The sequence below is a fragment of the Protopterus annectens genome, chromosome 1.part1, assembly GCF_019279795.1.
Source record: "Protopterus annectens isolate FY-2018-M chromosome 1.part1, PAN1.0, whole genome shotgun sequence".
NCBI classification, from domain to species: domain Eukaryota; kingdom Metazoa; phylum Chordata; order Ceratodontiformes; family Protopteridae; genus Protopterus; species Protopterus annectens.
The window spans coordinates 1,449,641,269-1,449,785,447 of NC_056726.1; positions in this window are offsets into that span (position 1 = coordinate 1,449,641,269).

Here is a 144,179-nt window from a genome sequence, read left to right on the forward strand (position 1 = left end):
ATCATCTTAACTTTTACATTTAAGACTACCACCTCCTAACAAATGTGCAGTATACTACAGATTGCAGCATGTAATCCTTGACATGTGCATATATTGTACATATGCATGTTCCAATTATACAGTTTACAGCAGGGCATTTATGTCACTGGTATAGAGGTTTTAATTTAATTTAAATATTTATTGAATAATTAACTGAATTGTATAGTTAGGAATTGTGGTATTTGAACAAACAACCTCTGACTAAAGTCTAATAACATTCTCTTGGCTTGTGCTACAGACAAATGCATGCATACTTGCTTTTACAGTTGAGTTATGCACGCTGAATTTGATACAATTCTATAAATTGCCAAAAAAGCTATCTAACTTTTAAAGCCACAATAACAGTACTCTTCTGCTGCATGCATACCACATGCTTCCCTCAGCCTCACTAATCTAGCCGTGCAGGTTTGGACATTGCACTCATGAGCACTGGCAACTGTGGAGAAAACAGAACAAACAGAAGACCGTTATGAATACTAGTCTTGCCTATATTCAGCTTTCTAAGTCTTACAACTACTATCTGTAGATGATACTTGCACAGGTGTGGGATGTCCTCATTCCTAAATTCCTCCAACCAGCAGTCAAGTGTATCCCCTTTCCTCCTCCATAGATCATTATAATGATGCCTATATTACTCTCCAGTGTGCGGGATACTGGTGGCACTGGGTGCAGCCTTGGATAAACTATCTTAAGCCTCAGACTTATACTGGGAACAAGTAAAGTCCCCCTGCAAAAGTCTTTCACTGTGGGTCTTAACTAGGGGTCCAATAAAAATCTTGGACTCCTGGACACCCCAACTCTGTGCCCTAAACCTGGCACCTTATCCACAAATACCTGTCATGTCTGGGTGGATCTAGAGCAATGGAGACTGATGCTTTCCTGATAGGACACCTCTCAGCAGGCTGATGATACGGAGTACAGAGATAGGACTGTCAATTTAGTTATGGCATTTACTGGAGTGCACAAACTGCATGAAACAGTAGCACTCTTCTTACTGTAGCACAAATGCATTGCTTTGTAGTGTGCACCCCTGAGCAACACATTTGTGTGATGGTAAACGGAGTGCAGCAGTGAGGCATTACATAATTGCAATTCAATTTCCAAGGTTATTGGATGTACAGGCAGTTGTGTATGTGTGTTAGGCAAATGTGAAGGCCATGCCAGCCATACAGCAGAATTATACTTACAGGAATATAGTACACAATATACCCACAGTCATACATATGATAATAAATGTGATAATACATAGATAAATAAATAACTAACACACTACCACTGTCTCAGTCCTCATACATATAATTAATATCAGCTCCAGTATCTCAAGTGTTCTAAGTGAGAGTGACTAAAATGGGAAATGGAACAACAGTAAACGTGGATGGAATATCCTATATATATGAACCCAAGACCATGTGTATGGCAGTCCTACACTTACACCTGTTGCTACAAGAAAGCTGAAGCAATGCATCTATCTTTCAATTCATTGCTATAGACTGCAATGTCACAACAGTGAAAAGAAAGGTTGCATATCCTGTACTAGAACCCAGTACCGCCTGTACTCTAACCCTACATTTACACCTGCTGCCACAGGACTAGTTACATCACAATCTCTGTTTTACTAGTCATTATTAATGTCTCATTGTTAACTGCCACAAGTTTATGCAATGTCTAATAGCATTAATTGAATGTATCCAGTTTCTATTTTTGGCTGTCTGGGTCCTGTCTGCTTCCTGGCGGGTCCAGTTGTCCAGTTTGTACATGCTTCATGCAAATGAGATAAACAGAGCCAAACCCTGCATTCATTTCCTCAGTTCCCATGATTGCACTAAGCGTCATGCAAACATTGGCTCCCCCCCAAAAAAAAATTAGACAAAGACAGAAAAGGAGAAAAAGAAAAAAAGGTGCAAGTAGTTGAAATTAGGAAAATCAATGTATGACATACACACAAGAAAATGATGTTGCACACCAGATATGTCTACATAGATCTGTATTTGAACTCTCACTCCAATCCACCTTCAAAACAAAGGATGGCTGCCTTATCCCTCTTTCCACACAGACAGCTTTGCAGCTAAAAACTGAACTCAATCTGCACACAACCATCTGCAACAGCATCTACAATTATATCAAACAACACAAGTGTTATTTGTACATTTATTATTTTTGGATGTAGTGCACCTAGTGATCACACAACATGTCATGATTATTGCTTGCAAATATACAGCTCTGTTTTACATTTCTGTGTTTGTTGGCCAGTCTTCATTTATCTGACCAGTAATCTGAGACATGCAATATGTAAGCTGTTATATATAATTGGTCTTAAAATGTGTGAGTATATTAAATAATATCATATGCAGTTGTCAACAAATGAAGGGCAGGTTAGATGTTAAGGAACACAACAGGTGAATTGTGTGCTGCTTACTTACATTTCCAACCTTACATCTAACACTTTGTACATCTAAAAAAAAAACACAGAAAAATAAAACCAAAATAAAAAATCAGCCAGGAACCGTCCAAAAGTTTAATAGATCTCTAATTAAGTTGCGTTCTACCAAGATTGTTATCCATTCTAATGAACAATGGTGAGTAGCTGCAAGCTACCTTTTTGAGAAATTCGTCTCTGTTTCATCTAACATGCTAAATGGAGTTGAAGGGGACTTAAACACTCTCAGTCCTCTAGGTTAGATATCCAAATCTAGATAACTTCATAACCCTAAGATGTTAAAATAGATGGCAGTTTCTTTATGTAGCAAATGTTCAAGCTTGTCAGATAGAGCACCAGACTCATCAGATAGCATAGAATGGCTACGCTCACCTACTTGTAAAAATGGGTTTTCTTGTCTAGTTCTTCATTTTTGCTCAAGTCTGTCCACGGAAAAAGGGCACTGGAGGCACCATTCAGTCCATTTCCATATGCATTCATATCTGTAGAAAATGTAGACCCAGACCTCTCTTGATGAACAACAAATTTATCCAAAGTACATTGTGAAACATCATTTTAGTCTTCTCTAAGAATTCTTGGTACATCCAAAGATGGATCACTGGCCATAAGAGCCACAATAAAAACACTTTGTACATCTAACCTGACATACCCAGTGGAAGTAAGGCAGCCTGCAGTGCTGTTGTGTTTTCCTTCTCCCAATCACTAATCATTCACAGTTGCAATCCATTAAAACCAAACACTGGGAGATACCCTGCACTATGTTTACATCTCATACATGAATGCAAGTATTTGGGATTCAGAAATGATAATGAGTTTACACTTTGCATCTTCACCATGCTAACAGCCTTGACTATACACCATATAAAAAAGGCAGCCATTTAGCTGAGCAAACTGATGGTGATGAGACTTGTTTATGTTGTGAAGACTGCACATACTCTGTTTCTTCAGGATATATCTGTACTGGGCAGTACTGACATTCAGTAGGTGTGGTCCCCTTTTGTCAACTACATACTGCATATACTGTAATGTATTTAAGAATAATGTGAAACAAAGGCTTTTAAACTTTTTTCTGTATGCATTAGTTAGAAGAGTACTAGTGGCATGGGCATGTTTGTCAAACCATGTTAGCAAAGTGTGTAATTTTCCTGTTCTTTTTTGGGAAGCAAAGGTTAGTTACTTTTATGGCACAGACAATGATAGACTATTCTTTTGTGGGGGGGGGCAAAGGTGAGTTAATGTTATGGCCCAAACTAGGATATGTTTCTCTTGTTACTCTCCTTGTTTTGCATCCTGCCTGTTTTTTATATTTCACACCTGTGGATTGTTGCATGTTTCTCCAGGGGTAATACTGAGTAGCTACCCTTTCTGTTTTAGCTGGAAACAATTTTTCTGTAGTTATGTGATACTTATGTATATTATCCTTCTGTTGTCTTTTAGGGCACCTATTAGTATACCACCCAGGTTTCTCATGTTTGGGATACTCCCCTTCACTAATGCTGAGAAAAAGGTGACAGTGTATGCATTTAGGCAACATGGTGCTTTTCTGCTGGAAAGGGGATTGGGAGATATGGCATCTAGGATGCAAGTTTGGCAACAGATAGTTGATGATATGAATGTCATCATGACCATGCCAGGAAATATGAGCAGGTGTGCCACAGGGCCACTCATATGATCAAATCTGCATGGAGGAGAGCAGCTGCAGTGGGCTGTGACCAGATAATTACAGGGGGAGGGCCTGCTACGAAACCACCAGTAACACCCAATGAAGAGCTCCTGGCCAATTACAGGGATCCAGACAGTTCCCAGTATTGTGCAGTACAGCATGTCCTAGATGTCAGAGCAACAGTTTCAGAGACAGCGAGTACATTCCAGAAGGAGCTTCCAGGTAGACGTTGATATCTCAGCAGTTGAATTCTGTTGCATAGTAAAACAATTGAAATCAATAAGTTACTTCTGTGTCACATGTATTTTTTGGGAGGATTGAACATTGCTACAGTTATTAGCTTAGGATGGAGTTAACAGCCATGTACTTGTTGAAAATATTGCTAATGGACATATAAAGGGGTAAAAGTATTACTCTACGTGTTAATGTTAATTGTAATGATGTTGCTTATCTCTTGCTTAACCTCTTCCAGGATCATCCAGATTGCAAAAGAGAACCTCATCTGTAGATGGTAAACCAAACATTTTTATGTCAGTACTGCTGAGCAATTTACAGAGATATTTTAATGTGTGCTTTTGATGTAGGGCTTGTTGTGTGTATTGTTGTACTGTGTGTAATAGTGGCACTGTTACTTTGTTAGCATATATTGTGCTGTAGTAGTGTAGGTATTAATTTTTCTCTGTGTCTGTTGCTTTTTATCACAGGTGATCATGACAGTGGGAGTTTGGGCCCTCTGCCACCTGATATCAGTGTATTAGCAGACACTGATGATGACGGTAGCCAAACTGAGGCATAGTCGGGGGTGCAGAGGTTGAATCTGACACTGAGGTTGACATTTAGCCATCCCCTGCAATTTCATTGGACACAGCCAATAGACTTATGCCTACCCATTCTTGTGATCCTTCAGATATTGGACAGGTGGAGGGTGAGGCCATTGATCATGGATGTATGGCTATTGTGGCTTCAGTGCCTGTTGACTCTAGCCATAGCCAAAGTGTGGCTGAGATGCCACACAAGCAAGCTGATAGGGTTGCTTGGAGGGGGCCTGCTCTCCCTCCTCCACCTGGTGCAGGTGTCTCTTCCTGTGCCACTCAATGTATGTTTAGGGCCATCATGGAGGCACAGGCAGGTTCCCATAGGTGCTCAAGACAAATGCTCAGGGTTGTAGATGTGGCACATGCTGATGTGCATGACTGCCTCTACCATGTTGCTGATTCAATGGATCGGGTGCATGACATGTTGAAAAGAGGGGTGTCTGTGATGGAACAAGTGGTGTCTATCATGGAATGAGCATTGTCTGTGATGGACCTTCTGCTGGGAGGCGAACAGCATCCTCATGGGTGTAGGTCAGCCACATCATCTGCTGTTAGCCAATGCGACCATGACTGATCACTGTCACATAGTAGCAGTACTTCCACTGCTCCATTAGTGAGAGTGCTGTCCACACACAGACCTGGCAAGCCATGGGGATAGGTTCATAGGTTCATAGGTAGGTACTAGGCTATTGGCCCTAGGGCCTGTACAAGCCTCAGCAAAAAGGTACCCTGGAATACGCCACCCAAAAAAATTATTTTCCTGTGCCCCTGTCAAGCAGAACCACAGAAGTGATCCCTGGGGTGAATTTCCTATTACCCATCCAGTCATCAAGATTTTTCCTAAAGAGTGCTAATGAGGAACTCTGCTTGACATAGATAGGTAGTCTGTTCCAGAGTATGGGATGTCTCTGGGACAGATGTCTATGATGGAACAAGTGGCGTCTATCATGGAACAAGTGGCGTCTATCATGGATGTATTCCTGGGCATCCCCATGAAAGGAGCTCATCCTGCAGACGTCAGTTATGCTCAGGTAGCAGTAGTGCATCTGACCATGGGCATAGATGTGCCAGTGCAACTCCTGACAGAGCCAGTTCTCATGGTCAGGGAAGACAACAATGAACTGCCACATCTACCATGCATGGCTCATACCTGTCTGACATACCAAGAATTAGAGCCAACAAAGAGCTTGGCTGTGTTCATACAGACACTCACACACCCATTTCACTGAAGGACCCCTACAGAGACACATACACACACACACACACACACACACACACACACACACACACACACACACACACACACACACACCCAACAGTTGCTCATTTTTTCTCGCTGGCCATTTGTTGGTCTATCCAAATGTCTTACTGGTTCTCTTTCTTACTCACACACACTCACTAACCTTTTGTGTCAGCCTAGGTTTTCACCCCCCCACACACAAATACACACACACACAATACCCTGTGCAAGATGCAAGTGGTTTCAGGGATACATAAGCTTTGAGTCTGATGCTCAGGGTGCATCTGACTTAGTGCTTAGTATATTTGCTTTACAGTGTTGAACTGGTAATTGTACCTTTGACTTATATTGGCCTTAGAAATGTAGACAGTTGATAACTCCAAAATTTACCAGCTTTATGATGAATGATCTTGTGGGGGCTGTGAAGTCAGAAAATGCAATGTGTAGCATTGCTTTCTAACTTCTCTCTTTAATGATTTTTCAGTACAAACATATGGTGCTAAACTGAGGACATGCAGTGGTCATCAGTACTTTTTGAGAAGTTTGACTGTGTGAATCTTTGATGCCTGTGACCTGCTACTTAGTAATGGACACATGTAAGTCAAATAAGTCTCTGCTGTCATGCTAAGGTCATTTCTGTACAAATCTCCCACCATTTCCTTGCTTACCATAATAACTAATGAAATACAAGGATATGCCACACATTCATATTATTAAACAATACAGTCTAAGTTCAGGACTTCCCTTGTAAATGCAACAGTTGCCACAGTTTTAGTTTAGGGCTGACTCTGTCTGATGTAAGCAATGCACAGCCAACACATGAGGACATAACAGTTGTGTGAGTTGCCTAGCATCAATGTTACTATATGTATGTGAAGTGGAGGAAGGTTTTAGTACCCTAGGTGGGGCTAATTCACACTATGCCCTCAGCAGCTGGTGGTTCCCCCTATGATTCCTCATCTGCCTGAGGCTATGATGACCTTGGCATTGATGGTGGGGTGTGTTCCCCTTTGCCTTGCTAATCCTGTTGAAAATGTTTCCTCAGGATGATATTGTGTAGCATGGCGCATACTGTGAATATTTCTGTACATGTCCGTGGATTGTACTACAGGGCTCCCCCAGAAGTATCTAGGCATGGGAACTGTGACTTTGATAGCCCAGACACACACTCTATGATATTTCTGGTTTGATCATGTGCCTGATTATGGTATTCTTCCATTGGTATGTGTGCATTTCTGATGGTTATCATCAGCCATGGTTCCAGTGCATAGTCTGCATCCACCAGTAAATAACCCTGTGGGATATCCCCCCTTGCAAACATCTGGTACAGTTGGGAGGTGTGCCAGATATGTGAGTCATGGTAACTGCCAGGGTTGCCAGTAGACATGTTTCAGATAATGCCATTGGCATTACACATGACTTGGCAGTTGATAGAGTGGTAGCTCTTTCTGGTTATTTAGAGCCTAACCTGTTCCCCAGGTAGTGCCTTCATTTTCATATGTGGTGCAATCTATGGCACCCAGTACTTCAGGGTAGTGTGATGCATGGTAGAACTCATGGAAAATATATGTGGTGACTGGCATGTTGGAGCATAGTATTGAGGAACTGGTAGAGGATCCTGAATGTTGATGCCTGTGACACCCCCACCCTAGGCCTACACATACATTTGTCTCCACTGGGATAGGTTCCCCTTGGTTGCCTCTGGCTGTGAGTTGCAGACTGCAGAGATCACAGAGTTCCTGTTGTATGTCCCTGTCCACATTGTAGCACTCTACAATTTCCACATCATGTAGGTTGTGAAAAGCTAAACAGGGCCTGAAAATTATTCTCCTTCTCAGCCTAGGCCTATTAGCAGCAGCACTGGCAACAGTCTGTAGCAAATACAAATTAATTAAAGCAGCAGTAGCCCCTAACATTCTGTCCGTGTACACTTCTTTCTGTGGCTGTATTTCAAAAGTTTTAGAATGTGCAGGAAAAAACAGCACTGAGACTACACGGATGTTTTATGACCTATTGAATAGCTCCACCATGTTGCATTGATTGATTATAATGAAATTCAGCTGCTTATGTTGTAATTAGCATGCCACGGTGTTTACCTCATTTAAGCAGGGATGCACACCTTTACATGGCGCTTACTGAATCTGAATTTCATTGCTACTGTGTAAGGTTAATTGAATCTCCCCACAAGTCTTGAGCAGCATTCTACCATCATCTAGAATGATGCCACAGTATGAAGAAAGGATTATTGACTATTGGAGCTAAGACAATTGTCTTAGCTTCTGGTGTTGTTCAAAAGGGGAGTAATATACATCAGCCTAGGAAGAGATGGTAAGGCAGTTTTAACTGCTTTGTCAGGGGTGGTCTGCACCGATCCTCCAAAACTCCACTCTCTACAACCACTTCTTACCTTGGAAAATACTGATATATGCATTGCTATATGCATTTTCCCAGAGACCTGGTTCAGGAACAGTGAGAGAACTCTATCAGTTTAGAGTTTCAATGCTTGTCACACATTCAGACACACTGCACCAGACGAAGGAACTAACAGTGATAGTGTGTTCATAGTCCTAAAAAAAACACTTCAGCTCCAGACTTGTTAGACAAGAGAATGACCTGGAACTCCTCTACCTCCAACATCCTATCAGCAAAAAACATTATCATATCATAGCGAACCATAGGACCCCCTCTATGTCCTCCTCAGGCCATGCTGCTTACCTAACTGGTCCCTGTCCATTAAACAGAACACCATTTCTCCTGGGTGACTTGTACTACCCATCCATCAACTAGGACACTTACACATCCTGAAACATCTATACCCAGAAATGCTTGAACTTTATCAACACAAACTCACTCGACCAGTTAGTCCATACCCCAACCATGGGTAATAAAAGCCTGGACTTGTTCCTCACCAATATAGGACAGCTTTACACCCTTTGAAATGTAACTTTCTCTCAGGCCAAATTGGAGTACGAATCAGTACCACTCAGCATAAGACCAAAGCTGGAAGCATCTTCCATTAACTCAGTATTTAGAGATTAGGCTAAAAATGAGTGAAGACCTGGCCTGAGTGATGACCTGGCTAAATTCAAAAGCTTTGGTCATCTTATTGACCTCACTGCTTATGCAGAATCAGTCACTGCCAAACGCTGTGTACATGTAAAAAGATGCCTAGATGCATCTGTCCCACTCCATAGTAAATAGAATGGCAAATTTAAAAATAAACCCCTGTGGTGAGACCCAAATATAAACAGGCTCTATACCAACATAAAAAAGCTAATTGCTCACAAAATAACAAAACAACAACCAAAGCCAGATAAGAAAAAAAAAAAAAGAAAAAGCACAAGGAGCTGAACACACCACTAATTTTACTAACAAATTAAGCACTTCCTTCCAAAATGAAAGGACTTCATCAGAATAAGGAGGACTGGACCAGCCATGCATACACAGGGTTAAAAGCTTCCTGACTGGATAATTAATTCCCAATCAAGTTCAAACCATACTACGTAAAAATATTTGACAATAAAAATGAATATTTATGAAATATATTCCTTAATGCACAAATCTAAAAACATAGATAAGAAATTTAGTGCAAGTTGTTAAATGCATAAGGATGAAACAAATAAATGTACCATTAAAGTGCAAATGCTGCTTAAGTTTTAATATATTTCTGATGGAAGCTGTTTCATTTAATCCCAGCTGCACAACAGAGTTAGTCCTAAGTTGCCATTTTAATTCCTTGAGTTCTAGAAAGTTGTCAGATGGTCCACTCCTCTGGCCAAAATCTACATGGTCAATGATTACAAACTTAGGTTCATAGGTTCATAGGTTTATACTAGGCTAACTGCCCTAGGGCATTTATAAGCCTAGCCCTTATGTTAGAAATACTGCTTAGTTTGTTGTGCCTCTGTCCAGTAGTGACACAGAGATGATTCCCGATCTCCCACCCACCGGTCAAGATTTCTCTTGAACAGAGCCAGCGAGGTGCTCTGCCTCACATGGACTGGGATTTTATTCCACAGCATGGGGAGTCTCTGGGTGATAATATATCCAAGGTTTAAGTCTCTTGCTCTAGTGGTTTTGGTGGATTTGGATTTTTTGAGGTGGAGCATGTCCATTAATTCCGGGTTGGTCATGGCCTTGTATGTCAGGCACAGGTCACCTCTGAGCAGACGGTATGCAACTGAATAGATTTGGAGTTTCTTCAGTCTGGCAGCATATGACAGGTTTTGGAGTCTCTTTATCCTTTTGGTAAGGAACTTTTGGGGTCTCTCCAATTGCTGCAGGTGTCGGGTGAGATACATCTTGAATGGGGCATTGTACTCGATCATTGGTCTGATAAGTGAAGAGTACAGGGGAACAATGACCTCACTTGATCTGGATGTGAATCCCTTCATGATCAGGTGGGCAATGTAGAAGGTCATTCGAACCACTTTAGCAACGGCCACTGTCAACCTGGGGTCCCTGATAACCTCTTCTGAGCTTAGTGGGTTACGACCTATATGGTAGCTTACTATACACTTTTGCATTTAACTTCAGGCCATGGCTCTGGCACCAGCTATCAGTTTTCGTGAGACCCCTCTGAAGGATGTCTGTGTCCGATGTACTATCCACTATGGCACCTAGTTTGCAGTCATCCGCAAACTTTGTCAGCCATAGTCCTCCTATGTTTGCCTGTACTTCTGAGAAGTAGATGCCGAACAATAGGGGGCCAAGGACTGAGCCTGTGTGGGACTCCACTGTGTGCTGAGACCTCCTGGAGTCTGACATGGCTCCAGCAACTCTAACCCTGTGGGTTCTGTCCTTTAGCCAGTTTGCAACCCATCTTGTGACATATGGGTTTACATTTAAGCTGGTAAGTTTCTATAATATTTGCAAGGTCAAGGTAGGCTGTATGGACTGCCTTTCCTCATCAATGGCCTTGGTGACTGTTTCAAGAAGAAGATCTGCCCTTGACAAAGCCAAACTGGGTTGTGTTCAAGGTCTGCAAGTCCCCTATGTCCTTGTTTATGAGTTCCATTATGATCCTCTCCATAGCTTTGCAGATCAGGCTTGTTAATCTTATGGGGCGGTAATTACCAGGGTCCGTAGAGGCACCACCTTTGTGGTCCTCCTGAGTTTTTCCTCTTCCTCATTACAGCCAAAGGAACAGAGACAGATACTCGGATCAATGAAGATTCCAATCTTGTCTATGGAACAGAGACAGTCATGGAGTCCACATCAGCAATCGAGGAAGAGGAAAAACTCAGGAGGACCGTTCGAGTTCCAGAGAAAGGCTCTGAAACCAGTAACACGGACTTAGTGGTTAATTTATCGCATTATGCATTAACAGAGTCTGAAAGTAAGTTATTAAGTAAAGGTTTATCTTTCATGGATGTGGATGTCAGTGAGCTTATAATAGATATTAAACAATTTACTAGGAATGTGGCACTTGGTATGCTTTTTGATAATGGTACTGCTGATAATACTTTTAAGAAACCCTCTGTGTTTATTCCAAATTTGCATCCTTTACTAGAAACTTTTGAGAGGGCTTGTACTAATGATTTATTGAAATATTTTGAAAGCAATGATAAGAGACCTGAATTTTATAGGTTCATAGGTTCATAGGTTCATACTAGGCTATCTGCCCGAGGGCATTTACAAGCCTAGCCCATCGTTAGTATGGGGAACTATACCCATTATTTTTCTGTGCCTCTGTCGAGCAGTGACACTGAGGTAATCCCTGGGGTATCTCCCATCCATTGGTCAAGATTTGGCTCTGATGGATCTAGATTTTGAGGTGAAGCATATTCATCAAATCTCTGAATAGAGCTGGAGTTCTTCAGTCGGGCAGCATAGGACAGATTTTGAGACCCTTTATCCTTTGGTGAGGAACTTTGTGGCCTCCAGCTGCTGCAAGTGTCGGGTCAGATACATTCAATGGGGCATTGTACTCAATCATTGGTCTGATGAGTGATGAGTAAAGGAGACTATGACCTCCCTTGATCTAGATGAGAATCCCTTCATGATAAGGTGGGCAATGTAGAAGGTCTCCTAACTACTTTAGCTACATGGGTGTCGAGTGACAGACTACTATCAACCTGGGTCCCCAGGTCCCTGATAACTTCTTCTGTGCTCAGTGGATTGCCACCTATTTGGTAGCTAGGGGTAACCTTGTTTTTCCCGAAGGGTATGACTATGCATTTTTGGCATTTAACTTTAGGTCTGGCACCAGTTATCCGCTGTGAGACCCTTCTGAAGGATATCTGTGTCAGATGTGTTTTCTATTTTGCAGTCATCTGCAAACTTTGTCAGCCATAACCCTCCTGTGTTTGCTTGTACTTCGGAAAAGTGAGATGAGCGTGTGATGGCCATGTTCAGCAATGTGCTTAAACAATGCAATTCGCATATCTTTCTTCTGAATGTCACAGCAATGCTGGTAAACTCTGGCCCTTAAACTATGCATTGTTTTTTCCTATGTAAAAACATGTAAAAGCCTGACACTTAGCTAGATAAACCACACCTTTAGTACCACAATAGTACTTCTTGGATAGTTTGATCACCCCATAATTGTTAAGGTACAAACTGTCTAGTTCCAAAATGTATTTGCATTGTGAACAATGACCACATTTGGTCATCTTACCATCCTAATGGAGGAATTTTTCTCTTTCATGTAGTGTTTTTAGACAAGTATCCTTTTTGTAAGCTATATGTGGGGCTTCTCCCATGATTTTGGTGTATTCATTACCTATCCTAAAGACATTCCATTTTTTCTGTGTTGGTTCAGATATATAAAAAAATACTATTGAAGGATAAAATAAATGCCTTGCAAAATTGATTAATTTCCACATCTTTATTGACCTTAGTTGGTACTAATGGCTCCCCCTTCGCTGTACCTAAAAGTGGGGTAAATGCCCAGCAGTTCTCTTTTCTTATACTTTCCTAAAAATGTTTTCAAGAAAATAATCAGGATAACCCCTCCTCTCTAACATAAGTTTCAGTGTCCTACACTCGTCTTGAAATTTCAAATAATCAGACACCATATGAGCTAACCAGACATATTGTCCTTTTAAAACAGATGTATTTTGGTGAATACGATGCCAACTATCAAAGTGTAGTAAAAAGTTAGAGTAGGTGGCTTTTCTGTAGATCATAGATTCAAACTGGTTTTTTTTTGTACTTGGAGATGGTGATATCTAAATAATTAACCCAATCAGTCTGAGAGGTCATGATAAATTTTAATAAAGCGGTAGTGGTATGTATATATTCAAAAAACTCCTCCAATCTAGCCTCAGTAATGCTCCAAAAAATTACAATATCGTCCAAAAACTGTTCAAAGAGACCAACACTTTTTAATGTCGAATTGAATATAAAGTCGGTCTCTTCATATGCTAGTATGAGGTTGGCAGAAAAATGGAGATACAAGCTGCCCCCATTGCTACCCCCTACTTTTGTTTGAATAGTTGGTGTTCAAAAATTATAAACTTATTTTCAAGGACTACCTCAATAAGGGAACCAAGGGTGAGACTGTTACTGCACTAAGGGAACATTTCATCCTATGTGTTGATCACAGATGACCAATCAATGTTTCAGATTCATTTTACACAACAAACATTTACCAGTGCTCGTGTGTGCTTTGTTTTCTACTTCGCCTCTCATCTTGTTTAGAGAAGGCCGTAGTGTGAGTGTGGGTTACCTGCCTAACAGGATGTTCACATCACAATGAGGACAATCCAGTGATATCAGTCTTCATTGTTTGCTGACCAAGCAAAATCTCTTGAAGATCTGTTATTGTAAATACCTGCACAGCTGTGACTTTTTCATGATGTGTACACTTACTGTAGGCATTATTGAATCCTGGAGTAAAACTTTTCTGTGCCAAAACATAAACAGTTAGTTTTAGCTTCTTAATGAGAATAAAAGTATGAAATGAAAGATTCTGTAATCTAGAGTATGAAACATACCAGTTCATGTAGTTTTTACTTGAGGTATATTGGCATAAAAACAGCACCTTAACAAGCTGACAGCTCTCACATCTGCTACACATCTGTTCCTTTTCACAGTGGTTCACTTCAATGTAAACTGGGCACATATGTATCATTTTCTCATCCAAGAAACACTTGTCTTTTAAAATTATATGTTTGATGAATTCTATTACTTGCAATTGTAGACTTGCAAAATAAAACAAGTGCCATTTTCAAATGATGATAAAAATATATGTTTTAAGAAATGAAATAGTGCTACAGGACAGAAAGTGGTGTCTTCAGTATTCGAGATGTTAATACCACAGTACCAGACCATAGCAACATGCAGCAAAGCTTCTCAACAGAGATATTAAGGTAAGTCTACATTTTTACAGGTAATAAATGTATGCATTTTTTAATATTTATTCTATCCTTCAATCGTCTGGCAAAAGATGCAGTCCCCATTAGAACAGCATCAGACAATTTTGTTTTTATTATAAGTAATCAGGCACACAACAAAAATGTGTGGGCTTGGATCTTTTCTGCATGTATTGTTATCCACTGTCTATGACACAATAGCTGCTAGAAGAATGAAAATAAAGCAGTCCAATGGAGCATTGTGTTTTAGTCTGGCTACAAATGTTAGACTATCCAGAAGGATTGGTCAAGTCCTGGATGATTACCCTATCCATGAGGTCACTTGTCAGCAGAGCAGTGATTGAGTATTAACAGGAGTGGAGAACATGGAACACTTACCGTAAGGTCTACTGTTAGTATTTATTTATTTATTAAGGTGTCTAAGCCTAAGCAGTAAACAAACAATGTAAATTTGCTTCCCTGCATTATAGCATTACAAAACACAGCAATGCAACAAAAGTATAAACAGATATACAGTAATTAAATAATTAAAACAAATGTCAGTTGTTTAAAAAAGACACACTACATGATCTAATGTTCTACTAAAAATATATTATTTATTTAGTTATTTATTTAATTTGTTTACCAGGGTAGTACTCTGATCACAGTAGATCATTTGCAGTCTCAGCCTAGATGAAGAAATTCACAAAAAGAAAAATAAAACAAATTCATAAACAGAATAATCACAGAAGATAGATAATCCCATAGACAACTAATAATATGTAAACAACTCATACCATACATTTCAGCCACAAAACCCGGACCGAAATACAAAAAAGCGGGGGAGTATTCATATTCATCAAGGATACCCACACCTCCAGGTTAGTGGCACAGCACGATGCTTCAGAGATCATCCATGTGCAACTAACAATGGGCAAAACTGCTATTCAAATTATAGCTTGCTACAGATCACCCACCATGTCCCAGGACCCCCACTCCGCATTCCTGGAAACACCGGGAAACATAAAGGTCCTACCAAACACCCTGATATTGGGTGATTTCAATTACCCAAACATTAACTGGGAGAACTACTCAAGTACAAACTCCCTTACCCAACATTTCCTAGAATTTATAAACTCAAACGCCCTGGATTAACTGGTCAACACCCCCGCCAGAGGTGACAACATATTGGACCTGGTCATCACCAACATGGGCGACCTGTGTTCCACACTGGAGGTCAACCCCTCACTGGTTAGATCGGACCATAAACTAATCACCCTAGATATTCACATTCTGCCACCACCCCTGGTCAAAGAAACCACCGTGAAAAACTTTTCAAAAACAAACTTCACGTTACTTAAGACCGAAGAGGGAAGTTTCAAAGCCCACATGCTAAAGGATAATGCTGTCCAAACTGCAAAATTCTTTACTAATGCACTCTATGGGCACCTACAAGAATGCATGGATCATGCTATCCCAAACAAAACCAAGACTCACTCCCCCGAGAAAAGGAAACCAGTCTGGTGGACCCCTGCCATAAACAAGCTATACAACAGAAGGAGGAAACTAGTACAGAAAAGAGTAAAATCCCAATAAGGGAAGACATCCATGATCAGTATCAGCAATAAACTACATTTCCTCATAAAATCATCCAAGGCTAGCTTCGAAAGAAAAATTGCCATGTAGTCCAAAGATAACCACAAGGCATTCTTTAGCTATGTCAAGAATCTAAGCGGCAATTCTCATATCTGCTCGGAGTTAGTGCAGAATGGCACAAAATAAACTGAACCAACCAATATAGCCAACATCCTGGCAGACAGGTTCAATGCAAACTTCACCCCCTCTCCCCCCCAAAAGAGCCCATAACTATACCAGAAGAATGTAGTGCCCCTGAAATCACAGACTCTCAGGTTAAAACAGCCCTCTCTAAAGCCAAAAACACAGCATCAATGGGACCGGATGGTGTCCCAGGCTGCGTTTTACATGAGCTCAAAGATGAACTAACCCCTCACCTAAACACACTGTTTAAACTCAGCCTTTCCACAGGCTACATGCCCACAGAGTACCGCACAGAGAAAGTTATTCTGCTGCACAAAGGTGGAGCCACAACGGACCCGGGAACTATCGCCCTATAAGCCTGACTAGATTGGTCTGCAAAGGTATGGAATGCATCATCATGGCTCTTATTAACAGAGACAATGGGAACCTACAAACACTGGACCCTACCCAGTTCAGCTTTGTTAAGGGAAGATCATGCCTCCTAAACCTGGTGGACTTCTTTGAGACAGTTACCAAGGCTATAGATGAGGGAAAAGTGGTCCACACAGCCTACCTAGACCTCACAAAGGCCTTCAACACTGTTCCCCACTCAGGTATTACAGACAAGCTCACCAGCCTGAACATAAACCCTTATGTCACGAGATGGGTTGCCAACTGGCTCATGGACAGAACCCATATGGTAAGAGTTGCAAGGGCTAGGTCTAACTCTAAACTGGTTACAAGTGGCGTTCCCCAGGGCTCAGTCATAGGACCCCTCCTGTTCGGCATATACTTCTCAGAGGTACAGGCAAGCACAGGAGGACTATGGCTGACCAAGTTTGCAAACAACTGCAAATTAGGGGCTATAATTGACTCTCTGGCTGACACAGACAACCTCCAAAAGGGTCTCACTGAGACAGATACCTGGTGTCAAAACCATGGCCTCAAGCTAAATGCCAAACAGTGCATTGTCATTCCCTTTGGAGAAAACAAAGTACCCACAAACTACCACATAGGTAGTAACCCCCTAAATACAGAAGGTGTAATAAGGGATCTGGGGACCCAAGTAGACAGTAACCTCTCCTTTGATAATCACATTGCCAAAGTGGTTAGAAGATCCTTCTATGTGGCCCACCTAATCACAAAAGGGTTTGCATCCAGATCAAAAGAGGTCATTGAGCCCCTCTATGCATCACTCATCAGACCCATCATAGAGTACAATGTCCCATTTGGGATGTACCTTACAAGACACCTGCAACAACTGGAAAGACCACAGACGTACCTCAACAAGAGGATCACTGGTCTCAAGCAGATGCCCTATGCAGCTTGACTGAAGAAGCTCCAGCTGTACTCGGTTGTATACCGCCTACTCAGAGGTGATCTCTGCCTGACATACAAGGCCATGTCCAACTCAGAATTGATGGACATGCTCCACCTAAAGAAAACCATATCCCCTCAAGCCACATGCTCCAGGGATCTAAACCTCACCACAACAATAAATAGGACATACTGGAGGGATAAATTCCTGTCCAAGAGACTTCCCATGCTCTGGAACAAGATTCCAATCTACATTAGACAGAGCTCCTCACTAACCCTCTTCAAGAGAAACCTTGACGAGTGGATGGGAAACAGAAAGTTTACCCTAGGGATCACTTCAATGGCTCTGCTGGGCAGAGGCACAGGGAACTAATCTAAGGGGGTGGCGAAAGCCAACACATTCCGGCTAGGCTTATAAATGCCTTTGGGCAGATAGCCTAATACCTACCTATGAGCCTGTTAACAGAGTAGAAAAACAAACATGAATTAATTTTAATAGTAAATGTGAGAGAGAAATGGGAGGTGAGAACAGAGAGTTGAAGTAGAAGTGATGCAGTGAGGATGGAGTTAGGTGATGAGTCCATTGGAAAAGCATTTGCAGTCAGATTTTTGATGGTGGTGTCTTTTGAGTTGAGCTCTGAACATGGGGAAAGAGGAGACTTCTTTTAGGTGTGTGTTGGGGGGTGTCACAGTTTGGGTGCAAAAATGGAGAAGGAATGGTTGTTAGGGATCAGTTTTGTTTGGGGTGTTCAGAGTGACAAACCTAATTAAGAGAGGTTGCAGAGACTGTAGAGGATGGTTTTATTATGGAGTTTGGCTGCCCCTGGCTGAAATAGTTTGAAAAGAAGAGACCCTAGGAGTAGCTGAACTCTGTAGGAGACTGGTAGCCATTTGGCCTTGAAGATGGTGATGCAGTGGTATTCCTTCGGGGGGGGGGGTGCTGGAAATGAGTTGGCAGATTTTGTTTTCAATAGACTGTAGAGTGAATAATTTTTTTAGAGGTTGTAGCTATGATGGGAGCCCATATTCAAGTTAAGCAAGGAGAACTTCTTTGTATACTGCAGTGCTAGCTGGTCTGGGGAGAAATGGAGACATTTTCCAGGACCAGAGCAAAACAGAACTGTTCTTTTGCCTGGTGTTTTCAAAGTGGCTTTGGACCTTAAGTGACCGGTCTTGCCATAAACCTAAGTATTTAAAGGGCATAGTTGTTTCTATTGGGGAACCATTGATATCTGCAATGTTGAGATTTGTAGGAGTTTTTTTTTTCACCTTTTGTGAGGTTCCAAATATCCTGCTTTTGGTTTTGAAGGATTTAGGAGAAGCTTAGCCAATAAGTAAGGGAATGGTGGTCAGACTGAAGCTGAGTTTGAATAGTTGAATGTGATGGAGTGGATTTAAGAATAACCATGTTATCTGCATGAAGAATGATAGGAAAGTTAGGGAGATCAGAGAATAGTTTGTTAATGATGATTGAAAACAGTGGGGTCAGTATGAATCCCTGGGACACTCCGCTGGTAAGGGGTGCTCGAGTTGATATGGATGAACCTATTTTGACTCTGAAATACCTATTTGTTAAGAAATGCTGGAATCAGCTGACAGTGTTGAGGTTAACCCTGATTTGTCAGAATGAGTGAAGGAGCAAAAAGTGGTAAATACGATCTAAAGCTTTGGTAAGGTCAATGAAGAAAGCTCCTGAAAGATTTTCTTTATCCGTATTGAAAAGAATTTCATCTGTAAGTGACTAGAGTGTGCTCCAGCCAGTCCAGAATCCATGCTGTTTAAGAATGAAGAGGTGGGACTATTGAATGCAGGTGGACACCTGATTGTTGATTAGTTTTTCAAGTATTTCCTCAAGTGTAGGGAGGATGAAGATTTAACTAGAGCAGTTTTCCATATGTCTTGTATTGTATTATAAGTTAAGCAGATGTTATAAATATGGAGAAGATCTGTGGTACGAAGATATTTGCAGAGTGATATAAACCAAGATAGTAGGTCATCTGCATCATGGGGTGCATCAAGGGGTATGTTTTCTAGTAAGGGTCAAGGTCTTTGTCATTTTCTTATAATAGTGGAGGAAGATAAAAGTAGGAGGCTAGGTGAGTTGGGGGAGAGACAGAGGTAGTAGTACCAGGGAGGTGGCTGAATTCCTTGAAAAAGTCAGAGGTTAAGAGTTGGCCTTGAGAGAGGTCTGGATGGTGATAGTGGTGGAGGTGGGATCTATGGATTCTCAGCCTGTGAGAAGATTACTTCCTGGCAGAAACATTTGGGTTTGCCTAGCAGAACAAGTGGTTTGTTTTTGAAATAGTTGGTTTTGTGCCTGCGTATGGCTTGCTTAGCTAGATTATGTAGAGAGGTAAAGGCAGTACGATTTTCTGATGAGGGTTTTTGGCTCAATACAGAACATGCATCCTCCATAAAGTCTGAGCAGAGTTTTTAATTCAGTGGTTAGCCAGGGGATTTGTTGTGTTGGAAAAGGCACTGTATGAGATGGTAGAATTTATCTTGAAGTCAAAGGAGGGTATGTGTCAGAGCTGTTGCAGCTGGGTATTTTCTTTGGGGGGGTTATCTGTTTTGATGGTGGATCTTGGTTTGAAGGTAACTTATTTGGGGTAGTTTTGGTGACTGATGGATAATTTAGAAGGTTATTGGGGAGTGGCTGATGAATGAGTGTGGAAGAACAGATGTATAAATACAACACTCAGCCAGTGATCTAAAAAAATTAATAAAAAAGAGCTCACTATGATAAAAGACAGCTCTAGTGTCTCAGTGCACAGGCCTCCAGGAGTTAACAAGCAACAAATAAAAACCTCATGAAATACTATTAACAATTAACTACACTAAACATTCATCTGATCATATGGAATATCACAATAAGAACTTCCAATTACATTCTATATTCAGTCCAGGAAGTGTCAGCATACTATATTTTAAAGTAAACACAGTTTCTTTATACAGCAACTTAAGTAAACTATTATGTGCTAGTTTGGGGTAGTTTTGGTGTCTGATGAATACTTTAGAAGGTTATTAGGGAGTGGCTGATGAATGAGGGTGGAAGAACAGATATATTGGCAACAAACTGGTGGCCATTGTTAGTGATAATCCATTATGAACCTTCAGTATGAGGCAACAGCATTTCATACCTATCAAGGACAGTAGCTAATTCAACAGGACCAAGATGAGATGGACAGAAGAAAGCCTGTCTGAAGACTCCATCACTGAGCCTAAAAGTGGCTAACATCTCGTAACTTGATGATAGGAATGTCTGCACTGGGGAACAGGCTACAATAAACTATTGGACCAAATAAATGACTGTTGTATCAATCCTGAGCTTACCATCAACAAAAATAAATACAGCACAGTTTCCTCTTGGTGAATCTAGCATCCCTGCTGCTTACCATATAAATAAAATTCCACATAGTTTTGGTACAGTCAGGCACTTGGGTAAATATGTGATTAACAACCTTTACTTTGAGCACTACCTCTTTGGTGGTTAGAAAATACTTCTACAATGAGCAACATATCCTTTGTGGTATCTCATCAAGGTCCAGAGAATTTATAGTCTCACTTTATTTATCCCTTTTTAGGCCCATCATTGAGTACAATGTACCCTGGCATATACCATGCTGAGCATTTGTTTCTTCACCAAAAAGATCTCAGGTCTTAGTGCCCTTAGCTACTCTGACAGACTAAAACTCTGTCTCTCAATTCATTGTCATATTAACTAGTGAAAGGTAATCTCTGCATCACCATTCATTTTATAACAACTTGCAGTCTTTGAAATCCTTCAACTAAATAGAACCAGAGGTAAAATGATCACCCATTCTAGAAAGTTAAACCTGTACTGGCACATCAACAGCACCAGATGTTCTTCCTTAGCAACTTTAAAACCCATCTGGATGACAGGATCAATAATGACAAATTTTCACTGGTGATATGTGGAAAAAGTCTACTTAACAAAGTACATTGTTGTCTCCCACCAGTATTGGATGGTGCAGGTGAGCTTTTCACTGGTGCCCTTTGGCCACAAGTTTAGAAAGAACTTACATTAAAGTAAAATAACTCATACCTATATCTATCGTGTGACCCATAAAAGCAATATTAGAAATCTTACGCATCTTAGAAAATTCTCCCAATAAATGAAAATAATATAGTCTCCTACTCTCACAGACAAAACTTTTCTATACTGTCCAGCTTTTCTGTAAGCCAGTTCAGTGCTAATAACAGCTATTTACTTAACACCTCTCACCCTTCTCCATCCATAGAGAAACCAAAAATAAAACCAAAGGATAAATTCAATCTACCCCCATCATCCCAAAAGTGATTTCTTAACAGATAACGGTTTAAAATTGTTAGCAAACATCTCACACATTTACTATGAACCCCCCTGCACAAATTGTCTACTAATTTCTTATTATTAATAATATTGTTGCCCATTAATACAACATAATATTACCCCATACAGCTCCAAACAAGCCCAATGCTCCTCCATTACATACTCAATCTTCTAATCAGACATGGTCTGAAGAAATCATATCCCACCAAGAATACTCACCCAATCTTCCTTGCTTGTACTTAGCCACAAACACCTATTATTCTTTCTTCTCTATCTTCTCACATAAATTCTACCTCATAAAAGCCTAATAAAATTCCCCAAAACCCTCTCCAAATTCCCACCAGTCACACTGATACTTCTGCTAAGAAGCAATGTTAAATACAACCCAGATCCCAAACAATCCCATAAATGCAAAAAGCCTTTGGAACAAACTGGAACAAGTCAAGTCCCTACTTCTACAACATGATTCAGATATTGTAGCCATAACGGAATCATGGCTCAGAATGGAGAACAGACACTTACACTACCTTTTACCACATTACAGCTACATCCTAGATGCCAGACCAAAACAAAGGAGTGGCAAAATTGCCTCTTATACAAAATACATCTAAGTCTACAACTCATAGTCCAAGCCAAAGTACCATCAGATACTCTAATAAATTAGTTTTTTTTATCCAAATTTGCACCAATAATAAAGGATTCCATTACACTGCATTAGCCTACTGCCTTGTCTGTATCTCCAAATAAGTTGCAAAACATAGTAGATGCAATACCCATTGACCCTACTTGGTGACTTCAACCTAAACTTGCTTATTTATGTCCAACATGACATCGCAAACATCTGCTCTGACTTCCATCTCAAACAATTAGTGCAGTGGCTGACATGGTCTAATCTCATTTCCAACAACCATAGACCTAATCTTCACTGACAATTCTTCACTAATATCAGATATCAAAATTCACCCAGCTACAATCTATGACTACTGTTCAGTTAACTTCTCCATTCAGGGCCTTCTTGGAAAATACATCCAGTCTTATCACATTCCACGTACTCTCAGACTCCGGTATAAACAAGCTCAAATATACTGTTTTTATAATGGACTGGTCATTCATCATAAACACAAATGACCCTAAACTGTCCTGGAAAGAAGTAAATAAACTAGCAGTAAGAAAAATACAAACAATCCTACAAAATATGGCAAATCCTTTCTGCCCTTGTGACTTGCTCTCAGAATTCACCCACCTAGCAACACGCCTCTCCCCTGCCACAAGCCCCATTACTCCACTTATACTTATGCTCTACATCCCCCAGGTTTACATTAAACCTATTGAAACAAAAGATAAAGAACCTCTTCTTCAACAAACAAAAACTGTCAGTACACAGGCCCTGACAGTCCCAATCCTTGGATTAGATTCTCGTTCTTTTTCTGTAAACCTGTATTCGGTGCTTGCCTTACCCAAAATACTATGATAAACATCTGGAAAACAACCATTGTTGAAACCCATTCACAAACAAGCAAACCCAACCAAAACGTCTCAGGACAGACTTACCACTTATCATTCAGTGCTAGGGAAAATTCTAGAAAAACTCATCTACCCATAGCTGAGACAATAACTAAGCATGTGTAACATCCTTTCCCACAAACAACATGGCATCTAGCCAAGCCAAAATACCCTAACAGTCCTACGGGCTTTTGCTCATAATCTCCTGTTAGACATGGATAAAGTAATGCTCACTAGTGTCATCTTTATTGGCCTTATTAAAGACTTTGATCTTGTTAATCACAACATATTTCTAGAGCACCTTGACAAAACTGGCATCAGCGAAGTTAACTACCTTAGTTCAAAAATGATCTATTCTGGTAAAACTTCCTGTCAAAGTTCACTCTGCTTTCTCTCGATCATCTAGCCTGCTAAAAGGGATTCCATATAAATACATACTTGTCTACATTCCTTACATCTTATATATAAACAAACTTCCTACTGACCTACTGCACCTCCTCACGCTACCCCACAATGATGACCATGGCGTGTTCTGCACATTTCACTCCTTCTCCACTCTCAGATATCTGACCTACACTGATGACCATGGTCCTATTCTAGACATGATACTCCTTCTCCACTGTGAGATATCTGCCCTAAACTGATGACCATGGTCTTATTCTGCACATGTAAATCCTTATCCACTCTCAGATATCTGCCCTACACTGATGACCATGGTCCTATTCTACACATGTCACTCAATCTCCACCCTCAGATATCTGCCCTACACTGATGACCATGGTCTTATTCTGTACATGTCACTCCTTCTCCACTCTCAGATATCTGCCCTACACTGATGACCATGGTCTTATCCTGTACATGTCACTCTTTCTCCACTCTCAGATATCTGCCTTACACTGATGACCACAGTCCTATTCTGCACATATCACTCTTTGCCCACTCTCAGATATCTGCCCTACACTGACGACCATGGTCCTATTCTGTACACATCACTCCTTCTCCACTCTCAGATATCTGCCCTACACAGATAACCATGATCCAATTCTGCACGTCACTCCTTCTCCACTGTCAGATATCTGCTCTGCACTGATGACCATGGTCCTATTCTGCACATGTCACTTTTTAACACTCTCAGACAACTGCCCTACACTGATGACCATGGTCCTATTCTGCGCACATCACTCCTTCTCCACTCTCAGATCTGTGACCTACACTGATGACCATGGTCCTATTCTACAGATGTCACTCCTTTTCCACTCTAAGATAACTGCCCTACACTGATGACCATGGTCCTATTCTGCACGTCACTCCTTCTTCACTCTCAGACATTTGCCATACACTGATGACCATGGTCTTATTCTGCACATGTCACTCCTTCTCCACTCTCAGATATCTGCCCTACACTGATGACCACGGTCCTATTCTGCACATGCCACTCCTTCTACACTCTCAGATATCTGCCCTACACTGATGACCATGGCCCTATACTGCACATGTCACTCCTTCTCCACTCTCAGATATCTGCCCTACACTGATGACCATGGCCCTATACTGCACATGTCACTCCTTCTCCACTCTCAGATATGTGCCCTACACTGATGACCATGGTCCTATTCTGCACGTCACTCCTTCTCCAATCTCAGATCCCTGCCCTACACTGATGACCATGGTCCTATTCTGCACGTCACTCCTTCTCCACTCTCAGATATCTGCCCTAAACTGATGACCATGGTCCTATTCTACACATGTCACTCCTTCTCCACTGTCAGATATCTGCCTTACACTGATGACCACAGTCCTATTCTGCACATGTCAATCCTTTTCCACTCTCAGACATCTGCCTACACTTATGACCATGGTCCAATTCTACACATGTCACTCTTTCTCCACTCTCAGATATCTGCCATACACAGATGACCATGGTCCTATTCTGTACATGTCACTAATTCTCCACTCTCAGATATCTACCATACACTGATGACCATGGTCCTATTCTGCACATGTCACTCCTTCTACACTCTTAGATATCTGCCCTACACTGATAACCACAGTCCTATTCTGTACATGTCACTCCTTCTCCACTCACAGATATCTGCCCTACACTGATGACCATGGTCCTATTCTGCTCATGTCACTCCTTCTCCACTCTGAGATATCTGCCGTACACTGATGACCACGGCCCTAATCTGCACATCACACTTTCTCCACTCTCAGATATCTGCCCTACACTGATGACCACAGTCCTATTCTGCACATCACTCCTTCTCCACTCTCAGATCACTGCACTACACTGATGACCACAGTCCTATTCTGTATATGTCACTCCTTCTTCACTTTCAGATATCTGCCGTACACTGATGACATGGTCCTATTCTGCAAATGTAACTCCTTCTCCACTTTCAGATATCTGCCCTACACTGATGACCACAGTCCTATTCTGCACATGTAACTCCTTCTTCTCTCACAGAACCTGCCCTACACTGATGACCACAGTCCTATTCTGCACATGTCACTCCTTCTTCACTCACAGAACCTGCCCTACACTGATGACCATGGTCCTATTCTGCACATGTCACTCCTTCTCCACTCTCAGATATCTGACCTACACTGATGACCATGGTCCTATTCTGCATGTCACTCCTTCTCCACTCACAGAACCTGACCTACACTGATGTCCATGGTCCTATTCTGCACATGTCACTCCTTCTCCACTCTAGGATATCTGCCCTACACTGATGACCATGGTCCATCTCTGTACATGTCATTCTTTCTCCACTGTCAGATATCTACCCTACACTGATGACCATGGTCCTTTTCTGCACATGGCACTCCTTCTACACTCTCAGATATCTACCATACACTGATGACCATGGTCCTATTCTGTACATGTGACTCTTTCTCCACTCTCAGATATGTGCCATACACTGATGACCATGGTCCTATTCTGTACATGTGACTCCTTCTCCACTCTCAGATATCTGCCCTACACTGATGACCGTGGCCCTTTTCTGCAAGTCACTCATTCTCCACTCTCAGATATCTGCCCTACACTGACCACAGTCATATTCTGCACATCAATCCTTCTCCACTTTCAGATATCTGCTCTACACTGAAGACCACGGACCTATTCTGCACATGTCACTCCTTCTACACTCTCAGATATCTGCCATACACTGATGACCATGGACTATACTACACATTTCACTACTTCTCCACTGTCAGATACCTGCCTTACACTGATGACCACAGTCCTATTCTGCACATGTCAATCCTTTTCCACTCTCAGACATCTGCCTACACTTATGACCATGGTCCTATTCTACACACGTCACTCCTTCTCCACTACTAGATATCTGCCATACACAGATGACCATAGTCCTATTCTTTACATGTCACTCCTTCTCCACTCTCAGATATCTACCATACACTGATGACCATGGTCCTATTCTGCACATGTCACTCCTTCTACACTTTCAGATATCTGCCCTACACTGATGACCACAGTCCTATTCTGTACATGTCACTCCTTCTCCACTCACAGATATCTGCTCTACACTTATGACCATGGTCCTATTCTGCACATGTCACTCCTTCTCCACTCTGAGATATCTGCCTTACAGTGATGACCATGGCCCTAATCTGCACGTCACTCTTTCTCCACTCTCAGATATCTGCCCTACACTGATGACCACAGTCCTATTCTGCACATCACTCCTTCTCCACTCTCAGATCACTGCACCTCACTGATGAACACAGTCCTATTCTGTACATGTCACTCCTTCTCAACTTTCAGATATCTGCCGTACACTGATGACCATGGTCCTATTCTGCAAATGTAACTCCTTCTCCACTTTCAGATAGCTGCCCTACACTGATGCCGACAGTCCTATTATGCACATGTCACTCCTTCTTCACTCACAGAACCTGCCCTACACTGATGACCATGGTCCTATTCTGCACATGTCACTCCTTCTCCACTCTCAGATATCTGACCTACACTGATGACCATGGTCCTATTCTGCATGTCACTCCTTCTCCACTCACATAACCTGCCCTACACTGATGACCATGGTCATATTCTGCACGTCACTCCTTATCCACTCCAAGATATCTGCACTACACTGATGACCACAGTCCTATTCTGCACAAGTCACTCCTTCTACACTCTCAGATCTTTGCCCTACACTGAAGACCGCAGTCCCATTCTGTACATGTCCCTCCTTCTCCATTCTCAGATATCTGATCTACACTGATGACCATGGTCCTATTCTGAACATACCACTCCTTCTCCACTCTCAGATATCTGCCCTACACTGATGACCATGGTCCATCTCTGTATATGTCACTCTTTCTCCACTGTCAGATATCTACCCTACACTGATGACCATGGTCCTTTTCTGCACATGTCACTCCTTCTACACTCTCAGATATCTACCATACACTGATGACCATGGTCCAATTCTGTACATGTGACTCCTTCTCCCCTTTCAGATATCTGCCATACACTGATGACCATGGTCCTATTCTGTACATGTGACTCCTTCTCCACTCTCAGATATCTACCCTACACTAATGACCATGGTCCTATTCTGCATGTCACTCCTTCTACACTCTCAGATATGTGCACTACACTGATTACCATGGTCCTATTCTGCACTTCACTCCTTCTCCACTCTCAGATCCCTGCCTTACACTGATGACCACAGTCCTATTCTGCACATGTCAATCCTTTTCCACTCTCAGACATCTGCCTACACTTATGACCATAGTCATATTCTACACATGTCACTCCTTCTCCACTCTCAGATATCTGCCATAGACAGATGACCATGGTCCTATTCTGCACGTCACTCCTTCTCCACTCACAGAACCTGTCCTACACTGATGACCATGGTCCTATTCTGCACATGTCACTCCTTCTCCACTCTCAGATATCTGATCTACACTGATGACCATGGTCCTATTCTGCACATACCACTCCTTCTACACTCTCAGATATCTTCCCTACACTGATGACCATGGTCTATCACTGTACATGTCACTCTTTCTCCACTGTCAGATATCTACCCTACACTGATGACCATGGTCCTTTTCTGCACATGTCACTCCTTCTACACTCTCAGATATCTACCATATACTGATGACCATGGTCCTATTCTGTACTTGTGACTCCTTCTCCACTCTCAGATATCCGTCATACACTGATGACCATGGTCCTATTCTGTACATGTGACTCCTTCTCCACTCTCAGATATCTGCCCTACACTGTTGACCATGGCCCTTTTCTGCACGTCACTCATTCTCCACTCTCAGATATCTGCCCTATACTGACCACAGTCCTATTCTGCACATCACTCCTTCCCCACTCTTAGATCCCTTCACTACACTGATGACCATGGTCCTATTCTGCACATGTCACTCCTTCTACACTCTCAGATATCTGCCATACACTGATGACCATGGCCTATACTACACATTTCAGTACTTCTCCACTGTCAGATACCTGCCTTACACTGATGACCACAGTCCTATTCTGCACATGTCAATCCTTTTCCACTCTTAGACATCTGCCTACACTTATGACCATGATCCTATTCTACACACGTCACTCCTTCGCCACTCTCAGATATCTGCCATACACAGATGACCATAGTCCTATTCTGTACATGTCACTCCTTCTCCACTCTCAGATATCTACCATACACTGATGACCATGGTCCTATTCTGCACATGTCACTCCTTCTACACTTTCAGATATCTGCCCTACACTGATGACCACAGTCCCATTCTGTACATGTCACTCCTTCTCCACTCACAGATATCTGCTCTACACTGATGACCATGGTCCTATTCTGCACATGTCACTCCTTCTCCACTCTGAGATATCTGCTGTACAGTGATGACCAAGGCCCTAATCTGCACATCACTCTTTCTCCACTCTCAGATATCTGCCCTAAACTGATGACCACAGTCCTATTCTGCACATCACTCCTTCTCCACTCTCAGATCACTGCACCTCACTGATGACCACAGTCCTATTCTGTACATGTCACTCCTTCTTGACTTTCAGATATCTGTCCTACACTGATGACCGTGGTCCTATTCTGCAAATGAAACTTCTTCTCCACTTTCAGATATCTGCCCTACACTGATGACGACAGTCCTATTCTGCACATGTCACTCCTTCTTCACTCACAGAACCTGCCCTACACTGATGACCATGGACCTATTCTGCACATGTCACTCCTTCTCCACTCTCAGATATCTGACCTACACTGATGACCATGGTCCTATTCTGCATGTCACTCCTTCTCCACTCACATAACCTGCCCTACACTGATGACCATGGTCCTATTCTGCACGTCACTCCTTATCCACTCCCAGATATCTGCACTACACTGATGACCACAGTCCTATTCTGCACAAGTCACTCCTTCTACACTCTAAGATCTTTGCCATACACTGAAGACCACAGTCCCATTCTGTACCTGTCCCTCCTTCTCCATTCTCAGATATCTGATCTACACTGATGACCATGGTCCTATTCTGAAGATACCACTCCTTCTCCAATCTCAGATATCTGCCCTACTCTGATGACCATGGTCCATCTCTGTATATGTCACTCTTTCTCCACTGTCAGATATCTATCTACCCTACACTGATGACCATGGTCCTTTTCTGCACATGTCACTCCTTCTACACTTTCAGATATCTACCATACAAAGATGACCATGGTCCAATTCTGTACATGTGACTCCTTCTTCACTCTCAGATATCTGCCATACACTGATGACCATGGTCCTATTCTGTACATGTGACTCCTTCTCCATTCTCAGATATCTACCATACACTAATGACCACGGTCCTATTCTGCACATGTCACTCCTTCTACACTCTCAGATATGTGCCCTACACTGATGACCATGGTCCTATTCTGCACATGTCACTCCTTCTCCACTCTCAGATATCTGCCCTACACTGACCACAGTCATATTCTGCACATGTCACTCATTCTCCACTCTCAGATATCTGCCCTACACTGACCAAAATCATATTCTGCACATCAATCCTTCTCCACTCTCAGATATCTGCCATACACTGATGACCATCGTCCTATTCTGCACGTCACTCCTTCTTCACTCTCAGAACCTGTCCTACACTGATGACCATGGTCCTATTCTGCACATGTCACTCATTCTCCACTCTCAGATATCTTATCTACACAGATGACCATGGTCCTATTCTGCACATATCACTCCTTCTACACTCTCAGATATCTACCATACACTGATGACCATGGTCCAATTCTGTACATGTGACTCCTTCTCCCCTTTCAGATATCTGCCATACACTGATGACCATGGTCCTTTTCTGCACATGTCACTCCTTCTACACTCTCAGATATCTACCATACAGTGATGACCATGGTCTTATTCTGTACATGTGACTCTTTCTCCATTTTCAGATATCTGCCATACACTGATGACCATGGTCCTACTCTGTACATGTGACTCCTTCTCCACTCTCAGATATCTGCCCTACACTGATGACCATCGTCCTATTCTGCACGTCACTCCTTCTTCACTCTCAGACATCTGCCATACACTGATGACCATGGTCTTATTCTGCACATGTCACTCCTTCTCCACTCTCAGATCACTGCCCTACACTGATGACTACAGTCCAATTCTGTACATGTCCCTGCTTATCCACTTTCAGATATCTGCCCTACACTGATGACCACAGTCCTATTCTGCAAAAGACACTCCTTCTCTACTCTCAGATATCTGCCCTACACTGATGACCACTGTCGTATTCTGCACATGCCACTCCTTCTACACTCTCAGATATCTGCCCTACACTAATGACCATGGCCCTATACTGCACATGTCACTCGTTCTCCACTCTCAGATATCTGCCCTACACTGATGACCATGGCCCTATACTGCATGTCACTCCTTCTCCACTCTCAGATCCCTTCCTTACACTGATGACCATGGTCCTATTCTGCACATCACTCCTTCTCCACTGTCAGATATCTGCCTTACACTGATGACCACAGTACTATTCTGCACATGTCACTCCTTCTCCACTCTCAGATATCTGCCATACACAGATGACCATGGTCCTATTTTGCACATGTCACTAATTCTCCACTCTCAGATATCTACCATACACTGATGACCATGGTCCTATTCTGCACATGTCACTCCTTCTACACTCTCAGATATCTGCCCTACACTGATAACCACAGTCCTATTCTGTACATGTCACTCCTTCTCCACTCACAGATATCTGCCCTACACTGATGACCATGGTCCTATTCTGCTCATGTCACTCCTTCTCCACTCTGAGATATCTGCCGTACACTGATGACCATGGCCCTAATCTGCACATCACACTTTCTCCACTCTCAGATATCTGCCCTACACTGATGACCACAGTCCTATTCTGCACATCACTCCTTCTCCACTCTCAGATCACTGCACTACACTGATAACCACAGTCCTATTCTGTACATGTCACTCCGTCTCCACTTTCAGATATCTGCCGTACACTGATGACCATGGTCCTATTCTGAAAACGTAACTCCTTCTCCACTTTCAGATATCTGCCCTACACTGATGACCACAGTCCTATTCTGCACATGTCACTCCTTCTTCACTCACAGAGCCTGCCCTACACTGATGACCATGGTCCTATTCTGCACGTCACTCCTTCTCCACTCTCAGATATCTGACCTACACTGATGACCATGGTCCTATTCTGCACGTCACTCCTTCTCCACTCACAGATCCTGCCCTACACTGATGACCATGGTCCTATTCTGCACATGGCACTCCTTCTCCACTCTCAGATATCTGCACTACACTGATGACCACAGTCCTATTCTGCACAAGTCACTCCTTCTCAACTCTCAGATCTTTGCCCTACACTGAAGACCACAGTCCCATTCTGTACATGTCCCTCCTTCTCCATTCTCAGATATCTGATCTACACTGATGACCATGGTCCTATTCTGCACATATCACTCCTTCTCCACTCTCAGATATCTGCCCTACACTGACCACAGTCATATTCTGCACATCAGTCCTTCTCCACTCTCAGATATCTGCCCTACACTGATGACCACAGTCCTATTCTGCACATGTCACTCCTTCTACACTCTCATATATCTGCCCTACACTGATGACCATGGCCTATACTGCACATTTCACTCCTTCTCCATAGGTTCATAGGTTCATAGGTTCATTCTAGGCTATCTGCCCAAGGGCATTTATAAGCCTAGCCCAGAGTTTTGTGGCTTTCACCACCCCTTTAGTTTGGAGGATACTATGCCCATTATTTTGCTGTGCCTCTGTCAAGCAGTGACACTGAGATAATCCCTGGGGTATATCTGCGATCTCCCATCCATTGGTCAAGATTTCTCTTGAACAAAGCCAGCGATGTGCTCTGCCTCACATGTACCGGGATTTTGTTCCACAGCATAGGGAGTCTCTGGGTGATGAATCTGTCCATCCAGCACGTCCTATTAATAACCGTGTCATGGTTTAAGTCTCCCGCCCTTGTAGTTCTGAGGGATCTAGATTTTTTGAGGTGAAGCATGTTCATCAATTCTGGGTTGGACATGGCCTTGTATGTCAGGCACAGGTCATCTCTGAGCAGACGGTAAGCGACTGAATAGAGCTGAAGTTCCTTCAGTCGGGCAGCATAGGACATATTTTTGAGACCCTTTATACTTTTGTTGAGGAACTTTTGGGGCCTTTCCAGTTGCTGCAGGTGTCGTGTCAGATTCATTCCAAATGGGGCATTGTACTCAATCATTGGTCTGATGAGTGATGAGTACAGGGGGACGATGACTTCCCTTGATCTAGATGTGAATCCCTTCATGATCAGGTGGGCAATGTAGAAGGTCTTCCTAACTACTTTGGCATTGTGAGTGTCAAATGAAAGGTTACTGTCAACCTGGGTCCCCAGATCCCTGATAACCTCTTCTGTGTTTAGTGGGTTGCCGCATATATGGTAGCTAGGGGTAACCTTGTTTTTCCAGAAGGGTATGACTATGCATTTTTTGGCGTTTAACTTTAGGCCATGGCTCTGTCACCAGTTATCCATTTCTATAAAACCCTTCTGAAGGATATCTGTGTCAGATGTGTTCTCAACTATGGCGCCCAGTTTGCAGTCATCTGCAAATTTTGTCAGCCATAATCCTCCTGTGTTTGCTTGTACTTCTGAAAAGTAGATGCCGAACAGGAGAGGGTCCAGAACTGAGCCCTGTGGGACACCACTTGTGACAGGCTTTGAGTCTGACATGGCGCCAGCAACTCTGACCCTGTGGGTTCTGTCACTTAGCCAGTTTGCAACCCATCTTGTGACGTATGGGTTTACATTTAAGCTGATGAGTTTTTCAAAGATACCTGAGTAGGGTATTGTGTCGAAAGCCTTTGACAGGTCTAGGTAGGCTGTGTGGACTGCCTTTCCCTCATCAATGGCTTTGGTGACTGTTTCGAAAAAGTCAACCAAGTTTAAAAGGCATGATCTGCCTTTGACCAAGCCAAACTGGGTCAGATCCAAAGTCTGCAAGTCTCCTATGTCTTTATTTATGAGTTCCATTATGATCCTCTCCATAGCTTTGCAGATCAAGCTTGTCAAGCTGATGGGACGGTAATTTCCAGGGTCGGTGGAGGCACCGCCTTTGTGAAGTGGGACCACAGTTGCCGTACGCCATTCCTTAGACACGTATCCTGAGGTGAGGCTAAGATTAAACAGCTGCCCTAACTGCGGGTTTAATTCCTCACTGAGTTCATGGAGCACACTTCCGGGGACACCATCTGGTCCCATGGATGCTGTGTTTTTTGCCTTGGAGAGAGCAGTTCTCACCTGAGCGTTAGAGATGTTTGGGGGACTATAATTCTCTGGTATAGATATCTCACCTTTTGGGGAGTTTGCACTGAACCTGTCAGCCAGTATGTTGGCAATGTCTGTAGGTTCAGTAATTTTTACATCATTTTGAACTAATTCTGAGCATATCTGGGAGTTTCCTCCCAGGTTTCTAACATAGCTAAAGAAGGCCTTATGATTGTCCTTTGAGTCCTTAGCGACTTTTCTCTCAAAATTTGCCTTGGATGATTTTATGAGAGATCTTAGTTTTTACTTATAATGATCAAGGGTGTTTTCCTTTTGAAGGATTTTGGTCTATCTTGTAGTAGCTTCCTCCTTTTGTTGTAGAGCTTGTTTATGGCTGGGGTCCACCAGACTGGACGCTTGCCTTTGGTACAAAGAGTCTTTGTTTTGTTAGGGATTGCCTGATCCATGCAGTCCTGTAGGTGCTGGTAGAAGGCATTTGTAAGTGATTCAGCGGCTTTAGTAATGGTTTCCATGAGCTCGGGGCCTTAAAAGAGACCACACTAGTCTTTAGAAGTGTGAAGTCGGCTTTTGAGAAGTTCTTCACTGTGGTCTTTTTTATCTCAGGTGGGGGTGGGATGTGGACTTCCAGTGAGATTAGTTTATGGTCTGATCTCACCAGTGAGGGGTATACTTCCGGTGTTGAACATTGGTCAGATATCTGCCTTACACTGATGGCCACAGTCCTATTCTGCACATGTCAATCCTTTTCCACTCTCAGACATCTGCCTACACTTATGACCATGATCCTATTCTACACATGTCACTCCTTCTCCACTTTCAGATATCTGCCATACACAGATGACCATAGTCCTATTCTGTACGTCACTCCTTCTCCACTGTCAGATATCTACCATACATTGATGACCATGGTCCTATTCTGCACATGTCACTCCTTCTATACTTTCAGATATCTGCCCTACACTGATGACCACAGTCCTATTCTGTACATGTCACTCCTTCTCCACTCACAGATATCTGCTCTACACTGACGATCATGGTCCTATTCTGCACATGTCACTCCTTCTCCACTCTGAGATATCTGCCGTACAGTGATGACCATGGCCCTAATCTGCACTTCACTCTTTCTCCACTCTCAGATATCTGCCCTACACTGATGACCACAGTCCAATTTTGCACATCACTCCTTCTCCACTCTCAGATCACTGCACCTCACTGATGACCACAGTCCTATTCTGTACATGTCACTCCTTCTCCACTTTCAGATATCTGCCCTACACTGATGACCATGGTCCTATTCTGCACATGTCACTCCTTCACCACTCTCAGATATCTGCACTAGACTGATGACCACAGTCCTATTCTGCACAAGTCACTCCTTCTCCACGCTCAGATCTTTGCCCTACACTGAAGACCGCAGTCCCATTCTATACATGTCACTCCTTCCCCATTCTCAGATATCTGATCTACACTGATGACCATGGTCCTATTCTGCACATCACTCTTTCTCCACTCACAGATCCTGCCCTACACTGATGACCATGGTCCTATTCTGCAAATGTAACTCCTTCTCCACGTTCAGATATCTGCCCTACACTGATGACCACAGTCCTATTCTGCACATGTCACTCCTTCTACAGTCACAGAACCTGCCCTACACTGATGACCATGGTCCTATTCTGCACATGTCACTCCTTCTCCACTCTCAGATATCTGACCTACACTGATGACCATGGTCCTATTCTGCATGTCACTCCTTATCCACTCACATAACCTGCCCTACACTGATGACCACAGTCCTATTCTGCACATGTCACTCCTTCTTCAGTCACAGAACCTGCCCTACACTGATGACCATGGTCCTATTCTGCACATGTCACTCCTTCTACACTATCAGATATCTGCCCTACACTAATGACCACGGTCCTATTCTGCACTTGTCACTCCTTCTACACTCTCAGATATGTGCCCTACACTGATGACCATGGTCCTATTCTGCACGTCACTCCTTCTCCTCTCTCAGATCCCTGCCTTACACTGATGACCACAGTCCTATTCTGCACATGTCAATCCTTTTCCACACTCAGACATCTGCCTACACTTATGACCATAGTCGTATTCTACACATGTCACTCCTTCTCCACTCTCAGATATCTGCCATACACAGATGACCATGGTCCTATTCTGCACATCACTCCTTCTCCACTCACAGATCCTGCCCTACACTGATGACCATGGTCCTATTCTGCACATGTCACTCCTTCTCCACTCTCAGATATCTGCACTACACTAATGACCACAGTCCTATTCTGCACAAGTCACTCCTTCTCCACTCTCAGATCTTTGCCCTACACTGAAGACCACAGTCCCATTCTGTACATGTCACTCCTTTTCCATTCTCAGATATCTGATCTACACTGATGACCATGGTCCTATTCTGCACATACCACTCCTTCTCCACTCTCAGATATCTTCCCTACACTGATGACCATGGTCCATCACTGTACATGTCACTCTTTCTCCACTGTCAGATATCTACCCTACACTGATGACCATGGTCCTTTTCTGCACATGTCACTCCTTCTACACTCTCAGATATCTACCATACACTGATGACCATGGTCCTATTCTGTACATGTGAGTCCTTCTCCACTCTCAGATATCTGCCCTACACTGTTGACCATGGCCCTTTTCTGCACATGTCACTCATTCTCCACTCTCAGATATCTGCCCTATACTGACCACAGTCCTATTCTGCACATCACTCCTTCTCCACTCTTAGATCCCTTCACTACACTGATGACTACAGTCCAATTCTGTACATGTCCCTCCTTATCCACTTTCAGATATCTGCCCTACACTGATGACCACAGTCCTATTCTGCACGTCACTCCTTCTCCACTCTCAGAACCTACCCTACACTGATGACAATGGTCTTATTCTGCACATGTCACTCCTCTCCACTCTCAGATATCTGACCTACACTGATGACCATAGTCCTATTCTGCAGACGTCACTCCTTCTCCACTCATAGAACCTGCCCTACACTGATGACCAAGGTCCTATCCTGCACATGTCACTCCTTCTCCACTCTCAGATATCTGCACTACATTGATGACCACATTCCCATTCTGCACGTCACTCCTTCTCTACTCACAGAACCTGCCCTACACTGATCACCACGGTCCTATTCTGCACATGTCACTCCTCTCCACTTTCAGATATCTGACCTACACTGATGACCACAGTCCTATTCTGCACATGTCACTCCTTCTCCACTCACAGAATCTGCCCTACACTGATGACCATGGTCCTATTCTACAAATGTCACTTCTTCTCCACTCACAGAATCTGCCCTACACTGATGACCATGGTCCTATTCTGCACATGTCACTCCTCTCCAATCTCAGATATCTGACCTACACTGATGACCATAGTCCTATTCTGCAGACGTCACTCCTTCTCCACGAATAGAACCTGCCCTACACTGATGACCAAGGTCCTATCCTGCACATGTCTCTCCTTCTCCATTCTCAGATATCTGCCCTACACTGATGACCATGGTCCATCTCTGTACATGTCACTCTTTCTCCACTCTCAGATATCTACCCTAGACTGATGACTATTGTCCGTTTCTGAACATGTCACTCCTTCTCAACTCTCAGATATCCGCCCTACACTGATGACCACAGTCCTATTCTGTACATGTCACTCCTTATCCACTCTCAGATATCTGCTCTACACTGATGACCATGGTCCTATTCTGCACATGCCACTCATTCTCCACTCTCAGATACCTGCCCTACACTGATGACCATGGTCCTATTCTGATCATGTCACTCCTTTTCCATTCTCATATATCTGCCCTACACTGATGACCATGGTTCCTTTCTGTACATGTCACTCCTTCTCTACTCTCAGATATCTGCCTACTCTAATGACCACAGTCCTATTCTGCACATTTCACTCCTTCTCCACTCTCAGGTCCCTACCCTATAATGATGACCATGGTCCTATTCTTTACATGTCACTCATTCTCCACTTTCAGATATCTGCCCTACACTGATGACCATGGTCATATTCTGCACGTCACTTCTTCTAAACTGTCAGATATTTACCCTACACTGATGAACATGGTCCTATTCTGTACATGTCATACCTTCTCCACTCTCAGATCTTTGCCCTACACTGAAGACCACAGTCCCATTCTGTACATGTCACTCCTTTTCCATTCTCAGAATCTGCCCTACACTGATGACCATGGTCCTATTCTACAAATGTCACTTCTTATCGACTCTCAGATATCTGCCCTACACTGATGACCACAGTCCTATTCTGCACATGTCACTCCTTCTCCACTCACAAAATCTGCCCTACACTGATGACCATGGTCCTATTCTGCACATGTCACTCTTCTCTAATCTCAGATATCTGACCTGCACTGATGACCATAGTCCTATTCTGCAGACGTCACTCCTTCTCCACGAATAGAACCTGCCCTACACTGATGACCATGGTCCATCTCTGTACATGCCACTCTTTCTCCACTCTCAGATATCTACCCTAGACTTATGACTATTGTCCGTTTCTGAACATGTCACTCCTTCTCAACTCTCAGATATCCACCCTACACTGATGACATGGTCCTATTCTGTACATGTCACTCCTTCTCCACTCTCAGATATCTGCCCTACACTGATGACCACAGTCCTATTCTGTACATGTCACTCCTTATCCACTCTCAGATATCTGCTCTACACTGATGACCATGGTCCTATTCTGCACATGTCACTCATTCTCCACTCTCAGATACCTGCCCTACCCTGATGACCACAGTCCTATTCTGCACATATCACTCCTTCTCCACTCTCAGATCCATGCCCTACACCGATGACCATGGTCCTATTCTGATCATGTCACTCCTTTTCCATTCTCATATATCTGCCCTACACTGATGACCATGGTCCTATTCTGTACATGTCACTCCTTCTCTACTCTCAGATATCTGCCTACTCTAATGACCACAGTCCTATTCTGCACATTTCACTCCTTCTCCACTCTCAGGTCCCTACCCTATACTGATGACCATGGTCCTATTCTTTACATGTCACTCATTCTCCACTTTCAGATATCTGCCCTACACTGATGACCATGTAAATATTCTGCACGTCACTTCTTCTAAACTGTCAGATATTTACCCTACACTGATGACCATGGTCCTATTCTGTACATGTCATACCTTCTCCACTGTCAGATATCTGCCCTACACTGATGACCATTTAACTATTCTGCACATGTCACTCCTTCTCCACTCTCAGATATCTACCCTACACTGATGACCACAGTCCTATTCTGCACATCAGTCCTTTTTCACTCTCAGATATCTGCCCTACACTGATGACCACAGTCCTATTCTACACGTCACTCCTTCTTCACTCTCAGATATCTGCCCTACACTGATGACCATGGTCCTATTTTGTACATGTCACTCCTTCTCCACTCTCAGATATCTGCCCTACACTGATGACCACAGTCCTATTCTGTACATGTCACTCCTTATCCACTCTCAGATATCTGCTCTACACTGATGACCATGGTCCTATTCTGCACATGTCACTCATTCTCCACTCTCAGATACCTGCCCTACACTGATGACCACAGTCCTATTCTGCACATATCACTCCTTCTCCACTCTCAGATCCATGCCCTACACCGATGACCATGGTCCTATTCTGATCATGTCACTCCTTTTCCATTCTCATATATCTGCCCTACACTGATGACCATGGTCCTATTCTGTACATGTCACTCCTTCTCTACTCTCAGATATCTGCCTACTCTAATGACCACAGTCCTATTCTGCACATTTCACTCCTTCTCCACTCTCAGGTCCCTACCCTATACTGATGACCATGGTCCTATTCTTTACATGTCACTCATTCTCCACTTTCAGATATCTGCCCTACACTGATGACCATGTAAATATTCTGCACGTCACTTCTTCTAAACTGTCAGATATTTACCCTACACTGATGACCATGGTCCTATTCTGTACATGTCATACCTTCTCCACTGTCAGATATCTGCCCTACACTGATGACCATTTAACTATTCTGCACATGTCACTCCTTCTCCACTCTCAGATAACTACCCTACACTGATGACCACAGTCCTATTCTGCACGTCAGTCCTTTTTCACTCTCAGATATCTGCCCTACACTGATGACCATGGTCCTATTCTGTACATGTCAATCCTTCTCCACCCTCAGATATCTGCCCTACCCTGATGACCACAGTCCTATTCTACACGTCACTCCTTCTTCACTCTCAGATATCTGCCCTACACTGATGACCATGGTCCTATTTTGTACATGTCACTCCTTCTCCACTCTCAGACATCTGCCCTACACTGATGACCATTGTCCAATTCTGCACATGACACTCCTTCTCCACTCTCAGATATCTGCCCTACACTGATGACCATGGTCTTATTCTGTACATGTCACTCCTTCTCCACTCTCAGATATCTGCCCTACATTGATGGCCACAGTCCTATTATGCATGTCCCTCCTTCTCCACTCTCAGATATCTGCCTTACACTGATTACCATGGTCATATTCTGCACATCTCTCCTTATCCACTCTCAGATATCTGCCCTACACTGATGACCATGGTCCTATTCTGTACATGTCACTACTTCTCCACTCTCATATACCTGCCCTACACTGATGACCATGGTCCATTTCTGTACATGTCACTCTTTCTCCACTCTCAAATATCTGCCCTACACTGATGACCATGGTCTTATTCTGTACATCTCACTCCTTTTACCCTCTCAGATATCTACCCTACAGTTAAGACCATGGTCCATTTCTGCACATGTCACTCCTTCTTCACTCTCAGATATCTGTCCTACACTGATGACCATGGTCCTTTTCTGCATGTCACTCCTTCTCCACTCTCAGATATCTCCCCTACAGTGATGACCATGGTCTTATTCTTTACACGTCACTCCTTCTCTACTCTCAGATATCTGCTCTACACTGATGACCATGGTCCTATTCTGTACATGTCACTCCTTCTCCACTGTTAGATATCTGCCCTACACTGATGATGACAGTCCTATTCTGTACATCTTACTCCTTCGCCACTCTCAGATATCTCCCCTACACTGATTACGATGGTCCTATTCTGCACGTGACTCCTTCTCCACTCTCAGATATCTGCCCTGCACTGATGACCATCATCCTATTCTGCACATGTCACTCCTTCTCCACTCTCAGATGTCTGCCCTACACGGGTGACCACGGTCCTATTTTGTACATGTCACTCCTTCTCTACTCTCAGACATCTGCCCTACACTGATGACCATGGTCCTATTCTGTACATCTCACTCGTTCTCCACTCTCAGATATCTGCCCTACACTGATGACCATGGTCCTTTTCTGTACATGTCATTCTTTCTCCACTCTCAGATATCTGCCCTACACTGATCACCATGACCTTATTCATACATCTCACTCCTTTTCCCCTCTCAGATATCTACCCTACATTTATGACCATGGTCCTATTCTGCACATGTCACTCCTTCACTCTCAGATATCTGCTCTACACTGATGGCCATGGTTCTTTTCTGCATGTCACTCCTTCTCCACTCTCAGATATCTGCCCTGCACTGATGACCACAGTCCTATTCTGTACATGTCACTCCTTCTCCAATGTCAGATATCTGCCTTACACTGATGACAAAAGTCCTATTCTGTACATCTCACTCCTTTTCCACTCTCAGATATCTGCCCTACACTGATGACCATGGTCCTATTCTGCACATCACTCCTTCTCCATTCTCAGATATCTGCCCTACACTGATGACTATGGTCCTATTCTGTACGTCACTCCTTCTTCACTCTCAGATATCTGCCCTATGCTTATGATCACGGTCCTATTCTATACATCTCACTCCTTCTCCACTGTCAGATATCTGCCCTACACTGATGACAATGGTCCTATTCTGCACTTCACTCCTTCTCCACTCTCAGATATCTGCCCTACACTGATGACCACAGTCCTATTCTGTACATGTCTCTCCTTTTCCACTCTCAAAAATGATCTGCACTCCAACATCCCTAAACTAATTAGTTTGTGCAATGGCAGAAATCTTCTTATCTCTAGCCCCCCAAAAAAATTATTTTAGGAAATGATTTATGAAACACCACACCCACTACAAATCTTTACACACAGTAACCCTCTAAAGATAACCTAAATGCATTTGAATAGCTGGCACCTGGCAGGACACATTGAAAATACAATGAAAAATGTTTGCATACTGATCTTTTGGGACAACCCCCCCCCCCCCACCAACTATGACTTGCATAACAATAATTGGAGGAGGCATCCTTTTTACTTATTTGGAATGTAGCCTCATCCCAGTTGCTTCTGCATGGAAAAGAAGCTCCACACAGTTCCAGTCAACAATAAAACATACGTACAGCTGTATAACATTTTCTCCAAAACAAGAATGCCTCTAGAAACCATTGGAAAGGCCAACTAGCATCTAGTAAAACAAAGAATAGCCCTTCTTTTAGATTCCTAACTATTCAAACCAAAAAACAACCATAAAGTTTTTTTTTCATTAGCAGCCACACTTATTAGACAAACACCCACCTACAGCATTTGAAGCCAGAACTATAGTACGCACTCACTACAATCCCTAAAACAAAACTGCATTGCACAGACCATGTCTTCTCCTTACTAAGTCCATAATTCTGGGAATCTGTCCTCTCACACATTTTTTTACAAAACTTAAGTGCCATCTTCATAAACTTAGCAAATGACAATACCACCTTTCTGACCATATCATCTAAGCTCTCCTTTTTGACTCAGTCTCCTACTAAATCATATCCTAACTTCTCTTTAACCTTTGCCCACTATCACCTCTCTAGCTTCTATTCTCATTTAAATCCATCTCTATACTTTTTATACATTGAAGCTCATATGAATGTTTTGACTTTGTAAAAGCTCATAAGAATCTTTTGACCCTTTAAATATTTGTATATAATTAGTGTGTATGTCTTATAAACTTCTTTATCAGTTTATAACTTATATAATTGCTATGTTTTTCTGCACAGTCATCTATATCTTTGAATAATGCATATTTCACTTGTTTGCAATATTCTTGTCTTCTGTCCCAGGATGAGAATGAAATTAGACATCTGTGACCATTCTCTACCCCGGTTAACAAATTTTAAATAAAATGAAAAAAAAAACACCATGAAACTAATAGATAAGAACCAGACATTGTAGGACTCAAATGGTCAGTAGTAAGATCTTAAAGACAGACCTTGCAGTAATAGCTAATAAGCCGTACATATCCTACATGAAAAGTATGCTATGGCTAGCATAAGGACTGAGGGACTGAAGTGTGGCAGCAGAATTCTACATCTATGTAACTGGCCAGGTCACCTTCAATAAACTGTATTTCTCTTGTCATGATATGCAAATTGTTCTGGTCATGTGATCAAGTTATGTTTAATTGAACTTCAGATTAACAAACCCTTGAACATTTTTTTTTGTAGGAGGACAAGCCCCCCCCCCCTCCCGCCCCAGGATGAATCCATGTAGGAGACTTTGCTCCCTAGATCCCAAGAATTGGCAGTACTCATGTTTTATTAAAACAACTCATCCAACTGACAGGATACCCAGAATTATGTATTATAATCTACAGCAAGTTCCATTCCTTGGGTAAGGTGTTTGATCTAGACTATACTCTTAAGGTGGCAGTAAGTTGTCTTGGCAAGAGTGGCACCTAGTCCTTTAGTGTTACAACTTTATCAAGGATCAAACCCAGGTCCCACACATGTTGCACAAATTCCCAACTATTTTGTTCTTAAGAAGTAAGATGAGACAGGAAAAACACCTGAAGATGTTGTACATTAACTAACAGCACCATCTGGTCATTTTTTTCTTTTCTGGGTCAAATTTTAGCTGATTAATCTCTATCCAATGGAAGTTGTCAACTAGGCAGTCTTTGTGCTAGCAAAATCAAACATATGCCTCATGGACAAATGAGGCCTTAGGTAAAAATCCTTGGTATAACACTGATAGCAAGGATCTATACCTTAGATGACCTCTGCCTATGACAGCATGTACTAAGAGAAAAACTACAGAGCCAAGATTAAGACCAGCAGCATGTTGTATGTTAGCATGTGGCTTTTAGGAGAATTTTATTTTACATTTGTTTACCAGGAAAGTTTGACTTAGAACGAAGACAATTTTCAGCAGAGGCCTGGACAGAAATGCTCCAGATGCATGTCTTTGTAACGTGGGGGGAAACTGGAGTACCTGGAGAAAACCCAGACAAACACAGGGAGGACATGCAGACTCCACACAGAAGGCACTCCAGCTGAGAATCAGACTGGAGAACCTCTTGCGGTAAGGTGACAATGCTACCGCTGCACCACTGTGCCATCCAATTTGTACCACAAACCACCTGCTGAGTGTGACTCAATAGTTAAGAAACAAACAGCTCTGCTGCAGAGGATGTTAGGCCACAATTGGTACAAGATACTCTATCATGATTCTATGATTTTTCAGTGTCAAATTCTACAAGGAGATCAAGGATGGCCAGCAGTAACAATAGCCATTGATCCCTCATGATGGCTAGATCAGCAACTCATTTTCTTGCGTAGCGCAAGCCAGGGTACCTTTTTAGCTTGGCTTGTATAGGCCATGAGGCCAATAGCCTAGTACCTGCCTATGAACCTATGAACTTATGAACTGAATAACAGCAGTATCAAAACAGGGACTGGCAAGGATCCAAGAGGACATGAGCTATAAGATAGTAATACAGGAAAAAAAAACAATAATAAAATGGTAGCAAACAGTATCATTTGAAGGTTTTACTAACAAAGAAAGGTTGTGTTGCTTACAAAGTGTATGGCTTTCTGCTTTTTTGTTGAGTTAATTTATTTTATTTCCAAAGATGTAAATATAACTGAGTTTATACCACTGTGTCAGTACGGTTCCTCAAGAAACCCAATACTGGCAAAGTTGAAATATCTATATCTATATCTATAACTATATCTATAACTATATCTATATCTATATCTATATCTATATCTATATCTATATCTATTTATATATCTATATCTATATCTATAACTATATCTATATCTATATCTATATATAACTATATCTATATCTATATCTAACTATATATATATATATATATATATATATATATATATATATATATATATATATATATATATAGCTATATCTATAACTATATCTATATCTATATATATATAACTATATCTATATCTATATCTATATCTATATCTATATCTATAACTATATATATATATCTATATCTATATCTATATCTATATCTATGTCTATATCTATATCTATATCTATAACTATATCTAGATCTGTATCTATATCTATATCTATAACTATATATATATATATATATATATATATATATATATATATATAGCTATATCTATATCTATATCTATGTCTATAACTATATCTATATATGTATCTATATCGATTTCTCTATCTATATCTGTCGATCTCTAGATAGATAGAAAGATATATATGGATAGATATATAAGTTATTTGAGAACCAAATAAGGATCTCTGTTAAGTTGTCCAGAAAATGCTTCGTCTTCAATGAAAACTGAGCAACATGGTAAATCAGTGCACCTAGAAAATGAAGATATTTCAGGTGCAAGATCCAGCCTCAGTGTAGAGGATGCAGAGTTAAAACTATAGCTGTCACCTTGTCCAAGTTCTTCTGGGCAAACTCATTTGAGCAAAACAGTGGGACGATGTCCGGTGATTATTTGTTGTGTAAGTGAGATTATCAGAGTACTCTTGAAGAAATTTTCTTAAATAGCTGTGTGGATGGGAAACCTATCTTTCCATGAATGGTATAAGAATGTTACCTCCCTCATCCCAGCTTGCTGGAGTCACAACTCCTTGAATGTTTTTATCTGCCTCAGCTTTCCCGCAGGACTGCAGTACTGCAAGCAGTTTATACAACATTACTGGACGTTTCTTTTTCCCCATGTGACCATTGAATTGCTATTTATAAGTAAGGGTGTGTGTGGATGCAGCAAAATCAACTACATGGGGATGGTTACAGGGATATGCATTTTGATGAGTTGTTGAGTGATTCATGTTTCAGGTCCCATAGTGTATTTGATGGGTAGTGTACCAGTAAAATCTGTCACTCAGTGTTGTTCTGAGGGCACAATCAAAGGAGGTTACTCCTACTGTTTACTTGGATTATCATAAGTGGATCAAAAACAAATAGTCACCCCATCACTTGTGTTTTTTTCCATCAGAGTCTCTGAATAAGATGAAGACACAGTCGTTTTCAAAAATGTAATCTAGTCAGGTGTGCACAACAAACTCCAGGTTCATGTCTTGAAACAGGTATGAAACTATGACTGGAATGTTCTACATGGACCTTGCATTAAACAACAGCTATAATTGGGATTAGACAAGCTCATATCCTATCTCGTGGTTGGATGTGACCACCTGCCTCTAAAAGTTTTTAAATAAGACAGAAAGAACCCCTCTCATACAGAGGTTTTGCAGTTAGGGAAATATCAAGGCATGCAAAGACTAGACCCCACTTTCCCCTGACTCTGTAATTATTAGCAATGTCCAATCTGCAAGTAGGGGAATCACCAGAGGGTCAAACCAACAGACAGCAACAAGAAGTTTCATGGTACAAGAGAGTGTAATAGTACTAAAATGCTTTGTTACAGTTTGAAACAGCAGGGTATTAAAAACGAATCAGACTGGTTAAAGAAATAATATTTGAGACTATCTATAACTGACAAGAGACAACAGACTATATGTTTAAAGCTAAAGAAGAATAATAGCAGAGGTATGAAAAATAAAGAATAAATTTGAGGGTACAACAAGGCATCTTCATATAGTCCTTTTAAGTGAATAAGCAGAAATCTAATCTAATGAACATTTTTTGGTTCCCCTTCTCATGACAGTTCATCATATGCTGCCAGGTAGTCCTACTTCTATGTAACCTTCCTTTCCGGGCTAATACCTTAGAGTATTGGGATCCAGCCTCTGGTATGGCTGGGTAGGTTAGTAAGGAAATTGGGAATCCCTCATTGGGGGATTAAAACAGATTGCCCAACAGCACACGTCATCTAAATCCACCCGCTGAACAGACCATTAACAGCAGCTGCCATGGCTGAGGGTTCAGCAGTGGAGTTTATGTCATAGGAGCACCCCATCCCTTACCACCCCCCCCCCCCATGAAGTGAGCAGATGAGCAGACATTGGCACTTTACTTACTTGCTTACTAACTTACTTATTTGATTATGTTTTTTTACTTGTTGTTTGTCCCATCAATGTCTGGGCCACTAAATGAATTGCGATTACCTGTATAATAGTCAGGAGTTCATTTCTCTGCCCCATGGAGTCCATATAATATAATTATTAAGCAATCAGCATGTTTTTTTTTTCAATATCTGCCAATTAACATACACAATTTCAGGCAAAATGTAAAGTTAAAAACTTCTTTTCTGCTTAAAATTGGTGCATTATTTTCTTTTTATATGAAATGTTCAGAATGTTTAAGAATTCATTAAATGAAAATACAACAGACTTTTTTACTGTTCAGTTGTAATTTTTCCTTTTAAAGCAACTGATAACAAAGGTTTTTGATTTTATTTAATACTGACATTTAGTAATACAAATTCAAATGGTTCCAGGTCTAAATGAAGAAAGTACCTTCTATTATTTGGGATAAGATCCATTGTTGACTCTTTCCAAGGTTTTATATAAAATGGTGTTCAAGGTGATAGGTCTAAAATGATGAGAAATTTTTGGAAAAAAAAGTCACGGGCATTCAGAAGCTGTGTAGCTAAAACACTGAGGTCATTTGTATATACTGTGGGCAGGATTCACGAAGGCTTGCACAGAGTGTAAGAGACGTGCAACACTCCATGCAAGCCTCGCGATCCGGGAACAGCCCTAAACTCCGTGTAAGAGACCAGCTAAAACGTCTCTTACACGGACTGGGTGTGGACATGCTAAATCCCTCACTTGCAGCTGAAAGGTATGCAAATGAGGTATATTAGCGATCCACGAAGCAGAAACCAGTCCGTGTAAGAGACGTTTTAGCTGCAGAAATGTACTCAGTTGACAACTGAGTACGTTTCTGCAAATTCCACAACGGAGCCATGTCAGCTCCAAAAAAAGGGTGCATATGACTCAGGCAGCATGCCAATGGCCAAATATGTGGCCATTGGCAATATAACCCGATGCCAAAATATTAAAAAAATATTTTTTTTTTCCGGCGATCGCCGATGTTTAAACCCAGCGCAGGCCCACGCAAATGGGCTGCACTGTATAAAACATGAAAATGAAGGTTATAAATCCATAAATGTGGGTTTCATGCAATACATGGAATGACAATGCAGGGACCAGCAGATCAAAAACAACATGGCCACCGTGTAGTGGTTGCTAAGGGGGGAAGCTGAGTCTAAGACATGTAACTAAGCATTAGTAGGCAATCTCATGTAAATGAGGGTTAGGATACTGAATCTGACAGTCACATAACAAATGAGCACAGTCTGAGTAGTGTAAGAGATACATAAGGGGGAGGAATAGAGTAGGAGGTAGGTGACATCACAGCGGGGAATGGTAGAAAGAAATGCAGTTCATTGGAGGCCAGTGTAACATGACAGATGACAGACACAGATCATGGAAAGAGGTGTGCCACTAGATAAGTCATGGAAAGTCAAGAAATGGAAGGTGTACACTGTTATTTACACCAAAGTTTCTTGCTGGGTGTGCATGCGCACGTGTGCGCACCATGACGCGCGAGTAGAGCAGTGTGCGCGCATGTAAGGCAGACTGAGCATGTGGGAGCATGTTGGGAGATGTTTAACACTGTTTGCGTGGATGTGCGTGCGTGTAGGGCAGGCTGAGTATGTTGGAGGCTGTTGGCAGACGTGTAACAGTGTTTGCACGGGTGTACACGCGTTTTAACCCGAATAAGTAGATTCTGAACCGTGTAAGCACGTGTGCACGTGTATAAGCCACTGTGAGTGTGTTTCTGCTGGTATGCACGTTGCTCCCCCCTGAGGAAACAGAAAGGAAAAAGGAAGCAACAGAATTAATAGAAAGCTAGCAGGGATAACTGCTGAAGTTAGCAGGTGAAAACAATTAGAAGCAGGCAATTACACAGGCAGAATAGTAGCCCAGCCCAGCACTTAAAACTCTGCAAACAGTAGTGCAGGATGTTTCCCTTAAGAGACACTGTAAGACAGGAGTAAGCTAATAGAAGTGAAAACTGAAAAAGCTTAACTCAGAGCAGAAATGTTAGGGGCTGCCATAGCTGTCATAATGAGACATAGGTGACTTGCTGAGGGTGGTGACAATGCAGATGGTGCCAGACAAGCCACAGTGAGGAGACAGAGAAGAGTGTACAGGCCCAGGGTCACCTACCATGGGTTACATGAGCTGGAGATAGTAGAGCGCTATAGAGTGGACAGAGAGCTCCTGCAGCAAATTGTTGAGCTGTGCAGGCCACGCCTCACACACAGAACCAACAGAGGGGAACCCATCCCAGTGGAAACCAAGGTATGTGTTGGCCTAAGAATACTAGCAACAGGTACCTTCCAGAGACCAACTGGCGATATGATGGGGATATCACAGGCATCAGCCTCCAGGGTACTGCACCAGTTCCTGGATGCCATGTCAGCACATGTCGGTGATCATGTATATTTCCCCAATGCCCGTGAGGTATTGGCCAGCAATATGCGTCTCTTCCAGCAAATAGCGGAATACCCTGAGGTAGTGGGTGCAATAGACTGCATGCACATATGCATCAAAGCACCAGCTGGTGAACAGGGTAGGGCCTACATTAACTGCAAAGGCTTCCCCTCCATGAACTGCCAGGTCGTGTGTGATGCCCAGGACATAATAATGAATGTGTGTGCTGGCTGCCCTGGGAGTTACCACGATTCCCACCTCTGGCATTTGACACAGCTGTACCAGACATTTGCCAATGGGGACATCCCACATGGGCACCTAGTGGGGGATGCAGGTTATGCACTGGAGCCGTGGCTGATGACACCCATCATAAACGCACACACACCTGAACAGGAACGCCATAATGAGGTACACACACAAACACGTAATGTAATAGAGCGTGTGTTTGGGCTGCTCAAGTCACGGTTCCGGTGTCTGGACACATCTGGTGGAGCCTTGCAGTACACACCAACTACATGTACCCAAGTTGTGATGGTATGTGCTATGCTACATAATATGATCTTGTGAAAACAGCTGCAGCAGGACCAGCATAGGGCCGGGCCAAACAGCCCCCCACCATTGCCAAGGCCATCACAGGCAGAGCGTGACTCGGAGGAGGAACAACCTGAGCCTGCCCAAGTCGGCAGAAGGAGGCGTGCCCAGTATGCCCTGGCCTTGGCAAAGAGGCAACGCATAGCACATACACTGGCTCAGTAGGAACCCTGGGAATGATTCCCCCTCTGACTCACTCAAATAATAACATGGATGCCTAAAATGACATGACCTGCTCACAAACATGTACAGGGAAGTGTAATATGCGCATCTGACAGAGGCAGCCCTGCAGCACCACCTGAGGCATGAATGCCATGTGTTAAGTAATGTAACACCATGTACTATATGCACACATGCGCACCCTGACTAACATCCACCCTCACCAAGCATGAAGCCACAAAATGACGATGGGATGATCAAGTGCAATAACTGGCTGAAGTAATGCAGTTAGTCAAAGGGGAGCCAATGTGTTTCAGGCTGGGAAGACATGCGGAGCATGACATGATGCACCACCTGCTAGAGGTGGCGTGCACCTATCATGCCATGCCCCATGGATACTGGCAAAGGCTGTCAGTACCCACAGCATGCCCTAAATAGGTAAGTCTCAAAACACAAACAAACCTTCATAGGTTCTACAAGGGATAGGAACCTAGATGTAATGCTACCCAATGACAGATGTCTAAACAGCAAGATGTGTGCAGTGTAAACGCACACAGTATGGAGAATGTAGATATCAGTCCTGTAATAGAGAACTGGGTCAAGGCTCACATCAGCACCCTAACACTACCAGGTCACACTTCATACTGTGCTGTACAGCCACAAAACATGGAACAAGCTACAAAAGGAGGGTGACTAGCAAGAAATGGCAAGGATAACCACACCCCCATGTTGGTACCACAACAAGAAGCAGCATGGATTAGTCATGGTCAAATACCAATGGCTAAAACCGCCTCCCAGTATATAGCCTGCTGCAGACTACTGTCCTAATACTAGGAACTGCACCTGGCCTATGTCGGAATATAAGAATATATCAAGCCCCCCAAACCACATTATATTGCTTTACTGAAAATACCCAGACATACACCGGGAGCATTATACTAGCACCAACACAGTAGGAGAAAATTACCCAGAATCCATAAACCAAAATGCCCAGGAACAATGTACCACTCCCACAAGAGGGGTAAGCATACTGGATGTGATAATCAGCAACATGTGTACTGGATGGCAAGATGAGAAGTGTACCCCTCACTGGTAAGACCAGACCATAGAGCAATCACACTGGATATACACATCCTGACCCCAGTCCCTGGCCAGAATACCACAGTGAAAAACATGTGTAAAGCATAGGTTGCAGCCCTCAAAACCAATGTTGAATCCACAAATGGCCCTGTGCAAGTGCAGAATATGGGACACACCACAAAACATGTTATACAGGCATTCCATGAACACAGCCAGGAATGCTTGGAGTATGCAATCACAAATAACAACACACAATGCCATACACGCAGGCATCTGGCATGCGGGACTCCAGCCATTACCAAACCATGAAAGAGAATGAGGAAGCTACCACATGATAGAGAAAACATAAAAAGGGAAGTAATCACTGACCAGTAGTATGGCAATAACATATGTCCACACATGCAATCCACTAAGTCCAGCCACAACAAGTAGAATCTGTGAATCCAGAGGCAATGTGACACCAGTCCCAAGTACACAGACAACCATAACCCCCCCCAATAAATACAAATATATGTGATAGATGCATCCATGTATCCAAACCAGAGGTTGAGCTCCACCAACTCAGTACTGTCAAAACTAGTCAGGAGGAGAAGGTAACCACATACACCACAAACCCAGTCCCACATAGACCTACCACAACTGTAAACCAAACACATAAACACAGACAAATATTCCCGGAGACCTTAATTACAAACACACCACATCAACAGAAGCCTCCAAAGCAGATCACAAGCAACCACAACCTTCAAACATAGCACATGCAGCGAATAGTACGCAAAGCTGGTGTGCCAAACAGTCACAGGCCAGAAGGAGAAACAACATGCCTGATACAATCGTAATAGGTGTCTGTATAGGCAGACACACTGCTGTCCCACTCACCAGACTGAACTGGGGAAAGGGTAGAGTAAGCTTTCTGTAGGCTGCCACAAAATGCCAAATAACACAAGTACGCAGGTCACCCCAAAGCAAGCAGAAATATGATGCACTCAATGTCCATGCTGGTGTGAATTACCTGAGATGTACCTCCCTGGTCAACATCAAAAGAGACATGGATGGTCCCTCTGAGTATGTACCCCAGGGCGGTATGACACTGGCTGTGTGCAGCATCCAACCCTCACCAAGAATGATGCCACAGTACAAACACAGAATGCTCATGTTTAACAGCTGGCACAGTTACAGCTGTCAGTCCAATAGGGTCTAATGTCTGTCTGCTTGAGATGTCAAGCATGACAAGCAATACTGCTGTTCCAGTGATGGCTTGCACCTGTTACCCGTGTGCGTCTGGATACTGGATAAGGCTTTTGCCGCCTCCATAGAGCCGTATGTAGGCAAGGCCAAAAAGACTACCCACCACCCTAGAAAACATAAGTGGTAGGAAACATAAGGGTAATGCTGACCAATGCCAGATGTGTAAACTGCAATATGCATGCCCCTGAGGCACTTCACATTATGGAGAACATCGATGTCTTTGCAGTGACAGAAGCCTGCTGCAAGCAAGCCTAGTGATAGCACACCAGCACTACTAGGTTATACCACATATCATGTGTTATGGCCCCAACACCTGCACCAAAACATCAAAGGAGGGGGAGTATCCATATGCAGCACAGACACCCATATTGCCAGGTAACTGACAATGCACAAAGCAGCGGAGACCACCCATGTGCACATAACTGTAGCCTAAACTGCTGTACAGTCTGTAGCATGCGACAGACCACACTCCCACACACAAGAACTCCACCCAGACATCCTGAAGACACTGGAGAGTATGAATGTCTCACCAAATACCAGACAAGGTACACACAAATTATCACATAGGTGTCAAACCATTATGTATGCAAGGAGTAATCAGGGACCTAGGGACACAGGTCGACATAAATCTGTCATGTGACACCCACAATGCCAATGTGGCTATGAAGATTGTCGATATTGGACACCGTATCATGAAAGGATTCACATCAACATCAATGGAGGTCACTGTGCCGCTGTACTGTTCCCTTATCAGACCCATAATCTAGTACAATGACTCATATGGGATGTACCATACGTGACACCTGCAGCGGTTCGGAAGACCTCATAGTTACCCCACCAACAGGATAAAGGGTGTGAAATATATGTCATATGCTGCCTGGCTGTAGACACCCCAGCTGACTGCAGTCACAGACTGCCTACACAGAGTCATTGTATGTCTGTTGTACAAGGCCATGTCAAACACAGGAGTAATGGACATGCTCCACCACAGGAAATCAAAGCCATTGGAGCTGTGAGAGTCACAGATGTCAGCCTCAACACATAATGAAATAAGATGTGCTGGAGGGACAGATACATAACCCAGAGGCTCCCCACACCCAGAAACAGGAACCCAATCCATGGTAGGCAGAGCCCCTCACTGACACCCCTCAACAGGAATATTGCCAAGTGGATGGATGACCGGACATGTATACTGGGGGTCCTCACTGTGTCACGACCAGACAGAGGCACAGTGAAGAACTTCATAAATGGCCATAATTGAACATAGCAAGGGGTGGCAAAAGACACACACACTCTGGCTAGGCTTACTAATGGCCTAGGGTGTATAGCCTAGTATGAACCCATGAACCTATGAAGATACAAAAGGTACAGGACACTAAGGATAATCACAAGGGCTACCCAACTGATGGTAGGAACCATGTTGAGCATCCACAGATATGCTCCAAATTACACAGATATTACAAACAACATACCAAACACACACACATATTGCTAACATACAACCTGTCAGGTGCAGTGCAAACACCCCCCCCCAGAGTGCAAATTACCTATCCCAGCAGACTGATGGTCCCCCTGACATTGCAGATGCTGAGGTAACAGCCATCATCTGCAAAGCAGAACATACAGCAGCAAAGGTATGTGATGGTGTCCTGTGCTGAGGCCAACATGGACTCCAAGAATAATGGAATGCCAAATCACACTACTGCCCAATGTCAGCCTTACCACAGGATATGTACCCAAAGAGCAGTGTACAACAACAGTGGTCCATCACAACAAAGGTGTTGCCTGAATGGATACTCCAAACTACCACCCCAGGATCCTGACAAGCTTGTTCTGCACAGCTATGGAAAGGATCAGTATGCACCGCAGACAGAAGGCTATTGTGGAACTACTGATACTGGACCCTACACAGTGTGGCTGTCGTAACTGCAGAACCTGCCCCTAAACATGTCTGACCCATTTGAAGCAGTCATTAAGGTCATTGATGAGGGCAATGTGGTCCACACAGTGTAGCTGGACCGTGCACATGCTTATAGACAATACCATACGAGTTCAGTATGGATATGTTCACCAGCTTAAATATGTACCCCTATGTCAGTAGAGGGGTTGCAAACCAGACCAAGGACAGAACTGACATGGTCAGAGATGCCGCATCCATGTCAGACTACAAAGCGGATATGAATGGCATCCTACAAGGCCTGGTCTTGCCCCCCCACCCCCGTTCTGTATATATGTCCCATAGGTATAGGCTAACATGGAAGGACTGTGACTGAACATGTATGCAGAGGAGTACAAACAGCCCACCATATCCGACCCCCAGCTGACACAAGCACCCCACAAAAGGGCCACCTACAAACAGACAACTGTAGCCATAGCCATGTCAGCAAGCTAATTGCAGAACTGTGTATAGACAACCACCGTGGATATACAGTAAGTGCCCACAAATTACCACACAGGTGTTAACCCATGAGATACCTAACATGTAATGTGAGACCTGGGTACAAAAGGTGATAGATATCCTGCACTGGACAAACATGTGGCTGTAGTGTTCGCAGAAACATATACTATATACCCACCCAAACATGAAGGTTGGCAGATGTAGATAAGGAGAACTCACTGTGGCTCTGCAGTCATCCTCCATCAGCGTCACAAGTGACTACAATAGCCCCTGTGGGATATACCACAGCAGACACCTCCATCAACTGTAAAGTCCAAAACAGTACCTCACCAGGAGTAGCAAAGAGCATGAACAGATGCCATGTGTTGCCTGAGTAAACAAACAGCAGCCCCACACACTGCCATACTTCCCAGCTACAGGAAAGCTGTGCCTGATGTATGAAGCCATGTCCAACCTGGAATGAATGAACATGTTGCACCTTGTACAATTTGAATGGCAGTGAGCTATGCACATGAGAGACCTGAACCCCAGCACTGACATACATAGGACACGCTGTACAGAATGATCCATAACACAGAAGGCACCCCCACTCTTCAGTAAACTCCTGGTACAGGTCAGCCAGAGAGTCACATATCGACACCCCTCAAGAGGAATCCTGATGAGTGTATGGGAGATGGTAGGCTAACCCTGGGTATCACTGTTATGTCAGAGGTAGACGGAGGCACAGTATACTAACCATGACATATGTCATGGCAAACTCAGTTACAATGTGTGAAGGACAAACACACCCTGTGACTAGCATCAGAAATGGCCTAGGGAACATCGCTAGTGTTTGCCAATGTCCACCCATGTTGTGGAATACACTAGCAATGTTGGACAAGCCTGGTGTAGGTAGTCCATATCTGAACATATTGCAACATGGTCATATGTGCACAACTGGCCCCTACACAGTCTGTTGTGCTCACTATGAAGATGTCATGCAGTCATAGGACTAAAGCCCAGGATACTGTCCATCACAGTGAAAGTACTGAACCAGTACACTATACGGTACTACAGTGTTAGGTCATTATGAAAGTATGTTGAGAACTGTCTGCAAAGTATCCCATGCAATCCTTGCAGGCACAGTATAATCCCTGCTGTGGCAGACACAAAGCAGTTGGCCAGTTAGTACACAACATGACTCCCAACACACAACCATAAACGTGAGATATTGTTGAAGTTCACACACACACAAATATGTGGTGGACTTCAGAGAGCAACATATGGAAAGCTCACACTGGGCATGCTCGCACACTTTGATAAATGAGGCATATGTCAGACATCATGCCATGGAAAGGCTGAACTGGGCATGCTCACACACTTAGGTCATATCTCTGTTTAGCAGTTGTCCACACATATCTGGTATTTGTACGTGTCAGTCCAGTCCAAGTGTCATAACATAGTTAGCTAGTGGTTTGAATCCTGCAATTGTGTGTGTCTGGAAGAGGGCTTTAGTGTGTGTGTGCAATTTTGTGTGAGGGAAATGTCCCTTTTGGCATCTGGGAGAACACACTACAGGATGCACATTCCCCTTTCTAAACACAGATGATGTCAGCACCCTATAAGTACAGCAGGAGAAGGGAAGCCTCCTAGTAATGCAAATAGCGTGCTCTGCTAATGCGTCCGTCTGGAGTGTCATAACATAGTTAGGTACCGGTTTGAATCCTGCAAGTGTGTGTTTGGATGAGGGGGGGTTAGTGTGTGTGCAATTTTGTGTGAAGGAAATGTCCCTTTTGGCAACTGGGAGAACACACTACAGGATGCACATTCCCCTTTCTAAACACAGATGATGTCAGCACCCTATAAGTACAGCAGGAGAAGGGAAGCCTCCCAGTAATGCGAATAGCGCAGTCCACTAATGTGTCTGACTGGGATGTTATAACATAGTTAGGTAGTGGTTTGAATCCTGCAAATGGCAAGTATGTGTGTTTGGATGAGCAGGCTTAGTGTGTGCAATTTTTGTGAGGGAAATGTCCCTTTTGGCAACTGGGAGAACACACTACAGGATGCACATTCCCCTTTCTAAACACAGATGATGTCAGCACCCTATAAGTACAGCAGGAGAAGAGAAGCCTCCCAGTAATGCGAATAGTGCACTCCGCTAATGCGTCTCTCCCAAGTGTCATAATATAGCTAGGTAGGAGTTTGAAACCTGTAAATGGCATGTGTGTGTGTTTGGATGTGGGGACTCTGTGTGTGTGCAATTCTGTATGAAAAGCATGTGCTTTTTTGAAATCAGGGGATCACACTACATGATGCACATTACCCTTTCCAAACAGTGATGATGACAACACCTTATACATACATATTGAGAAGAGACAGCTGCCAGTACTCAGAATAGCGCAACCTGCTACAGCGTCACTCTCAAGTGCCATAACATGTTTAGGTAGGGGCTTGAAACCTGTAAGTGTGTGTGTGTTTGGATGTGGGGAGTTTGTGTGTGTGCATTTCCGTATGAAAAACATGTTAGTTTTGGCAATCAGGAGATCACACTACCTGATGCACATTACCCTTTCAAAATACTGATGTTGTCATCACCCTATACATACAGCCAGAGAAAGGGAACTGTCTAGTAATCCGAATAGTGCGCTTTGCTAATGCGTCTCTCTCACGTGTCGTGACTTAGTTAGGTAGGGGAATGAATCCAGCAAGTGTGCGTGGGGGTAGTAGGGTGTGTGTAAATGCAAGTGTGAGTGAACAGATCCTTTTGGCAAATACTACAATATACCAGATGCTGCATATTCCCCCAGTAAACCCAGGGGATGTCACCACACTATCAGCACAGCCAAACAGGGCTAGTTGGCTAGTAATGCCAATAGTGCGCTCTGCTACTGTGTCTATTACCATTGTCAGAGTACAGATAGGTATGTTTTGGTAACCCACAACTGCCACGTGTGGTTGTGTCACACAGTATGACCTTGTGTGGGTCTTTGTACATAACAATGCATGCCATTGCCTAAACCAGCAATGGCATTGCACACATGAGGTATGTGTGTGACACATACACATAAATACCTGTGACCTGCAGTAGTTACCATGTCTGACACATGCCTCAAGTGGATAAATGGTATTTGCAATGTATACCAATATGACTGTGTCTTACTGTGCAGGGTCCGCACGCGGTATGTGTCTATACAGTGTGGGTGTATATGGTAAAATACCTACAGCAGGGGATACACATCTGGTCTGGGCCATATAATGTACATGTAGTCGATGTACAGGTGCTGTATGTTCCCATCTGTTGTGGTAGTGGTAACATGTCATTCCACTGCAATTCAGTGACCACATGCTGTGAACCCTTCAACTAGTGTGTTGTAGCTACAGTAATGCTCATGCACAATCTTTGGCTAGATGCAGTCTAGCCATATAAACACAGTTCTTGAGACTGTCATATTGCCAGTGTTGTTATGGAGGATAGTTGGTCTTCCTGTGTATGGGAAGGTTGTGTGTGCCAGGCTATGAACCAGTTGGCAGTCCGACACACTGTTAGCTGCACATGATTAGGCCCTGATGCTTTGTGCTGTGCCAACAACCTGGAGGTGTGTGTATCTGTGGTACCATGGGATACCACCCCCCTAACCATGTGTGTTACATGTGTAGGGGACGACAGGCATGGTATGGGGCATAACCTGTCAGTGATGGGTAACACCTGTGAGCCATGAATCAGGAATCTGGTACTGCACAAACATTGCAGTTCATCGTGCTGAGGACAGTGTCCGGTGTATGCATCTTCCGGTGTACACTGCTGTTGTTGTGTAGCAGCACTGTTAGTGTCCTAACCTGTGTGATACCCACAGAGGTGGCTATGTAAACCGTGTCCTGCAGCATAAGGCAGTATGTGTGTACCAAGAAGCTTTGCCATTACACATCGGGCCATTGGTGTCACGTGCATGATGACCCTTGCACATCATTGTGACTTCCCTAGCATGTAAGAACACATTGACAGACAGCGGATACCCTATGAATGACATTGGAGACTGAGCATAATGTAGACATACAACACCCTTCCCACATGTAGTGGTAGCATACCTGGTGAGGGTATGTTGGCAACCAAGATCAGGCTCATACTGGCCTGTGCCACATGCTGAGAGATCCATTCCATGTTCCCTATCATGTAGTCCAGGGAGGTATGTCTCAGGTCAGCCATACTGGCATGGTCAATGAGTGAGTCATATGTGTCCATGCCTCTGACTGACCTGTATGCATGTGTTCTGTGGTGGACCATAGTGCCCCTGAGGCATATCACTGTGACCTTCACCAGATACAGCCTGTTGAGCGGGACCCCAGTGCAGCACCCAAGACAGGTACCTGACACGTCTGTATCAGGTGTGTTGTGTAGCCCTACAGGCTGTGAGTGTGTGGCACAGGGGATGTGTGTGCCATGTGTGGCATGTGCTCTGTTCTGGCGGAACATATGCCTGTGTGCCAGCTGCAGAGGTGTGTGATGCTCAGGCAGGATGCTATTCTGAGTCCCCACATATGCCCCAGTGTGTTCAGCATGCTGTCAGTGCGTGTCAATGTCTGACTTGTATTGTAGTCACTGTAATATATTTTAATTATTTATTTATTTATCCTACATTTGTTGACCGGGATAGTCCGACTGGATGCATGTCCATTTCCAGGGGAGGCCCGGGGATAAAAGCTACAAGGGTAAGCAGATACAGCATTACATAATACCAGCATTACATATTACAAACAGATTATTTACAGAGATTACATAAGTAAGCAAGTTAAACATGTTCCACATGTTAATGTTAGTCCTGAGCAATAGTTAGGATTAAATTAAATTACACAGTAACCTGGTTAACAGATTTTACACATTCGAGTTAGCCAGGCTTGATATATTGACATAGCCAGTTAAGTGACAAATGTTGCTTGAGTCTAGTGTTAAATTGACCTAAGGTGGAAAGTAAGGTAATATCAGCTGGAAGTGAGTTCCAGGATCTACTTACAGAGTTTGCAAAGAGAGAATCACCGGCTGTGTTATAAAATTTGCTAGTCTGAATTAGTAGTTTGTTAGAGGATTGAAGCGGTCTAGGATTGTTGTAGGGGATGATAATATTTGAAGTGCAGGAGTATTGTCCGGATTATAGAGGATTTTGTAGGCCATAATCAGTTGGTTATACTGTATTAGGCTGGGTATTTCAAGCCAACCAAGCTGATTTAGATTTATGCAATGATGTGTCCTAAAAGGCAGCCCAGTGGCAAACCTGGCAATGTGGTTGTAGCAAATTGAGTGTTTGTTAAGGACAGTCTTGTTCATATTCGAGAGTAGAGGGGATGCATACAAAAGGGTTGAAAGAAGGTGTGAGCAAGCTATGGCACCTTTAGCTGGAGGGGTTAGGAAGGCTTTTATTCTGTAAAGTGACCCTAGTTTTTTATTGATGGCTTTGATAATTTGGTTAACATGTAGGTCACATTTGGGATTATTGTCTATGATGACACCTAATAGTTTAGTAGATGGGTCAGGGGAGATTATTGTGCCATCAGTTGATGTTATGGTAAAGGTGAAAGGGGTAACAATAACAGTAAGTAACAATGCAAATATGTAGGCACTATCAACATGTACCCAGGAATACACAGCACAGATGCCCATGGTAGAACTGATATTATGTCATAGTTATTTGTGATTTGGATTACATTGGTACTGCACACATATCTACATGCGCGATCATCCACATTGCATAGTCGTTGTGGGCAACTTGACACCATTACAGTACATGTCCACGATTGCATATCACTACTTGCGTTAGCTTCCCCCCTGTGCTACCCATGTATGCGGCTATCTGTTGACAACCTTACCACCGGCATGCAATTATGTGCAGCTGTTACACTTTGGTATGTACTATGGGTGCAGATAACAATTCAGGACATTCATACAGTTACTGCAGCAGGCATGCTGGGATATACACACAGTCATAGCAGCACACTGTACTGTTACCAACATGATACTACTAATACACTTCTATGTAGTCACCCTGTGCATCAGCAATGTGTTTACCTGTTCCTGCAATGATGTTGGAGATTGCAGGAGGTGGCACAGTGTCATCATATGCACAGGGTGTGAATTAGGTATGCCTGAGTCAGCCACTGATACCACCAATTGACATGTGTGTGTATGTGTGTTGGTGAGGGGCAGCAGTACAGGGTGGGGCAGTGTTGGTGCAGTGTGTGCGTGTATGTGGTCACCCTAGGTGTTAACATTTTGCATGTGTGTATGCACGCACAGTTCCACCTCATGGCTGCCATATACAGGGGTTTGTGGACAGCCACAGACTGCACCTGGCAGGTCATACAGATCAGTGTCTGTGGGCATGGACACGGTACCTGTGCCTGGCAGGGGTGCTACGGACCGTATCCAGTACTAAGCCAGACTGGGTACTGTCATCAGAAGCGGGAGTGTGTTGACTGGACACAGGTCCCTTTTGGGACTCTCCAGAGCCACGTGCACGTGGTCTCCTGGGGCGTTCCAATGACAGCACAGACCCAGCATTGCTGGGGCTGCTGCTGGCACTATGGGGGTGTGCGTGAGCCTGTTGTCGTCCATGCCGACTGCCAGCTGCTGCTGTTGCCGGCATACGGCCATGTCGACGCCGCAAACGCCCACCGTTGCCCTGGCTCATGGACATTTGGTTGTGGAACTGCTGTAATATGTCCCCACAACATCTGTCTATGACATCGGTAAAATTACGGATAGCATCCACAATGTCACGCATACTGTCTGTCATGGCTGTGCGACATGCTCTCAGCTCCCTCAGACCCTGTCTGGTGTACCTTTCCATATGCGACTGTGCCTGCATGACAGTCCAAAACATAGCTGAGGTTGACGGACCTCTTTGGGCATGTCAGCCAGAGGCAGTACGCCTAAGGATGCTCCCAGGAGAACCCATGGGTGACTGTCTGTGTGGTACCATCGGAGGACCCTGCCCATGGCTGCTGTGTGGGGATGCATGTGCCACAGGTACCACATTACCCTGGTCTATGCCCACTGTATCCTGTCCATCACCTAGGGACAATGGTGACAAAGGATGTACTGGCAGGATGACTGTGCGCAATGATGGGGTTGACAGCTGTGTGCTGTCAATTGGCTGATCAATGGCGGACCCTGACACACCTTCCTGTACCATTACACAAATATCATCATTACCAGTACCCGTGGCACAAGATTCACGTTCCCTGCTGCAGGTTACCAGAGCAGCACCAGAACCTGTGGGAGGAAGACAGGAAACACAGTTTACAGTCTCCAGACATTGTTACCAGTGATGCACTTCTGCACACATGCACACATGGACACATGCTCATATGCACACATGGACACAGGCACACATGCACACATGGACACAGGCACACATGCAGACATGCACACGTGGACACATGCACACAGGCACACATGCACACATGCACACATGCACACATGCACACAGGCACACATGCACACATACACACATGCACAAGTGGACACAGGCACACATGCACACATGCACACATGGACACAGGCACACCTGCACAACTGCACACATGCACACATGCACACATGAGCACAGGCACACCTGCACACCTGCACACATGCACACATGCACACCCCGCAGTATACACACAGAGCATTACTGAGTTACACTACTGTTACTAGCACTATCAGGACTATTATAGGTTATGTTAAACACACTCACCAGCATGGATGGCCTGCCTTGCTGTAACCCCCGAGGGACCTGCAGAAATGATGAGATTAATGTCAGTGGGCACAACTCTGCCATTGATATTGCATACGATACAGTGCAGTAGTACACCAGTTGCCTTTCACACGTCAGCTGCTGATATTGCCAGTATCACACATGCTCAATTACATACTATGATGACAGATACATACCACGGACACAACTTACACATGCATAAACTAACAGTGTACAGAACAGTCAAGTGTACATATGGCGTATTACCTGCATGCTCCATGTCATGCTGCTATGTGGATCCAGCCTCCATCATGATGCAGGTGTACTGCTGTTGCTTTTCCGGGGCTGGAGCCACAACACTTAGGAGTAGACCCTCCAGTCTGGTGAGGGGGGGGGATATGTGGCCACCCCACCTCCTGTGGCAACCTGTTGCCTGTGGATATCTGATGCACGCTGATGGACACTTCGGATTAAATCACTGCAGTGATGTCGTATCTGCTCATATGTCCTGTTATGCGTGCCAATATCATTTACCCTATGGACAAGGTCTTGCCACAGTGCAGCCCTCTCCTGCTGATTCTGACTGGTGTGGGAAAACAGGATGTCATACTCCCGCACCAGGCTCTGGTGGATCTCCTCATCTTCCGCTGCAGAGTAGGTGGGATTATGCTGATGCACCATCTCCCTGGAAGAGAACACAAACAGGATATCAGCAGACTATGTCAGCAATATATGGCACACATACTATACATGATACTCATGTGTAGTGATATTCTACTACTCCCATATGTTGCATGTGTGTGTGTCATGGTGGATACACAGGTACATGGCCAGATATCAGTGCTCAGCCAACACATGTGCAACAATACCTGCCACATTCCACACAACATAGTAGCATGCCCCATCGGTCAGCACACACTGACAGGTCCAATGCACAACCTCACTCTGAGGGTTCATCCCAAGGTACTGTATGTGGGACGCCATCCACTAGTGTGATGTGGACACAAGTTACTCGGCCTGGATATACATATCCCACCACCACCACCAGCACAGTAGACTACTTTGATATGTATGTGATTAGACAGTTATTCACTTGTTGGGACTGAGATGGTACCCATGCAGCACACTGGGCCAGTGGAAGCCACAACCCACACTGCTGACCCCTTTGCAAATGCTTACCACGGACATGCCACAGATTGCATGGAACTTGCACACACATTTCTAACCCAGACCCTATGCACAAAGGTTAGGCATCCTGTCCGGTGGACCCCAGACAGAGGCAGATTGTATAACAATAGCAGGAGGCTAATGCAGGACAGAGCACATTCACATTAAGGGAAGGCATCTGTGGTCAGCACTGGTACTACGCTACAGTCCATCATAACAACGGCCATGGCCTACTCTGGGAGGGAAATGGCCACAAACACTATGGATGACCACAAGGCCTTCTTCAGTTATGTTACACATATGGACCAAATGCCTCAGATATGCTCTGTGTTAATACACACCTACTTAACATTCACCAAACACACAGATATTGGCAACAGTCTTGCAGACAGGTTCGATTGTCGTATCCCCTCCTTCTCCCCCACCAGTTGAAATATTTATCACAGCTGTATGTAACCTCCCTATCATCTCACATGTCCAGGTGAGGGCCGCCCTCAGCAGAGCAGAACACACAGCATCACTGTGACCTCATGGTATCCCTGGATGTGTGCTACCTGCACTTCAAGAGGATATACAACCGCATGTAACACTGATAATTTATCTTGGCTGTACTACAGGATATGTACCTGGACATTGGCATACAGCAACAGTGGTCCCACACCACTAAGGAGGCACCTCTACTGACCCTGGGAACTACCACATCATATGCATAACCGGCCTGGTCTGCTAAGCTATGAAATTTTGCAGTATGGGATGCATATGCAGTGATATCGGGTACCTGCAGACACTTGTTCCCAGCCAGTGTGCCTTTGTGATGGATGATCCTGCCTTTTTAACCTGGCTGACCTTTCAAAGCAGTCACTACAGCCATTGCTGAGGGCAACGCACAGACAACTGCTGCCAGGATCATGGCCTAAGACTGATTGACATGTAATGTATGGTCATCCCCTTGTGGTGGAACTACGTACACACAACATATCACATGGACATACCTATAGATACAGACCTATGACACATTTGGAGGGTTCACAGTATGTACACTATTAACCTGCTACTTTGCATTACCTGTGTTTGTCGCAGCTGGTTGCGTTACCACTGCTTCTGATTGCTGCTGCTACTGTCACTGCTGACAGCTTAGAGTCGCAGAGTCACAATTTGTAGTTTTTTTTTTATAATCTCTCTCTCTCTCTCTCTCTCTCTCTCTCTCTCTCAGTTTTTTCTCTCCCTCTGTCTGCTTCCAGACAGTGCAATGAATGTATTGCATGTGTGGAGTGTTAGTACTGGATGCTTTTGTAGGTATCTGCTTAGGTCCATGTGATGGCCTCTGCACCAATTGTAAGCCAGCATTTGCTAATTGCATACAGCCAGTTGTGTACTGATTGCAGTTCTCACTGTGATTTCAGGTCAGTGCTATAAAAGGGTATGTGGAATAGGCGTTGCCCTTTCAGATTGTGAGGGCGGGGACCATGCTGGTATGCTATGGACACTGTTCTGTGAGTGTAAAGGTTAGTATCTCTGTCATGATTCAGGCTGTGTTGTGGATTCACATTTCTCCATTCCTCTCTCCTGTTCCCTGTAGTAAGTGTGTATGCACAATGACACCTACAACTATATATAGATATATATTTATATATATATATATGTACATATACATACATTTATATATGTACATTAACTGACATTATTACCTACAAGCTACCAACTAGCATGGCTGTTTCTGTTCACACACTACTATTATGGGAATCCAGTAGTTTTGACAGTAATTCTACATTTTATGCTTTGGGTACTACACATCCTATATTCCCTTTACATTCATCCCTACTATTACATGTTATATTTATTTTAGCACAATGTTCTTGTATAAGAGTCATGGCTTAGTGGTAGGTCATACAGACTAGTGTTTCCAAGGTCCTGGGTTCGGGACTGACAGTGGTATTTTATTTTGCTTTTGAACTGAGTACAAGACCTGTCAATCAAAGTGACTTTAGGCACTTTTAAGCAGTTGTAACTGGGTTAGCGCTGGTTTACGCAGAGCTCACGCAAGCTCACTGGCGTTTAGCTCCGCGCACACACCCGCTTACAACCGCTTACCAGTGCTTACTCTGGCGCACACCCGCGCTATTTTCTTTGAAAGAAATGAAAATGGGGAGACAGGAAAGTGGTGAAAAAGGGGTCACAAAGAGGGTAAGACAGTAGGGAAACAAGCTTAGGATTTGCAGGAGGGATGTAGGTAAGGCCCATAGCTGTCCATTTCTTCATCAGCAACAGCTGTGCATATGTATGTAATTTGGTGTGACATTTGAAACCTTCCACCCCTGAGAGACATGTCAGGACAACAATAATACCTGTTGTACAGCCAATTGTAATTGATAGATTCCATGTCCAGCAGACATGTATGCGGAATGGGCAGCTATGTATGGGGCGTAATTTTTTTGTGGGTACAGAGTGCCCGTTTTTTTTTTTTTCAGGTGAGAGTGGTATGTCAGGTGAAGGAAGTCGGGACAGCTGGGGAGGTAGGTTGGGTAGGAAAACAGACAAGACAAACAAGATGCATACAGGGGCGGTGTATGACATGTGTGGGGGGGGTTACACAATTGACGGGGACGGAGGTTTGGATATCCAGTGCCCATGAGCCCACAGATGGCAACAGTGGAACTGATATCCCCACCAATAGGCAGTTGCCACTGTTCCTTCACTGCCCAGGATGGGGCTGTGCTGGGGGCTGTGTAGGCCGGGCAACAGGCATGCCCGTAAGTTGTGCCACCCATGCCTCAAGCTGGCGTAGGGGCTCGAGAACAGAGTCCCAAATCTCCCTATGCACCACAGTCCGGATGCTACAGAGGGTGAGTGGTGGTTCTCCTCCGGCCACACTTGCAGAGGGGGGGTGAGCCCCATCCCCTGCAGCGCTTCCACCCGCAGGTGGCACAGGGCCACCGGAGGAGGGTCCAGACTCGGCACTAGTGCCAGGTGCACTTGCCAGCTGAGGTGGGAGAGGTGGGTCCGCTGGAACCCGCCTTCCCTGTCATCCTATGTTTTGCATTATGTCATGACAGTTTGGGTTAGTGACATATAATACCATTCACAATTAGTTGTAACAACATGCATTTGTATTCCCATTAACCAAACACCCAGATATTCACACCATTGAACAGAGTGCATAACACATGCATAATTTGAACAGCAATACACAGTCCAACAACATGCAGGGTTAATTGATGGCAACAGGCTATCAGGTTTGGATGTATGAACAGGGCAGATGCATCAACGAACATGCAAATATATATGACCCAACAGGACAAACGTCCAGGGGTGTTAATTGTGATTGCACATACCATTTTCACATGGAATGGGTTATATGCGGTTATAGGGTGGGGTGAAGAAAATAATATTAACACCTTCAAATACCAATACATATGCTGTACATTTCTAATAGCTACAGATATATACACACTACTGTTCTAACTACAGTTTCCTATATGATAACTATTTCAACTTGGTGATAGGACTGTTACTGCAACATCAATATACATTTTATTGTTCTTCATACACATTCATATCTAGCTTTGTTCAGCTACATCATCCTGCTACATTTGCTTTATATAGCTGTAGACAAGTGTGGATGTTTGGTATATCAGACAATCATCCTATCTGCATATTGCAGACTGAGAGCAACATATCCAGATTTTGGGATACACATTCCAGATGCAGCAACACTTTGAGCAGATTTCACTGTTTGGTTTTGATTCTCACATGCATTTCATTCTGTCTTGACTGCAGTATACTTTATTCAGGGGTTATTGCTACTGTATTGCTGGATTCATTACACTTTCTCACACTCTCTCACTTGCTTTCATTTTACTATTCAGGATGGTACTTACTTCTAGGCTTTATTGGCATGTTTTACCTGTAGTTATTACAATCCTTTCCAGCAGTCTCACTTCTGTCATGTTTCAGTATTTCAACAGGGATATATTTCACACGTGATTTCATCATCTTCTACAGCTATACTTTTCAGCCTGCTGCAGGTTGTGTGCTATTTTCTTACAGGTGGGGCATTTTTATTTCAGTATTTATGTCAGACATTTTCATTTTTCTGTTTGGCTTACAGGCTGCAACACACTTTTGTAATCAAGCAATACTTGCAGACACTTTCACACTGTTACTTGCACATTTTATTCCTTACTGACTACACTGCACTCTTTTGCTGACTGTCATAATTTTATATTTCTTTACAGTTACTGGTAGTGGATTACTGACCTGCCTGGTGGCGCAACCGCACCAGCCTATCGCCATAGGCTCTGCGGTTCACAGAACGGACACCTGCAGCTGTAATATAAATGAAGTAATATTGGAATACACATCTCCATAATATCAGCTAGTTTAATTTCTTACATACATAATTAAATGTAACTTACTCAGTAGTGGGGAGTTGGGCATTTGCCAGGCCTCCTGGATCCAAAGGTTCAGTTGGTCCTGCTTGCGTCTCTCAGGTCCGCATGGTGGTGACGGACCTGCTCACCAGTCCTTGGAATCCCTGTGGCACTGGTGAGATCATGAGCCAACCGGTCCCACGCCTCAGCCCTGTATGCTCCCCAGAGGACCTGGCCCTGCATGAGTTGGGCCTCATGATTGTGGACTAGGAGCCAGACCATGTACCTGGACTCCTCAATGCCCCACCTCTGTGCTCGAAAGCAACTACCCTCTCCTACTCCTGTCATTCTGCCTGCAGTTCAGTTCTACAATTGTTTATGCTGTGTATTCCCGCCTATGGGGCTTATATAGTCTGGTTTTCCTGCACATATCTGTGATTGGCCATTTTGGAATTGTATCATCTTCAGTAAACCTGCATTGTCATGCTCCAACTTGTATTCATTCCTATATATTAGCTATTATTGCATTTATAGGTTACTGCTGTCATGGCTTAGTGGTTTGGTATCTTGACTATGGTGTATAGTATTCTGGGTTCGAAACTGGCCAATACTTTTCATTTTTTATGACTGTCTAGACATGCTGAGGGGTGTGTCTGTGTAAAGGCAGTTTTGATACGGCTTGCTCAACGTTGCCCGTTGGTTACCTTGTTTGCACGGTGCACAGCTCCGCGCAAATGGGGTACGCTGGTTTAAGCCTCATTTGGCTATCAGCACGCATATTACGCTCAGCTCAGTTAGGGGCACATAGCTTTAGCGTGTTAAACCACTGCTCAGCTACGGGCACTCATTTTGCACCAGTTAAACCACTGCTCACCTACAGGCAGTTGCACTCACCCTGTTAAACTGTAGCTCAGCTATGGGCACATCTGACATTTTTATTGTTTTGTTACCTCACATTTCTTCAATATAAATGGGCTATTTCATTACATTTTACATAAAATGTGATTTTATGTGTACATATTTGTCAGGGACTTCTTTCGTGCTTATTTTGCTAAAAATAAAAATTGGTGTTGTGGGGGCTCGAACCATGAATGCCTGCTCTTCAGCCAACATCTCTACCGCTACGCTATTGCTTCTTGGCTTACTTTGCATATTTAGTTCTTATATGCTTTCCCACTGACTGCTAACTGTAGCTGCGCTACGGCACGCCCAAGCGCACTCACGGTTAAGCATCTTTACAATTTAAAAAAAATTATGAGATGTTCATTTGTACATTTTATGTTCGTAGTCTGTGGGGGCATGTGTTGTGTTGTGTTTATTCACATTTCCATGGACTCTGTCGTGGGTGTTTACTTTGGGCACTTTTCCTCTTCTGGGGGCATGTCCACTTACAGGGCTCGGCCTACGGACATGCCCCCTACTGTCTTACATGGACCGTGTTAGCCTTAGGTGTGATTCAACATGCTCTCATGAATATGCAGAGCATGCTGACATCACTCCCGTTAACTGCAGCCTCCGTGAATGAGTTATAACTCTTACACGGAGGCTTTGTGAATCCTGCCCACAGTATCTCATGGGCCTCCACTAGTGAAAATTGTAGGTATTACACAGTGAAGAATCTAGCTTGCCTGAGTCTTTTTTTAATAAAAACTCATACTATGTTACTAATCAGAAGGAAGAAAAACAAATAGTTGTAAGGCCATGCTTAGCAATGTGAACAACGTATAGTCAAGGATTCACAACACTGAATAAACAGTTTAGTGAAGGAATGAACATAAACTATTACTGTTTGTCTCTGTTGAAGTGGTGATTTGTGTTTGGTGAGACATAATTCCAGACCCAGTTAAGGAGACTGGTTGTTGAACCTGAAACCTGAAAAGTAATACAGTTTCTGAACTGTTGGGTAGTAGATTGCTCAGATATGCTAAACTGTAGCACTCTGTCTACAGGCGATCCCTACCTTTTTGCTAATTTTTACCATATATGTTCTCTTGATAATCAAATACTGCAATGAAAATTCCTTTTGTGTTGCAGTATATAGCAGGTCTGTTTCTGAGTTAATCTCAGCAGTGTGTAAGCAGTGGGTTATGGAGAGAGGTAGAGAGACATCCTAGAGTCATGTGCTAGAGCCTGCTGGAAACCAACATTATTGCAGAGTAAATATGCCATACTATAATGTATAAATCAAAGGTCCCTGAGCAGACAGAGAAATCAGAAGGAATGTACATGCCATATTGTAAAGTATAATTCAAAGGTCCCTGAGCAGATGTGCAAAGAAACTAGGCAGAAAGACTATACATACGTCTACAAATGTCTTTGAATCGGATTCCTTATTAATGGATCTGGTTCATTTAGTTTTGTCATCTGGTGTAAAGTTATTGCTAAATTCTGCTAATAACAGAACCTGTGGACATAGTGTGTGTCTGCTGCACTGATATGGAGAACAGATGTTCAATTGTCATGTTCTGTAAGTGTTGCAACACTCACCTTTGCTGCTAGAAGACTAGAAGGCTGTGGGTTCTATTCTCATTTCAAGTGACTGGATTGCTGACTCTGCAGTGGGGTGGGAAGCATTCTTAAATGTGTCATCTTTCAATTGGAATCTTAAACCAAGTTCCCATCTGCTTGATTTGGTGGTAGCTCAGATGGATGTAAAAGATCCCACAGCAGCCATCAGAAAGAGTAGGGGTCCTTTATTTAACACAACATAACATTATTTATATATTTACAAAAATGTACATATTTACAGGCATATAGATACACATTTCTTTTTTGTTTTTACAATGTAACATTTTTCACTGTCACTGCTGTTATTCTTCCACAGCCATAATCTATTTTTTGCAAAATATCTGCCAAAATCCATTTCCCATTAAAAAAAATATATATTCAGTCTTTCATTCCAAATAACCCATATTACACAAAATAAATTCTTATCTACCTTTTCACATATTCATTCTTCTTGTTCTTATAATACTAGCACATAATCATATTCATATTTATTATTGTTTATGTCATTAATATTCTCAAAAAAGTTCTTCACACAACTTTTTCTAGAGTTTCTCCACTCTTTTACATAAAAAAAATGACTCTGTTGTCCCTTCCTCCACACAAAATAAACACACTCTTTCAATTTTCTTTTTTATATGGCATATTCCCCTTTGCTGGTAATTTATTTATTACCAGTCTCCATAAGAAATGCTGACACTGTGCTATATGGGTGCTATAATCAGTGATGATGAACTTTTTTTGAAGGAAAATGAGATTCTAGAGAACATGCTAGTAGGAAGAGGTTATCCCAAATACTTTTTAGAACCCATATTTCAGGAAGTTATTACAAAGAGAATGGATGGGCATTTTTTACCATTATTGAGGAGGTCATGTAACAGTGGTTTCAGTGGAGCTGAAGATAATCCCACAAACAAAATTAGGAAACAATTTCAATACTCTATGGTACTTACATTTAGTCCATTCTATGGTAAAATAAAATAAATTTTAAACCACAGCTGGATACTTTTTGATATGGAACAACAATTTAAAAGTAAATTAGGTGATTATTCGGTTGTTGTATATAAGAGGGACAAGTCATTTAAAAACCTTCTTGAAACCAAGGTAACTATTGACAACAAAGATAGGATGAGGAAATGTGGGCATTGCAACCAATGCCCTTACATTCTGAAGAATGATTCCATACAGGGGTTTGGCTGGGTAGCCCTGAAGCAAAGTTTTAATTGTGTTAACAGATGTTTGGTATATATAGCTATCTGTCAACAGTGTTATAGGTTCTATATTGGGAAAACAATCAATAGTCTTAATAAGCAAATATATCAACACCTGTATGACATTAGAAAAAGTAATGTCAAGAACGCTTTATATAAGCATATTAAGGAACACCCTGACCATCGTTTTAAGTTTAGTGCCTTAGAGCAGGTTGGTAGCAATGAGATGGGGGGGACCATCTGATATTTTTCTTGAATATCGAGAATTAATGTGGCAGCTTAGATGCAACACCACTTACCCCCCTGGGCTCAGTGAAACTGTCTCCATTACTAGCTATCTAAAACTAAAAGCTGAATTTCATATGGAATAAATAGGTAACAAATACTGTTGTTTATTATAATATCAAAGCTTTTTAATTAATATGTGTTATATCCATGGTGTTTTAAAAGGCAACTCAATGCAATTTATTCATGTATAAATGTATTATATCATTATTTTTGTTTGGTTAGGCTCTATGAATGAATCAAAAGAGCTTAAAGCAATTATTGGTTACTAAGGTCTCAAATGCTTAGAGTGTGTATGTGTATGTATATATATATATATATATATATATATATATATATATATATATATATACATATATATATATATATATATATATATATATATATATATATATATATATATTTATATATATATATATATATATATATATATATATATATATATATATTTTTAGGGATGAGTTTAGGAATGTAAATTTCTTCTGCTGCCCCCGTTTTTAATAGAAGCTGTTTGTATGTGTTTAAGATGCATTTTTCTTAACACTCACTAATTATTCAATTATTGTAAACCATGTGATTGAAGGGTGTATTTAACTTTGTAGTATAGTGTGTTTTTTTGTATTCTGAAGAAGTCATTTATTGACAGCTGACGAAAGCACTAGATAATGGTGTTTTAGTTTCCTCCTGTGAGCCAAATTGCTCTTTTTGGATTATTTTCAGTTAGTTTTGTTCGTGTTGTTTTTGAGAAATGCTGACACTGTGCTATAAGGGTGCACTACTTTTTCCCTTTTTTAATGTCTTTAATCACTTCATCTGGTAAATTTTCTTATGGGTTTACATAACAATATTGTTTCATCACACTGTTATACCACATCCTTCTATCTTTCTCTGTATCATCTTTTTTTTTCTTTTTCATGTTAATATCTTTGCTCGATAATTTTTAATTTTGTAATTTACTATTCTTTTTCTCCTTCTGTTATTTTCATCCTCTCCCAGAATGTTGTACTTATATTTAAATATTCTTACTATTAATTTTTCATTCTCTTCCTTTGCCCACTTTAATTTTCTATACAATTTTAAGGAAGCAGAATAAACAATTGGATTTAGTAATCCAAGTCACCCCTTCATCTTCACTCTTGTACAACATATCTCTTTTCTCTAGGTTTAATCTTAAACGTCATATGAAAGAAAACATTGATTTTACAATTTCCTTTTCATAATTTTCTGGAATCATATAAACATTTGACATACATGCTATTTTTCCTATTAATACAGAATTCACCATATTAACCTTTCTCTTGAATGCTATTCTATACATCCTCCAGAGAAGACATATTTTTTAAATCAAACCCTCCCATTGAATCATAACTATGTAATTTTCCCTAATGTTTTCCCTGGCAAAGAACTTCAATCATTGAAAAATACAACCCCCTAATTTTTACAACATCACTCAATACCTTACTGTAAACTTTATTCAAGGTCATACCCATTTGATTTAGACATCCATTCAAACAAACTAATGTTTTCCGCAAGTATATCATCTGAGTATGTTAAAATAACTGGAATGGCTACCTCCTTTTGCATTACATATCTATCATCTTTCATTTTATATGCTGTTTCACTCAATATTGTAATCATTACCAGTGAAAACAATATTCCACTCACTGGACATCATTGTTTTATACCACACTTCATGCATATTTCGTTATTCAGCCACCTATTCACTAACACTTTTACTCCATTATTTTGATATGTTTACATACACACTCTCCTAGTTTTATTGCCTATTACGTAATTCCCCATAATATCCAACAAACCATCATGCTTTACTGTACAAATGCCTTTCTAATATCACCTACCATACATTTCACATCCTCCCTTTTACTTGTAGTATCATCCACAATTTTTCTCAACCAATAACAATTCTTGACACCCCTTCCATTTTATACCCTATATACTATCATCTATAACATCCCTCATCTGGAGCCAGCTACAACACTAGGTGAATTAGGCAGTTGCATAGGGCCTGCTGGCCGGGGGTCACCACAACATTTAATTTTTAATTTAAAAACATTCAATTACATGTCTTCTTTAACAGCATTCTTCTTTAGGAACACACTTTCTATCTGTGCGTGTGTCAATGCAACTGCATGCATCCCCACTTGCACATTTAAATGTACCTGCTCCTTTGTCTTCTTCTTTCCATATAATTTAAACTTGCTTGCTGCTATGAGATGAGATGTACATTCCTTTGGTGTGTGTGAAATGCCCTAGTTAGGGATGGTAGGCTAGTTAATTAACTTGCTTAGGCTTAAACACTGCACCTTGGTTATAGTTGACAAAAGCCTGAATCCTCTACACTGACTACCAGAAGGCTCAAGGAATGTGAATTTTATTGCATTTTCAAGGAATTGTGAGTTTCAAGGTAAGAGGAGTTTACTGTTGCTTTTGCTAAGTCTGTTTTCAATGTTCAACTGTTTTTTGTTTAGCAAATGTCCATCAGTATTCATGCTGTAGAATTTGAAAGCAGTGTTAGTAACACAACAGGTAGCATACTTGTCCTTAGAGCAGAAGGCAGTAGGTTCTGATCCCACATCATGTAGATAGATTGCCGATCCTGTGGTGTACTTTAAGGAGGGATGAGTGCTGTACTCCTAAGTGCATCCTCCTTTGAATGAGATAACTACTAACTATGAACCTGTTATCAGATTTCCAGCCATTTCCTATTGCAGTATTACCTGCTTTCCATTTTTTTAATGTAACGTAGGCAATTTATTCTTCAGGGACAGCAGACATTGAATTTGTAGATGAAACACAAAAATGTAAAATTGTTTGCCAGGAGCAACCTCTTCATTAATTACAGATCTCTTTAAAGTGGAATTGTTTGGATGACTTTTACTTCTGCAGGGATTGTGCATATTGTAAGATATTGGTGGATTGTAATGACAGATGTTTGAATGGCCTTTTATGGTTGAAATCTTCTTAAATAGGTGGTTTTGTCATGACTTGTTCATACATATTGTTTATTTGCTTACTAGTAAAATGTTCAAAACTACAAATTTAAAACATGCCCTAACAAAATGGTACTGTACTATACAAGGAATATAATTTAATGCAACCAGGGAGGTGAATGAAAGAGCACATGCATGCATGAATGCATGCATGGTCCTAAAAATATGTGCAAGGAGCCTTTGGTTTAAAACATCCCAAAGGTAAACTTAATTCACCACTGACTAGATGCATTTTCTATGAATGTGAGTTTCAGTGCCGTTTCAATGACTATAAGTTTCAAGAGTAGAGAAGTTTATTGTTCATGCTAATTCTGCTTTTATTGAGAGACCGCATTGTTTTGTTTAGCTAATGGCTATCAGTGTTTGTGCTATAAAATTTGAAATACAAGTTTTAAATTAAAACCAAATATCTGTAAATATTATAGAGATAAAAAAGAAAATAGTACGTACAGTGACAGGTTTGAACAGTGTTTATGGTAATTGGGAAGAAATAGCTAATTAATGGGGCACTGGATTGGCTGAAGGGGGGCTGCTACTGCAGGAGTTGGCTGTAGTGGGTCCCCAATCAATTAGCCTGCCTAGGGCCCCATTTGTCCATATCCTTCTATATATTCTCCTCTGTATTATTCTTATATAAATTTTAAAGTCTGTGTTAGTCAGTGTGATGCATCTCCAATTATAAATGTTAATATCCCTGTACATAACTCTTCATAGGTTAGTAGTAAGCTAACTGCCATTGCGAACTATTTTAAGCCTAGCCAATTATCCCTTGTGAGACTTAAACCCTGCACCTTGTGCTTGTAAGGCAAACACCTTAACCATTAGGCCACCCTCCCAACAAACAAACCCACCCTTCAACCACTCAGTCAGTGCATTTACAAAATAGTCTGTTTACTAATCCATTCTGTTTTTTGTACATGCCATACCCTACACCATCTTAACCTAATACTAAATCAGCATTTATTTTCCTAAGTACATCATCCAATTCTTCACTAAGGATCATTTTATTTTTAATTCTTCCTTATCTCATTCTGGATTTTTTTTAACTTTTTATTCTCTTGTTTTATTTCTTTCTACCCTTATACGTATATTCCACATGCTGTACTATAATAATCATAATTTGCTCATGTGTTCTTTTTACCTCTGCTTTTGCATTTTTCATTTCCTTCACTACAGTAACATCCTCCTTTACTATTTTATCCACAATATGCAGATGCCTCCTCCCTTCTCCCTTTTAAATAGTATCTCTGCCCAAACAGTAATGCAATGATTTTTTTCTTGATTTCTTATACATACATATTTATATATATATATATATATATATATATATATATTTCTTTTTGAATATTATAACACTTTCTTGTATTATTTTGTAAATCCTCTCATGCATTTCTATACATTTTTCCATACTTGACTTTCTCTTCCTTTCTTACATCATCTTGCCATTGAAAAAACATTTTTTAGACTTCTTCTTCAATTCAATCCACCATTCCGGCTAGTTTTATAACTTTCTGTATTTTTTACTTCTTTCCCTTCTTTTTACATGTTCCCCTTAAATCACAATTAAAGTCCCCTGCAGTTATAATTTTTATGTTAATCACTACATTGTCCAAAATTTGATGAAACAGATTCCCTCTATCCTTGCTAGTTATATATGCATATGATGCTATAATTCTATAAACATGTTCTCTCTACCTCACGTCCACAACAGTAACATTCCCATCTTTACAAATATAACATCTAGCATTTTCACTGTTTTCCATACAACACAGCCTCTCCAGAACAACATTCACTTCTTAAGCTCCATATTACATTTCCATCACAATTTTTCTATTTGCAGTCTTTCTTCATTTGTCAGGAATCTTACATCATCTATCAGAATAACATCCACATCACATTAACAGCACCATTCCAGTATCCCTGTCCTTCTTACAATGTTAATAATACTGTCCACATTTACTGAAAACACTATCAAATTATTATTTTTCCTTCTTTTTTAAGTTTAGGGGAAATATTTTTAAATGTTTGTTTTCTTATGTTTACTCTATCCTAAATTGAGTATTTTTGAGTTTTATGTACAAATAATGCTTGCTCTTCAGAATCAGATTTTTAAGTAGCTTGAATTTCAAAGAGCCACTTTTGAGATTTTAAGTATTTTGCTACAGATTATTTGTTAAGTTTTTCTGCATTGCCACCTACTTTTGAGCATTTTCTGGCTTGTTAAACTTGATTTCTGTGTTGGTAACTGTATTTAGAACACAACCTAGAGCTGATTACTGAATTTCCTGCCTGCACTTATTTTTAAAATAGTTTTTTCTTAAAACTTGCATTTTATCTGTCTCTGTCCTAGCATTCAAGTGTGGGGTCATTTACTGCACTGTTCTAACTTGTTGATACTTGTGAACCTCTGCTTTCCTTAAAAAAAACAAAACAAAAAAAGAAATCTTGCTTTTTTCCCACTTTTCTGAGATTTAAAAAAGTTCAGTTACAGATATGCTGTTCTGAACTGTTTGTAAGTTTCTTGGAGGCCATTGTTTGCTTGGGCTAAAGGGGAAGTCTCTGTGTTCATCAGTGGCAGTGATAAACATTGAGCAGCCTGCCTGCCCCTGTGGGAGTGGTTACTGCCTTGAAACTGTAGTTTTATTGGCCATTTTGGGTCAATTCCTAACTCCTTGATCTCCCTCTCTTAAAGCCCTCTTTTGCAAAGTTTTGCATGTTTTTGCGCATAGCGCAACATCGGGCAGCGCCACCTAATTGGGTTTAAACTATTCCTGGCTCCACAAAGTCTGCTCTTCACTTTTTCCCTTAGAACTGCTCTATCTCTCAAATTAAACACCGTATTCTCATTCTAAGGCCCCTCACTGGTCCAAATAAGTAATTTTACAAGTTAGCACTAATAAACCATAAGCACTACTTACTCTTATACTGTCTACGATTACCTTGTCCCCTATTGGTCCAATTTAATTCAGTTCCCTATATTACTCTAGCATGTCCAAAGGTCAGTCAATGGTTTCCTCTAGGGTTCAGCTGGTGAATCTGGGAATTTTGAGGCAATGTTGCAACTGTCTCATGTACACGGACAACCCTCTCCTCCTCCAAACAGGTTCAAATATATGTGAGAGATGCAACCATATAGCCAAACTGGAGGCTGACCTCTCTCATCTCAAAACTGGTGTAACCAGTTAGGAGGAGAAGGTAACCTCACACAACACAACTCCAGTATCACATAGTCCCACCAAAACAGCAAACCAAACACATAAAAACACAAAAACATACTCGGAGGCTCTAAATAAAAATCTACCTAAGCAACAGAGACCTCCAAAGCAGACATCCAAGCAAACGCTACCCCAAAACAAAACACGTACAACACATAGCACACAAAGTCAGTGTGCCAAGCAGTCACAGCCCTTAATGCTGAATAACACACCTGATACTCTTGTAATAGGTGACTCTATTGTCAGACACACTGACGTCCCGCTCACCAGGCTGAATAAAGAGAACGTCACAGTAAGCTGCCTGTCGGGCGCTAGGATCCGCCACATAACGCAAGCACTCAGGTCACTCCAAAGCAAATACAAATATGACTCAGTCATTGTACATGCTGGTGTGAATGACCTGAGACGTACCTCCCTTGACTACATGAAAAGAGACATAGAGGGAGCTCTCTGATCATGTAGCCCAGGCCGGTATGACCTTGACCTTGAGCAGCATCTTACCCTCACCTAGAATGATGCCACAGTATAAAGACAAAATGATCGATTTTAACAATTGGCTAAAATTTTGGTGTCATTCAAAGGGGATCCAGTGTCTGTCAGTCTGGGATGACATGCTTGACAAGCCATGTTGCTTCACTAGGGACAGCTTGCACCTGTCACCCCTGGGCTTTCGGATATTGGCAAAGGCTCTTGCCACCCCAATAGTGCCTTTTTTAGACAAGGCTCAAAAGTCAAACCCACCTCCATAGACAGCACAAGGAACAAGAAACTAAGGGTAATGCTGCTAAACGCCAGAAGTCTTAACCTCAAGATGCATGCACTTGAAGATCTCCTCAGTATGGAGAACATCGATATCTGTGCAGTGACAGAAACCTGGTTCAAGGCTCCAGAGAGCACCCCAGCACTACCAGGTTATACCTCATATCATGCTTTTCAGCCCCAAAACCCAGACTGAACCACAAAAGGAGGGGGAGTTTCCATATTTATCAAGGATATCTACACCTCCAGGTTAGTGACATTGCACGAAGTATCGGAGACCATCCATGTGCAACTGACAGTGGGCAAGACTGCTTTTCCGTTTATAGCATCCTACAGGCCACCCTCTCAAAGTCAGGAATCTCACTCGGCTTTCCTGAAAACATTGCAGAACATGAAGATCTCTCCGAACACCATTATATTGGGTGATTTTAACTACCCAAACATAGACTGGGAGCATTACTCAAGCCCCAGCACCTTAGCCCAAAGGTTCCTGGAATTTATAAACTCAAATGCTATGGAACAACTAGTCATCACTCCCACAAGAGGGGAAAACATACTAGACCTGATCATTACCAACATGGGGACTCTATGCTCCATACCAGAAGTATATCCCTCATTGGTAAGATCAGACCATAAATTAATTTCACTGGATATCCACATCCCGACCCCACCCCCAGCCCAGAAAAACCACAGTGAAAAACCTTCTCAAAAGCGAACTTCACACTTCTCAAAACCGAAGTGGAGTCCTTCAAGGCCCCAGGGCCAGTGGAAACTACGTCCCAAACTGCAGAATCCTATATAAACGCATTCTACAGACATCTCCAGGAATGCATGGATCATGCTATCCCAAACAAATTCAAGACCCAATCATCCAAAGGCAGGCATCCAGTCTGGTGGACCCCAGCCATAAATAAACTGTACAACAGAAGGAGGAAGCTACTACATGATAGAGCAAAATCCCTAAAAGGGAAGGCATCTCTGATCAGTACTAGCAAAAAATTACGATCCCTCATAAAATCCTCCAAGGCCAGCTTCGAGAGAAAAATTGTACAGGACACTAAAGACAATCATAAGGCTTTTTTCAGTTATGTTAGGAACCTGAGATGCAACTCCCAGACTTGTTCTGAGTTGATTCTAAGCGACAAAAAATACACTGAACCCACAGACATTGCCAATATCCTGGCACAGGTTCAGTGCAAACTTCTCCACCCCCTCCCCCCCAAAAGAGCAAGTATCTATCCCGGCAGAGTGCAGCCTCCCAATCATCTCTGATGCTCAGGTGAAGGCTGCCCTCTCCAAAGCAAAAAACACTACTTCCATGGGACCAGATGGCGTCCCAGGTTGTGTCCTACATGAACTCCAAGAAGAACTAATCCCTCAACTAAAACTGCTGTACAATCTCAGCCTCACTACAGGATATGTGCCCAAAGAATGGCGTACAGCAACAATGGTCCCACTCCACAAAGGTGGCGCCTCTGCAGACCCTGGAAACTATCACCCCATAAGCCTGACTAGCCTAGTTTGCAAGGCTATGGAGAGGATCATCATGGAACTCATAAACCTACAGGGGACCTACAGACACTAGATCCTACCCAATTTGGCTTCGTCAAGGGCAGATCCTGCCTTTTGAACCTGGTCAACTTCTTTGAAACAGTCACCAAGGTCATAAATGAAGGGAAGGTAGTCCACACAGCCTATCTGGACCTCGCAAAGGCATTTGACACAATACCCCACTCGGGCATCATAGATAAGCTATCCAGCCTAAATATAAACCCCTATATCACAAGATGGGTCGCAAACTGGCTCAAAGACAGAACCCACAGAGTCAGAGTTGCTGGAGCCATGTCAGACTCGAAACCAGTCACAGGTGGCATCCCACAAGGTTCTGTCCTGGGACCTCTCTTGTTCAGTATTTACTTTTCTGAGGTACAGGCCAACGTGGGAGGGCTATGGCTCACCAAGTTCGGAGATGACTGCAAACTGGGTGCCATAATCGACTCTCCAGCTGACACAAACATCCTTCAAAAAGGTCTCGCAGAGACGGATAACTGGTGCCAGAGCCATGGTCTAAAGCTAAATGCCAAAAAGTGTATAGTCATACCCTTTGGCAAAAACAATGTGCCCACAAATCACCACATAGGTGGTAACCCATTAAGTACAGAGAAAGTAATTAGGGATCTGGGGACCCAAATTGATAGCAATCTCTCCTTTGACAACCACATTGCCAAAGTGGTTAGAAAGGCCTTCTACATAGCCAACCTCATCATGAAAGGATTCACATCTAGATCAAGAGAGGTAATCGTGCCCCTTTATTCATCCCTCATCAGGCCCATCATAGAATACAATGCCCCCTTTGGGATGTACCTTACCCGACACCTGTAGTAATTAGAAAGACCCCAAAAGTACCTCACCAGGAGGATCAAGGGACTCAAACAGATTCCATATGCTTTTCGGTTAAAAAAACTCCAGCTCTACTCAGTTGCATACCGCCTACTTCGAGGCGATCTATGCCTGACATATAAAGCTATGTCCAACCCAGAATTAATGGACATGCTCCACCTCAGTAAATCTAAATCCCTTAGAGCCACGTGCTCGAGGGACTTGAACCTCAACACAGAAATAAATAGAACATGCTGGAGGGACAGATTCATAACCCAGAGGCTCCCTTCGCTCTGGAATAGAATTCCAATTCATGTTAGGCAGAGCACCTCACTGACTCTCTTCAAGAAGAATCTTGATGAGTTGATGGGGGATCGTAGGTTTGTCCCAGGGATTACTTCCGTGTCACTATTAGACAGAGGCACAGTAAACTAAACTTTAAAAAGGGCACAGTATACTCAAATCAAGGGGTGGCATAAGCCAAACACAATCGGGCTAGGCTTATAAATGCCCCATCAACCTATGAAGACATTACTGGTATCAGTCCCTTCTCCTGACCTCTCTTCCTGCATGCTTTCTCTCTCTCTCTCCTCATTTCCCCTCCATATTTGCTCTTCTACAGTTTTTTATTCACCTGATTCACCCTCTCCCCATACTCTTGTACTCCTGTAGTTCTTTCTAGTGCATGTTTTCCTCCCTTCCCCTTCTTTTTCATTATTTACTGTTTGCTTTTGGCAATCCATCCAATTGTCCCTTTTTGTTTGCACATTAAGGCAAATACCTTCTTTCTGTATGTCATTTTTCCGTACATTGATTACATTGTATCTTGTCACAATCATTAACTAAAATGAGAAAAGTCCTCACAAAAAAGCATAACTTAGGCTGGCCAGCATATCTTCACGTCCCTCTATGACCATCCACAAAAATAACACTTGACAAGTTTTTCTCCATGTTTTTTTTTTTTACATTTGGAAACAGCTTCCAACCGCTAACATCCATTCCATAAGTTTCTCTCATCTCTAACTTTATCAATATTATAACAGTTTCACACAAATCCTGCATGCATTTTTAATATCATCTCCTTCTATTTCATTAGTTCTAAACTGCAAAGTAACATTTTTTTTAACATTTAAGTTACTACATGAAAACAAATAATTGTGCCATGGATAAATAACCTTCTTTCTGTTACACAGTTCCAGAAATTTCACCATCACTCCATCAGTTTCAAATGTTAAATTACAAAAAGTCTCTGTCCCAATCTGTATAAAGATTGAATTTCATGACCTTTAAAACTCAACAGTTACCGAATTGTCCCATACATAGTTTCTGTCTATTACAGTGTCATTTTTTTTGTTCTTATTCTCACAGTTGGTCTGCTATACTTTTTTAATAAAACAGTTTTCCTTACAGTTTGTAGCTGCTCTCCTTTTCTTGTACTGTTACTGCTGCATAACTTTTAGTTATTACATTATCTGATGTCATAAAACCAGATATCTTCTCAATATGTTGCTGCTTTCCTCTTTTACTTTATGTTATTACTGCATACGTTTTAACTGCTGCATTTTCTGCTGACACCTCACATGGTTCCTTTCCGCATTACTGTCTCACCTCATGAAACAGCAGAACAGACATCTGGATCATCCCACTTGACTGTTTTTAACTGAACATCATCTGCAAGCCTCATGATGCCAGTTTTGTTATGTGAGCCACTTCAAGAGACTGTCTTTCTTCCTTCTCCATGGAGACAGCTAAATGCTGCTCATTAGCAACATCGACCATACAGGATACTTTGTTGACATTCTGAAGTTCTCTTTCAATTCCGACTTTCCACTTCTCTTCTCCTCCATGCTGTGGCTTCCCTTAGGCATCTTCCTTGCTGCTGTAGGAGACTTTTGCTGCTATCTAGCAGCTCCAAAGAGTAGTGGTCATATTTTATACAAAATAACTCTTATTTACAAAATATTTATATATTTACAAATATTTACATATGTACAAATATATAAATATACAAATCTCTTTACACATATTCATAATTTCCTTTACAATCATGCTAAATGTTCAACCCTATTAGATCCCCACTCATTTTTCCATAACCACCATCTGATTTTCCTTGATATTGTTGTTAAAATCCCTTTAGCATTAAACATAATTTAATTTATTCTTTCATTCCATATAACACATATAACATAAAATACATTGTATCTACTCTTTTAACATATTCTTCATTTCTATTCTTATAATATCCACATTTCATCTTATCCATGTTTATTTACCCACTTCTTTTGTATCTTCAAAAAAATCTTCATTACATAGTTTCCCCATAACTTTTTTACTCTTTTGTACTTCAAAAACACATGTTCAATAGTTTCTTCTTGACAATACAAACATGTTCAATCACTTTTCTTTTTATATGGCATATTTCCTTTAATTAGCCATTTATCTATTACCAATCTCCACAAAAAATCTTGAGATCCTACTTTCTATTATGCCATTTGCTTCTTAGTTTTATAGCTTTAATTTTTTCATCTGTTAGATTTTCCCATGGTTTTACATTTTCTTATACTGTACTTTTCTATCGTTTGCTATATCATCAATTTTTATTTTTCACAAAAATATTTATTGGTAACATTTTATTTCTTCATTTATATATTATTTTTCTCTTTTACTATTTTTACCATACCCACAAAAATTAGCATACTTGTATTTATACAGTTTTACTACTAATCTCTCATCTTTTTCATTTATCCACTTTAACACTTTCTATAAATTTAATGAAGCAGTGTATACCACTGAGTTAATTAACTGTAAACCTCTTTCTTCATTTACACATAAAACTTCTCTTTTTACTGGGTTTAATCTGGAACCCCATATAAATGAAAAACATTATCTGCAATAATTCATTTTCAAATGCTGTTAGCAACATAAATAAACTTGCTCAGTATTCTATTTTTCCAGTTAGTACTGTATTTATCAAATAAGCCTTTTTTTCCTGAATGATAATTCATATGCTCTCCAGAAAAAAAAGATGTTTGCTTTATTTTTTCTATTGTTTTTCCCATTAAATTCTACTTATATATTTATTCCCGACTTTTATACCAAACACAGAAATTTCATTTGTTGCAAAATACATACCTCTGATCTTTACTACATCACCTAAGCCTTTACTTTTCTCCTTATTTAAAGCCATCCCTATCATCTCTAGACAATCATTTGTGTAAATTATTACTTATTTTATCTATATTTTGTTTTTTTGCAATTATTGTCATCTGCATATGTTAACAGAACTGGATTCCTTAACCCCTCAGGTGTTATATACCCTGTCTCCTTCATTTTGTAATTTAGTTCACATACTATCACATTCATAACTAATGAAAAGAACATACAACTCAATGGGCATCACTGTCTTATGCCACTCTTTATATATACCTCTTGTTTTAGCCAGCCATTTACAAGTATTTTTACTTTATTATTACTATATGCTGACATAAATATTTTCCAACTTTCTCACTCATATTCTTTCATTATTACTGATAAGATTTACTGTCCATGTATGTCAAATGTCTTATTAAGATCTCCTTTAAACCTGCTTTGTATTATTTTCATAAAGATCTTATAATCATTATTATTCAGGACTATTGGTCTCCAGTTTTTTAATGCTCTTCTATATTCCTTCTTTCATATGAATGTAAATAGTCCACTGTATAATTCTTTATACATGAAACCTTTGTTTAACCATTCATTCAAATTCTTTACAAACTATTTGTTTGCCAGTCCATTATTTTTTTATATATTCCATGCCCAATTCCATCTTTGCCTGCAGCCAAATATATATTTACTTATCCTAATGCTTTATCTAGCTCATTCAATTAAATCTTCTTTTCCAATTCTTTATTCTCTTTTTCTGTTAACTTTTTTTTATTGTCCATGTTTTCCTTACCTTTTTTTATTTAAATATATCTTGCACATAATGTATTATACTATTCATAATCTTTTCCTGAGTTTTCTATTTCCTCTTTCACATTTTTGATTTCTCTCATTACACTACCATTTGCTTTACTAAACTTCTTAAGTAACTCCATACTTTATCTTTTATCCAACTGGTGGTATTTGTTCTAAGAAAAGCACAGTCGGGGTCTGAACTATCTGCAAACACAAACAGCTAAAGTTAACTTTGTACCTAACACCACTCTAAGTATTCAGCTGCTGTACGACCTTTATCTTTTATCCGACTGGTGGATACATTGTTGTAAGAAAAGTGCAGTCCGGGTCTGAACTGTCTGCAAACAGAAACAGCTAAAGTTAACTTTGTACCTAACACCACTCTAAGTATTCAGCTGCTGTACGACCTTTATCTTTTATCCGACTGGTGGATACATTGTTGTAAGAAAAGTGCAGTTCGGGTCTGAACTGTCTGCAAACACAAACAGCTAAAGTTAACTTTGTGTATGTGTCGACCTGCTTTAACTAATATTCATTATCCCCTGGAGAGCACTCAGCTTTGGCTTTTAAGCAGCCCCCCCCTCCCCACTCTCACTCCTCTTCCATTTCTCTTTTATTCCCTTCTGTTAGCAAATAGTATCCATAACTGATAAATACTGTGTGTTTGTTAATTTAAACTGAGACCACAGTAGCCTACTGATACAAGGTTATCCTGTTTTTCCACCTGAGAAATGGTTAAGAAATGACTTACAGCTTCAGAACAGTCCTTGGTTAATTTTGATTGTTTCTTAACACAAACTTGTCTTTGCTTGGATCTTGGCTCATTAACAGCAATACAAAAGGACTACCTGCTCACACCCTTGTTCCCCCCTCCCCCTTCCCCTTCCCTGTTTATTACCTTACGCCAACCCCAAAGTTAATAAATATTACCTGTGCCAGGCACCATTTTTAAAACTACAACTACCCTGCTACAGGCCCCTTGAACAGCTCAGTGTCTCTCCAGTAAGTGGTTTACAACTGTATATGCTTATTTATGTTGGATTCTGTTACACATGCATCTAATATGATTTATGCTTTATTACTAGAGGTTATTATGGCATGCTAGCATTGTGTTTGTCTGCACCAAGTTGTTTTTAGTATAATAGTATGTACTATCTGCATAGCTGCACCTTGTTAACTAATATTCCTGTATATGTGTTGTGCATAGACAACTCATACTGGTGTCTATTTATTGCTATATAATTGTGGTGTTAGTGGTGGATAGAATCACATTAGAGACCCAGGACAGAGTGCTGCTCACTATATTTTTATCTGTGACTGCATACCTGTCAGCTAAGGTCCCTTCTCACCGATGTGTTTTTCCAATTGGCTCAGTATCTGCGTATACTAGTAGTTGATTCAAGACATATTTTCCTGTATGCAGTAGCTATTTACTCAGTTTGTTTAGTAATCTTTATAATATATCTTTACCATCTCAAAAGTGCTTACTCCTCTCTGTACTCTTCTTTTCTAGACCTAACACCGCTCTAAGTATTCAGCCGCTGTACCACCTTTATCTTTTATCTGACTGGTGGATACATTGTTGTAAGAAAAGTGCAGTCCGGGTCTGAACTGTCTGCAAACACAAACAGCTTACCTCGCAGGCATACACATAAGGTACCTTGTGGTCTGGATTAGCCCTGCTCCACTCAGCCTCGCTCTTCTCGGCTCTTTCCTCACCATGCCCTGCCCGCAAATCCCACCTGCCCCCAGTTGTGCTAAATTTAAAGCTCAATAAACCACACCCTCTTCCACAACCTATCATAGATAGTCCATACTTCCAAACACCACCCCTTCCTGCCACTACTCCATCTGTATTGCTAATCCACAATCCTTAGTCAAGTGCTATGTTAACTATCAAAATGAGACCAATAATGTTACTAATTTCAATAGTGCTCATTCCATACCTCCTTACCACCTATGAAAATCAGCCCTACCTTGGCTTTCACCACCCCTTATCCCAAACCAACACTACTCCTACTTTAAATAAAACAGATCAACTCATAGCTCTCTACAAACCTGACTTTTCCACTCTTAACAACCACCAACTAACCAGACTATGGTCTATCCCCCCCAAAACCAGATATTATCATAAAATAATTAGCAAAGCCCTGAAACTAATAATTACTGTACAATAAAGACTGACAAGGGATGGAGACATCCACCCAAACCCTGGACCTACCCCTCTCACAAGCTTTGGTTCCATGACCATTACCCCTTCTAACATTTGGCCAACTACAAGGACCCCTAACTCCCTCTTGACCTGTCACCTAAATATCAGGAGCATAAACAGCAAGGTCCATAATCTCCATTCACTGTTAGCAGCCTACTCACCTGATGTGCTATGTCTCACAGAAACCTGGCTAACACCAGGAACTAAAGACAATGAAGTTATCCCACCAGGGTACAACATGCTCAGACTAGGCCATAAGTCTAGGAAAGGTGGGGGGAGTGGCAGTACTCTTTAAAAATACACTAGATGTCACGTTAGTCCCATAACAACCTCCCTTGTTCAATAATGCTGAAACTCTAATTATCAGACTACAGTTTAACAAAATTAAATCTATATTTATTGCCTGCATTTATATCCCCCCAGGCAATAATACAAATACCCTAGAGGACTTCCTTCAATGGCTATCCATCATGTACCCCCATGAAACGATGGTGTTAGGAAACTTTAATATTGATTGGAACAACTGTTCCTCTGAATCTCCCACAACCTATGTAAACCTTCATGGCTATACGCAACTCATATCCTCACCCAACAGAATAAATAAACCCTACAACAAAGGTAGTATCCTGGACTAGATTCTTATCAACAATCACCCAGACCTGTACAACATTGGTACCCTCCCAGATGATATGTGACCACTTACTCACTTACATCACGTAGCATAAAGTAGATAGCCACAACCAAATTCTCTATAAATCTATTACAAATAACAAGAACTTCAACACCACTGATTTTCAGAATAAACTCAAAGCATGCAATTGGGCAATCCTAAAAGATCTTACACTGGATGATGCTGTAGCCTATTTTAATTCTAAATTCCTTAACATTCTAGATTCCCACGCTCCTGTCTGCACCCTTAGAGCCAAAGCTAAAACTGCCCCCTGGCTCTCTAAAGTAACCAAAACCAAAATCATAGCAAGAAATAAAGCAAGGAACAAATGGTGTACCTCAAAAGACCCACATGACCATATTAAATTCCGGTAGCTAAGGAATGATACTAAGAAAGCCATATTGTTAGACAAAAATCTTCTATCAACACCTTCAACAAAAACATCAGAACAAACCTCAAAAGTTTTGGGCAGGAGTAAACAAACTGCTCCACCCCAGACAATCCACCTCTCCCACCCCATCAGCTTGTAACCCAAAATCTGCAGTGGAAACTGCAAATGTCTTTAACAGTTTCTTCACTAAGACCATCCAATCACTAGCTAGCAAACTGGCTCCCAGTGGCCCCAATCTGGATTCCTCCTTGACCACTACCACACTCTCCTTTAACTTCCAGCCTGTATCTACATCAGCCATCAGATCTCTAATTAACAAACTAAAGCCCATTACCCTAGTAGCTGATCTGCTCCCACCAGAATATCTGCAGAAAGTGGCAGATGCCATTGCATACCCTATTTCTATTATTATAAACCAAACCTTGTCTGAAGCCACCATCCCCTCTATCTGGAAGGTTTCCCACGTTATTCCTCTCCATAAAGGAGGGAACTCTTTAGACCTCTCAAACTACAGACCAATAGCCATACTATCACCACTGGCCTAAATAATGGAAATATTTGTCCATAACCAATTAATGCACCATCTCACCCAGAATAAACTACTGGCCAGCTCTCAGCATGGCTTTAGGCCAAACCACAGCACCACCTCAGCCCTCCTATCCTTCTCTAACTCCATTAACCTCAACCAAAACAATAACAAACTTACCTCAGCTCTCTTCCTAGATCTCTCTATGGCCTTTGATATGGTCAACCACCAACTACTTATCCATACCCTGAAGAAACTGTCACTAAATAACTGTGCGATTAAATGGTTCCAGTCTTATCTGTCTGACAGACAAGCAGTATTATGGCAGGATATACTATCCACTCATCTACCCATAACACTAGGAATCCCCCAAGGCTCCATACTAAGACCACTTCTCTTCTCAGTCTTTATCAATGACCTATCCACAATCTCTCCCAAGGGCACCTGCATCCAATACGCGGATGACTCCACTTTAATCTGTGCAGCCTCCTTCTCAACTGAGCTGATTACTCTAACTCAGAATACTTTCAATGATGTTGAAAAATGGTTTGCAAACCATCAGTTTATTTTAAATCCCAACAAAACTAAGCTGCTAATGTGTTCTCCCACCTGTAAGTCCTCTTCACCATTCTTTACCATAAGATCCAATAATGGCACACTTGTATCCCCAGATGTTCACACCAAACTCCTAGGGGTCACAGTCAACAATACCCTAAAATATGATACCCATGTCAATCAAACCATCAAAACCAGCAACAAAAAACTGGACTCCCACTATAGGATCAAATCTTTCCTCACTCCATTTGCAAGAACTTCTGTCACTCACTCCCACTTACTGTCTACCCTTCTCTATGCCTCCTCCCTTTTCAGTAACTTGAATAAAACCATCTCTGGAAACTTGCAAGCTGTTACAACCATATTGCTAGATTTGCTACAGGTACAACCTTTAGGACCCACCACTGTATCAACTTAACTCAACTAGGTTGGCTTGAATGGACTAGTCTACTCCAATACAACCAACTTATAATAACCTACAAAGTTCTAAACCACCCCGATAAAACACCAGTAATAAACAAGATCATTAATCCCTACAACAGCCTGAGGTAACTACGCTCTGCTGACAAACTGTTGGTTCAAACAACCAAAAGCATAAATGTGGCTGGTGACTCTCTATTTGCCAACTCTGTAGACAAAACTTGTAACACTTTACCTGCTGAACTTACTCTCCAGCTCTCTCTAACCCAGTTCAAAAAAGGCTCAAACTACACTTTCAAATGCACTGGCAATGTCCCTGTTCAAAACCTGACTAACACCCACTCCCTGGTATTGGATATCTTGCCTAATTAAATCTGTCATTTGACTCTAAAATGTATATGACTTTGCTTTATGGCATATCTAGAGCTCGTTACGGGATAAAGCTCTTATCTATGTAAACCCCGTGTGAAACTCTCAGTTGCCTACCATGTTCTATATATGTTTGTAACCTTACTGAAGACTGTAAACTATGTTAATTTGTAAATGTTACTAATGTAATATAATCTACTAACTTGAAGCTTTTCTCCCTGGGCCTCTGCTGAAAATGGACATATATCCAGTTGGACCATCCCAGTAAACAAATGTAAAATAAAATAAATAAATAAATTCTCTTTGTTCTTATAAAATATATATCTTTGCTTGCATCTTGCATAACAATCATTGCATTTTTTCTTGATTTCCTTCAAATAATTATATTTCTTTGTCAAAATACCTTCTATCATTGTTCTAAATCTTTCAATGCATTGCCATATGTTCTTTTATATTTTTCTTTCTCTACTTTTGACACATCATATTGCCACTGTAAAAACATTTTTTATATATTTTTTTAAATATTATCCACCATTCAAAAACATTTTTTTGTATTTTTCTTTCTCTACTTTTGTCATATCATATTGCCACTGTAAAAACATTTTTTTTAATATTTTTCTTTAAATATTATCCACCATTTAAAAACATTTTTTTTATATTTTTCTTTAAATATCCATTGTTCAGACCAGTTTTTATAAAATGTTCTAATAGTAATATAATCTTTCCATAATTGTATTACTAATCTTTTTCCTTCTTCATTCTATGCTTTCATATTTATCCTTTTCATTCCTTTGCCTATTTTTATATATTCCTTGTTTTAATTTATATCTAGCCATATTGCAAGATGATCAGAAAATCCTGTTTCAACTACCTCCCCTTCTCCTGTAACTAAACCTTCTGATTCTATAAAATAATCTATTTCAATTCTATACATACCCCTTTTGTGAGTCCATGAATTTTTGTCCCAAAGTGTCAACTTACCACATGTTTTAACGTCTAACATTTTTCTTATTTCCTTTCTTTTTATGCTTGCCTGTTAAATCCCAAAGTTTTCTATTATAATACTCATATTTATCACCACATAGTCTAAAATCTCATGAAATACAATTTCTTTTTCTTTATAGTTAGTACAAGCATATAATGTTATAATTTGATGTACTTGTTCTTTCTATTTTAAATCTACAATCTTCTCATTTTTGCTAAAGTTACAGCTAATATCTTTACTGTTTTTGTACAGAATACAGATATTCTGGGACATCTCTCATTTTCCAAATTCCAAATGATATTTTCTCCCAATACTATTTCTGTTTGTGATCTTTCTTCATCTGTTAAAAATCTTGTATCTTCTAATATAATTGCACCTGCATCACATGTATTACATCACTGCAGCATTCCTTGTCTTCTTATGATATTTGTAATACTATTCTCACATTTACAGAAAGCACATTAAAATTTTTTATTTTCCATTTTCCTTAGATTCATGGTTTCAGAAGTTCAAAGCTAATTAATAGGCTAGTTTTCTTACTAGGCCATTATAAACCTAACTAATTCATTTTCCAGAAATGAGATTTGAACACCTTAGCCCTTATAGTAAGCCCCACTCTTTAGCTGTATATATTCTTTTTCATCCATTTCCTTTCTTTTTTATTTTGTATCCCTTTACATTTTCTTTTCCTGTCTTTTACCATTTTGCCAATATAATTCCTTGTTTCTTTTACTACCTCCCAGTTTGTGTCTTTTTCATCACTTATTTCAAAACCTTACACTATATCCTCTTTATTATTCCGCTTCATCAAACATTTCTTCTATTTCTACTACTTCTAAAATTTCTTCTCTTTGTTAATTTTCTTCTCTTTCTTTTTTCTTTTCCCTTACTGTTATTTTCATTTTTTGCAATCCATCTATAAATGTCCAGTTTTGTTACATTTATAACATTTCAATTCACATTTTTTGAAACACAAACTGAAAAACTTTGGAATGGTGCAGTAGTTTGGAACATGAAGAAATATGAGATGTAGTCATATTAGAACTAGGACGAATTACGGTAATGGATGGAAAAGTCTGTGTATATAATTATAGCTTTATATGCATATGTAACAAAAGAGGGAGAGAGGATGTTTAAAAATATTCTTGAATATGTTTGTGTAAATATGAACATTATGGTGGTGGGTGATTCTAATTGTAATTTAAGAAAAAAATAAGAGCAAATGTGATGTTAAACTGGTTAAAGAAATTATGGGAATAGAAAGTTAAGTTATGAGAGAATAACCACTGGACCTATAAAAAGAATGAAATAAGGACAGAAATTGATTATTTTTTTAATATCTGATAGTTTAAAAGTTATAACAAAAGAAATTAAGTATGCTGGATTTTTGGATCAAGTGGGTGTATGGGTTAAAGTACAGCAAAACAAAGAATATATTATAATAGGAAAAGGAATAAACAGACTTAATGAAAAGGAATTAGATTTAGAAGAGAAAAAACTCATGGAATTATGGAAAAATCATATGAATATGAGAGAGTTTTGTGAGAAATGGACTCTGGTGGCTTAATTTTAAAGAGAGATATAAAAAGGGTTATTAGAATGTATAAAGAAGAAAAGAAAAAGAGAGATATAAGATGTTGGGCAGGATTCACGAAGCCTCCGTGTAAGAGTTACAAGGCTTACACGGAGGCTGCAGTTAAACGGTGTGACGTCAGCATTCCATGCATATGCATGAGGGCATGCTGAATCACACCTAAGGCTAACACGGTCTGTATAAGACAGTAGGGGGCGTGTCCGTAGGGCGAGCCCTGCAAACGGACATGCCCCCAGAAGAGTAAAAGTCCCGAAAGTAAACCCCCATGACAGAGTCCGTGTAAATGTGAATAAACACAACACAACACATGCCCCCACAGACTATGAACATAAAATGTATAAATGAACATCTTATATATTTTTTTATAAGTTGTAAAGATGTTTTCCGTGAGTGCTCGTTTGCATGCGTGCGCTTAGCCACAGTTAGCAGTCAGTGGAAAAGCATATAAGAACTAAATATGCAAAGTAAGCCATGAAGCAATAGTGTAGCGATAGAGACGTCGGCTGAAGAGGAGGCAGTCATGGTTCGAGCCCCCACAACATCAATTTTTATTTTTAGTGAAATAAGCACAAAACAAGTCCCTGATATATATGTACATATATAAAATTATATTTTATGTAAAATGTAATGAAATGGGCCATGTATTTTGAAGAAATGTGAGATAAAAAAAAAAATGTCAGATGTGCCTATAGCTGAGCTACAGTCTAACAAGTTGAGGATATCTGCTTGTAGGTGAGCAGTGTTTTAACAGGTGTAAAATGAGTGTCCGTAGGTGGGCAGTGTTTTAACAGGAGTAAAATGAGTCTCCGTAGGTGAGCAGTGTTTTAACAGGTGTAAAATGAGTGCCCGTAGGTGAGCAGTGTTTTAACAGGTGTAAAATGAGTGCCCGTAGGTGAACAGTGGTTTAATAGGTGTAAAATGAGTGCCCGGGGTTGAGCAGCATTTTAACACACTGAAACTGTGTGCCCGTAGCTGAGCTGAGCGTAATATGTGTGCTGACAGCCAAATGATGTGTAAACCAGCGTGATCCGTTTGCGCGGAGCTGTGCACCGCGCCAACAAGCTAACCGACGGGCAACATTGAAAAAGCTGTATCAAAACTGCCTTTACACAGGCACACCTCCCTGCTTGTGTAGACAGTCATAAAATATAAAAAGCAATGGCCAGGTCCGAACCCAGGATACCATGCACCATAGTCAAAGTACTGAACCACTAAGCCATGACAGTTGCACTTAGAAATGCAGTAATAGCATATATATAGGAATGAATAGAAAGAGGAGCATGACAAAGCAGGTTTTGTGAAGCTGATACAATTCCAAAATGGCCAATCACAGATAAGTGCGGGAAAAACGGCATATATAAGCCCCATAGGCAGCAATACACAGCATAACCGATTGTGGAACCGACTTGCAGCCAGGATGTCAGTTGTAGGAGAGGGTAGTTGCTTCTGAGCACAGAGGTGGGGCATTGAGGAGTCCAAATATATGGTTTGGCTCCTCGTCCATGATTATGAGGCCCAACACATGCAGGGCCAGGTCCTGTGGGGAGCATATAGAGCTGAGGTGTGGGACCGGTTGGCACATGATCTCACCAGTGCCACAGGAATACCAAGGACTGGTGAACAGGTCCGTCACCACCATGTGGACCTGAAGAGATGGAAGCAGGACCAACTGAACTGTTGGATCCAGGAGGCCCGGCAAATGCCCAACGCTCCACTACTGAGTAAGTTACATGTAATTATTTATGTAAGAAATTAACCTAGCTGATATTATGGAGATGTGTATTCCAATATTACTTAATTTATATTACAGCTGCAGGTGTCCGTTCCATAAACCGTCGAGCCTATGCCGATAGGCTGGTGCGGTTGCGCCACCAGGCAGGTCAGTAATTCTCTCCCTGTAACTGTAAAAAAATATATAAGTATGACAGTTAGCAAAAGAGTGCAGTGTAGTCACTTATTAATAAAATGTGCAAGTAACAGTGTAAGCGAGTTTGCAAGTATTGCTTGATTACAAAAGTGTGATGCAGCCTGTAATCCAAATATAAAAATGAAACAAGTCTGAAATAAAGATGTCCCACCTGTAATATAATAGTACATAACCTGCAGCAGGCTGAAAAGTACAGCTGCAGAAGCTGAGTAAAACACATGTGTGAGATATATCCCTGTTGAAATTCTGAAACATGACATAAGTGAGACTGTTGGAAAGGATTGTTATAACTAAAAGTAAAACATCTCAATAAAGCCTAGAATTAAGTACCATCCTGAATTGTAAAAATAAAACAAGTGATATAGTGTGAGAAAGAGGTATGACTCCACCAATAAAGTAGTAATAACTCCTGAATAAAGTATACTGCAGTAAATACAGAATGAAATTAATGTGACAGGCAGAACCAAACAGCAACATGTGTTGAAAAAAGTACTGAAGCTGGAATGTGTGTCCCAAAATCTGGATATGTTGCTCTCAGTTTGCAATATGCAGATAGTATGGTTGTCTGAAATACCAAACATCCACAGTTGTCTATAGCCATATAAAGCAAATGTAGCAGGATGATGTAGCTGAAAAGAGCCAGATATGAATGTGTATGAATAAATATGAAATGTATATTGATGTAGCAGTAACATTCCTATCACCAACCTGAATTAGTTATCGCATAGGAAACTGTAGTCAGACCTGTACTGTGTATATATCTGCAGCTAGTAGAAATGTACAGCATATGTATAGGTATTTGAAGTTGTTAATGAAATATTTCTTCACCCTACCCTATAACCACAAATAATCAATTCCACATGAAATGGGTATGTGCATTCACAATTAACACCCCTGAACATTTGTCCTGTTGGTTCATACATATTTGCATGTACGTTGATGCATGTGCTCTGTTCATACATCCAAACCTGATGGCCTGTGTCCATCAATCAACCCTGCATGTTGTTGGATTGTGTATTGCTGTTCAAATTATGCATGTGTTATGCTTGCTGTTCAATGGCTTGAATTTATGGGTGTTTGGTTAATGGGAATACTAATGCATGCTGTTACAACTAATTGTGAATGGTATTGTACGTTACTAACCCAAACTGTCATAACATAATGCAAAACTTAGGACAACAGGGAAGGCGGGATCCACAGGACCCGCCTCTCCCACCTCAGCTGGTGAGTGCACCTGGCAGTAGTGCCCAGGCCGGACCCTCCTCCGGTGGCCCTGTGCCACCTGCGGGTGGAAGTGCTGCCAGGGATGGGGCTCGTCCCCCCTCTGCATGTGTGGCCGGAGGAGAACATCCAATCACCCTCCGTAGTGTCCGGACTGTGGTGCATAGGGAGATCCGGCACGCTGTGCTTGGGCCCCTACGCCAGCTTGAGGCATGGGTGGCACAACTCATGGGCGTGCCTGCTGCCTGGCCTACACAGCCCCCAGCACAGCCCCATCCTGGGCAGTGAAGGCACAGTGGCAACTCCCCATGGGTGGGGATCTCAGTTCCACTGTTGCCATCTGTGGGCTCATGGGCTCGAGATATCCAAACATCCATCCCCGTCAATTGTGTAACCCCCCCACATGTGTCATACACCACCCCTGTATGCGTCTTGTTTGTCTTGTCTGTTAACCTCCCCTACCTACCTCGCCAGCTATACTGACTTCCTCTGCCTGACATACCACTCTCACCTGAAAAAAAAAAAGGGCACTCTGTACCCACAAAAAAATTATGCCCCATACATAGCTGCCCATTTTGCACACATGTCTGCTGGACATGTAAACTGTCAATTACAATTGGCTGTACAACAAATATTGTTGTTGTCCTCACACCTCTCTCAGGGGTGGAAGGTTTCAAATTTCACACCAAATTACAAACATATGAACAACTATTGCTGACGAAGAAATGGGCAGCTATGGGCCTTTCCTACATCCCTCCTGCAAAACCCAAGCTTGTTTTGCTACTGTCCTACCCTCTTTGTGTGCCTTTTTTCACCACTGTCCTATCTCCCCATTTTCTTTTCTTTAAAAGAAAATAGCACAGGTGTGCGTGAGAGTAAGCACTTTTAAGCAGTAGTAATCGGGAGTGCGCTTCTGTGCACTTAGGTAAGCGTGTGTGTGCGAAGCTAAGCGACAGTGCGCATGCGTGACCTCCACGCAAACCAGCGCTAACCCGCTTACAACTGCTTAAAAGTGCCTTAGTCACTCTGAATGACAAGGCCTGTAGTTTTCTCAGCAGCAAAATAAAAAACCTCCCTCAGTCTTGAGCCCAGGACCTTGGAAACACTAGTCTGCATGACTTACCACTAAGCCATGACTGCTATACAAGAGCATTGTGTTAAAAGAAATATATCATAAAATAGTAGGAATTAATGTAAAGGGAATATAGCAAGTCTAGTACACAAAGCATGTCATGTATATTTACTGTCAAATCTAATGGATTTGTAAAATAGTACTGTGTGATGAGAAACAGTCATGCTAGTTGGTAGCTACTAGGTAATAATGTCACAGTAGCATCTGGCAAGCCACACACATACTCAGAGCAGGATAAACACTGCCATAGTTGAATAGTTAAGAGATCAGACATAGCTACTGTGACTGAGTTACAGGGATGTCCCTGATGTGAAAACAAATGTCAACTGTGCCCCACTGACACCCTGTCAAATGTACTAACAGTAGGCAGAAAGGTGTAACTACACATGCAATGGTAACTATGAATGACTGAATGTATGCACCACCTGCATGGCACAAATGGTGTACTAATACATATGCTTGAAATAACACACAGTCACAACTGCAGAGTATCAGAATATGTCATTGGAGTAACCCACTGCTATGTACCATTCCATGAGGCTGATAAAAGATGCACCGGAGAGTATCTGAGGCCTGCTCAGCAGCATGATCAAATACCCCTGTAAGTGTCAAGGCCCACACCATGGCCAGACCACACTGCATGCAGTAACACCCTACCACAACAAACACATAGGGAATTGCTGGCCAAACAGATTTAGCAAGCATTACAAGCTGTGAATGCAAATGGAAAATAGGAAAGCCATAGCAACACATTACAGGAAAGACACCTAGCAGGCATACAACAAGTGAATGTAAAGGCCAAATATTGAAGCCATAGCAACAGATTGCAAGAGCCACTACTATATACCAGTTACATCACAATCCCCACAGGAAAGCACACACACCCATATACACAGTATTACTAGTCGTAGGTGTTAGTTTACATACACACGGAGAACAGGTCACTGGAGGAAGGAATACTCAGCTTACAGAACAACATGCATTGCAGTGTCTACAACACAGCCTGAAATATGAGAGACATACCAACCCTTACACTCACAGAACAGTGTCCACAGCAAATCAGCATGGTCCCCACCCTGATAATCTGAAAGGGCTACGCCTACCTAACAGATCTTTTTATAGCACAGTCCTGTAATCACAGTGAGAACTGCAATCACTACACAACAAGCTGCATGCAATTAGTAAATGCTGGCTAACAACTGGTGCAGAGGCCATCACATGGACATGTGCAGATACCTATAATAGAATCCTGTACTCCCAGTCCACACATGCAATACTGTCATTGCACCCGCTGGAGGTAGAGAGAGAGGGGGAGAGAGAGAGAGAGAGAGAGAGAGAGAGAGAGAGAGAAAAAAAGAAAAAAAAAAGAAAGACAGAAAGAAAGAAAGAGAAAGAAAAAAAAACCTGAAACAACAAAGCAAAGAGGCTAACAGCAGGCCAAGCAACTGCAAGCCTACACAAACAGCTGCAACAAACACAGGTAATGTAAAGTACTACTATAATACTCTACATACTGTGATCCCTCCAGATGTGTTATTGGTCTGTATCTATATATATGAAGATGTGCATAGGGCCGGGGACATACTGAAACTGTCACTGAAGACTCCACATACATATGTATGTGACGGTAGCTATGTGCACATAGCAATGTAGGTTGTAGTACAATGTACAAGTAGGTTGTTCAGTAATGGATGTTCAGCAGTACGTTACTGTGTGTATACATATGTGGAACTAAAAAGGAGTATATATACATATATGTATATATATATATATATATATATATATATATATATATATATATATATATATATAAAACATGTGTATACGTATGTATATCGAGATATGTATGTATATATATATATATATATATAATATGCATATGTGTATACATAGATAGAGAGGGATGTAGAAATACATAGACATATATAGTTTCACAATGTCATAGTTTAGTACTAGGCTATCTGCAGACAGTGTATAGAATAGATTTAGAAACTTGCGCCTCTGTATAGTAGTGACACAGTGAAGACCCCCCTACATAATAGCATTAGTTTACTGTGCCTCTGTCTAGTAGTGACACAGGGAAGACCCCTGCTGTAAACCTATGATCTCCCATCCACTTGTCAAGAATGCACATGAAGAGTGTCAGTGAGGGTCTCTGCCTAACATGAACTGGGATCATGTTCCACAGTATGGGAAGCCTCTTAGTGATGGATCTGTCCCTACAGTATGTCCTATTCATATGTGTGCTGAGGTTTAAATCCGTAGCTGTCGTGCATCTGATGGATTTGGATTGTATGAGGTGGAACATGTCCATCACTACCAGATTGGACATGGCCTACTACATCAGGCACAGATCACCCCTACGTAGGCAGTATGCTATGGAATAGAGCATGAGTTACGTAAGTCTGGCAGCATATGACAGTTGTTGCAGACCCTTGATCCTCCTGGTGATGTACTCATGGGGTCCCCCTAGCTGTTGCAAGTGCCAGGTGAGGTACATACCAAATGGGGCATAGTACACAGTCATGGGCCTGATATGGGAGGAGTATAGGGTACAATGACCCCTTTGATGTGGATGTGAATCCCTTCATGATAAGGTGGGCAAGGTAGGAAGTCCATCCAACCACTTTGGCAACGTGGGTGTCAAATGAGAGGTCAGCATTGAACAGTGTCACCAGGTCTCTGATTACTTTGTCTGTACTCAGTGGGTTATTGTCTATGTGATAATATGTAGGTACCTTGTCCATCCAAAAGGGTATGAGTATACATTACGTGGCATGCAATGTAAGGCCATGACTCCAGCACCAGTTGTTGGTGTCCGTGAGGCCTGTCAGTAGGATGTATGTGTCAGCAGGTGTATCGCCTATGGCGCTTAGTATGCAGTCATCTTTGAATATTGTCAGCCACTACCCTCCCATGTCGTCTTCCACATCTGAGAATGATATGCCGAACATGAGCAGTCCCAGGACAGAGCCCTGTGGGACACCACATGTGACTGGCTCTGAGTCTGACATGGCACCAGTGAGGTTGACTGTAGGGTTTCTATCCGTTAGCCGGTTTGCAACCCATCATCTGACATATGGATTTACATTTCAGCTGTTGATCATGTCTATGATGGCAGAGTGTGGTATTGTGTCGAATGCCGTAGGCAAGTCCAGGTAGGCTGTATAGACCGCTGTGCCCTCAGCAATGGCTCTAGTGACTGATTTGAAAAGGTCAACCAGGTTCATAAGGCAGGATCTGCCCTCTACAAAGCCAAACTGGGTGGGATCAAGTGTCTAAGTCCCCAATGTCTCTGTGTATGGGTACCATAATGATCCTTTCCATAGTGTTGCAGACCAGGCTGGTTAAGCTTATGGGGTGGTAGTTACCAGGGTCTGTAGAGGTGCCTCCTGTGTTGAGTGGGACTACTGTTGCTGTATGCCAGTGTCCAGGTACATATGCTGTAGTAAGGCTATGGCTGAATAGCATGTAATGTGCATGTGTAGCTCCTCTTGCAGTTCACGTAGCATGCAACCTGCAATACTGTTGGGTCCCATTGATGCTGTGTTTACAGCTCCACTGAGGGTGGTTTCCAGCTGGACATCTGAGATGACTGGGAGGTTACAGTCAGCTGGGATAAGTAATTCCACATGTGTGGGTGAGGGAGGGGAGAAACCTGCACTGAACCTGTCTGCCAGACTGTTGGCATTATCTGTGTGTTCAGTGTAGCGTATGTCACTGTGAACTAACTGCGAACACAACTGAGGGTTCCCACCCAGGTGTGTAACATAGCAGAGGAAGGCCTTGTGGTTATCTGTAGTGACCATAGCGATGTCCCTCTCATTGTTGGCCTTGCATGTTTGTACGACAAAACGTATCTTTCTACTACTGCTGATCAGAGATGCCGTAGCTCTATGGAAGTATGCTCTGCCATGCAGTAGCTACCTTCTGTTGTTATACAATTTGTTCAATGCTGGGGTCCACCAGACAGGATGCCTGCCCTTGGTGGAGAGGGTCATGGTTTCATTTGTGATTGCATGATCCATGCATTCTTGGAGATGTCTGTAGAAAGCATATGTGAAGGTGTCTGCATTGTGGGGAGTGGGTTACACTGGCCCAGTGGGCATTAAGGATACCAACTCAGTTATAAGAAGTGTAAAGTCGGCATGTGAGAGTTTTCCCACTGTAGTCTTTTATGTTGTGGGGGAGGTGGGATATGAATATCCAGGGGGATTAGTCTGTGGTCAGATGTGACTAGTGAGGGGTATACTTCCAGATTGTAGCACATTGTCCCCATGTTTGTGATGATCAGGTCTAGTATATTATCTCCTGTTGTGGGAGAGGTGACTAGCTGTTCCATTGCATTTGACATAGTGAATTCCGGGAACCTTTGGGTTAGGGTGTTTGGGGTAGAATAATGCACCCAGTGTATGTTAGGGTAGTCGCAATATCCCAATATGATGGTGTTTGGTGGGGCATTCATATCCTCCAATGTCTACAGGAAGGCTGACTGTGGTCCCTGCGATTGGGTGGGTGGTCTGTAACATGCTACCAGTTGTATAGCAGGTTTGCCTATGGTTATCTGCACCTGGATGTTCTGTGATGCTTCATGTGTTGCCACTAACCTGGAGGTGTGTGTGTCCTCCATGAATATGGACACACCCCCCTCCCTTTTTGTTTTGTCCCGAGTCCTGGGGCCAAAACGCATGATATGGGGTATAGCCTGGTACCGCTGGTCTGCTCTCAGGAGCCTTGAACCAGGTTCTCACTTACTGCACAGACATCGAGATTGGTAGAATATGTACGTACAGATATATCTAATACACACATACATATATAGATACCTCTAGAGACTTATACATATACAGATAGATCTGACTGACAACAGATATGTCTGTATATGACTATCTCTCACTCTCTGTCCCACCCCCTCACACTCACACTCACCCTGTGTCTCTCTCTCACTCTCTCCCCACATCTATATGCATATATCTACATCTATATATACATATTATATATGCATATATACAAACAGATATATATCCATATACAGATAAAAATATATCAATATATATATATATATATATATATATATATATATATATATATATATATATATATATATATATATATATATATATATATATACATATATAGACTGTGTGAGGCACATGTGTGCAGATGTCTTGCAACAGGTGCCTGTTGTCACAGGCATGGAGTGAACACCAGTGTGAATACTGGAGTACCATACCCCATTTAAAAACACGGACACCAGTAACCACCACATATGTACATGCCTACCCACCACTGCATGTGTCGGGGGGAACAGGGTCAACAAGTGTACAATAGGCTCCACATCGATATACACAGTGGCACACTAGTCCTGTAATACCTGTACATGGAATGTGTCAGCGGACATGGTGTGTCAGCTTTGGACATGTAGGTCACTGTACCCCTCCACACCTCACAATGTTCCACACGGTATGTACCTCCCATGACAGCTACAGATATGGAGAAGGACACAGACATATGCAAGTAACTGTGTCAATGCACTCAAACACCACAGAGTACACACAGACTACCTACATAGAGATTACCACTGCTGGATATACATAGTTTGGTCACACCCATAACAGTTGTCTAACAACCATGGTAACACATCCGACATCCACAGCACAAATTACCTATGTCTGTTGTCCTTGTTACTGCAGTATAGAGCACATGGTGGAGGTACAGGACCCTACCCACAGATATGACATACCCTGTAGTAGACCACACAGAAATAAGAAGCAAGGCTCCCCATGAGTACATGTCAGACGTACCCCTGCTGAATGTTATGCAGATAGGTAATATGCCATATGAGTCACCCTGTTTAACTGTTTGTAAGGAGCAGGTACGATCATAACACATGTGTCACAAGGGGCAGGGTAGCATAACAGTATACTGCTGTAGGCACAGGGCCAAAAGCACACTACCTACCTAGGACACAATGCACACCCATGAACACATTGCAAACGGAATATGTGAGGTGGAATGAGTGTGCTACTGACTGGGTGCATGTTGTGTACTGGTGTGATTGCTCACCATGACTGTCTGTCTGTCATGGTAGTGTGTGTCCTTGGTCTGAGGCCAGAGACAGGTGTGTGAGGTATTGTGATCAACACATACTACATTGCCATATGTTGTGCTGTGTTACCCTGTATGTCACTGTGGTGTAGGTAGGGTTATGGCAAGTAAGAGTAGTGTGCATTACCAGTGAAATATGTAACGTGCATTGTGTGCAGTGCATGGGCTGATAATGTTCCCCATACAGTACCTTGATACAAACCCCCAGTGTGAGGTTGTGTATTGTACCTGAAACAGTGTGTTGACTGCTGCAGTATGCTAGTCTGTTGTATGGAGTGTGCCAGGTACTGTTGCACAGTTGTCGGATGAGCACTGATATCTGGTCATGTACATGTGCATCCCCCAATAGACAGACAGATGTTTTATATGGTGCCTAAGTTATATCACTGCAGTCAAGTATTATGTGTATTATGTGTGCTATAGTTTGCTGACAGATATTGCTAACATATTTTCCTTCTCCTTTTCAGGGCCATGGTTCAACAGCAGAACCCTGAATACTCCGCTGCAGAGGAGGAGGAGATACACCAGAGCCTGGTGCAGGATTTCGCTGTACTCTTTTCCCGCACCAGTCAGAACCAGCAGGAGAGGGCTGCACTGTGGCAAGACCTGGTCCGTCGGGTAAATGACATAGGCACACATAACCGGACATATGAGCAGGTACGCCATCACTGCAGTGATTTAATTAGAAATGTCCATCAGCGTGCATCGGATATCCACAGGCAGCAGCTTGCCACAGGTGGTGGGGTGGCTAGACACCCCCCCTCAGCAGACTGGAGGGACTACTCCTGAGTGTTGTGGCTCCAGCACAGCAGCAACAACAACAGCATACATGTGTAATGATGGAGGCTGGAGCCACACAGCAGCAGGACACAGAACGTGCAGGTAACATGCCATGTGTATAGTTGACCATTCTGTACACTGTTAGGTTATGCATGTGTGAGGTGTGTCCTCGTTTTGTAGATGTAATCTTGGTAATTACTGTGCATTAGTGATATCCTCAATATCTGCAGTACACCTGTGGAAGCTAACTGTTGCACTACCGAACTGTATCATGCCCACAGTATCAATGGCACAGTTGTGCCCACTGATGATAAATGTCTCTTTTCTGCAGGTCCCTCTGATGTAACAGCAAGGCAACCTATCCATACTGGTGAGTGTGTAATACCATTACCTTCAATACTCTGTATACTAATAGTAATAATAGGCTGAAGCAGTAGTGCTATGTGTTTGATTGCAGGTGTGTTTGTGTCTGTGGGTTGATATCTTATATACTGAGGTGTGTGCATGTGTGCATGTGTGCATGTGCCTATATGTGCATGTGCCCATGTGTGCATGTGTGCATGTGCCCATGTGTGCATGTGCCCATGTGTGCATGTGTCCATGTGTGCATGTGTGCATGTGTGCATCAGTGTTGGCATTGTGTACACATTGTAAACTGTGTTTCCTGTCTTAGTCCCACAGGTTCTGGTGCTGCTCTGGTGTCATGCAGCAGGGAACTTGAATCAGCTGCTGTGGATAGTGATAATGATGACACCTGTCTAATGGGCCAGGCAGGTGTGCCAGGGTCTGTCATTGGTCAGCCAATTGACACTACACAGCTGTCGACCCCATCAATGCGCACAGTCATCCTGCCAATACATCCTTTGTCACCAATGTCACTAGATGATGGACAGGATACAGTGGGCATTGACCAGGGTAATGTGATACCGGTGGAACATGCATCCCCACACTGCAGCCATGGCTAGGGTCCTGACACGGTACCACACAGGCATACATCCATGGGTTCTCATGGAAGCATTCGTGGGTGTACTGCCCCTGTCAGATGTGCCCACAGAGGTCTTTCAACCCCAGCTATGTTTCGGGCTGTAATGCAGGCACAGTCACGTATGGAACGGTACACCAGACAGGGTCTGAGGGAGCTGAGAGCATGTCGCACAGCCATGAGTGACAGTATGCGTGATGTTGCGGCTGCCATCCACAACTTCACCGAGGTCATTGACAGACTTTGGGGGGACACATTAGTTCTGTTCCACAACTATATGTCCATGAGCCAGGGCAATGGTGGACGGTTGAGGCGTCGATGTGGCCGTATGCCAGCAACAGCAGCAGCTGGCAGCCGTCGCGGATGACAACAGGGCCGCGGCTGCTCACATAGTGCCAGCAGCAGCCCCAGCAATGCTGGGTCTGTGCTGTCATTGGACCGCCCCAGGAGACCACGTGGACATGGCACTGGACAGTCCCAACAGGGACCTGTCTCCAGTCAACAAACACCTGCTTCTGATGACAGTACCCAGTCTGGCTTAATACCTGATACGGTCTGTAGCACCCCTGCCAGGCACAGGTACCGTGTCCGTGGCCACAGACAGTGATCTGTATGACCTGGCAGGTACAGTCTGCGGCTGTCCACAAACACCTGTATATGACAGCCAGGAAACACAGAAACACACAAGTACATTATTGGGCTGTCAGAATAGCATCCTGCCTGAGCAGCTGACACCTGCAAAGCAGACACACAAGCAAACGTTAAGCCAGAGCAGCGTACATGCAACACATAGCTCACAAAGCCTGTGTGCCAAACAGTCACAGCCCGTACGGCTAGACAACACACCTGCCACAGTTGTATGAGGTACCTCTATCATCACGTACACTGAGGTCCTGCTCCCAGGCTGAACAAGGTGATGGTCACGCTGAGCTGCCCATCGGGCACTATGATCCACCACATAACACAAGCATACCGGTCACTCCAAGGCATGTAGAAGTATGACTCAGTCATTGTCTGTGCCAGTGTGTTTGACCTCTGACGCACCTCCCTGGACTACATGTTAGGGGACATAGAGGGGCTCTCTGAGCTTGTGGCACAGGCTGGTATGACCCTGGCCTTGAGTATCATCTCACCCTCACCATGAATGCTACCACAATATGTAGACAGGATCATCAGTTTCTGCAATTAACATATGTTTCAGTGACATTCAAAGGGGATCCAATGCGTGACAGTGTGGGATTACATGCTGGACATGCCACATTGCTTTGCTTGGGACAGCTTGCATCTGTAACCCATGGGCCATTGTATATTGGCAGAGGCTGTTGCTACACACATAGTGCCTTTGTATGCAAGGCTGACGTTACATAGCCACCTATACAGGTATCACACGGGATGGGGCACTAATAGCAATGCTACTCAACAGCAGCAGTGTTATCCTCAAGATGCATGCAGTGGAAACTGTCCTTAGCATGGGGTACAGCAATATCCATGCAGTAACAGACTCCAGGTACAAGGCTCCCAGGTGCACACCATCAGTGCCAGGTCATTCCAGATACCATGCTTGTTATCCCCTACACATGCACCAAACCAAAACAGGGGGGATGTATCCAAAGGCACCTCAGATACACACACCCCCAGGTTGGTGGCACTGCACAAAGCATCAGAGCCTCTCCATGTGCAACACACAGTGGGTTAGACTGCCTTCAGGTTCATAGCCTGGCACACACCACACTCCCATACCCAGGACACCCACTTGGCCTTCCTGACAACACTAGGAATATGACGGTCTCTACACACACCATTATATGGTTGTACTGCGACTACCCTAACATACAGTGTGAGCATTATTCTAGCTGCAAGACCCTATCTGAAGGGTTCCTATCATTCATTCCCTGCATTGCTATGGAACAACCTGTTACCACTCCCACAAGTGGTGACAACATGCTGCACCTGTTCATCACCAACATGTGGACTATATGCTCCAGACCAATCATGTATCCCTCACTGGTGGGATGACACCATCTACAACCCACACTGTATAGTCACATACCACATGCAGCCCCTGCACAGAACACCACAGTCATACAGTTGTCTGATGCATATTCCATGTATTCACACGAGGCAGGCTTCGGACATGGGAACTCTTGCAGTTCACAGGTACATATGTGTAGGTGGCACACACATACATCATGTGTGCATTGACATTACTAATATAATGTATGTCGTGCAATATTGGAAACAACACTCCACACACATGGACAAACTGTGTGACAAAAATACACATGGCATTTGTAGGATTCAAACCCCTACCTAACTATGTTATGACACTTGTGAGAGATGCATTAGCAGAGTGTGATATTTGCATTTCTGGGGGGATTGCCTTCTCCTGCTGTACTTATAGGCTGCTGACATCATCAGTGTTTAGACAGTGGAATATGCAGCATGTGTTGTGTAGTACTAGTTGCCAAAAGGGGCATTTCTCATACACATGGAATTGCACACACTACTCCCTACACACATTCACTGGGCACTTGCAGGATTCAAATCTCTACCTAACTATGTTATGGCACTTGTGAGAGGCACATTAGCAGAGCACGCTACTTGCATTACTGGGGGGATTGCTTTTTCCTGCTGTACTTATAGGGTGCTGACATCATCAGTGTTTAGACAGTGGAATATGCAGCATGTGTTGTGTAGTAATAGTTGCCAAAAGGGACATTTCTCATACACATAGAATTGCACACACTACTCCCCCACACACATAGTGAGCACTTGCAGGATTCAACCCCCTACCTAACTATGTTATGACACTTGTTAGAGATGCAGTAGCGGAGCGCACTATTCACATTACTGGGTACAATTTCTGCTCCTGACATATGTAGAGTGTGCTGACATCATTATGGCTGAAGAGGTATGTACATCTGTGACTATCCATCAGTACAGGGGAGAGCATATCTATGCATTAACTTTGCACAGGCACAGTGGCCTACTGTACTGTGGTTGCAAATGCCAAATACACTGTGGATAGCCTTCTGTATTCCCTAGGTACAACAGCCAGGTATTGCACTCTATGGCCATATGTTTACTTGTCAGATGCAAGTATCTGTTGCTCATATACTGTTTGTGGGTCTTTATTGCCATAGCCTTCCCTATCTCTATAAACAATGTGTGTACTGTGGGAGATGTTTGCATATGAGTGGGATCCAGTACTTTACTTATGTCTCTGTTGTAACTTCACTGTGTGCACTGGGCAGATGTCTGTATTGTGGGAGGTTCCTGTGTTAACACATAGAAATGCCAGATATGTGTGTGCAACTGCTGAACTGTGACATGGCCTAAGTGTGTGAGCATGCCCAGTTTGCAGTTTGTATGGCTTATTGACTGCCACATCTCATTTAGCTAAGTGTGCGAGCATACCCAGTGTGACCTTTCCTTATGTTGGGATTTGTGGACCACCACATTTGTGTTTGTGTGTGGATGCCATCTATATATCACATGTACAGTTGAGTGTTGGACATCAGGTTGTGTTCTTACTGCCCAACTGCTTTGTGTCTGTACCTAACAGGCATTATGCTGTGCCTGCAGGGTCGCCATGGGATAGTTTGCATACAGTTGTCATCATCCTTTCCTGCTTACCAAACAGTTGTATTGTCGTATAGTGTACTGGTGCAGTACTTTCACTGTGGTGGACAGTATAATCGGTTTCAGTCCTATCATTGCTTGTAATATTTATAGTGAGCACACCAGATTGGTCGAGGGCCAGTTGTGCAGATATGACCATGTTGGATTTTGTTCAGATATGGACAGCATAGTACATGATTGTCCGACATTGTTAATGTATTCCACAACTTGTGTGGACAGTGACAAACAATGTCCATGTGCCCTAGTCCATTTGTAATGCTAGTCAGAGAGTGTTTGTCCTTCAACACACATTTACTGGTGTTTGCCATGACATATGTCACAGTTAGTGTGCTGTGCCTCTGTCTACCCGTGACATACAGGTGATTTCCAGGGTACACCTACCATCTCCCATCCAGTCATCATGATTCCTCTGGATGACAGTCACTGAGGGACTCCCTGGATATCCTGTAGTGGGAGTTTAGTCATGAGTGGAGTGAGCTTCTGGGTTATGGACCAATCGGTACAGCATGTCCTGTTTATGTCTGTACTGGGGTTCAGGCCTGTCAGCTGCATAGGTCACCAGCATTCAGTGTTTACATGGTGCCAAATGTCCATTGATACCAGGTTGGCCATGGCTCTATACATCAGGCACAGTTCACCTCCAGCCAGGCAGTATGGCACTGTGTGGAGCTGCAGTTTCTTTACTCAGGCAACACATGGCATCTGTTACACCTCTGCAATCCTCCTGGTGAGGTATTTGTGTGGTCTTTCCAGTTGCTGCAGGTGTCTGCTATGGTACATCCCTGAAGGGCCATTGTACACAATTGTGGGGCTGCTGATGGATGACTAGAGAGGCACATTGCCCTACCCTAACCAAGCTGTGCTTACCTTCATGATTAGGTGGGTATATGGTATGTTTCTGTAACCACTACAGACACATGGTTGTCACATTCAGGATATCTATCACCTTGTGTCCCCAGGTCTGTTATTTCTCCTGATGTACTTACTGGGTTTATACCTATGTGGTAATTTCTTGCCATGTACTTTGTTTCCACAGGGGTTGACTATACACTATTCTGCATTTAGCTTGTTGTCATGGCTGTGGCACCACTTGTGTGTTTCTATGTGTGCCTTTTGTAGGTTGCTTGTGTCAGCTGGAGGGTCCGATATGGTGGCCAGTTTGTAGTCCTCTGCAAACCTGTTCAGACAGAGACCGTCCATGTTGGCCTGTACCTATGTGACATATCTAGCATGCAAGAGAGGTCCCAGGACCATGCCTTGTGGAATGCCAGTTGTACCTGGTTTGCAGTCTGCCATAGCTGCAGCATGTCTGCCAGGTCAGTCCTGTCCTTGAGCTGGTTTGCAACCCATCTACTTGCATAGGGGTTTATAGTTAGGCTGGTGAGCTTATCTGTACTGCCAACTAGGGTATTGTATGGAAGGGTTTAGCAAGGTCCAGATAGGCTGTGTGATCAACATTCCCCACATCAGTGGGCTTGGTGCATGTTTCACATGAGTCAGACATGTGCACGGGGCAGGATCTGCCCTATGACAGCCACACTGGGTAGGGTTCAATGTCTGTAGGTACCCAATCTCGTTATTCATGGGATCCATGATCATCCTCTCCATTACTTTGCCAACCTATATAGTCGGGATTGAGGGGTGATAGTTTGCAGTATCCATTCAGGCACCCCATTTGTGGTGTGGGACCACTGTTGCTGTACACTGCTCTTTGGGTACATATCCTGTGGTATGACTGATAGTGCACAGTAATGATATTTGCTGTTCCATTCTTCTTACAGTACTTGTTGGACACAACCCAGGACACCATCTGGTACCATTGATGTTGTGTGCTGTGCTTTGTGGATGATGGCTGTTACCTCAGCATCTGCAATGTCGGGGGGCCAGCACTCTCCTGGGATAGATAGTTGGCAGTTAGGTGCTGGTGGGAAGGTTGGAAGGAATCTGTCTGGTAGGCTGTTGGCAATGTGTGTGGTTTTGGTGTATTGTTTGTGATATTAGAGTACTGCAGAACATATCTGTGGATTATCACCATGGTTCCTACCATCAGATAGGACAGCTGTGTGATAATCCTTTGTGTCCTGCACAATTTGTATCATCGTAGGTTCAAAGGTTCATACTAGGCTATCTGCCCTGGCCTTGTTTGAGCACGGACAGACTGTGTGTGGGTCTCAGCACCCATTGCAATGTGCATATTATGCCCACGTAGGGTTTACTTTCCTAGATCTGACACAGGGATGGCCCCCCAGTGTACACCTACTATCTCCCATGCACTTCACCAGATTTCTATTGTTGAGTATGTGTGTGGAGCTCGGCCTATCATGGACTGGGATTCTGTTCCGGAGTGTCCTGAGCCTCTGGGTTATGGATCTGTCCCTCCAGCACATCCTATTAATCTATGTGTAGAGGTTCAGATATCTCACTATGGTGTGTCTGCTGCATTTGGGGTTTCTGCAGTGGAGCATGTCCATTCATTCTGGATTGGACATGGCCTTGTACATCAGGCATACATCACCTCTGACTGTGCAGTATGCTTCTGAATTGGGCTGTGGTTTCTTCAGCCAAGCTGCAAGATGTCTAATGTTTGGACCCTTTATCTTGTTGGTGGGGTACATTTGGGGTCTTTCTGACTGCTGAATGTGTAAGGTAAGGTACATCCGAACTGGGGCATAGTTGTCACGTATGGGCCTGATAAGGGAAGGGTATGGGGGCACAGTGACCTCTGTAGCTCTACATGTGCATCCTTTCATATTAAGGTTGGCAACATAGCAGGTCTTCCTGGCCACCTTGGCAATGTGAGTGTCACATGACAGGTTACCATCCAGTTGTGTCCCTAGGTCCATGATTACTTCTTCCACACATAATGGATTGCCACCTATGTCATACTTTGAGTGTGCCTTGTTTGGTATTTGTTGAGACATTCATACTCTGAAGTGTCTTCAGGAAGGCTGGCTGGGGTACCTGTGTTTGTGTGTGGGGTCTGTAGCAGGCTTCACACAGGTACACAGTTTGAGACAGTGTTACTTGCCCGTGAATAGTCCATGCTGCTTCTTGCTGTGGTACCAACCTGGGGGTGTGGTTATTCTTGATAATTACTGGTAGCCACACTCCTAGTGTCTTGTGTTCCATGTTTTGGAGCTGTAGAGCATGGTATGAGGCATAACCTGGTAGTATTAGGGTGCTCTTCTGGGCCTTGCCCAGGTTTCTGTTAAAGAACACATATTACCATTCTTCATGCTGTGGTGGGTTTGGTCTGCATGCACTTTGCAGGTTAGACTTCTGGCGTTGGGTAGCATTACGTCCAGGTTATTATCCCTTGTGCTACCTATGGTGGTGGGTTTGTGTTTCCATACTTACCTATTCCAGGCACAGTGGGGGTGACAACAGCCTTTGCCAGTATCTACACAGCCAGGTGTGCTGGGTGCATGCCATCCCTAGCAGGTGGGGCATCATGTCTTGCTCGGCATGTCAGCCCAGGCTGTCAGCCATGTGTTCCCCCTTGCTAACAGCAATACCTCAGCCAATTATTGTACTTGATCTTGTTGTCTTCATTGTGTGGCATCATGCTTGGTGAGGGTGAGAAGTTAGGTTGGGTCTTCATGTTTGCATATGCTAGATGGTGTTACATTGCTTAACACATGGCAATCATGCCTCAGGTGGTGCTGCAGGGCTGCCTCTGTCAGATGCACATACTACACTCCCTGTACATGTTTGAGAGCAGGTTATGTCATGTTAGGCATCCCTGTTACTATATGAGTGAGTCAGAGAAGGGTATCATTCCCAGGGTTCCTTCTGAGCCAGTGTATATGCTATGCGTTGCCTCTTTGCCAAGGCCGGGGAATACTGGGCTTGCCTCCTTATGCCTACTGGGGCAGGCTCAGGTTGTTCCTTCTCTGAGTCACGCTCTGCCTGTGATGGCCTTGGCAATGGTGGGGGGCTGTTTGTCCCAGCCCTATGCTGGTCCTGCTGCAGCTGTTTTCGCAGGATCATATTATGTAGCATAGCACATACCATGACAATTTGTGTACATGTAGTTGGTGAGTACTGCAAGGCTCCATCAGATGTGTCCAGGCACCAGAACCATGACTTGAGCAGCCCAAACACACGCTCTATTACATTACGTGTTTGTGCGTGTGCCTCATTATGGCATTCCTGTTCAGGTGTGTGTGCGTTTCTGACGGATGTCATCAGCCACAGCTCCAGTGCATAACCTGCATTCCCCACTAGGTGACCATGTAGGATGTCCCCATTGGCAAATGTCTGGTACTGCTGCGTCAAATGCCAGATATGGGAATCATGGTAGCTCCCAGGACAGCCAGCACACACATTAATTATTATGCCCTGGGCATCACACACGACCTGGCACTTGATGGAGGGGAAGCCCTTGTGGTTAATGTAGGCCCTACCCCGCTCACCGGCTGGTGCTTTGATGTGTATGTGCGTGCAGTCTATTGCACTCACTACCTTAGGGTATTCTGCTATTTGCTGGAAGAGATGCATATTGCTGGCCAATACCTCACTGGCATTGGGGAAATATACATGATCACCGACATGTGCTGACATGGCATCCAGGAACTGGTGCAGTACCCTGGAGGCTGATGCCTGTGATATCCCCATCATATCACCAGTTGGTCTCTGGAAGGTACCTGTTGCTAGTATTCTTAGGCCAACACATACCTTGGTTTCCACTGGGATGGGTTCCCCTCTGTTGGTTCTGTGTGTGAGGCATGGCCTGCACAGCTCAACAATTTGCTGCAGGAGGTCTCTGTCCACTCTATAGCGCTCCACTATCTCCAGCTCATGTAACCCCTGGTAGGTGACCCTGGGCCTGTACACTCTTCTCCATCTCCTCACTGTGGATTGTCTGGCAGCATTTCCATTGTCACCACCCTCAGCAAGTCTCCTGTGTCTCCTTATGACAGCTATGGCAGCCCCTAGCATGTTTGGTCTGAGTGCAGCTTTTTCAGTTTTCACTTTTACTAGCCTCCTCCTGTCTTGCAGTGTCTCTTGAGAGAAACATACTGCAATGCTGTTTGCAGTGTTTTACGTGCTGGGCTGGGCTTGTATTCTGCCTGTGTAATTGCCTGCTTCTAAATGTTTTCACTTGCTACCTCTACAAGTATTCCCTGCTAGTTTCCTACTATTTCTTCTGCTTCCTTTTCCTCTCTGTTTCCTCAGGGGGGAGCAGCACGCATACCAGCGAAAACACGCTCACAGTGGCTACCACGTGCGCACACATGCTTACACGGACCAGAATCTGCTTATTCAGATTAAAACGTGCACACACCAGCGCAAACAGGTCTACAGATCTTTAAACAGACTCCTACATGCTTACTTTGTCTTACACGCGTGCACTCTGTCCTACTCGCGCTTCCCAGCGTGCACACGCACGCATGCACGTACAGCAAGAAACTTTGGTGTTGGCCACTGTGTACACCTTCCATTTCTTGACTTTCCATGCTTATCTGTTGACACTCCTCTTTTTCTGTTGTGTGATTTGCATGGTTCACATACCACTTTGCTCCAATTAGTTTGATTTCTTCCTGACATTCCCCCCTGTGATGTCACCTATCTCCTACTTTGTTACTCTCCCTTATTTAACTCTTACACTACACGGAATGTGCTCATTTGCTATGTGACAGTGTGATTCACTATCCTACCACTCATTTACATAGGATTGCCTACTAATGCTTAGTTACATGTCTTACACTCAGCTTCCCCCCTTAGCAACCACTAGACAGTGGCAATGTTGTTTTTGGTCGCTAGTTCCTGCATTGCAAATCCATGCATTACATAAAACCCACATTTGTGGGTTTCAAACCTTTATTTTTATGTTTTATATAGTGCAGCCTGTTTGCGCGGGGCTGCGCTGCGTATAAACATCGCCGATCCCCGAAAAAAAAAAATTATTTGGAGCTGTCATGGCTCCATTGTGTTATTTGCAGTAACGTACTCAGTTGTCAACTGAGTACATTTCTACAACTAACACGACTCTTACACGGGCTGGTTTCAGCTTCGTGGATCGCTAATCTACCTCATTTGCATGCCTTTCGGCTGCAAGTGGGGTGATTAGCATATCTACGCCCTGCCAGTGTAAGAGTCGTTTTAGCTGTCTCTTACATGGGATTTCGGGCTGTTCCTGGATCGCGATGGCTGCATGGAGTCTTACACGACTCTTAGACTCTGTGCAAGCCATCGTGAATCCTGCCCGTTAAGTCAGGAAGCATTTAGAGACTTAGTAGAGAAGAAAAATTCCTTTTATGAAAAAGAAAGAGAAATATATAAAATGAATCAAATTAAAATGTACAACTTGTTATATAAAGAAACATATTGTTTATAAGGAAAGAAACAAGAGGTAGTACCATATCTGAGTAAAATGATAAAATAAGGAAAAATAATAAGGAAATTAAAAAATAAGGAAGGTAAGCAAATAAGACAACAAGAAGGAATATATGAAATAAAGAATATGTATTAGAATTATTTGTTAAAAGAGAAGAAAACATAGAATAAACTTATAAAGGTGAAACATTTAATAATGAAGACTGAGTATTTAGAACAAAAAATAACTATGAAAGAATCAAATGACATTCTCAAATATACTAACATAAATTCTGCAACAGGATTGGATGGAATTGAATATGGTATGTATAAAGAAATGAAACAGTGGAAAAATATGTTTTATAGAAGTTATGAATGAATGGTTAAAACCTGGAATTATCAAAAAAGAGATATGTACATGAGTTATAAAATTTATATTTAAAAAAGGAAATAAAGAGGAGATAAAAACTGGAGACCTATAACACTGAATAACATGGATTATATCATTTTTATGAGAATAATAACAAAAAGGTTACAGACAATGGATAAAATATATGACTAAAATGTATTATGAAGAAAAAGAAAAGGAATTCAATAGTCATTATGGATAATAAAAGAAATAGCTGATTATATCATAAACAAAAATGTAGAAGCAAAGGTTATGATAGGGGATATAAGTAAAGCCTATGATAATATTCAGAATAAATCATTATGGAAAATTTTGCAGTCATATAATGTAAGCCAAAATATTACAAGTAATAAAATATGTTTATAAAATGAACTATGTGAAACTAAATGTAAATGGCTGCACTGGTTAAGAAATAAAAATAAAATGGGAATAAAGCAGGGCTGCCCAGCTAGTACTATAATTTTCTCCTTAGTTATGAATGTAATAATGAAGGAAATTAATAAAATGTCAAGTAGTGGTAGATACAAAATGATGAGGGTAGTACAATTTCCAATACTGTATAATCATGTAGATGATATTGTATTAATTGTGAAAAATAAAGTATGGATAGAAAATACAAATTAAGTATAATTTAAAAAAAAATGGTTTAAGTATAAATAAAAAGAAAAGTAAAGGATTTTATTGTTGAAGGTATGATATGAGGTATTGAGTTCAATGACAAATATTTAGATATATTGGGAATAATATTTGGAAGAAATGAATACAGACAACAACATGAGGATAATGTACTCAAACAAGTAAAGGATATGACTAATTTTTGGAAATCATATATATTTTCATACAGAAAAAACACACTTGTTGAACACCATGGTAAGTGGAAAAATACTTATATTTCTAACATCTATATGATTCCTATTAAGTATGAAAAGGAACTAAATGATTATATTTTCTTTTATATGGGGCTCTAGACTGAATCCAGTCAAGAAAGGGATTTTATATATGAAAAAGGAGCAAAGACACTTGGTATTAATAAACCCAATGGTACATGCAGCATCTTTAATTTTGTGTAAGATATTAAAAGGAATTATGAAGGAAAATAAAAACACGATAGCAATGATACTATATTATAAACACAAAGAACAGTGGGAAGGAATAGAAGTTAAAAGAAAGAAGTAAAAGCACTGTGAATGAAGAAATGAAAGAGTATCAAAACAGAATTGTGTTATGGAAAAATAAAAAAAGAATATATGTAACAAAAATAGAAAGCAATGGTACTTAAATATTATGAAAGGATTTTATTGCATTGATCCATGGGAATATTTAGAAATAGATAAGAAAAAGCAATAATTATGAGATACAATAACTATAAAAAGATTAAAGACTGCAATGATTTTTATGGAGATTATCTATTAGAAAATTGTTAGTTAAACAAATATGCCATACAAAATAAACAAGAAAATAGGTGAAACAGGATTTTCTAATCATCTTACAATATGGTGAGAGATACAAGAAAATAAGGTATATATAAAAGAGGCAAAGGAATAAAAATGGTAAATGAGAAAGCTTGGAATGAATAAGGAAAGAGATTAATAATACAGTTATGGAACAATAATATTACTTTGAGAACATTTTATAAATATTGGTCTGAATGGTGGATGATATTTAAGGAAAATATAAAAAAAATGTTTTACAGTGGCAATACAATGTGAAAAAGTAGATAAAATATAAATAATATATAATGATGCATTGTAAGATTGAGAACATAAAGATAAAATGTATTTTGACAAAGAAAAAGAATTATATGAAAGAACTTAAGAAAAAATACAAGAACGGCAAAGTAAGCAATGATATGTCTGCAAAGAAAAAGAGAATGCAGAGATGGATTGTGTGGATCCAGAGATGGATAATGTGCATGGAGATGCATGCACATTACTAAAGGAAGAGGGTAGTGTAATGACAGAAATAAAAATGTAAAAGTAGAAATAGAAAAAGCTCAGGAAAAGCGTAAGAATAATGTAGTACAATATGTTCAAGAAATGTTTAAAGAAAAAAGAAGTTAGTGAAAAAACATGAAAAGTAAATAAGTTAACAGAAAAATAAAATAATGAGTTGGAAAATGAAATTTCTTTAAATAAGCTAGATAAAGTATTAGGGCAAGTAAATATTGATTTGGCTGAAGGCCCAGGTGAAATAGGGTATAACATTTATAAACATTTAAGGGATTGGCAAAAAATATATATTTTTTTAAGATTTTAAAAGAATGGTTAAATGAAGGATTTACATATAAAGAATCATGTAGTGGAATTCTTAATTCATATGGAAAAAGGAAAATAAAATAGAAATACTTGTAAATGATTGGTTAATCCAAGAGGTACATATGAAGAGTTGTATAAAACAGGGATGTACAATGAGTTGTATACTCTTTACATTGATTATGAATGTGATAGTATTTGAAATAAATTACGAAATGGAAGAGGCGGGGTATATAATATCTGAAGGGTTAAGAATTCCAGTTCTGTTAACATATGCAGATGACAATATAATACAATGTGAGAAAAAAAAATGTGGATAAAAGAAGTAATAATTTGCATAAATTGAGTGTCTAGAGATTATAAGGATGGCTTTAAATAAAGAGAAAGGTGAAGAGTTAGGTGATGTAGTAAAGCTCGGGGGTACATATTTCAATGAAGTTTCTGTGTTAGATATAAAATTTGGTAATAAAGATAAAAGTAGAATTCAATGGGAAAAAACAATAGAAGAAATAAAGCAAACATGTCTTTTATGGAAAACATATAAATTATCATTCAGAAAAAAAATACTTTTTTTTAATAAATTCAGTACTGATGGGAAAATGGCATAGTTAGCAAGTGTGTTTATTCTGCCAACAATATTTGAAAATTAATTATTGCAGATAATGTTTTCATTAATGAAGGTCTAAATTACACCCAGTAAAAAGAGGAATTTTGTTTGTTAATAAACAAGGAGGCTTAGGATTAATTAACCCATTGGTATACACCGCTTCATTAAATTTGTACAGTGTTAAAGTGGATAAATGAAAAAACATGAGAGATTAGTAGTAAAACTATAAAAATATAAGTATGATAATGTTGGTGTATGGTAAAAAGAGTAAAAGAGAAAAAGTTTGCATAAATGAAGAAATAAAATGTTATCAAGAAAAAATATTTTTGTGGAAAATAAAAACTGATGATATAGAAAAAGATAGAAAAGTATGTTATGAGAATGTAATGATAAAACACTACTATGTGACACAATGGGAAAATCTAACAGATGAAAAAAATTAAAGCTATAAAATGAGATTTCTAAAGACAAGTTAAATCAGAGATTGGTTAGCAATATTTATCGAAAGCCCATTTTTCTAATAGTTTTCTGCATTATGACAGCTGTCACCCAGAGCACCAGAAGAGGGGGGATAATAAAGGGTCAACTGGTTCGACTTACCAGGATGGTGACAGATGATGAGACCTTTAAAACAGAAGCAGGTAAACTTATTGATATGTTAATTACTAGGGGTTATCCCCCCTAACATAATATAGGGCATATACACTGAAGTTGAACATAAAAGAGCTATTGGTCAATATGTCCCCTTACTATCTAGTAATAATGATGAGAGGGTGGGATTTTCATATCCTGGTGTCAACAACTGTGATGAATTTACCCATGCCTTTGTTACCACCTATACCATTGATTGTTCCTATATATGCAACATTCTGAAAAAGAATTGGAATATTTTTTCTTGTTTTGATGGTTACTTGGTTACTGTTGAAACTACTCCTAGGATTGTATTTAGGAGAGGGAGATCTCTTAAGAATTTACTGGAATCCAACAAGGATGACCACATATTTTCCACTAATAGGAAGTTTGGGACACATAAATGTGGATTTTGTAGACAATGTCCTTTTATTAAGGTACAGGATGTAATTATTGTGAACAAAATGCAAATTCACAGCAAGTTTTTTGTAACTGTAACTTTGTAAGAATTATCTATTTGGCTGAATGTTCTCAGTGTCCCTGTTTTTATGTTGGAAAACTCAAAGAAAATTTAGGGAAAGAATATATGAACATGTCTTGGATATTAAGAAAGGGAATCTTAAAAATGCCCTGGCCAAGCATGTGTTAGACCACCCTGAACACTGTTTTGGTTTTCCTGGTTTGGATATAGTTAGAAAAAATACAAGAGGGGGCCCATGGAATTACCTCATTGAACTAAGGGAACTTAAGTGGCAGATTAGGCTAAATGCTGATAACTACCCTGGATTAAATGAGAACGTGTCTATTTCCAGTGTTTTGAAATTTCAGTCTTATGCTGTATAGCATATATGTTTTTTATTGTGTGATTATTTGAATAGTTTTTTTTTTTAACTTTGCATTGTATGTATTGCATACATTATTATGCTTTGTCAAGCTTTGGTTAGTTAACTTGGTCATGTGTTTGTGTGTGGGAGGGATATTTAAACAGTGTGATTCTACTTGTTAAGTGTTTCTGAAGAAGTCTGTGATACATTCTGATGAACGTGCTTAAGCAATAATCTTTTGAGTCTCCTAGCTGCTTCTGTGGTTATCTGTATCCAGCTTGTCACTTATACAATGTTAATATTCCCAGAAGATATGGGTGACATGAAGGGGGGTGTGTCTTATTATTTATAGGATTTTTATGCTCCCAGGCTACATGTTTTCACAGCACGCTGCATAACTTAGTGTGTCTGTCCGAGCAGACTACCCACATGACAGTGATGATGTAGGCAGCAATCAATTAAACTGGATATCTAATATAAAATTTATGACTTTTGTCTAAGCTCTGCTGCAAACCACTGCTCATAGTGCCACATCACACACTAAAGTGGGGCCTTTATATTAAGTCAATTATATCCTAGGGAGGTGAACTGCATCAAAATTAGCCAATCTCACATGGTGGACCTACAGTAGAACTGTATAAAGTATGCATGCACCCTACATTCTGGTTTTCCCTCAATACTCTGGACCATTGGAGTAGAGACTTGGGAATTTTAACTGGGATAATGCTAGACACTGCTGCACATCTGCTAAATATGTATGTGCTAGATGCTGAAGTCAATGCTGGTGGTGTTGCTGACAATTGGCCTAGGCTGAGAAGGAGAAGAGTGTTCAGGACCAGGTAACTTTCCAGTAGCTACATGAGCTAGAGATTGTAGAGCACTACAGGGTGGACAGTAACATATTACAAGAACTCAATGAGCTCTGCCACCGTCAACTTAGAGCCAGAGCTAACAGAGCAGAACCCATCCCAATGGAAGCAAAGGTATGCGTAGCCCTTAGGATACTAGATACAGGTACTTTTCAAAGACCAAATGAGGACATGATAGGGATTTCACAACATCCAGGATACTCCACCAATCCTTGGATGCTGTGCTTCCATATGCTTGTGAGCACATATCTTTTCCCCTTACCCCTGAGGTGAGGGCCAGCAATATGATGTATACTACCCTGAAGTACTGAGTGCCATACATTGCACACATGTACACATCAAGGCACCACTTGGTGAGCAGGGCACAAGCTATGTTAACTCCAAGTGGTACCACTCCATCTACTGCCAGATCTTGTGCAATGCCCAGGGGATTATCCTGAATGTGTGTGCTGGCAACCTTGGCAGGTATCACAACTCCTGTATCTGGCACACATCACAGCTATACCAGATGTTTGCTAGGGGGGACATGCTACAGGTCAATTTACTGGGGGATGCTAGCTATGCCCTTGAACAGTGGATGATGACACCTATCAGAAATGCAGATACACCCATGGAAGAATGCCATAATGAGACACATGCACAAACTAGGAAAATCATAGAGTGTGTGGGCTTCTGAAGACACAGTTCTGATGTCTTGATATATCTGGTGAAGCCCTGCAGAACACTCCAGCCAGATGTGCACAGATATTCACAGTATGTGTTGTGCTACAGAATCTGATTCTGTTGAAACAGCTGCAACAGGATCAGCAAAGGGAAGTGATACACAGCCCCCACCAGTGCCTAGGTCACTGCAGTCACAGTCACAGGAAGACTCAGAGGAGGAATCCCCAGCTGATGTCCCTGTAGGCAGATGTAGAAATGTTCAGTTATGCCCTGGCTTTGACTAAGAGATAATGCATAGCGCATTCACTGATGACCTAAAGATGTAGAAACTAACACCTTACTCCTACTCACATACAGATTTTAAAATTGATGCCAGGTAAAGCACACATCCTGTACCTATCCATATATTGGCTGTGTACTGCTTGCATCAGACAGAATCAGCCCTGAACTACAGTTGTGTCGACTGCTGCATTTGAAGGGTAAGGCCATAACCTACACATTAGTCCAGTGGATTATTATACGTCAATGTATGTAAGGACCAGGTACATTATAGAAATGACATTCACCTGGGACTACAGATAGGTATTCCAATAGCATGTCTCCACTTCTATTCACTAGGCCTCATGCATGGAATATTCATGCAGTCTTACTGCAACAGATTACTGGTACACCATTGAAAGGAGATGTTGTACAGGAGGTAAAATGATAGTCAGACTATCATGTATCCCAGCAGAACATGTGATGTTGTTCTTCCACTCCCAACACAGCAGTATTCCCTTGTATCTACTGTAACAGTAACTTATCAATAGTATATGAGCATTTCACTCAGTTTCAAGACAGTAATAAGTAACTTCATCATACATTGTATGTCTTAGGTAAAGGAGGAATAACCAATGTACATATTATTGCAGGTGATTGTGTGATGAATGACCCTCTGTCTGTCAAGCAGCTTCTGTGGCTTAAAGGACTGAGGCAATCACCTTGTGTGATGGCATTCGTGATTCTAATGTAGAAGTGTCCATTTTTTTCTGGGATGTGAGGTATTACTAATTTGTGTTCTACAGACTGTGTGTACTGTACTATTTAAACTTCTGTCACATAATAATTATCGAAGACAACTTTAGAAAATCTTTGACAGTGTGACTGAAGTACAGCAGTGCAGAAACAGGGACAGATGTGATATTATGCAATACACAAAATTCCGGACTGAAGTACAGGTAGGTGTGGGCTTGAGTCAGTTGATAACTAGGCAAAGCTCCCATTGGGCATGCATATACACTTAGTTAAGCTGAGAGCAAATCTGTTGCTCTTCGCACAATGGCTGTTAAAATATGTATATGTCTATGTGTGTGTGTGTGTGTGTGTGTGTGTGTGTGTGTGTGTGTGTGTGTGTGTGTGTGTGTGTGTGTGTGTGTATGTATATATATATATATATATATATATATATATATATATATCTGTGTGTGTGTGTGTGTCTCTGTTATATACAAAGATATATATCTATATATATGTATGTGTATGTCTGTATTGCTTGACATACCTAGATTGTGGTGAGTTAAGCTGCACTATGACACATATATCATGTTGGGCAAAGTACCAAATGTAAGGGCTCAGCAGTAGATAATGTACTTGCTTACAATCCCCTGTGCCTGCTGGATATCACTACATATACCCCAACAACTGAATAAATTGTGTAATGTATAATGTTGTGTACTCATGCATTGAGAGAGCAAATTGTTTTTGGCCACAGGTTTGCCCTTTCAATGCAAACAGACACATATGTCCAAAATAGTTACTGTTGCCACATAGCTAACCTACAAAACAGTTGTCTGACTGCTAGGCTACTAGATGCAGATGACAGTAAGAAGCAATGTCACTCAGCAGGCCACACACCCTGTTCAACACAGGCCTTGTTTATGTCCTATCCAAGTAGGTCATCTGCAGGCATTTATAAAGCAGACTTGAACCATGGAGGATGTGTTAAGTACTGTGATCTGTAATGTGTAAGACTAGATAGATAAGGTTTCCAATCTCATTCCAGCCTACATTGTGTGTTTGTGTGTATGTGAACCTCCCTACAAAACAAGTGTGAATCCTCCACTGACTTCCAAACTGCAATAGATATGCACTTGTTGGCCCTTGCAGTTCATGCAGGCCTCCAAACTCCTGTCTTCTACAAGTTCTGCCGATGTCATCTACCATAAAACTACCTACAGCCATATGAATATCAGACTTTAGCCATGGTGTGTGCATTATGTACTGTGATCTGTAGTATGTAAGACTAGATAGGTAGAGGTTCTAACCTCATTGCAGCCCACATGGTGTGTGTGTGTGTGTGTGTGTGTGTGTGTGTGTGTGTGTGTGTGTGTGTGTGTGTGTGTGTGTGTGTGTGTGTGTGTGTGTGTGTGTGTGTGTGTGTGTGTGTGTGTGTGTGTGTGTGTGTGTGTGTGTGTGTGCGCTCGCACTTTTGGGGCCTTGCAGTTGATGCAGGCCTCCAAACTCTTGTCTTCCACAAGGCCTGTTGATGTCATCTACCATGGGACTACTAACAGCCATTTGAATGTCAGACTTAAGCTGTGGTGTGTGTGTGTGTGTGTGTGTGTGTGTGTGTGTGTGTGTGTGTGTGTGTGTGTGTGTGTGTGTGTGTGTGTGTGTGTGCATGTGTTAAGTGTTGTGATCTGTAGCAACTCCAAAACCAAACTAAAAAACACAGCTTTCTAGCTCAACTCTTCTCCCGATGGGTTAAACACTCTGTGGTCAGCCACTGCCCAGCATACTCACTCAGCAAAATACTTTGTGAAAGTGTTATAAGTCTGCTTAAGTTACCTGCCTGAAACAGCTCCAAAAACAAATTAAAAAAACACAGCTTTCAAGCTCAACTGCAGGTGTTCCTTCTACTGTAATTTATCCACACTTTGAATGTGTGTTTAAGACTATCTGCTTTTTAAACAGTGAGCTGCTCCTTATCATTTAAGTATTGCTATAGGGCAGGTGAGCATACACGCAGGTTAGTTTTTCTGGCTGTAGTAACTTACTTTGGCCACCAGGAGGCAGCACAATGCCAGCAGTCTACCATATTCCTTGTTGTTTTCACTAACAATAGTACCAATAGCTTTTAGTTTAATGTTATTTTAACTCTCAATAGTTCCAGTATATGTAGGTCTAATGTTGCTGGCCACATTCTAGAGTGTTATTTAACCCATAGTATGTCTTTTGTACCCTTTGTCTCCTGTTTGTAAATTTATATCTGCAACATTTCCATCTCTGGCTTTCTCTCTTCTTACCTTTTCAGCTCTGATTTTCACAGTTGCTTCCTTTCTGATTGTTATTTTCAGTGCTGTTTCACACTGTTGATCTGGCCCCTTCAGTACTGGTTCCAACCAGCTAGGCCACTGTGACATCCATCTCTTCTCTCTCCAACCCCTCACCCAGTTTCTTTCACTTTTTTTCTTTCCAACCCCTGCCTCAGACTTTTTAATTTTCCCTTCCTTCTTGTGGTGCCATCTTTACCTCTCTGAACCACTCTAATCCTTTCCCTATATGACTGCAAGAACGTCTCTTACCCACCTTGCATACTTTCCTTTGAACTTACCTTACACTCCGCTGATTGTTTTTTTGTTGTTCTTCTTCTTTGACCTTGATTATTCCTTCCCTTGACTCTGTCCTTTCTGTTCGCCCTGCGGGCTCACTCCTCTCTCCTACCCCACCATCAAATCTCACCTGCCCCCAGTACCTCTGCACTAATACTTAGCTAGCCACTCCCAACACTTCCTCCACTATTCAATCCTAACTACCCAATCATACCCCCAAAATCCCCTCCCACAGTTCAGCCATTAAAGTATGCCTACCCTTCAGAGTTTACTGCCAAACACTACCTATCCTGATAAACTACCAATTAACCTAAACCATAATCTCTTAATCAAATACACTAACTTCCCAACTTAACTCACTCCTTACTACCATCCTAAAACCAACATCATGACCCTCAAGCCTCTATCCCTACTTACTCAAATAATACTTCTAATTACCTTAACTTACCTAAACTATATCATCCAACCTACTAATGCAAACCACTCCTCCCATTTCACACCACTACCCCATCCTCTACAAACTACACATTTACTGCTACCCTTATATCTCCCAGTCTCTACCCCCTCAACACTAGCATGCTCTTCCCCTTTAGACTCCTTCCTAACTATAAAAACACTGTTCCCAACTACACTAGATGAATGTCCACAAAACTCTTTACCTGTATACTACAACCCAAACAAACCAAATACTTCATCCATCATCATATCTCTATCCTTCTCTCCAGGGACATCCACCTAAATTCAGGCCCCTCTACCACACGGAATCCAGCCCCCCAACCCCACCCCCCAAGCAACAGGCAAATCATTCCATTTCTCAGCTCTAAATACTCAGAGCCTATGTAACAAAATTCCAAACCTTCATGCCTGGCTTCTACATAACCAGCCCAATATCCTCTCCATCTCAGAAACCTGGCTTAAGCCTCACAAAAGATTCTGAACTAACTCCTCCGAACTACCACATATTAAGGAATGACAGAACACAAAAAATGGGGGTGTAGCATTCCTTTACTCAGCGTCCCTCTTAGTCACCACTACACCAAACCCTTTCCCAAATTTGGCAAGGCAGAAATGATACTAGCCCTACTACACCTAAACAAGCATTAACTCATATTTGTTCTCTCCCTCTATATTTCCCCTGGAGACAATATCTCATCCTTGAAGATATTCTCTCCTGGGTCTCCGCCAACATTACTCATGAAATCATAATCCTGGGGGACATGAAGATAAACTGGGCCACAATCCAATCTCCCACTAACTCACTCAATATTAACTTGTATAAATTTACACAACTAATCAATTCCACTACCAGGGCTACCAAAAACTCCATTACTGGAAGTAGAATAGACTGGATTCTAGTATCCCATCCTCACTATATATGTGATAGTGGTATTCTCCCAGACCCACTAGCTGACCACTTCCACACTTTTGCACACTGTCTACCCTCTTCCATACAACTAAGTCACACCTATATTTCCACTTGCTGCCTAAAAACTTTCAATTCTGAAACCTTCTCAAATGCACAAAAAAGCACAAACTGGAACCCATTAAAGATTCTTACTCTAGATAATGCTCTCTCCTACTTTAACTTTACTTTCACAGACCTGCTCAACTCCTTTGCCCCACTTAAAACAAAATATACAAAAAGTAACCCTGTACTCTGGTTAACCACATTACCATGAAAATAAAACCACTAACACCCTTAATGAATATAAAACACTATGAAATAAAGTAAAAAAAAAACGTATTACCTCAGACTGCAAAGCTTATTTCTCCACTCTCCAAACCAACCTCAACACCAATCCCAAACTATTTTGAAAAGGAATCTCATCTCTCCTCAACTCTGGAAAAAAATAAAACCCTTGCCCTAACCCAGATGGCTCTGACGTGAACTTAGCCACCCTAATTTAACTCTTTCTTCATAGAGTCCATAAGCAAGCTAACATCATCCTTCACCAACACCTCTGTAACCCCTCCTCAGCCTGCACCCATCCCTTCCTCCCCTAGCATCCCTTACCCCAGCCTCCATCCTTCTCTATCAATCCCATCTCTATGTCCACCATAAAAAAGTTTCTCCTAAAATGAAAACCTGGGTCCAATGCCCCTAATGAAATTCCCTCCTACTTCCTAAAAGTAGCTGCAAAAGCCATTGCTGTCCCTATTAGCATACTAATTAATCAGTCTATCTCAGAAAGCCAGGTCCCCCAGCTCTGGAAGAAACCCTTTATTAGTCCTCTACATAAAGGAGGCAATAATAATGACATTCCAAACTTCTGCCTTATTGCTATCTTATCCCCTATTTCCAAGCTTCTTGAAAAATGTATCCACCAACAAATCTTACCCTATGTCATCAACAACCAGTTTCTTACCCCCAGACAGCATGGATTTAGACCCAGTAATAGCACCTCCACTGCCCTCCTCTCCTTCCTTGAAACAATTAACAAAGCCCGGACTTCTGGACATTTCGTGTCCACCTTTCTCCTCGACCTCTCCAATGCATTTGACACTATTTCCCACAACCTGCTTCTTAATAAACTCTCCAAACTAAACCTATCCACTTCCTGTACTAAGTGGTTCTCCAGCTACCTCACAACCAGACAAGCAGTCAAATGGAATAAAGCCACTTCACTTTTCCTTAATACTCCCATAGGTGTCCCCCAAGGTTCCATTTTAGGCCCCCTACTATTCAATATATTCATTAACGACTTCTACCAAGCCATTCCAAACACTAGCCTCATTCAATATTCCAGTGATTATACCATTGTCTGCTCCTCCTTTTCTATCCCCACTCTAAATAAGCTTACCCAAAGAGCCTTCTCCTCTACTGAGCAGTGGATGCTAGAAAACCATCTGGCTCTTAATGCAACCAAAACTAAATGTATGTTATTCACCACCTCCAAAATGTCCTTCCTAGATAAACACTCTTTCATAATCACCAACAAAAAGAATACTCCCCTAGAAATAGGCTCAGACAGTAAATTATTAGGAGTACTCATAGATGATCAACTAAAATTTGGCAAACATTTACAGTTAAATATAAAAAAAAACACAAATAATTTGGTATGCTATACCACCATAATCGTTATATATCTCCTTTCACCAGGCTCATACTAGCCAATACTTATCTCTTCCCATCCCTCCTATATGGTGGATCTATCCTCACCAACCTGCTATCTTCCCCAGAACAAAATTCTCCTCTTGCTATAACAAGATATCAAAATTTGCGGCAGGTCACAGAGCCATTTCTCACCATTGTAATTCTCTTCACCAAGTAAACTGACTTGAGCTACCTAACCTCCTCACTTATACCCAACTCATCCAAGCACACAAACTCATTTACAGCCCCTCTCTTTGTCCCTCCCTAGCCACTACCTTTGAATGCATGAACCAGAATGACTTCTAAGACCTAATTCCCCAAAACTAATTAAGTTGCACAAACCCATGCCATCCACCTGGGAATCATCTAATGTCCTTCTCTCTTGTATGCCTCTGGAATTCTCTACCATCTCCTATCTGCATCACCAGCAGTCTCTCCTCATTTAAAACATTGCTGCACTCACACCTAACCTCACAATGGAAGTGCTCTTGTTCCCATCCTACCTAATCCTTCTAATACCACTTCCTACTCTCCTAGAACTAAATATGCCATCACTGCCTCCTGTAGTTCCACAGCTCTATTGAACTATTTGACCAACTACTTAACAGTTACCCTATGTTGCTACTTTTTGTAAAAAAAATATATTTCTGTTTAATGAACTATACTGATGTATTCTGTCATTGTTAACCTTGTCTTATCATATTTGCTTTATATTCCTATGAGATAATCTATAATGTATATGTGCACTGTGTACTATGTATCTGTATTTTTCTGGAGCTTTTCTCCCGAGGACTCCATTGAAAATGGGCTCCTTGTAACCCAATGGACTATCCTGCCAAACAAACTGCAAATAAATAAATAAATAGTGTGTAAGACTTGATATATAGGGGATGTAATCTTACTTCTGCCCACTTGCTGTGTATGTGCATTTCTCTACAATAGAAATATGATTGCAACACTGACTTAGAAAGTTGCAGGTTTCTGTATGGTTTTGAACATAGCAGGTGATGCAAGCTTCCAAATTCCTGTCCTCCACAATGCCTGCTGATGTCATCTAGCATAACAGTACCTAAAGACATTGTCAGGGTTGAGGCGTGGCATGTGCGTTAAGTACTGTGATTTATGGTGTGTAAAACTAGATAGGTAGGGCTTTTAATCTCATTGTAGGAAGCTTGGGGTGTTTGTGTGTGCTGCGCAGTGTTCTGTAAACATTAATTGGTAATGGTACTATTCTCACTGTAGCCAAGTTGGTGTGTGTGTGGATGTTAGAACATTTTATATCAGCCTATGGGATCATAGGATCATTGGAATTTACTAAGCTAATGGCCCTAGGGCCCTTACAATTCTAGCCAAGTTCTTACCCTTAGTTACATGATCACCTCCTATTGCACCTGTCCAAGAGGGATACAGGTAGAACCCTGCAGTCAAATTATGGCCACCCATCCAATTTTACAGATTGCATCTGAAGAGGGCCAATGAGGTGCTCTGTTTGACATTAAGTGGAAGTCTGTTGCAAAGGTTTGTTAAACTCGGGTAGACATATCTCTCCCTCCAGCATGTTGTATTGATGTCATATACCAAGTTAAGGTCCTTACAGCAAGTAAACTGTGTACCATTTGACTTATGGATATGCAGCATTTCCAATAAAGCAGGGTCACAGATATGCAAGGCAGATATCGCCTCTGAGTAGTCTGTATGACACAGACTCAAGTGGCAGTGATTTCAGATGATCCCCATAGGACATATGCTCAAGACTTGACTTTCCCTTGTAAGGAACCTTTGTGGTCTTTTCAGTTGCCACTGCTGCTTGGAAATGAACATAACAGAATGGCCATTGCATTCAAATATTGGCCTGATGAGGGAAGAGTACATGGAGGTTATAACTGCTCTATATTTGGGCCACAGTGACCTCTGTTACGACATCAGCAAGATATATTGCCCTTCTTACCACTGTGGAGACAAGGTGATCTAAGATAAGGTAATGTAAACCTGTGTGCCCAGGTCTTCCACCCCTGAGTATGTGCTTAAGGTGTTGCTATTGATGTGCTACTTAGCAGGAACATTGCTGGTACTGAAAGAAATGATACTGCATGTATTTGTATGGAGTTTAAGGCCATGATTGTAGCAACAATCATTTGGTCTTGTATGACCCTCTCATAGAATGTTGACATAATTTGGAGAGTGTATGACCACTCCCGGTTTGCAAACATCAGCAAACCTTGTCAGCCACAGACATTCACTTTGTGTTTGTATGTTTCATACGTGGATTCCACATATTAGAGGACACAAGACTGAACCCTGTGGAACACATTGGTTACAGCTCTGCTGCTGGAGGTATTTACCCCTATTTTGGCTGTATAAGTGCTATCAATGAGCCAGTTAGTGACCCCTCTAATGTTATTACTGTTGATGGCTAACTGGGTGGGTTTGTAAATGGTGCCTGAGTGGGGATAGTGTCAAACAGCTTGGCTAAGTTCAGGTGGTTGTATGCACAGATGTTCCTTCATCCAGGTCATTAGTGACTGCCTTGTAGATGTCCACCAAGTTTAACAGGCATGATCTGACTTTCATGAATCCAAACAGTCTAGGGTCAAGTGTTTTGAGATTACCTATATCTTTGTTGGTAAGGTCCATTATTATTTGCCCCATGGAATTACAGATATGGTTGTCGGGCTAATAGGTCTATTGTTCCCATGGTCAGTGGATGCACCAGCTCTGTGCAATGGGATAACATGGCCATTTTCCAGTCAGCTGGGACACAGATGGTGGTTACACTATGATTGCAATGTTTTTCCAGTGGTGGACGCAACCTGGGATGTTAACAGGTTCAATGGATGCTGTGTTTGTCACCTTAGCGAGACCATTTACTCCTTGGTCTTTAGAGAAACAAGGTATGGGACAGGTTGCAGGGAAGTCATGGTGTACATGTGGTGGAGACAGGTGAGTGCAGTTGTAATAGAACATGTCAGCCAGCAGGTTAGCTATGACTACAGCCTCATTATATAGGGTATCATGAAGTATGAGTTTGGCAAGAATGTAGACCTTTCATTTAATGTTACATATGTAACTACACAATTCCTTGTGGTCATTCTTTGTGGAGGAGGATAATGTTGTCCCATACATTGTTTTGCAGAATTTCACAACAACTCTTATTTGCATTTTAAGCTGAAGAGGGAGTGCTTCCATTTTGGGGTCTCCCTCCCTCCTAATGTGAGATACCAATGTCTACCTCTTGTTGTAAAGTCTGTTAATGGCAGTTGTTCAGCAGGCAGGTTTGCTGTGCCATGAGGAACTTGTTTTGCCCCTGTCAGGTACAGGTGTGTCAATACAGTTATACAGGTGCTTGTATATATCATTGGTGTAGAGCTAGGCATAGTTACCTGTTCCATCTGAGGGGGGGGGGTGCAGTCATGCTATTTATACCAGCCCATAGCAGGTTGTAATCTGCTTTGTTGAACTTAATTACTTTATCTGCTGCAAGGGGGGTGTCAGGTATGATACTTACTTTAAATGAGACCAATTTGTGGTCAGACTCACCAGGGAGGACCTCACAGTGGAGGTTCTACAGTGGCCAATCTTACTGGTAAGCACACAATCCAGTATGTTGGATTGCCTTGTGTGGATGCCAGCCCATGGCTCCAGGACATTGTAGTTAAGGAAGTCAACTAACCTCTAGGCAAGTGACTTTGAGCATGACTAATCTACCCCATTGGTGGGTATTTAAAGTAAAACAAAGCCATCTTGTTTTGATGTATCTTGATAGACGCAGTAGATCTATATAAGCACAGTGGGTGTCCTGATTCATGGAGTTGCTCCTGTAGCTGGCAATGGCACAGTTAGGTACCCTGCTAGCAGTCAATAGTGCCTGCAGTTTCTCCATGGAATCATACTGTCTAACTAATCTGGATGTGTATCTATCCTTAATGAATATGTATACACTGTCTCCATTACTTTGCATGCTTTAAGTTTGAGGTCTGAACATGTGGAAGGAGGCATTGCCAGTATGGCTGTGGTGCTCTCCACAGCCTTGACTCTGATGTCTGTGACTGTACAAATGTCTGCATCTTCCATGGTGGGGACAGCTTCCAGTGAGTGGAGTTTAGTGGTGACATTCCTAGCATTTACAGCATAACCATGGTGCTGTTTATAGATGGTGTTTTCTCAATGGAAAAATTTCCCTTGAGACATCATCTAAAAGGCATGCGATGGGGGATGGCAACATCTTTGGCCAGTAGAGAAAATCCAGGAGTGACAGATGAAGACCATCTCTGGCAAACCACTGAGATGTGTTGAGCAGGTCATCCTAGGCTGACAGATAGTGGATTTCCTTACAATGACACCACACAGTACAGCAATTATTGAAGTCAATAATTTTCCATTTTTATTGAGCCATCATCCTAGGTGATGTAGCCTGTTGAGAGGTACATGAATATGTCTCATTATGTAATCACCTATGAATAATACATTTGATTTTGTATTGTGAATCAGGAGTTTGACCGGTGATAGAGTGGTGCATGAGCTATTATTTGTACTGTGTTCTGCAGAGGTATGATTATGTGTAGTGAGCTTATGCTTGTGTTTCTGAGATGTCTGGTGTTTATTTGTCTATTTGGTAAGGACCTGCACACATGTAGGTATATGTGATGTGGGTCTGGGTGGGGTTGTAGGTCAGGTGTACATGTTGGTACACTGCTCATTGTCATATGTACTAACTGGTGTGTGAGAGTCCATGGATTTAAGGTTTATAATACAGTCCCATCTCTCACACACTGTGTTTGTCTGGAGTTGGAGTAGAGGGTTGAGAATGCTTTCCACATCTCGTCAGCAGTCAGTGTTAATGCCATTAGCAATAGATTCCTGTTTGTGTAGATGTCACAACATGACAGATGCTGACATTTAACATGTTATCACCATTATGTTGTCATCCTAAGGTACAACACTACCTGACAGTGCATCATAACATGGTAGACCAAGTACAATGCTTTGCCAGGCATGTGGTATTTGCATTAACCATGATATTATTTTAGGAAGGGTCACAATAAAATACCTACAAATGTGACCATGTGCAACTCCAACAAACCTAGGGTCATGCTGCTACACCGTTGTGGTTGACAGCCTCAAACATACTGTCTGTAGGCACTCTTTGCAGTGAAGATGTGGATGTCTTTACATGCACAGAACAGTCGTTCAACTTTGCACTCATTACTTTGTCCTTGCAACACCACAATGGCTGTCAAGCAACCAGACAGCATTTGGATGTTGCATGAAATGATGTGGGAACACAGAAGTGTGTTCCAGTACATACATGTACAGTATGAAATACCTAGGACATGTGGTAGGGAGAAAAACATTGGCCAAAGCTGGCCACTACTCTGCAATAGGCCTCACATCCATGTCACCCAGATGCCCACCATTATGCTGTTGAAATGTGAGGTGGACAAATTGCTGTGAAATTGTCAACAAACATGGATCACTGTCACTGTGGAGCTTGCTAGAACAACCTTGGATATCTATGTCACCTGACATTGAACATTGCGTTGGGAGGCAGCAGCTGTGCTTCTAAGCACTATGAGGTCAGTACCCTAGTCAAGTCTATGAGGCTCAGAACACAAGGCATAGTACATGCAAAAGTCAAATGATTGCTCTGGTAGCTTAGCAAGGCATCTACCTGGAAAAGGGCATGTCAAGCCTACAGAGGCTTGCATCATGTGGAAAACTGTGTGGAACAGCCAACAGGCTGTAGCCTGCTTCTTATTTTGAGCTTGGCACTGATGTTTGGCTTCTGGTGAGAGTAAAAAAATAGATGCTTTGTATCCCAGCAGAGTGTGGCTTTGGTGAGACCAGCAGTAGTAGTAGTAGTAGGCAGGCATCAGCAATTTAGGAAACTCCCCTCTTTTCAGCATTCATCACAAAGGTAATTTTTTGTTTTCAGTATGCACTGCTTAATTAGTGTCTAACTGCAGAATAACTGTGTAAATACTCCATCCTCACCTTTACAGGGTATATGCATTAGCTTCTCCTCCAGTGTTTCCCTGTACTCTGTACAGAATCAGATACCTTGGGTTACAATTTTCTTGGAAACCATGATGAAATTAACTGCATTACCAAATTGCACACAGGACAACCAGCATGCAGTGACAAGCACTGTCCCCAGAAATTTCAGTAGTCTGATATTTAAAGCTATGAAAGGAATTATCATGGAAATGACCATTAAAGATGTAGTACACCTACAGACACTGGACCAAACCCAGTTTGGTTTTGTCAAGGGTAGATCATGCCTACCCTACCAAGTAGACCTCACTCAGTGGAAAACAAAGCAATGAATGAGGGAAATTATTCACTCCACCTACCATAGCCTGACAAGGCATTTGTCATTATTAGGCCATTAGGCATTGCTGACAAACTATAGAGATTAGTTACAAACTAGTATGTCAGCCAGTGGATAGTCAAGTAACTGACAGAAAATATCCATGGCAATAGCACAAATCTTTCCTGTGACTGATCCTTCTAGGCATTTACTTCTCTGCAGTTATGACCACTGTAATTGACCTCTACCTGAGGCAGATGATTGTAAATTAGGAGCTTCCATTGAATCTCACACTGACTCAGCAGTTATCCAGGATGGGCTGACACAGGCAGTCAGTTGTTGTCAGAGCCATGGACTAACACTAAATGCCAATGAATGTACAGTACTATTTCTTGTGAAGTCATCCACCCCTGGTAACTATTGTATTGCCCACACACCTCCATCAATTGACCCAGTAGTCAGGTACTTATGGACATACACACACACATATATGCACCATGTTGGAAACAAAATTGTTAAATACCTGAGGGAGAACAATACTCCTCTGTTGAAAGATTATGGATATATAAGTAGTGTGACAATGAGTTAACTATAGAAAGTTACTTTCATACACAGTTGTTCCCCTAGATAGGAGTTTGCCTTTTTAAGATGGTTCTCATTAGCAGGTGATTGCCTCTGAACTAATCTTTGGTTCAGGAATGATAATTGCAGCATACACAGCTGATTTGCAGTATAATCAGGCAATCCATGCAACTATTCAACAAGATATAAGGCCTCATCATATTTTGAGGCGGAAAGTACTAGGGTAAAGATACTACATCTGCAGAAAGAAAATGCTGGTAGTAGATATTTATTACCTACAAATGTATGTGTTACAGACTGCAGCTGCTGCTTCTTCAGGCAATAACTTTAGTAAGAGAGGCTACAGAATATGGAGGATAACAACACTTGTTAGTAACAGTGTGACCTGTGGCAGCCTTGGTATATAGCCAGAGCCTGATTGAGAGAACCCATCCCATAGGAAATTGAGATATATGTTTAGGGTAAGTATGGTAGCAAAGGTATTATAAACAAAGTAATAGGTAACATGGTTGTTGTGTCCTTGAACAAGATAGAGGGTACGTTTACCATTATAGCAACCATTTGGACAACCTCCAAGTTATGTGTTATGTTATGGTAGTCATCTGGAACATATGTGCTGGCAACCCTTGCTTCTAGCATGATCTTCATATGTATATGTTACTTGTGCAGCTGTGGTTATCTGCAATTGTACACTTAGATGCTGTTACATACCTCATTTGCATATATTCTTATGTGTATGCATTAATAGGGATGTATTTCCCTACCAAAGTCCCAGGTGAACACTTATTTTTTCATTAAACAGTTAGCAGGTGTATTTTTAAATGTTGCAGATATAATTCCACAGTTACCTGCTGTTAGATATCTTACTTACCTCCATTATGTATCTGCCTTTATAGTGATGTATTCCTATACCAGAGTCCATGATACATTCCCATTTTTCTATTACTCTTTTATCGAATTTGCATGACACGGCATGATGCGCAGCATTGCTTGAACACACTTAATGATGGGAAAATGGCAAGTATTATGCTTTGCTTAAAACACCTGTGTTAATGAATAGTTGTGCATGCACTGGTCTGCAGGTGCAATGGTCTTGGGCCCAAAATAGGGCAGAGGTGTGCTTTTTGCATGGGAGTAATATTATTTCACACACACATATATCCTTACAGTGCCATTTAGCTTAACTTACCAACACTACACATCGTGCAGCATTGTGCAAGAAATCTTTAAAGAAATGAAAAATGGGGAAAAAGGACAGTGGTGAAACATGGTGCAAGCAGGGGAGAAATATGGTGAAAGGCAGGTAGGTATGTGCAGGAAGGGTGTAGGCAAGAACCATAGCTATCCATTTCTTTAATGGCAACAACTGTGTACTTTAACAGATTTATTAGCTTAATTTTAGACTGTCACCCCAGAGAGAGGGGTGAGGACAACATAAGTGTCTTGTCAAGCCAATTGGATCAAATTAAGTGTGTCCAGTGGACATGTGTGTGTAAAGTGGAGAGCTATGTATGAGATATTTGTTTGGGTCAGGTGCTCATTTTTTTTAAGATGAGAGTGGAATGTTAGGGAAGGTACATAGGTGGGGGGAGGCAAGTTGGGAAGGTGAGGAAGCTTTTGCAGACAGACAAGGAAAAACTAAACAGTAGACAGGGTTGGTGTGTGACACAAGAGGGGGTTGAACACCTTGGTTGAGAAAGGTGTTGTGGAATCCCAGTCCCATGGTCATCAGAAATGGTAGCAGTGTGATTCAAGTCCTCACCCATGGAGCTATCTGGGCTGTATATTGGCTGTTCCTGTGGGGGCAGTGGCTGATGCTGGTGCCTTGGGTGAGAATGTCCCACCAGGATGGACAGCATATTCTCCATCCGGCGTAGGTGTGTACCAACCATTCAGCACAGCAGTCATGCACCATGTCTTTCAGTTCATCACAGGTAACATAAGAACCCCCTCCACTTCCACTCCCAGAGGGGGCCACCCCCAGCCAGTGGTACGGAACTAACTGAGGGAGCAGGTATTACAGGAGCAGCAGAGGGGGCACCACCAGGCTGTGGCCCAGACATGCTGTGCCCCAGTGCCGTGGCTGGGGGAGCCAAAGTAGGTAGACCACCTGGAAACAGCCTACTTTTTGTGCTGTGGTAAATTAAATATAAACATAAGGTAAAAATAAATGTAAACAAACAAATTTAATTAATAACATAATAGAAAACAATAATAAGTAATGGAAAGAAATAGAAAGGAATATAATGAGGAACTGAACAATAAATAATGTAAATTAAAATATTTTAACAGCAAAGCAATATTAAATTACACATAAGGCCAACATAAGAGGTAATTACAAATAATATATTAATATCAAATCATAATAATAAATATAATTAATAAATTAAAGAAGAGAAGGGGTTGGGTAAAAGAGAAAAAAGGGCATCAGTAACTTTGCATATAATATAACTACACTACTACTACTTACTTCTACAGATGTCAAACTTCAGTTCAGAGAGCAGTGACTGCTAATATTGTATAGATGATGTTGCGTGTACATTGCTCTCAGTCTGTTAGAATGGGACATTATGGCCCAAGCCCTACCAAATGCTAGTAGAAAGGCACAACTACAGGGAACATTTTTACATAGTGTGCTCATACGTTAGTATCCAGGTGTTCTGATAACAGATTTGCCATTAAATTGCATTCCATGTAATATCATATATCTGCAAGTCAAGGAACAGACATACAGGGCAGTAGTCATTACATTCTGCAAAATTTGTGACAATTGAGTGATATGTTCATGTACGCTAATTACACTAGACAGCTTATTTCTCAGTTGACTGCCATGGGATTAGAACGCGCAAGTAGTGAGTACAAGAATAATGTGCACTTTAGTTGAATATAATGAATTCTCAAAACACCATCTCCTTTAAGACTTTTATTGCAACATTGTGTGTGGAATTGCAGCTATGCATGTGTGCGGTATCAGACTGGAAACCAAAAGCAGTGACCACAAGAATAATGAGCACTTAATTGCAAACATTAGTTATCAAAGCACAATTTCCTTTTACACTGTATTGCTTAATGTCGCTTGAAATCTGGGAGTTACACATGTATGGCTGCGTAGGACATCTGTTAACCTAACTGTATACCCTGTTCATTTACTAAGTGCTATCTACAGGATATTTTGGGAAAAATTATCAGAACTGAAGCTTGACACTTAATCTGGGTATTGCACTACATTTATTTCTGAAATTTGCTGTTGCATTATTTATTAGTTAATATGTAAAAGTTGACTGGTGTCAGATTAAAACACACATGCAGTGAATACAGGAATAATGAACACTTGTCTGAAAAGATTACTTATCAAAGCACAATCTCCTTTTAAATATTATTGATAATGTTTCTATTAAAATCTGGCATTTAAACACATGGATAGCTGTCCAGGATTTTAGTTAACCTACCGATATACCATGCTCGTTTAGTGAGTGGAATATACAACATTATTTCAGACAAAATGAGCAGAACATAGGCTTGAACCTTACTCTGTATTGCACTACATTTATTTCAGACATTTTTTGCTGCATTCTTTATTCATTTACATTTAACAGTTGACTGGTGTCAGATTAGAACACACATGTCATGAATACAGGAATAGTGAACATTTTTAGAAAATATTAGTTGTCAAAGCACCATCTCCTTTTCAACTTTATTGATAATGTTACTTAAATTCTGGCATTTAGACACAATGCCTAGCTGTCTACGACTTCAGTTAACTTACCCATGTACCATATTCAATGACGAAGTGGAATATATAGCATTAGTTCAGACAAAATGAGCAGAACACAGGCTTGAACCTTACTCTGGGTGTGTCACTACATTTATTTCTGACATTTCTTGCTGCATTCTTTATTCAGTTACAAGTAACACTTGACTAGTGTCAGATTAGAGCACACATGCAATGAATACAGGAATAGTGAACACTTTATTTGAAAACATTACTTATCAAAGCACCATTGCCCTTTAAAATGTATTGATTAATGCTGCTTCAACTCTGGCATGTAAGACCATAGATAGCTGTGTAGAACTTCTGATAGGTAACCCATATACCTTATCCATTTATTGAGTGCAACCTACAGCATGTTTCAGACTATGAAGAGACCACAACAGTAACTCTTAATCTGGGTAGACCCCAACATTAAATGATGTTTGGAAGCTATACTACACAGTGCTGTGTGCTTAGTTGCTTTAACTTGCTTTATCATTTCAGGTAGGCAATGACACATCAATAAAGATGTAAGATGTCCCAGGTATGTCATACCTGACCATTAAGACTGCAAAATCTGTATGTACTTTATTGTATTATTAAGTTATGCATTATGTTATTATTTTGATGATTTCCATATGTACCACATGATTGCCTCATCCTGGCCAAGTGCCCTGCATGGGACTGGACATTGTGAGCCCTCTCTTCTGCAGCTGTGGTAAGAGAAGCAAACCATTATGCATAACAGTTTTGCACAGATTCAGCTTGCGTATTTATAAATTAATGCAAAACATACTTACATATCTGTTGGGTGTGCCAGCCCTTGCCTGTTTGACCCAAGAATCCAAGGCTCCCCTCTTCCTACAATTCAGGTCATTGTAGTGGTGAGAACACTGCTCACCAGTGTGGGGAATATCATTAGCACTGGCAAGAGCCCTGGCCAAATGATCCCAAGCCACAGACTTATACTCTGAGCCCTGGTAGTCACCCTGCAGCAGCTGGGATCCATAATTCTAAATAAGGAGTCCAACAAAAACTCTTGACTCCTGCACTCCCACTTTTGCACATGATAGTGCACTCCCTCACCTACAGCAGCAGCCATTTATCCACAGCCAAGGTAAGACTCCAAAGAATTATATGAAATTTCTGCCTACTGGCCTTTATATAGGCTGAAATATACACAAAAAAAAACAAGAAACAAGTACAACCCCAAAAGAGAAACCAGTAAAATACAAAAGCACTTGTGAAGCAATGTGCCCAGTGCAAAATAAGAAATTTATTAAAAAGGCCAGCAAAAAACTTAACATTTTAACTGAATCACCACATTCTCATTTCAAGACCTCTTCAGATAAAATTCCACATAAAATTATTGCCTTTATATATCAAAAAACTCCACCTATCAATTGTATACCATCCAACAGAGGGTTTATATAGGCTGCATTCCCACCCTTGCATGTCATACTGTAACTTTCAAAAAAGCGGTCCGTCACTTAGCATCGCACAAACTGGCAAATCCATGTTTAAGTGAAGCTTAGCAATGCACAGCTTTTTTAACTGTTTCTAAATGTAACAATTATTTAATTGAAAGTCATCCAATGTTTCAGTCACCTGACACATTTTCACAGCAATAAATGAAAAATGTATGATTGCTCAGGACTTGAGCCCAGGACCTATTACACTGGAGGTCATAACTCAACCTATCTAGCCACTGGGGTAGAGAAAACTTGTATATCTTCACATATACTACCCAGGTGCCTGTAAGCATAGTGCAGCTTTGCTGTGTGGGTTTGCACATTGTTAAGCATGGGAGAACTGCAATAATTGAATACATACAGCTTATATTTTTAGATGTCTAGCAGATGTCTGCGGTATCTGTACGCAAAGCTAAGCATAGCTAAGCAACATACCACACCACACAAACAAGCACATGAAAAAAAAAAAATTAAAATTGAATACATCCGTTTTTTATTTAGATGTCTAGCGGATGTCTACTGTATATGTGAGCAAAGCTGACCATAGCTAAGCATAGCTATGCAATGCACCGCACACTGCAAAGAAGCACATTAACGTAAAAGAAAGATAAATTAAATTGCAAATTAATGATGTTAAACCTGTCCTACACCATTCGATATAGGTTTACAGCTGAAAGGTATTGTGATGTGCTTACCAACTGCCCAAAATGTTTCTGCACAGTCCACAGTTGAAGGACTGCCAGTAAAGTGTCGCTTACATGGATTCAGTATCTTTGTTACTGTGATCTTCCTTGGCAGTTTGCCTGAATTAATATGTATAACATGTTGCCGGGGAAGAGCCATGGCCATATACATGGATCCATTCTGTGTAGGCTGTAGACGGAGACTATGCAGATTTTATTGAATCCTGGTGATGGATATGATTAAATACTGATATTATAAGAATAGAAGTAAAATGTGTTAAAATAATAGATAAAATGTTATTTTATGCTATATGGGTTATATGGAATGAAACAATAAATGAAATTAAGTTTAATGATAAATTGAGTTTAGCAACAATGTAAAAATCAGATGACAGTTATGGAAAAAGGAGTGGAGGTCTAATAAGGATGAAAGTTTAGCATGATTCCAAAGGAAATTATGAATATGTATAAACAGATTTGTATATTTATACATTTGTACATATGTAAATATTTTGTAAACATGTAACTATTTTGTAATTAAGAGTTCTTTTTGTATGTAAATAAAGGACCCCTACTCTTTTTGATATGAGTCATGGGATCTTTTACATTCACCTAATCTACCATCAGGCAGATGGGGCCTCACTTTAACATCTCATCTGAAGGATGGTACACTCAGCAGTGCAGCATCCACCAAATGCTGCACTTCTATTTCAATATTGGAAAAATTATTCCAGCAACTTGGTGTGAGAACAGAACTTACATCATTCTGCACCAAAAAGAATGTGCTAACTGTTGTGCAGCTGAGACTGTATAACTGTTGTTCAGCTGGGACTGTATAACTGTTGTGCAGCTGAGACTGTATAACTGTTGCGCAGTTGAGACTGTATAACTGTTGCGCAGCTGAGACTGTATAACTGTTGTGCAGCTGGGACTATATAAGTGTTGTGCAGCTGAGAATGTATAACTGTTGTGCAGCTGAGACTGTATAAGTGTTGTGCAGCTGAGACTGTATAAGTGTTGTGCAGCTGGGACTGTATAACTGTTGTGCAGCTGGGACTGTATAACTGTTATGCAGCTGAGACTATATAAGTGTTGTGCAGCTGGGACTGTCTAAGTGTTGTGCAGCTGTGACTGTCTAAGTGTTGTGCAGCTGAGACTGTCTAAGTGTTGTGCAGCTGAGACTGTATACCTTTACTTTGTTCTTCCTTTGAATATGTTTACTGTCTTACAGTCCAAGCCCTCTGTTATAGCATTCTGTTCTCTCTTATCTCCCTTTGAATAAAAAATTGGTTCTTTACATCTGTCAGAATCTTCACCTTTTTATATGATACTGTGTTGTTTAATTTTTGGATTTTTTTTTTCCTTCTTGAAGTATGCCCACATTTTAAGTGGTGGTTGTTCCTTTCAAGCAGTTCACGATATTGACATTGATTCCCACAGTCACACTGTACGGGTTCCAGCATGTAGATCGCAAGACAAATGCCCATGAGCTACAACGCTGAAAGCAGAAGGCCACAGCACTGCTAGATCATAGAGCGGTGCTGCCGAAAGATAGATACGCTATGGGAATCCACTCAGTATGAAAAAGGGTAAAATGGAGATGTCCCCTAATGTAAATAAGTGGGCTGTTTCTGACAGTGGGAACAGCCGCACTAGACAAACGATCGGCAAGACAAGTGGTGGAGAGGGTCCAAACACTCACAGAAAGACAAAACAGCTTACCTGTAGCCCAAGCACAAGCATTCCAAACCCCCAAACACAACCCGTACAGCACATCTCCCTGTGGGAAGCGGACGGACAGAAAACTCCAAAGAAGCTGAAGCTGAATGATAACCCCTGTACATGCGCACCTTACACAAGACATAACAGCACAAGAATCCCTTCCCATACATCCCAACCATACAGTTTCCACAGACTACCCGGACTACTGCAGATTATGTGTGGCCCATAGTGAGAACTGTGGCTGTCTGGCAGAGTAGTGGCAAAGCAATGTGTGCAGGAGTTACAAAGTAATGACAGACATTTAGAGTTTCAGTCTTCACACTACACAATATGCATGCTAATGCACAACCTGTTATCCTATCCACTGCACACATTTGCAAAGGCAGAATGTGACCCTATGTGTACCACTAGTGATATGGCTTTGTCCAGACTACCTACTCCAAGGGGCTGAGAGTTATGCCTGCAGCAGAAGGGGACTCTCCTCCCAGAGCCACCCTTGGGCAGTGGCAGGTGGACACATGTCAACCCTAGCAATCACAGACCACCTACCAACATTGCAAAAGCAACCACAGTAGAAGGGAACACAGACACAAAGGGGAGGGAAAGTATGAATGGGACACAAAAGAGTAGCAACCCACCTCCAAGTCCACAACAAGGCAGCATGCCCATAATGTGGGGGTTGCCAAACCCATACAATGGTTGTTGCAGCTGGGGTATGCACATATGCATGGACATGTAGACAGAAAAGGGTGCTACACAGGGAGACATCCCTATGTGATCTCTGTTGCTGAAACTGAGGCTGGGCCCCACACCCTGATTGGCCAACAGCAATA